Below are 144,179 nucleotides of genomic sequence, written 5' to 3' on the forward strand. Positions count from 1 at the left end.
CCACTCCAACTGAGTAATTTACCAATCACAGTCCAAGCTTCTGTTAGAGCATGGAGGACCTTACTAATATACCCAGGAGATCCCTCTAAAATCAAATATTTACACATTCCTCTCACAGCGCTAGAGGTTCTTATCCCCTATTTAGCCCTACAAAGTGGAAAGACCAAAATATCCAATGGGTGGAAGATATTTTAAGATAATGGCACACTAAAGCCCTTATCTGAATAACACTCCCTATACAATATTCCCCTATCTGAGTCGTATACACTTCTTCACCTACAGTAGCTAAATTCCTGAAGGCTAACCCCATTCCATCAATTAATATACAATCCTCGATTTTTGCCTTTTACACATCTAGCACACCCTGCTCTAAAGGCATATCTCTCTTTTATGAGATTCTCCAAAGCAAAACTATACAGTATATAGTAAGATTGGTCCTATCCTAAAATGGGAATTAGATCTGCAGAAATTCTTCAAGCCAGAACAAAGGCTTCAAGCATTCAGGTAAATACATAGTATCGCAAAGTGTACCAACCACTGGGAACTCTCTCATAAAATAATTTCCGATGGTACCTTATACCTTTCAGGTTGGCACAATATTACCCTTCCCAGTCACCTTTATACTGGCGTAACTGCGGACAAGTGGGCAACTTATATCATACACTCTGGGCCTGTAAGAGCCTAACTAGCCTCTGGAATCAAGTATTTGGGTTGATTTCCTCTGTCACAGGTGTCCTGACCCCACCTACCCCAGCGCTCGCTCTACTAAGCCTAGAGATTGGAAACTTCCCATCTCCATTCCGTTTGGTAGTTGCACATATATTACTGGCATCTAGAATGGTCATCACTAGACACTGGAAATCGCATAAGGCTCCTAACCTGTCTGAAGTGATTACATCCATCAATCTCACTTATGAGTATGAAAAATTACTAGCCACACGCTCTGATAGGCTAGACAAATTCCCAAAAGCATGGCAACCATGGCTAACTTAGGTTAAGACTTTATACCTGTTTAACAGGAACCTTTCTCTTCCAATTAGACTCCTTGCATGAGTACTGTGCTCCTATAACTTTGTTCTTTGTTAAATGTTTTGGTATATAACAATTACACTCACTATTATGTATGTTCAATCTGTATCTTTATACTATGTGGAAAATTCTTTCTAGGTTCTAGGTAGACTTTCTTGTATCTTTGCATAAAATCCAGTAAAAAGATGAAAAAAAAAAAAAAAACTTTGGAGCTTAGTACATTTCTGGCAGATCAACAGGTATTCTTCTGTACCTGCAGGGTATTTCAAGAAAAAAAACATGAGGAGATGTCCATGTGTTGTAGATGAATCCTATATGTGTTGTTTACCTAATATACAGTTAAACAGTTTTGGCCATCTCAATGATTATGGTTATGTATGCTGTATTGTATGGCCCCAGATGTACGTTTTCTATTTCATTTTTTCTTTTTTTTTGTCTGTAGTGAATTTTCTTACACTTCAGATCCACAAAACCTTAAACAGTTGGTCTTATTATAACTTTAAAATTTTGTATTTTTGAATGGACTTGGACCCTACATTTGATTTTCATATTGGCCATATTACAGCATTATAGTTATTTTCTGTGTTTATTCTATCTTCAATTTACTGCTTGTCTTGTTTCTTTTTCTGTAAAAAAATATTGCAGGAATTTGGAATCACTACAAAGTAGAAAAGACCAGTGAAATGACTGCAAAATTGAAAGGACAAAAACTCAAGAGAAATTACAGTTGATGCATGTTGTTTAGTTTAGGTCTGGGAAGAATGATAACAAAACAAAGGGATAAAGAAGAAGGAATGAAAAAACCCTGCTGTGTATATAGAACAAGAAATGATGCACATCACCTATTAATGAATGATTCAATAAATAAATTGAAAATTTTTTCAGAATGTGTGTACTCCACTAACATAAATATATATAAATCCATATTATCATAAACTCATAAATAGAATGGTGACAGTGATAAAATCATGATTATGAATTATGGCAAGTGGTGTTTCTGTTGCCATGGTATCCTTATGTGTGTCAGTGATCGTGCGTGGTCACACTGTGCATGTCCACCTGAGGACGGAGTGTGGTCCGCCCCCTGACTTGCATCACTGGTGGGCGGGCCGTTGCTTAGTTCCAGCCTGGGGCCCCAGGATGTGGTGGCACTAAGCTCCACCGGATCAGGGGGCTGGCTGCACAGACAGCTGTGCCTCATCTCACTGATGAGACACGACTACCCTCTACAAAAAGGACCACTTTGGGGATAACATTAGACGTTACATGTCATGTGTTCCCTCTGAACCATGAACCTCCTTTGGATAAGGATTCCAGGTATCTGAAATCTCTCACCAATCATCATTTGGGTGCTAGGTTTATTTAGATGGGTGTTTATTTCAACAACATCAGAATTAACTATTATACAACTGCCATACATCTGTGCTCATGGGTGTGAATGGATGTATATATATATATATATATATATATATATATATATATATATATATATATATATATAGAGAGAGAGAGAGAGAGAGAGCGAGCCTACAGTATATACTTTTGTAATAAACTTTGATATCTATTTTTTACAAATTCTTCCTACAATCTCTTTACCTATTGCCCTTCAAAATCCCAATTAGAGGGCATTGCTCTGCTCCTTCAATGATAAATCATGCAAAGTAACCAGTCCTTTAATCTTTATAAGTTATTGTGCATCCAAAGTTTATAATGATCTTCAAACTTGAATCCCTCTCCAACACCACCTGTGCAATATTTGTGAATCTGCTCACCTTGGCACTGATCTCTGATAAGAAAAAGAGGTCTAAACAGGCAGTTTTCTAAATAGGCATGTCTCCATCCAAAATGTAAACTGGGATCTTGCCCAGGGACCCTTTCACCAACAAGTAAGTGGACCAAATTCATCAGTTGACCCTCAAAACAAAAGAATCATAATCTAGTGCTCTCAGTTTTAAAACATTTTTTTTATTCAGAGAAAGCAATCATCCAATCTAATCTCAAGTACAAATACTTAAGTACAAAGAGCAGCAGCATAACACTTTAAATGTTCACAAATACATGGAGATTGAAAGCAGTCTTGGGCAAGTATAAAAACTGTTGCTTGCTCACCAGAACAATAACTCTTTTCACTCCATCCCTATACATCACATCCCTGTGTGGGGACTTCTTCAGAGATGTGGAGCAAAAGGAGTGGCATCATCGCATCCGCCAGCTTGGCTTTGGTGATCAAGCGGCTGTTCTTATAATTCCTAAGGCCATTTTCCACTATGCTTCAGTGTTGGCAAGATATTGATTTCCTTAAAGCCAAATTCAAGGAATTGTTTTCATTGTGCACCTTAGGGTAATTAAAAACAAAAGTGCCACTTAGGCTGCAATACTCATCTGCTCTGTCTCGGTAACCCCCAATAATTACTTTTTGCTACAGGATGTCCTCAGTTTTCTAAGTACAGAACATAATAAACCCACATCTGGGGGAAGGGAGCATCGCAATGGAGCCTCTTCCCTTCTGGCTACCTTACTCTGTGGCTGGCATTGATTGGTACCAATGCACTCAAGAAGGGAAATTATTTCTGGTATCGTGACACATGCCCATGAGACTAATTTAATGGGGAAAAAGCAATCAACTGTAGGTCTCTCTTGAGAAAGGGGTACACAACCAATAAAAGGGACCCCATTTTCATCTTCATATAAATTTGTTTATTATCTGAATATGCTTACTTTCTGTAAATACCTTATTGCATGAGATTATGTACCCAGTGTATGTCTCTATAACCCTGCTCTATGTTTTTTTTTCACTTTAGCAGCTTTATGTTAGGTGCTATTCTTCCTTGCTTATATTACATGTTAATGTAAACTTTAGATGTGCTAATCCTGTGGTTACTGTTCCATTGGAGTTTTGGGTTATTTGGGATATCTAGCACCCACTTTGCTTCACTCTTATATATACTAATGAGATAGTGGTACTGACATCACCATAACACATCACTCAAGAAAGCCCACCAATGGGAGAAGATTGGAAGAAGAATAAAACCCCACAGATCATGTTAAACTTAAACTTGTCTTGAGCAAATCCAACCATATAGTTAAGTTTTTGTTTAGAGATCGCAGTGTTTTTTTTTCCAGAAGGGCTTAGGCTTATTTAAATTTTTGGTACATACTTTGTGTAAGAGACACTTCACAGTGAACAGGTGCAAGACTACTTGTCTTCTAGTTGATACATTTTCCTGATCATTTGATGTGCTATGTGGGTTTGCTTCTCATATACAACCAAGAGTGGTTCTATTAAAGATGTTTCTCAGTCTGTGAGATATTTGATTGGTTTTAACTTCCTTTTTATAATGCTATTTGTGTAAATTGCGAATGGAGCATTTCAATACATTTTAATCGCCTTCCCTGATTTTAAGGATGGTTTATATTTATTTCACCTACTTATTAAGAACAGGCCATGGCTATTGAGGAGTAACACAACATTATGGAAGTTTCCACTGGTTGGATTATTTAACCTTTGTCATTTTCTTCACCATGGTTGGATTAAGAATTAATAAATTAATTAAATTTTGACACATTACAAATAGGTAAAATAGCTGATAAACTGAAAAGGTATCTCCATCTATATAATCGCCTCTACCCTCTTTCTTGGCCAGTCAGGTTGCATGCCTGAATAAAGGTATGGATTTTGAGGGAAACCCCTTGCTATTTATTTTCTCAAAACCCATGTTCATGTTATACCTATAAACAGTACAGAACACAGCTACTTGTTATTATCCTCATGGATAGCATCTCTGACAGTGAATCCCAGGGAAACATGGGAAAAGCTTGAAGGATGCAAGACACAAGTGTGACCCTACTGGAACTGGAATGAAAGGCAGGGAAAGCTCAATTGTGACACCTACCTATGGGACCTAGGAACGACGCAAAAGAGACTGTTAAGTTAAATTATTGTGATTGGTTACTTACCTGTTAAACCCTATTAAAATCTCCTGGAAACTTCTGCGGTGGTCATGTGACTGGAAGAACCTATGAGAAGAAAAGAAAATTATAATAGTCGACAGATCATAGACAGCAGCTGAAGAAGAAGCTAAATTCTAGTTCAAGCTTTAATGGCTGAACTATTGATATGTATAATAGTTATGTAAATGTTTGGTAATAAGTGTTATTGATGTAATCATTTATACCAATAATAAAGGACCACGGCCAATTTATCCACAAAAAAATGTTTAATGGTTTTTATTTAGTCATTGTCTTTATTTATTCTTTAATGAAAAATTTTGTTTTTGGCCTCTGGTCCCATACCCTGGTATCAAATGATGTGGGGCTCCCTACAATAGCTGGGTCTTCTGGAGAAGTGCCATGCTATTATTATTAGGCTCTGGTCCGGCTGCCCACATGCCCATTCTGACAGTGGAGGGCCTCTCACCTGGCTGCAGATCACCTGCCAGATACCTCTGCTTTATCAGGGGTGGCCTATCTGAGCTACTGAGGGAGGGAAGTAGAGAAAAAATTGTTCCCTGAATGTGTTCAGGAACCCAGGGAGTTTTGGCAAAAAGACTTAGGCCTCATGCACATGGGGCTTATGTTTAAGCCCCTCTGAATGCCAAAATACCTGGCAGGAAAATACTGCTTAAAGGCTCATTCACGCAAGCAGAAAAAATGTTGCATTTAGACATGTGTTTTCTGCATAAAAGAAAGATCCTGCGTACAATATGTGCCCAAAGTACTGCTGTTTATGTGCATTTATACATGTTTATGCATGTGCGTAGGTAAAATCTGTAGATCTATGCACATAAATCTGCTGTTGCATCCTTCTTTTTTGTGTATGACTAAACGCAGCACACATTTTCATTGTGTGTAGACACATCTGCCTGTATGGGCTCACTGATTACTATTGCGTCATTTAGATGTGTACAAAACTATCTGCTGTCCTAAACATAGCATTTTTTCTGCCTGTGATTGATTGAGCCCTAAAAAATATGCTCTGGGTGATCTATGTACATTGCAAGGATTTTAACATACTTTGTTGCAGATTCCTACCTTTTGTTTTTCTGAAGGAATAACTGTTTGTCTGTTTCTGTGAATCTGTATGGTAGAAGTTTTACAAATTTTAAGTCAGCTGCTGCACCATCAGGGCTCTAATGAGGAAATTGGCAAGGTCTGCATCCGTTTAGACGTGCTTTCCATATGGGTGTATCCCAACAAAAATGACATTTTTGTTGCAGGGGATGCCACAAATCTGATGTGTATCTAAGTGCAGACTTCTGGAAAAATTAGTAACCCAATTACACAAGCAGGAAATTACATTTCAGGGGGCGTTCTGTACACCACCACCTCCAGGTAGCCATATTGCATTGCATTTTACAGAAAATTACAGCACTGCAGTTTGAAAAGGAAAGGTCATTTTTAATAACATTTAATTACAATATGACTGGAGTCACAATTGTATATGCAATATTGTTTGTTTTTTATTTGCTAACTTGTTTTCCCATGAAAGTGGTGTTACCCTTTAAATGAATGCGGATATTTCGCTGGTGTTTTGCAATAATACACTTCCATTTATCTGGGCAAATATGGCTTGAAGATAGGCTGAAATTTAAGAAAGTAAACTATTTGCATTCAATAGATTTTTTCATTAGCCAGATATGTAAATCGGATTTACAAAGAGATTCTGACGCTCGTGTTTTCATCTTACTTATGCAAAGAGAATGACACTTCCACTTTAATACTGGTTATTTTCCATCAAAATGTACTAGGGATAAAATAAGTAATAAGGCAAACTATGCTAAAACGCCATGTGTTCACTGATGCAATCAAAATATCAGATTTCAGATCCTGTTCAAAATGACCCAGTTCATTTTGCTATTAATTTATTTGAATTGGAAATACCAATTACAATATATCAGAGAGACAGTTTAGCTTTTATGTGGATAATTGAAATCTCATTAGTCTCTCCACAAAAAGTAAATTACATGGGGAAAATCAGATTGCTGCATTTTCAAGTTGTGTGAATATGCGTTCTTTGCAGACTTTGCTGTGTTTGTTTAATTTAATGGGATATTCTAAATTGGTGCACATGAAATGCATTTCCACTTGCAAGGAATTAAACAATTATTTAAATCAATTTCAGACTTTGCTTGTTACCAGCTAGCTTTGCATCATAGCTCTTTGAAGGTCTCTATAACCATCTTTTGTTGTTATATTGAAAATTCAAGAATGAGCCACTATAGGATTGAACGATATAAATTATATTTTGATAAAATGATTTCTCAATGTATTGCTGTGGAAAACATACCATAGCTAAGCTAAATTTGCACATAAGGTAAACTGTACTTTAAACACTTCAATACCGGGAACTTTCACCCCCTTCCTGCCCAGGCAAAATTTGGAGCTTTCAGCGCTGTCACACTTTGAATAACAATTACGCGGTCATGTAACACTGTACCCATATGAAATCTTTATCATTTTTTTCACACAAAGCTTTTGTTTAGTGGTATTTAATTCCCAATGTTTTTTTGTTTTTGATAAATAAACAAAAAAAGATCAAAAAATTAAAAAAAGAAAAAGCTTTTACTTAATTTCCGTCATAAAATTTATTTTCTCTCTTCCTCTCTTCATAAATTTAGGCAAAAATGTATCCAGTGTTTATTATTTAGTCTGTAGGAAAGTTTTAGAGTCCACAAACTATTGTATATATCTGAAAATTGATCCATCCTGATGTACTGATGGCCTACTGTATCTCATTTCTTGAAGCCCACAAATGTCAGGACAGTACAAATATCCCCCAAATTATCCTTTTTTTGAAAGTAGACAGTCCAAGGTATTTAGTACAAGGCATTGAGTTTTTTAAAGTTGTAGTTTTTTGTCATCATTTTTTGTAAAATTATGTTTTTTTTTTCCACAATGTATTATTTTTTTTTTACATACTGTCACTAATACAGTACAGCATCATCATATGGTGGGGATCAGGGACACCGACTGGTGTAAAAAAAAAAAAAAAAAAAAAACAATTCTTTAATATTTTTTTTTATTTTTTATTACATTTTTTAAAAATGTATTTACATTTTTTTTTTTTTACCCCTGTGACCAGAGCAATACAGTGTTAGCATAGAAGTGATCAGGATTTTTTTTTTCTTTTTTTAATTCTTTTTATTAACAAATATGTATTACATTAATATGTTCATCAAAGTGCTCAACCTGAGCATAGTAAGGTACAAAATGCAGTTTTGCAGACATGAACCTAATCATTAAAAACAGAAATATAATTTTGAATGAAAAAAGTCTGGTGCGCTAAAGGTGAATTACCAAACAATAAAGTGGTAATAAAAACATATACCTAATGCATATCAATAATATACATATGGATTACAACAAAGAGTGTATATCATAGTGAAAATTATATATTATCACAATGGGGAGTGATACAATTAGTCCCAAAACATCCAACTCAAAGTCAAAATGTGAGTAATACAGTTAATCACAAAAGATTCAACTCAATATCCAATGGTGCTGGGTGTGATAAATGTGAATTCACGTTTATCACACCCAGCACCATTGGATATTGACAGGGCACATGCACCAACAGAATGGAGGGGAAAATATGTGTTACCTGCTTCCAATACCTAGCTATGACAGGGCACACCCACATAATATGTGCAAAATCAGCAATTTATATTACAGTTATGCTTATTCTAGTGAATTTCATTGGTATAAAAAATCATTTTTACTGAATAAAACTGATTAGTTCAGTATGTTATGTTGTGACTAGCTGTGATTGGCCCTGTCTGTACCATGTTATCACTGTGACCAATCACAGCTAGCAACACAATTGTACACATTAAATGGCATGAAAGGAAGCCATTCATTGTTTACAATTGTCATATGACCTGATCAATTGGTCACAGCAATCACATGGTACAGGCAGTGGGCCAGTACAGTAATCAGTCATTTGCTGTGTCTGGTGGAAAGATCAGGCCGCACTACCGTGCCCAAGGTAGGTTCCAGGAGGACATCATATGACGTCCATCCGAAACTTGGAAAATACTGCCCAGCCATCATTTTACAATAGGCCGGGCTGGAACTGGTTAAACTGTAGAGTGCATTACAGTTATTAAAACAATAGACTATCCCTAGCTTAGAAAGGACCTTGATAGTAATTATCATGATGACATTTTTAATATACATTAAATATTTTAATTTATGTATCTATGTATGTATTATTGATACCACTAAAACACTATGCAAATGTTTGCAGAGCACATAGATTCATTTGCATTAGTTATTGCTTGAGAGGAGTTTGCAGTTTAATGTCTCTATCACAATCATACAGTCCACATGCGGACCAATTTGAGCAGAAACCATTAAAAAAAAAAAAACAAGAAAAGTGTGATCAATAGTGGGAGATGAAACATATTGCTTATTTACAGTACATGCGTATGTATGGCTATGAAGATATCTGAACCCAGCAGCATGTATGTTTTTACCTTCTTTACTCACAGTGTTCACATGCATTAAATAGTAATTGGTCAATTTAATATTCTGTGATTTGGAACTAGTGAACCATTGAATAAATTAACTTTCCTAATGTCTAAATGGGAATAAATGGAATTTTAAAAAGGTTTTAAAATGGTATTTGTATTAGTCAGTTCTATCGGAAGTAATGAAATAACAATGATATAATTAATCTGATCTAATGTGTTCATCATGAACTTCTAGTAACCATTAAAACATACATTTAAATATGTTTTCAATGTAATAATTAATTTATAATCCATTTGAATAAAAAAAAAAAAAAGGAATTTTTTATGTGATCCTCCACCTAACATAAACCCAAAATAATAAGCAAGAGTGTGCAGTAAAAGGCACCCGCAACTGCCTGTTTTGTACAGAAAACTAAATCTGTATTAAACTTATGATTCATTTTAATCTGTCATGAAAAGCCAAATTCCTCAGCTTGTGGTCTAAGCTTCAACAACCTGATAAACTAAGCCCTGCCTGCCTGCCCACTATCCAACAAGAGTGCATCATTGACTAGTAAGTCAGAGGATTACTCATAACATCCCCAACACTCCTCACTTTTAGGGCATGTGTCGGCAATCTTTCATTTTGTATTAAAGGCATTATTAGTTTGACAAGAATTTAAGGTGCTTCTGAAAACATTCAGAATTCATCAAACCATTGATAGTTCTACAAAAACTTTGGTCCGTGGTGTCATACTGATCATATGTATTCATTATTTCTTCAGGTAATTTTCAAATTTCATTCAATGTGTAATGTCCATGGTTCATTCCCTGTAACCAGATTGTTCCAACATCCCTGCTACTTCAGCAGATGTCTACTCAAGAAACTAAACTTTTGGGAATTTAAAGGTACACATATATCTACAGTACATCATAAAATCAAATCATTTATTTGTACATCCAGGTAAAATTATTCATTAAAAAAAATATTTTACAAGGCTGGTAGTATTTTTACAACATTGTACATTTTTTTGTGGATTACAGTCAATAGCTTTTATTTCTCTTAAGTTTATAATTCAGATCTGCATATGTTGCAAATCTCTTTCTTGTATCTATAGCATTGTAGGAACAATGTTCACTTCTTCAGGGGAGCAAAAATGAAAGACAGAGGAATGGATGGAACAGCCTCTGTACCTGATCATACAATCATACAAATACAGTGCATTGCGAAAGTATTCGGCCCCCTTGAACTGTTCGACCTTTTGCCACATTTCAGGCTTCAAACATAAAGATATAAAACTGTAATTTTTTGTGAAGAATCAACAACAAGTGGGACACAATCATGAAGTGGAACGAAATTTATTGGATATTTCAAACTTTTTTAACAAATAAAAAACTGAAAAATTGGGCGTGCAAAATTATTCAGCCCCCTTAAGTTAATACTTTGTAGCGCCACCTTTTGCTGCGATTACAGCTGTAAGTCGCTTGGGAAATGTCTCTATCAGTTTTGCACATCGAGAGACTGAAATTTTTGCCCATTCCTCCTTGCAAAACAGCTCGAGCTCCGTGAGGTTGGATGGAGAGCGTTTATGAACAGCAGTTTTCAGTTCTTTCCACAGATTCTCGATTGGATTCAGGTCTGGACTTTGACTTGGCCATTCTAACACCTGGATATGTTTATTTGTGAACCATTCCATTGTAGATTTTGCTTTATGTTTTGGATCATTGTCTTGTTGGAAGACAAATCTCCGTCCCAGTCTCAGGTCTTTTGCAGACTCCATCAGGTTTTCTTCCAGAATGGTCCTGTATTTGGCTCCATCCATCTTCCCATCAATTTTAACCATCTTCCCTGTCCCTGCTGAAGAAAAGCAGGCCCAAACCATGATGCTGCCACCACCATGTTTGACAGTGGGGATGGTGTGTTCAGGGTGATGAGCTGTGTTGCTTTTACGCCAAACATAACGTTTTGCATTGTTGCCAAAAAGTTCGATTTTGGTTTCATTTGACCAGAGCACCTTCTTCCGCATGTTTGGTGTGTCTCCAAGGTGGCTTGTGGCAAACTTTAAACAACACTTTTTTATGGATATCTTTAAGAAATGGATTTCTTCTTGCCACTCTTCCGTAAAGGCCAGATTTGTGCAGTATACGACTGATTGTTGTCCTATGGACAGAGTCTCCCATCTCAGCTGTAGATCTCTGCAGTTCATCCAGAGTGATCATGGGCCTCTTGACTGCATCTCTGATCAGTCTTCTCCTTGTATGAGCTGAAAGTTTAGAGGGACGGCCAGGTCTTCGTAGATTTACAGTGGTCTGATACTCCTTCCATTTCAATATTATCGCTTGCACAGTGCTCCTTTGGATGTTTAAAGCTTGGGAAATCTTTTTGTATCCAAATCCGGCTTTAAACTTCTCCAAAACAGTATCTCGGACCTGCCTGGTCTGTTCCTTGTTCTTCATGATGCTCACTACACTTTCAACGGACCTCTGAGACTATCACATTGCATGTGCATTTACACGGAGACTTGATTACACACAGGTGGATTCTATTTATCATCATTAGTCATTTAGGTCAACATTGGATCATTCAGAGATCCTCACTGAACTTCTGGAGAGAGTTTGCTGCACTGAAAGTAAAGGGGCTGAATAATTTTGCATGCCCAATTTTTCAATTTTTTATTTGTTAACAAAGTTTGAAATATCCAATAAATTTCGTTCCACTTCATGATTGTGTCCCACTTGTTGTTGATTCTTCACAAAAAATTACAGTTTTATATCTTTATGTTTGAAGCCTGAAATGTGGCAAAAGGTTGAAAAGTTCAATGGGGGCTGAATACTTTCACAATGCACTGTAAATCTTCACATTAGGTCTTTACAATGAAGAGTGGCTTATTTTTCTGTCTTGGATGCTTATGACTGTGGAGGTGGTAGTGAACTGCTTGAAGCCAACACCCATCCATTGCTGGAGCAGGGGGTAATTGCAACACAGTTTCTCTACAACATAAATAAAAGGTTGGTGTTTGTATAAATGGCCAGCTTAAATATGTGAAGGTTATATGCTTTGCTCCACAACACCAACCCAAGGATTTCACAACAAAGCCACAGGGGATACTATCAGGGTCTTTTTCTTTAACGGTAGTGTCAGTCTGTTGGTAATTCTCTATCTCTATGCCACTTTAAATTCCTGTGTTTTACACTACCTGGTGGTGAATTCTGCATCCTTGGTTTTTATGTTGATGAGCCCAAAGGGAGTCTACATCAATATGGACCCGCCTACAAAGCGCAAGACTTGTTTATTACTGTTCCCATCTGGGAATAATAATATTAATATATGATTATTAGCCTAAGTTCTGGGGTGGAAAGAGGGATCCCAAATATATGGATCAATCATTCTCAGTCGTGGCCTTGCAGCAGATACAGAGTCTTCCCCTCACATAGGAAAATGAAGTGCAAAAAGCTTATATAGATCAGAAGTTCTGACTTTACCCTGACTTTCTAATCTGCATGCTTGTACCTTGTCAGGGATTCAACAAAAAAGCCTATGACAGCCAGGCAAGTAGTATTTTCAATTGTACAATAAGAAACAAAGGCAACCTTAACAATCGTTAAATTGTAGCAAAATATTTTTTACAAGATATATTTTTACAGTAAATGTCAATAGGAATGGGCTTCAGTTTCTGGTTGAAAATGAGTTTGGCCCAAACACCCAGTTTGTTCAGAATTCACAGAACAGGTGAAAAAGCTGACTATATTTGGTAGGAGGCATCTTAAAGGTAAACCCATGCTATTTTTTTTCCCCTTTATCCCCTTTATTTCCAATCAATTTTTCAGTTTTCATTGTGGTGATAGTTTCACTGACAATCATTCTTGCATGCAACGCTGTATCAAATTATATTTCCTATATTTTTCTGGACAACTACAGCTTTATTTTGGTAGTTTCTTTAAACCACTGTGTTTTTTACTATTTACTATTGAACCACTTCTGGACTGGAAGGATTTGCCCCTTAATGACCAGGCCATTTTTTGCTATTCAGCACTGCATTACTTTAATAGACAATTGCACGGTCGTGCGACGCTGTACCTAAATTGATGTCCTTTTTTTTCCTAGAGCTTTCTTTTGGTGGTATTTGATCACCTGTGCGATTTTTATTTTTTGCGCTATAAACAAAAAAAGAGCGACAATTCTGAAATTTAAAAAAAACTATATTTTTCACATTCTGCTATAAAACATAAATATATATATATATATATATATATATATATATATATAAAAATCTAAGTTTTTCATCCTTTTAGGCCAATTTGCATTCTGCTACATGTTTTTGGTAAAAAAAATTTCAATAAGCGTATTTTGATTGGTTGGCGAAAACTTTATCGCGTCTACAAACTAGGGGAAAGCTTTATGTCATTTTATTTTTTATTTATTTTTTACTAGTAATGGCGGCGATTTGCGATTTTTAGCAGGACTGCAACATTGCGGTGGACAGATCGGACCCCTAACTGACATTTTTTACACTTTTGGGGGGACCAGTGACATTACTACAGTAATCAGTGCTAAAAATATGCTCTGTTACTGTAATAATGACACTGGCAGGGAAGGGGTTAACCCAGTGGTGATCAAAGGGTTAAGTTTGGTTTAAGTTAGGTTAATCCTCCGCTGCCTAGTGGGGGTGAGCGCAACACTGGCGGTGCGTGCTCTCCCCCAGGACCGCTCCCATAAATTAACGTACCCATACGTCAATTCGCGCAGCCGAGCCAGCCTGCCGCAGTATATCTGCGGCGGGCGGTTAGCAAGCAGTTAAAGAAATAAAGACCTTTTTTCTTTTTTTTTTTTCAAGAACAGTTTTGTTTTTCTTACCCTCTGTTATAAAATGTATAAAAAAAATTCCTGGACAGTAGGACCCCCCCCCCTCCCCATATAGGGAAAATGCAGTCCTTAAAAGTAAAATGATGATAAGATGATGGATAGTGCAAATAACTCAACTATATCAAAAAATCAATATGTGCAACCCAAAATACACCATCACAAAACAATTCATAAAACACATAAAATAGTACCAAAACACAAGTATTGTTCCCTCAGCTCCCGTGGGAGACCTCTGGCTCCGTGTCTCTACCTCTTGTGTGAGCAGGCTTATCAATCGCAACGTAAGTTTTTGATAAACTGGGAGATTCACCTTTCCCCTTTTTTTCTCTCTTTTGCTCAGCTTTTCTAATATATAGCTATTGCTGCCTCATACATATTATATATATATATATATATATATATATATATATATATATATATATATATTTTTAGATATGAAACCAACAATCTTCCTGAAGAAGTGGCATTATAAGTCCACGAAACGCGTCGGAGTTTTGAAGTTTCGATCACAATATATTAATTTTACATCGTTGCAACATGGTTTTATCCGTGGTGATTTCATCTAACCACTCTAACATCTGCAAATGAATTTTTACTAACACTGGATCTGAGCAATCCTTATCATTTTATGCAATACTTTTGAGTTGTTTTTCTTATTGATTTATGACTATGTGTACAATTGCTGACATCAATAAATGCATTTGTTACTCTGATAGATTGTCTATGTCTCTCAGTCCCGACCTTCCTTCTTGATGTTACTGAATAGGGATGGAGACGCATGGCTTATCCCACCACGCGACTCATTTAAAGTCCCACAACCTCCCCTCCTTTATTTAAAACACAAGTATCACAAAAGCAAGAAAAAAGTGTCCATCAGAGGTTCAGCAAAGACTTACATATATCAATATATATATATATATATATATATATATACTAAAAATAACTAATCGATAGAAAGGCAACCCTCAAAGACACATGCAAACTCCCAACAGATTTAGGGCAAATGCAGCACATGAAAGTGAAATGAAAACACAATGATGGATAGTGCAAACAATGCAACTATATAAAAAAATGTGCAACCTAAAATACACCGTCTTAAAATAAACCAGGAAATACATAAAACAGTGCCAAATACAAGTATCACAAAAGTAAGAAAACAACGTCCATCAAATGTTCAGCAAAGATTGCCCATTACAGTGATACAAATGTATCCACTAAAGCAATTTAAGCGAAGGATGCACTGTAACTTCTATAATCCAAATCTGTAGGAGATAGGAGTACATCACCCACCACACGGAGGTTAATATTGCAGAGACTGTATTGAGATTTTTTAGCCTAATCAGAATCAAACAGAATATGTAATCTGGGCTGGATAAATATCATATTCCATATATCATATGCACAGCTCACTCCTCACTAGTCTGCATCCAAAGGAGACAGAGCACAGCCAATATAAACATAGAACCAAAAGGCAGGGCTAAATTCACAATATAAATCTACAATTCTGTAGACTGCAAATAAACACAAATTAATAAATATCAAACAAAATATTTTGCAATTGTGCAGAGGTGCAGATAATAAAAATCATACACTAATAATCTGTGATAAACTGGTAATAAAACCACTACTTATATAAGTGCAAAATCAAAAAAACGGAAAATTCCTATCAATTACTTACCGTAATTTTCCTTTCCTGATAGTCTCCATGGCAGCCTACGTGTGGGTTAACCCCGCCTCCACTCCAAGGGTATAGGACCCCCCTCCCATAAATTTCAGCTCTCAGGTACAGTAGGTGTTCCATATCTTAGCCGAATCCAAGACGAGAGGGTGGGAACTCCGGCTGCCATGGAGACTATCAGGAAAGGAAAATTACGGTAAGTAATTGATAGGAATTTTCCGTTTTCCTGTCAGTCTCCATGGCAGCCTACGTGTGGGAAATAACTAGCTCACGCCACACGGGTGGGAATGCTTTAGCAAATAAAACTTTAATTCATGCTATTTGCAGACAAAACAGTCAAACCAAAATTAACTGAGGACAGAGAAGCAGGCTCCACACAATAGTGGGTCATAAAAGTATTGACCGACGACCATGAAGCCACTCTGCAAATCACATCTGGAGCCACGTGTCGCGAGGCCGCCCAGGAAGTAGAGATACTCCTTGTAGAGTGTGCTGTCACCGCCTCCGGAGGAGCCAGCCCCTCAGCTCTATAGGCCTGCTGGATAGCCGCCACTATCCATGAAGCAATAGTCCTAGATGAAGCAGGTTTACCTCTGTTCTTTCCCCAGAACAGGACAAAGAGGTTATCAGACTGCCTGAATGGTGCAGTTGCTTGAAGATAGATTTTTAAGGACTCTCCTACATCCAACGGATGAGGATTGGACTCATTAGATGACCGGAAGGTAGGCAGGACGATCTCCTGATTCTGGTGAAACACCGAGGTGACTTTCGGATTTGAATTCAGCATGGGTATCAGTACTAGCCGATCTGGGAAGAAAGTCAAAAATGGTTCTCTACATCCGAGGGAACTTAACTCAGAGACCCTTTTAGCAAGAGGTAATGGCTACCAGGAAAACAGTCCGGATGGTCAGATCCTTGATAGAAGAAGAGGATTCTATGCCCGTTTTTGAGAGGGCATTTAGGACAAGAGGTAGATCCCATTTTGGAAACCTAGGTCTTCTTTGGGGATTGAGCCTGACTGCTCCTTTGAAGAACTGTTGAATCAGTGGGTGTTGGGCCCACATGACCCCAGAGAAGGCAGACAAAGCCGAAACTTGGACTCTTAGAGTTGCTACTGAAACGGGCATATCCAGACCAGCCTGAAGAAAACTTTCTTGAGTATTTCTTGAATCCCAGGGACTGAGGAAGACATACCTTCTGGATATGCAGACTTCATGAATCTTGACCAGATTCTGCAGTATACTCTATTAGTACTTGGTCGTCTAGCATTCATCAAGGTGGAAATGGCTGTAGATGGGCAGCCGAGCGATTCCAACCTTTCCCTCTCAAGAACCAGACCGTCAACCGGAGAATTGCAGGACAGGGGTGCACTGATGTTCCCTGAAGAAGCAGGTCTTTTCTGAGGGGAAGAGGGACCAGGTCCCGATAACTCAGCTGTAGGAGCAGCGGAAACCATGGCCTGTTCGGCCAGAAAGGCGCCACCATCACTACCTCCACATCTTCCGCTTGAAGTCTCTGCAGAAACTTGGGAATGATGGGTACTGGAGGAAAGGCATAAGCCCTGCTGAACTCCCACCTGTCGGTTAGCGCATCTGTCCCGTAGGCTTGATGGCATTTGCCTCTCGTGACATACTTCTCCAACTTGTGGTTGCAAGGAGAGGCGAACAGGTCGACTTCGGGAGATACTCCCAACGACAGGATCCATTTGAACGACTCCACATGGAGAGACCACTCGTTGTGGTTCAACTGGACCCTGGACAGAAAATCTGCTTGAACATTCTGTGAACCTGGAATGTAGACTGCCGAGATATTTACTAGGTGAGTCTGGGCCCAGGACATGATTGGGTCTAACTCTCGTAGTAGAGAGAGACTCCGTGTCCCACCTTGTCTCTTCAGATAAGACACTGCCGTGGTGTTGTCCATTCGAATCATTACGGATTTCCCTTCCAGTAGGTGTTGGAAAGATCGAAGACCCTGGTAGGCTGCTCGGAGCTCCAGTATATTGGAGACTGGTGTGTGTCTCTGAAAAGACCACTTTCCTTGTGTCATCTCTGTCAGACAATGACCCCCCCCCCAACCTGAGTTGCTGGCGTCTGTTGTGATTATGGTCCATGAGACTGGTATCAGAGAGTGACAGATTCCTGCGTTGCAGCCACCAAAGAAGACTGTATCTCATGCTGGAGGAGATATGAATGTACTGATCCCTCTCTTCTGAGTTCCATTGTTGTAGGAACCCTTTCTGGAAGGTTCTCATATGCCAAAGAGCCCATTTGACCATTGGAGCCGTGGACACCATGGTGCCAATGATTTTGAGGCACTGAGAGGCTTTCAGCCGAGGAGAAGAAAGAGCTGGAAGGATTCTCTCCCTCACTACTGGTATCTTCTCTAATGGGAGAGAGATTGAATTCTCGACAGTGTCGAATTGCGCCCCAAGATAGACTAGGCGCTGAGTGGGCTCCAGCTGACTCTTTTGTAGGTTTAACAGCCAGCCAAACTCTTTGAGGGTCGAAATGACCTGATCCCTGTGTATCAATAACTGGTCTTTCTCTGGAGACAGCAGCAGAAGATCGTCTAAGTAATGATGTAGACGTATTCCTTTCAATCTTATGAAGGCCACTACAGCCAGAAGAACTTTGGAGAATACTCTGGGCGAGGTAGACAGGCCAAAGGGAAGGCAAATGAATTGCAGATGCCGATTCAGAACACAAAAGCGGAGATATTTGTGGAAGTCGGCTGCCACGGGTACATGAAAGTATGCATCTTTCAAATCTATTGAGGCGAGCCAGTCTCCCGGCAGTACTGCCTTTTGAATAGTTGAGAGTGTTTCCATCTTGAATTTTTCGTTCTTTATGAACTTGTTCAGGTATGTGAGATCTATAACAGGCCTCCAGGCCCCGTTCTTCTTCTGGACTAGGAAGAGGGGTGAGTAAACCCCTTGAAATTTTTCCTGTTCTGGAACCGGAGCTACTGCTCCTTGAGCCACCAAAGCGTCTACATAGGCGAGCAAGACTTCTCTTCTCTCTTCTAGACAGGGCAAATGAGTTGGGATGAATCGTGGAACTGGATCTGCCAGAAACAACCATCTGTGGCCTGTAGAGACCGTCCTTACGGTCCAAAAGTCCGTGATTGAGGCCGTCCAGACATGCTGAAAATGGAGAAGACGTGCCCCCACCTGGCATGCCTGAACGAGCCCAATCTCAAAAAGATTTAGTGGATTCTTGTCCAGCAGGCGCTGGGTTTTTGGATGACCTCCGAGTAGAGGATTGACCACCTCTCCAATTTCTCCGGAAGTCTCTATTAGGTTTGTAAGAGCGTGCATCTCTTGATCTCTCCGTGTATTGCCTCCTAGGTTGGGGCTTCTTCTGACTGAACAAACGTCTATCCTGCAGGAGGAAGCCTGACTTTCCGCCAGTAGCCTTAGCAATGGCGCTGTCTAATTTATTCCCAAAAAGGGAAGTACCCTCGAAAGGGATCTTACACCATGCTTGTTTAGAAGCTGGATCCGCAAGCCATGGGCGAAGCCACAAGGCCCTTTTTGCCGTCACTGAGGACATCATCGATCTGGACAGAAGGCGCAGAACATCAATGGATGCTTCTCCTAAAAATACTGAAGCCAATTTGAGTTCATGAATATGAGAGCTTTCAACAACTTCTTCTGAAAAGCTTCCAAGTTTAGTCTCAATATCGGATACCCAGACTTCCAAGGCTTTAGACATCGTAGCTAATGCCATAACGGGTTTGCAGGCCGCGCCGGCCATCACATAGATCCTCTTTAAGTCTAGATCTATTTTTCTATCCAAGGGATCTCTGAAGAAAACCGCGTCATCCAGGGGCAAAGTGACATGCTTTGCTAATCTTGTAACTGCCGCATCCACAAGGGGAGCAGATTCCAGATGGGCAACATCTTCAGGTTTGAAGGGATATAATTTCCCAAGTTTGCAAGATAGGGAAGACTTACTATCCCCTTTACTCCACTCTTCAGTAATCACCTCTTGTAATTCAGAGAGGGAAGGGAAGTTGACACGCTCCTTGCCAAGGTGCTTAAAGAACTTCCGCTGCTTTTTCTGAGGAGACACAGAATCCTCCCATCTTAGAGCTTCCTTAATGGCTCTGATCAGGGGTGAAACCAGGGCAAACTCAAAGCCGCCCACTGCCCCTTCTTCTTCTGAATCACTGTCAGATGATTTTTCAGAAGTAATGCTCGGTTGAGAGGGGCCTTGATCTTCCTGCACTTCCGCTGGAGAACTGGATGTAGTGGGACCAAGTGGTGGGACCGTACCCCATTCTTTCAGGGACTGTTGTACTATTCTCTTCACTAGAGATTCCAATCCATGGTCCTCATGCACCCTCTTACCGGCTGCTTGAGCAAAACATAGCTCACATAGGGACTTGCCCTCCAGGACATGCGCCCCACAACCCCAACAGGCTCTCTGGTATGTGCGGTGACTCTGGTGTTGTTTGTGGTGTCTGGGGGAGGAATTAGAGCGTCTCCCTTGCTGCCTACTCCCTGATGGAGAATCATGGCGTTTTGATCTGGAGGATGAACTCCCACGAGGTCTGACAGGGTCTCTTTCTTGTGATAAATCAGGCCTGGAAGAGCTGATGGAAAAAGAGAAAATCGGGGAGACACTGGATTTAGCCATGAAACAGGGACCAGCTAGCCCTCCCCCGCCCCCCCCTGAAAAACGCCAGCACCCACCTGTTGTGAGAGGGCTGGCCACAGGAGGGCGGTGACGCAGGATCCATACTTCAAGCCAATAACCAGACTGATAAAGAAAGGTAATACACATCAGACACCAGGATAGTGATACATTGTGAGGTAGCAACCATCCGCCCCCCCCACCCCCTCTGCAGTCAAGTATCCATTGCACATACCTGTAGCAAGGAATCCAGAGACACAGGGAAGCTGCCACAACGCCCGCAGTACTTTCCCAAAGTACAGGGGAACCGTCAGCTGCTTAAATCTCCCGCCGGAATGACGTCAGCGGTAATGCGGCCGCGATCGCTAATGCGCATGCGCGAACCAAGCCTCGGCTTCGTTCGCGACGTACTGCACATGTGCGGGACTACGAAGCGTCCACCGATTGGACGCAAGAGGCAGAGGAGGAAGGGTTGCTGGAATGCAGGAAGCATTCCAGCGCCATTGGGGCCAAACAAACACTGCAAAGTGATAGAAAGAGGGACAAACAAGGTGCACATAAATGACAAATACCGATGCCATGAAGGGATGCAATGCGAATCTTCAGACCCATGTCAGGAAATGCCGGCCAAGCTTCAGTCAACCGCAGAGAGCAGGGGAATTTAAATGTCACTCACCCGCCCGTGGCTGGGCCCTGGACATGCAGAAGTATCCTAAGGTAAGCCGGACAATTGTAAGACATCGGAATTGTAGGTCCTTGGAGGAGGACAAAAAAGGAACACCTGCTGTACCTGAGAGCTGAAATTTATAGGAGGGGGGTCCTATACCCTTGGAGTGGAGGCGGGGTTAACCCACACGTAGGCTGCCATGGAGACTGATAGGAAAAAATTTGTTCATCAGTGAAAATAACAGCTTGTGTATCGCAACTAGTGTGCTGCTTGTAGTGTCCCTGTACTCCTTCTTCCTGCCAGAAAAAATGTGTATTCACCACCATGTGTCACCATTAAAGGAGTCTCTTACCAGATGATATGGACCATTAAGTTATAAATGGTCAAATAGCACTCAAACTTATCCCACATCACAGGATGTCCCTGGTTCAACATGTGTTCTCCATTCAAATCTCTCCTTTGCCATTAGATGTACACCATAGTAAAATGGGAGTAGTACAATCCTATGTTGAAGTTTGTAAAAACTCTGTTTTATTAAAAAACACCACTTGCGCAAAACAATTCTTTAAAATGCATGCAAATAAGAAAAAACACGAATAGGGCTTCTAATGTAGCAGGCTGATTCAGCCCGCTACACTGGAAGCACTATTAAAGGTTTTGTCTATTTGTATGTGTGGCTGTTGCAGCCTGCTACCTGAGCATTTTTTTTACTGTTTTGATTATTTTGAACAATCTGCCTTTTGAGAATCTTTTACTTTAAAGTGTTGATTAGGAAAGTTAGTGATAAAAGGACACTTTTTTTATGACTTGGTCCTCCGTAGGTTTAGGTGGTGCCAATATTAGCTCCCTATCCATCCTCTCCACCAGATTCATGGAAACATCCAATTCTTGACCCTTATACCCTTTTTCTATAAATCTGCTCTTAAGAATGAGGGCCTTAATGAGGAATTAATGTACAGGTGTGCAGGATAAGGAAGGGGGAGAGGTCCATATACAGGTACATGCAGGGACATGATGGAGCTGAGATATACAAGAGATTAGGGTGATGGGGTTAAAACCAATCCCACAAGCTTTAGACTCACTGATCCAATGATCTGGAACTATTTAACATGTTTCATTTATTCATTAGTTCCCTGTTCCTCCTCCTTCTCCATTTGAAAGGGGAAGAAGGGTCAACTATACTGTTTACATCTGTGTTCAATGTGATTGTTTATCACAGCAATAAAATGTGTACAGATCTGCAGGTATTGGCTCTGTACTGGTTCTTCTGTGAAACAAGCTGTATAATGACAGCTAAGTTCACATACAATAAGAAAGGCACTGGCCACCCTAAGGTGATTTTTTGCTGTGCCATCTATTCTTGACCAAGAGGTCTTCTACACACAGTGACGCTATTACACTAAGGAGGCCATGCCTCCATGGCTTGGTAATTTGGTTTTCTCCTACCTGTGGTGCGCTGCACACCTAGCTTTCAAAGCAGCTTATTAGTGTATGTAATAACTATTATTATACTTTTTTCACTTTAGCATGCAGGTTACTTACATTGGAAACTGTTGTAAGATCTAATGTGTATATTTAAGTTTTACAGTGTGGATTCATGTATTGATACCATTATACCAAAAAAAAAAAAAAAAAATAGTTTTAGTGTTTCTGTTAGTGTTCAGGTAAGAATTAAATTCTCCCTAAATATCACATGTTTGATCCAGGAGTGCTCGAACTGGACATCTGCATTGTTTGCTGGAAAATTCTTCAGACTATCTCATAATGCCCTGGGCTTCCACAGCAGCCAATCAGTGGCTGAGATGAGCATGAACACATTGACTTCAGATACACGTTTCACTGAAAGGTGTCCAATTGAATGCCTGTGACCACTTGATACTTGATCCAACCTAGGGCCCATAAATACTAACCGTTTTACTGTACAGCCATCAGGCATTCACAGTCTTCTATTCTAGTTACCGTAGTTGGAATGGAGCTGTGCTGAGGAAATGTTAAAGTAGGAAATGTTTTAAGAGGTGGGGGAATAACTGATTTATAATACCGTGTGGGGCATATTATACAATATTTGAAGGATATGAACACTTAGTACTGGCAGGATCTGATGGGCAAGGACTAGAACTGTATAGTTGTGTTGTAAACCACTCACACTGCTCATTGCTTTGGCTGTGGAACTTATTCTTCAACTATTTGCAATTGAAGCATATTAGACTAAGGTTTGAGCAGCAGTGCTCCTAGTCTGTAGAATATATCTATAAACTTCTGTTACATTTGCAATTACAAGATATTAAACCATGCACTCAGCAGCAGTATTGCTTGTCTCCACAGTTTTGATAGAAACTACCTTTTAATGCTTTATGCCGTGAACCTATTATACTACATTTGCAGCACATTTAAGCACTAGTACTGCATGGTTAGCACAGTATACTACAACTTGGCTGCGTGCTCTATGGCTTATTCCACAGCATTTTTACCATATTAGAACAGGCAGGTAGTTGGACTGCTAAACTTTAAAGAATACGCTTTTGCCAATTATTAAAATTTTTTGTTACTGTTTTTAAAAAAATAATAATAATTAAGTACAAATGTAGTCATACAGTCTATTCACTTATAAAGGGGTGTCTATCATTCCATTTGTGTCTGACTTGTCACAACAAGTCAGTGTTCCTGTTGTAAAGAAAAACAATTACACAGATGACAGCTTGGTTAACATCCTGTTTTTCTTTTACATTCATTATGTAAAGGATAAGTTCCCCTTTAGGATCATGCAGGGCCAGATTAAGGTAGGGGCTATTTGAGCTACAGCTCCAGGCCCCTACCTTAATATAGGCCCAGCCTATCAAAAAGAACAGGCTGTGAAGGGAAAGCATTGGCCTGACGGGGAGAGATTTTCTCTGACTTGCCCTGCATTCCACATGTACTAGATGCTATTGGAGGGAGGAATCGGCTTTCTCCTCCTTCCAGCCTGCATGAAAAGAGCCAGCGCTGAGACAGAAAACTGTCCTCAGTCTCAACGTGGAGCTGCTGAGGAAGGAGTGCAGACTGTTTCCATCTTCCTCTCTCCCCCTGTCATGTGACATGGAGGAAGGAGATGCTGTAAGTACCAATTTGTCAGTTCCAGTGCGTACCGATCTGCCAGTACAAAGGGGAAAAGGTGGAGGGGAGCAAAAACTCAAGAGCATGGGGACACTTGATGTAAACGGTGACTGCAATTATAGTTATGCCAAAAAAAGGTAAAGATCCCTTATATCGGCGTCACAGTGGTGTAGTGGTTAGCACTTTCACCTAGCAGAAAGAGGGTCGCTGGTTCGAATGCCAACCACGACACTACCTGCCTGGAGTTTGCATGTTCTCCCTGTGCCTGCGTGGGTTTCCTCCAGGTACTCCAGTTTCCTCCCACACTCCAAAGACATGCTGGTAGGTTTATTGGATCCTGTATAAAATTGGCCCTACTATGTATGTATGAATGTGAGTTAGGGACCTTAGATTGTACGCTCCTTGAGGGCAGGGACTGATGTGAATGTGTAATGTATATGTAAAGCGCTGCGTAAATTGACAGCGCTATATAAGTACCTGAAATAAAAAAATAAATAAATATCTGGAATCATATCATGGAATTTCTTTACTGCCAACTGATTTTGAAATATTGGCCAACGTTTTGGCTAACAGGCTGAAAAGGGTGATAACACATTATTATCCCAACCAAGCTGACTTTATGTCAAATATGTCTACAGCAATCAATGTTAGGCAAGCATATTTAAATATGCAGTTGCTGGTTTGCAACAGGGTGAATCATGCCTTTTTGGCCTTGGATGTCATTAAGGCTTTTAACAGTATAGAATGGTCCTATCTATTAGCTGTGCTAGAGAAATTTGGTTTTGGCTCCATTTTTTGCCAATGGGTCCAATTAATATATACTGTACATCCACAAAGGCTTTCAAATGCAGTCCTCCCATTTTAAGCATTTTTGTGCAACTGCTTTTTGCCATTGCAATTGAACCCCTGCTCTGTCTTTTCTGGGCTGCTTCGGATGTAACTGGCTTGGTCAGAGGAACTCTGGATGAAAAGGTCTAGCTATATAGAGACAATGTTCTTCTGTTCCTATCGAATCTTCGGTTGTCTTTTCCAGAAGTTATGAATCATATTGACAAGTTTGCCAGATTCTCAGGTTTAGCTATTAAGTCAATGTTCCTGCTTCCTTTGCCTAATGCTCTACCATCTATGCAGGCACATGCTAAAATATATAGTTTCCTCTCTTAAATATTTGGGTACCACTATGACTGCCTCTCTGTTGAGATTTATATATGATAATATTGTTCCAATACTGACAAATTTTTAATTTCAAAGCAAGGTCTGGTGTAAGCTCCCTCTTTCCGTAGTAGGCCATAAAAATCGGATAAAAAAGGTATGGATCCGCAGCTTTTATATTTTTTTACATAATTCTCCAGTCTGGATTCCCTGAAGAAGATTAATAGTATATTTCGAAACATAATTTGGCAGAACAGGGTTCCTTGCAGGGTCCGTCGCATTAAACTAGAACCTTTACAATATCCGAAGGATGCTGGGGGATTGCAGACCCTAATCCACAAATGTATTTTTTTGCAGCCCAATTGCCGCATCTGGCATAGTTGGACTCTGAGGCTGTGTATAGTGCTTCGTATCGCCTAATTCGTGAGTGTTGGTTGGAGGCGTGGATATGCTTAATGGGCTTTTAGATGTGAATCTTCTAGTCGATTCACTTACATGCTTATTGGGCTACGTTGATTTCTCTGTGCTTAAGCCACTTGTGCGGATTACTGTTGTACAGGCTTTGTTTGTGGCCCAAAGACCAATTGCCTTTACCTGGACCTCCCTGCACCCTTTGACTCGGTCTGAAGGGATATTCAACCTTAATAAGTGTATTTTCTATGAGAGATGCACCTATTTCATAGAAGTTCAATAAAAAGACTTGAAGCAATCTGGTCACCTTGGCTGGATCATATGAGTTCATTATTGAGCAAGGTTTTGGAGTTGCATGAAATAAAGTTGTATTGTTTATTTTATTAGAAATAGGGTCTTAATCCCAAAGTCTGGTTTTTGTTTGCTCATATAATATTGCTCTTTCACTTCTGGTTTTAATTGTAATTAGCATACACGATGTTTATTTATGCGGTTGTTGTTGTTTTTTTTTTTCTTTCTTTTTTTTTTTGTTCCTCTTTTTGTACACTCTGTTTATATTGTTTGTTTTTGTAAGTTATACCGTTGGTCTAAATAAAATAAAAATGGGATAAAAAAAATAAATGAATAAAAATTTGCAGCAAGAGGGTATATATAAATTTTACTACACCTCAAATAAAGTGTAAATTGATATTGCCTCATAATAAATTGATGCACTGTGGATGTAGTAATATAGGGAAAAAGAGGGAAATATTCTTACAATATTAAAGTGGAGTTCCACCCATTTTTGGAACTTTAGATCTATGTAATCCCCTTTAAAACGGCTTTTACCAATGGAAACGATTTTTTTTTTTTTTTTGCTAGTAAATACCTTAATTTCTGCTTTATTCCTCCTGACCTCACTTCCGGGTCCGATCGGCGATGACGTCATTTGGCGATTTGCAGTGTCTGCTGGGATGTATTCTATTCCAGAAATCTCGCAGTAGCTGAGCTGTAGTGAGCCGTGCCTGCCCCGCCTCCTCTCATTAAGTTGTATTGTATGAATGTATTAAGGCCGTTCTCTGCCCCGCCTCCTCCTCTCATTGGTTGTATTGTATGAATGTATTAAGGCTGTTCTCTGCCCCGCCTCCGCCCCGCCTCCTCTCATTGGTTGTATTGTATGAATGTATTAAGGCCGTTCTCTGCCCCGCCTCCGCCCCGCCTCCTCTCTTTGAGTTGTATTGTATGAATACAACTCAATGAGAGGAGGCGGGCAGAGGAGGCAGGCGGAGGCGGGGCAGAGAACGGCCTTAATACATTCATACAATACAACCAATGAGAGGAGGTGGGGCGGAGGCGGGGCAGAGAACAGCCTTAATACATTCATACAATAAAACCAATGAGAGGAGGCGGGGCAGGCACGGCTCACTACAGCTCAGCTACTGTGAGATTTCTGGAATAGAATACATCCCAGCAGACACTGCGAATCGCCGAATGACGTCATCGCCGATCGGACCCGGAAGTGAGGAGAGGAGGAATAAAGCAGAAATTAAGGTATTTACTAGCAAAAAAAAAAAAAAAGTTTCCATTGGTAAAAGCCGTTTTAAAGGGGATTACATACAGCTATGTATTCCAACCTATTAAAAATGGGTGGAACTCCGCTTTAAAATCTACATCTCATATTGCATTAAATGTATTTTTAGTGATGACTCTTTTAATGAACAAAACAAATAAAAGCTACGTTTTTATTAATAATTTTTTCACCGTTGGCACTATTTACTATCAATCATCACTTTTTTCTCTAGTTCATAAATTTCCATTGGGTAACAAAATCCTCAGCACCAGGCCCATGATGCTCTTAAAGGATAGGTTCAACTTTGGGAACATCTTACATATTCCCCCCACTGCTGCAGCAGCTCCCCGCTGCCCTCTCTCCCTATGACAGCAATACTAGCTGTCACTTTTTGAAGAAAGTGCGACTCTGTGGGGCTCCATCCACAGAACCACGCCATTTATTCACAGAGTTCTTTGTATGAATGAGCTACAAGTCCCGACTAAAGGATTAAAGGATAGGTTCAACTTTGGGAACATCTTACATATTCCCCCCACTGCTGCAGCAGCTCCCTGCTGCCCTCTCTCCCTATGACAGCAATACTAGCTGTCACTTTTTGAAGACAGTGCAACTGTGTGGGGCTCCATCCACAGAACCACGCCATTTATTCACAGATTTCTGTGTATGAATGAGCTACAAGTCCCGACTAAAGGATGAAAGGATAGGTTCAACTTTGGGAACATCTTACATATTCCCCCCCCTGCTTTAGCAGCTCCCTGCTGCCCTCTCTCCCTATGACAGCAATACTAGCTGTCACTTTTTGAAGACAGTGCGACTGTGTGGGGCTCCATCCACAGAACTACGCCATTTATTCACAGATTTCTGTGTATGAATGAGCTACAAGTCCCAACATCCTTTGAGGATGTCAGCTTGTAGTTCCCAATGAACTACCACAGCGTTGTTGAGTGCTGTGGTAGTTCAATGAGTCTTCTTGTCAGTGTGAAACTGCCTTGATGTGCAGTGTACAGGCAGACAGCTCACACTGACAGTCTGAAGGCGACCTGCATGGCATCAGCAATCTGCTGATCTGCAGTTCAATACTTTCCAGGCTCCTAAAACAAACAAAGTTAATGCACATTTTTTGTGCAATTATTATTTTTTTTTAAAAGTGAACTTCTCCTTTAATCCAGGAATAGGAGCATGTTACACCTTACACCCATATTTAGGATGTAACATGTAACATGCTCCAACATGTTAATGGGTGCAATGCTTTCCAAGCTACTGTGGGAAAAGAATAACAGGTGCACATTTTTTTATTGCAGAAATATGTGCATTTATAATTTTTTCCCTTTTAAGAAGAGATGTGGTAGGCATGGAGATGAAAAAGGGATGGGAGAAATTGGCTCCTCAAATTACCTCCAGCACAACCAAGCTGCAATAAGACTTCACAGCTTTTTAAGAGGACAGACATGCCTGTTATTCCTTAGATATGTTGCTGGCCATCCCTTACAACTACGGCACATTTAAGTTGTAATTGATTGTAAGGGACCAGCATGGGTTGCCTCAAATAATCTCCACCATCCATGCACAGAGAAGCCAGTAACTGATTTATTCTTCTGTGTGAGGCATATTCTCCACCTTTTTTTAACCACTTGCCGACCGCCGCACGACTATCTACGTCGGCGGTCAGCCCCTCACAGGCAAAGTGACGTAGGGCTACGTCACTAGCTTGTGAGGGTCTAGGGAGCGAGCGCGCGCCCCCGGAGGTGCGCTCCCACTCCCGAGTGGTCACGGACCCCCCCGCGCGTGTGACCGGCGGACCCGATGTCCGCCGGCCACTCTGCGATCGGCGGGGGAGAGGGAGAAAGTCAGGCAGCTTGTGTAAACAAGCTGCCTGTCATTCTCCTCGCTGTATGAGAGCTGATCACATGGATCTACTATGTAGATCCGTTGATCACTCTGCATACAGCTGAAGCCCCAGCCAATCACAGTTAGAATCACGCCCCTAGGGACACACACAGCCCCTCCCTCTCAAATAAAGTTAACCCCTTCACTACCAGTGTATTTTTACAGTAACAGTGCATATGTATAGCACTGATTACTGTAGAAATGTCACTGGTAACCCCAAAAGTGTCAAAAATGTCAGTCAAGGGTCCGATCTGTCCGCCGCAATGTCGCAGTACCGCAAAAAAAATCGCAGATCGCCGCCATTACGCGTTAAAAAAAAAAACAACAAAAATGACAAAAATCTTTCCCTTAGTTAGTAAACGCAATAACTTTTGCGCAAACCAATCAAAATACGCTTTTTGCGATTTTTTTTACCAAACATAGGTAGCATAAAACAAATTGGCCGAAAATTTTAAAAAATTTTGATTTTTACATTTTTTTTGGGGGGAATTTCATATAAAAAAAAGGGAAAAATATTGCTATTTTTGCAAAATGGACGCTCTTTTTTTGTTTATAGCGCGTGATCAAAAAATCGCACAGGTGATCAAATACCGCCAAAAGAAAGCTCTGTTTGTGGGAAAAAAAGGACGCCAAATTCGTTTAGGTACAGCGTCGCACGACCGCGCAATTCTCCGTTAAAGTCACGCAGTGCCGAATCGCAAAATACCCCCTGGTCGGAATGGGGGTAAAATCTTCTGGGGCTTAAGTGGTTAAGATACTAGAACTTAGTACAGGCAAGGTTTGTCAGGGAGAAACTGATGATATCTAACCACTTTTACTGAAAGCTTTTAAAGTACTATTCAGTTCCAGTTTGTAAATGTTGAACACAGATCCTAAAGGGAATGTTGATTGCTGATTTAAAAAAGCTTCTAGCAGACTTTAGCACTTCTTGAAACTTGTTAAAAGCATGTTGAAGCCTGCTAGCAGCTTGCTTAACCTGCTCCCATCCGCGCTACAGCCTATATACGGCTGCAGCGCGGACTTGAATTTTCGGGAGGCCATTTTTAAACGGCCTCCCAGTGACACGCCCCCCGCGCGCTCCCGCGAGTGCGCATCGGGGAGAATCTGTGTCGGCCGTGTCCCTTGGACACGGCCGATCACAGATCGTGGTGAATGGCCAATCACAGCGGCCATTCACCATGTGATCAAGCCGTCCAATGAGAGATGATCTCATATGTAAACATATGAGATCATCTCTCATCGCCGGCGCTCCTTCCTCACACAGAGCCTGCAGTGTGAGGAAGGAGGGGGAGCCGTCAGCCGCCGGGGACACACAGCGATGTAATCAGGGCACTGATCACCAGTGCCCTGATTACTAAAGGTAAAAAAACACACACAGTGCCCGCCATCAGTGCCCACAGTGCCCGCCATCAGTGCCCCCCATCAATGCCCACAATCAGTGCCCATAGTGCTGCTAGTCAGTGCCCATCAGTGCCTGCTCATCTAGGCACTGATGAGCACTGACTGGCAGCACTATAGGCACTGAGTGTGGGCACTGATGGTGCTGCCCATCAGTGCTCATCAGTGCCGCCCATCAGTGCTCATCAGTGCCACCCGTCAGTGTCCATCAGTGCCATCCGCCAGTGTCCATCAGTGCCGCCTATCAGTGCCCATCAGTGCCGCCCGTCAGTGCCGCCTCTCAGTGCCCAGCAGTGCCACCTCTCAGTGCCACCTCTCAGTGCCCAGCAGTGCCGCCTATCAGTGCTCATCAGTGCCGCCTATCAGTGCCGCCTATCAATGCCGCCTATCAGTGTCGCCTATCAGTGCCGCCTATCAGTGCTCATCAGTGCGGCATATTAGTACCTCCTCATCAGTGCCCATAAGTGCCACCTCATCAGTGCCCATAAGTGCCACCTCATCAGTGCCCATAAGTGCCACCTCATCAGTGCCCATCAGTGCAGCCTATCAGTGCCCATCAGTGCAGCCTCATCAGCGCACATCAGTGAAGGAGAAAAATTTATTTTCAAAATTTACTCGCAGAAAATAAGAAAAACTTTTTTTTTTTTCAAAATTTTCTGTCTTTATTCTTTTTTTTTGTAAAAAATAAAAAACCCAGAGATGATTAAATACCACCAAAAGAAAGCTCTATTTGTGTGAAAAAAATGATAAAAATTTCATATGGGTACAATGTAGCATGACCGCGCAATTGTCAGTCAAAGTGTGACAGCGCTGAAAGCTGAAAATTGGCCTGGATGGGTGTTTAAGTGCACAGTAGGCAAGTGGTTAAAATGGCAATGGACATTTACATTAGGATCTGTGTTCAACACTGACAAACTGGAGCTAATGGTACTTTAAAAGCTTTAACAAAGCATGCTGAAAGCTCTGCAAATACTTTGTGAAAGCTTGCTGTTCACATTACTCTTTTACAAGCTTAAGCCTGTGTGAAAAGGCCTAATGAAGCATGGCAAATGCCCCATGTGTGTTGATTTTCTATTTGTTTTTTAAGGAGACCCAATAGAACCCCTGCTCATTAGTACCCCATTCAGCAGATCCCCAGCTCATTAGTACTCCTAATCAATTGATCCTCAGCTCATTAGTAATCTGGATCAGCAGATCTCCTACTTATTAGTACCCTCATTTAGCAAATCCCTAGTTTATTAGTACCCATGTTCAGCAGATCCCCTGCTCAGTAATACCCCCAGCTTTGCTGATGCCCCACTCAGTAAAACCCCCAGCTTTTCAATGCCCCATTCAGTAGTAGCCCCAGCTTTGCTGATCCCCCACTGAGTAGTATTCTCCAGCTCTTCTGATTCCCTGCTCAGTAGTAACCCCCAGCTCTGCTAATTTCCTGCTCATTAGTAACCCCTAGCTCTGCTGATCCCCCACTCAGTAGTAACTCCCAGCTCTGCTGATCTCCCGCTCAGTAGTAATTTCCAGCTCTGCTGATCCCCCACTCAATAGTAAACCCCAGCTCTGCTAATCTCCCACTCAGTAGTAACCCCCAGCTCTGCTGATATTCTTTTCTTATTCTCCTCTCTTTCCAGTCCCAGCTCACCTCCTGCTATATTGCTCTATTGCATCATTGCACCAGTTATGACATCTGCTAGTTTCTCCTGCTCCAATCCCCCAGCTCTGCTGATCCTCTGCAACTCATTCCTCACCCTCCAATCTCGGTTACCTTCTGTGATAGTGTTCCCATATTGCACACCACGTGTACCATCTATTAGTTGCTCCACTCCAGTCCAGACCCTGCTCTTCTTCCTGCTGCGCTATGCTGCACACCAGATGTGACGTCTGCACCTGACACTCCCAGAACATTATACATGTGAACTTGAAGGGACTACTGATAAAGTTTTTCCAATTCGCGTTTTGGTTTCCCAGTGCATCCTGGGATATCTTATACCTATAATACCTCCAAAACAAAGTGAGGCTAATTCTGGTTAAAAGCCTCTCAAAAGCTGAAGGTACTGTTAGCGAGCATTGTCATAGACTTCTATGGAGGCTTTGGAGATGCTTTGAAGCACCAAGAAAGTGACTTGGCTTATAATTTTTGGAGCAAAGCAAAGCAAAAGCAACATGTAAACAGGACTATAAGTTTACTATTTTATTTTGTGACAGGTGTTTTGATTTACCTTTTTTTTTTAAGTATGTAAAATGCCACATTTTGAAGAATGAGTAAACAAGCCCTAACGCTGTAGGGCTTATTGTACCATGTTTCTACAGTTTTAACCCAGGCTGGGAGTGGGGATGCTGCCTATACTTGTCACAAAAATAAAAGGAGTTATTGTAATTTTTAAAAAGCTACATTGTGAGCTTTCAGTTGTTTTAACACATTCACTCCAAGGACAACATGATTGTGTGTAGTCACATTTGTAACAAATTTTCAAGCAAAATTAACATATTTCTTTAACCGCTTGACGACCGCCACACGACTATTTACTGCGGCAGTCAGCCTCCTACAGGCAAAACGACGTAGGGCTACGTCGCTTGCCCACGAGCCTCTAGGGGGCGAGCGCTCACCGCCGGAGGCGCGCTCCCACCCTCGCTCGTTCACTAACATCCCCGCGCAAGTGACTGGCGGCTCTGATGTCCGCCGGTCACTCGCGATCTTCCGCTGGAGAGGGAGAAAAGCAGGCGGCTAATGTAAACAAAGCCGCCTGTCATTCTCCCTGGTGTAACTGCAGAGATCATATGATCCTGCTATGTAGGATCATATGTCTCTGTGGTTACATCACAGGCCACGCCCCCCCACAGTTAGAATCACGCCTCTAGGGATACATTTAATCCACTGCTCACCAATAAAGTTAACCCCTTCCCTGCCAGTGTCATTTTTACAGTAACAGTGCATATTTATAGCACTGATTACTGTAGTAATGTCACTGGTACCCCTAAAAGTGTAAAAAATGTCAGTCAAGGGTCCGATCTGTCCGCCGCAATGTCGCAGTCCCGCAAAAAAAATCGCAGATCGCCGCCATTACTAGTACAAAAAAAACAATAAAAATGACATAAATCATTCCCGTGGTTAGTAGATGCAATAACTTTTGCGCAAACCAATCAAAATACGCTTATTGTGATTTTTTTTTACCAAACATATGTAACAGAAAACAAATTGGCCTAAAATAATAAAACATTTTGATTTTTACATTTTATTTCGGGGCATTTCATATAAAAAAAGTGAAAAATATTGTTATTTTTTCAAAATTGTCGCTTTTTTTTTGTTTATAGCGCAAAAAGTAAAAATTTCACAGGAGGTCAAATACCACCAAAAGAAAGCTCTGTTTGTGGGAAAAAAGTAAGTCAATTTCATTTGGGTTTCAGTGCTGCACGCTCGCGCAATTGTCTGTTAAAGTCACGCAGTGCCAAATCGCAAAATAGGCCCTGGTCTTTGAGCAGGAAAATCCTCCGGGGCTTAAGTGGTTAAATTGCAACATTTTATTAGGACAAATACATTCTTTCCCTAGTGGCAAAAGGACATGGTGACGTTGCTTGTGGAAATCTAAAATATTTCTTTAACCACTTTACGTCTGCTCACAGTAATATTACTGCGGCAGAGTGGCTCATTATCGTCTGACGACGTAGTACTACGTCGTCAGACACTCCCCCTTCTGGGCGGCGCTTGCGCGCCGCCGGAGGCTCGCTCCCACTGTTTTCATTCACAGCGGGAGTCGGGCCAGGGGAGGAGCAGCGGCGATCGCCGCTGCTCTTACCCGATCGTCGGGGATCGAGTCTGGAGATCCGCCCGCTGTGTGTAAACACAGCGGGCGGATCTCCATAGTGACAGGGAGTGACAGATCGGACTGTTCAGCATAGCTGGACATCCAATCTGTCCATGACTCACTCAGTCACCTCCCCCCCTACACGTCAGTAAGCACCAGGCATACATTAACCCCTCCCTCTCCAATAAAATTAACCCCTTCCCTGCCAGTGTCATTTTTACAGTAACAGTGCATATATATAGCACTGATTACTGCAGTAATGTCACTGGCACCCCCAAAAGTGTCAAAAATGTCAGTCAAGGGTCCGATCTGTCCGCCGCAATGTCGCAGTCCCGCAAAAAAATCGCAGATCGCCGCCATTACGCGTTAAAAAAAAAAACACCAAAAATGACAGAAATCTTTCCCTTTGTTAGTAAACGCAATAACTTTTGCGCAAACCAATCAAAATACGCTTATTGCCATTTTTTTTACCAAACATATGTAGCATAAAACAAATTGGCCAAAATCTTTTAAAAAAATTGGTTTTTACATCTTTTTTGGGGGGAATTTCATATAAAAAAATGTTAAAAATATTGTTATTTTTTCAAAATAAACGCTCTTTTTTTGTTTATAGCGCAAAAAGTAAAAATCGCACAGGTGATCAAATACCACCAAAAGAAAGCTCTGTTTGTGGGAAAAAAAGGACGTAAATTTTGTTTGGGTACGGCGTCGCACGACCGCGCAATTGTCAGTTGAAGTCGCACAGCGCCGAATCGCAAATTGGCCTGGACGGAAGACAGCAAAATCCTCCGGTGGTAAAGTGGTTAAATTGCAACATTTTTATAAGACAAATAAAGGTAGAAGTTAGTAAATGATGCAGCAGCTGAGGCAACATGGGTTTAGATGTGTACTAGCAGAGCAATGTTCTGCTAATAAAACAGGCCAAAGGCAGTGGGAATTAGGTAACAGTCACATAATCGTGTCATCTTTTAAGAGAGGTATGAAGAAACAGCTGCAGCCCACCACTAGGTCTGTTCACAGGACCTCTATCACTCCTTAATGCAATCCCTCTTCTTCAAGCAAAGTTTCATATTAAAATAAATACTAAAACTTTATACAAACTGGAGGAAAGTTTATGAAGAAGTGGTCCAGGGGAGCGAATCTGGATAAAGCTGCTGGAGGGAAGATACACTGTTAAAACACTAAAGACCCATTTATAGGGTTTATGGAGATCTGGTGAGTGGGGTGTTCACAAGGGGAGCACATATCAGTCACAATAAGTGAAGATACTGGATTTTGTACCTCTGGGTGCAGGACACTTTTTAAAGAGCACTTTATTAACACTGAATCTCAACACTATTTATTGGACATGTGTACCTCACACAGAGACTTGTGTCACTGACATTTGCATGTTTACAATGTTTTATGCAATATATTGCACAGTGATTGTTATAGTTGAAATATTGTGTGTTATTGATTTATACACATTACTGATACATGCACTTTACCTAGTTAAGGAAGCAATTAAGGGAGGGGCGTTGTAGTAAAGTTCCATGTGTATGGTGTCACTGAAGGCAATTCATTTATTTACATTATTGTATAGGGGGGTTTTGGTGGTGTAGCATTGCAAGTACCATGCCATATTGTCTTTACAGACATTATTTTGTTTACAATATTTGTGCACTATATTGCACAGTGGTTATTATAGTTCAAATATTGTGTGTTATTGATTTATGCATTTTACTGATACATGCACTTTACTTAGTAGAGGTAGCAACTGAGGGAGATATGTTGTAGTACAGTTCCATGTGTATAGTGTTTCTAAATGGAATTTTTTTTTACATTATTGTATAGGGGAGTTGTTGTGTTTTAGCATTGCAAGAGCCACACCATATTGCCTTCACCTATTCAATCCTGAGAGATACTGTTCATTTACTTGGACACTATTTATTAGGTGGGTATTATAGGAAAGGGACACTGGATGGCTTATTTATTTGATAATTTACATATAAAGATTTATTTTGTTTTCTATTGTTTCCTCTTTTTTTTAACGATCCTCTGTTGTCTACTCAGAACATATGGGCATAGTTACAGTATATATACCCTCTTGGTGTTAATGCTGTTCCTATTTATTACTACCACTAAGTTGCAGAGGGTGATTTTGGCTTAAATTTTGGTCTGTCTTGTTCCCCACACAGAGTTAATTTTTGTGGGGTCAGGTTTGGGTCTAGATTGTGGTTGTTGTGGTGGGGGAGTGGTCTGTATATATGTGTATGTGTTGGTAGTCTGGTGAATGCTTGTTTTTTTTTTTTTTTTCTTCCCTTGTGCTCTGTTTGGACACCTATATCACTGTGATATATTGTTTTAAACAATTTCTTTATGGTATAATTTTGTTATAGTTTTTTGTCTTTTTTTTTTTTTGTATAGTTATTTCATTTGGGGTAATATTAAAGGCATGGATGTTGAGGAAGCAATAAGATCATGAAATGCTCCTTATCCATGTCACCTTGTGGAAATAACAAAATGCATGTTTATGATACAACCTCAAAACCCAAATTGCATAGGACTTTACTGGTACAAAATAGCACAGACACATGTGTATAAAAAAGAATTACAAGGAATTACAAAGGTAAAATCACAATTTTAAACAACAATCTGGAACTCTAATCCCATGAAAGCAATGATAACCATATGAGCGATTCAACAATATCTTTGTCAAACATATCCCAAAAGGTCAACCCGTTTCACATCAATTGCGTCTTCAGGACCTTGTATTCCTGGAGGCAAAGAACGATAGCTTAACTGAAAAACATACATAATACATTTATGCATATATTGTATATAATATCACATTCAAAATTGTAGGCTATAGCATTTACACATCGCTTCTAGGTTTCAAACAGGTGGGGTGGACCCATGGTGAATGCCAACAATGGCACATATGTGTGTGGTTATATGCCATTTTGATGGTTTATTCAACTGCACAGACTTCTAAAGGTATGGCATCTAAATGCAGTAAAAAGAGATACTGTATTTTCTGGCGTATAAGACTACTTTTGAACTTCAAAAAAATCCCCCAAAAATGGGGGGTCGTCTTATACGCCGAGTATAATATCTCCAAGGTAACCTAAGTATAAGTATTACTGGTAGATCATGTAATAGGGGGGTCGTCTTATACGCCCAGTCGTCTTATACGCCGGAAAATACGGTAGTCTTATATGAGGACTGGGGCTGGAATAAATGAAACAAAATTGGTCTACTTGCTTCTATTATATCTGACATTTCCAGCAGAGGTTATAGAAAACCATGTCTGCTGTAAAGAGACAGTCAGTCCTGGAGGGGCCAATAAAGAGTTCCCATCTAAAATGGCAACCCATTAATTAAAGTGGTTGTAAACCCTCACATATACACAGAGATAAAACAAATCCTACTACATAGGTTTTACTTGTATTTCTGCTGTCTTCTGCTTTCTACACTCTTTGGAAAGTGCAGATTGCGTTAAAAATCTTTCTTTCACTTTCAGCAGCACATAGGGGTGGGGAGAATGGGCTTACAGTGTGAAAGCTGATTGGAGGAAAGTGACACACCCCCCTCCACATAGGCAGATGAACGAAGGAACATGCAGAGCTATAGTCTGAATTGACAAACTCCCTGCTAATCTCCCTCTAAGCTCTGTCCTTGACACAAATTTTCAGCTATTGTTATCTCATGTGTCTGAAAACTTGTCAGAAGTTAGACACGCTGATAACAGAGGAACGAAGCACCAGAGAGAAACAGCACTTAGAGCTTTAGAGAGAGATAAGTAAATACTACATAAGCATGTACGTAGTTCAACTTTCATGAACGAGTTAACAACCACTTTAAGGTCCACATACAGTAACATCCAACAACTAATGCAAAAACTTTATGCTGAAATATATATGTCCATTTAAGCAATATTACCTGATAACCATTATTAATCCTTTAACCAGTCCAGTTCATGGATGTAAACTGTAACAAATGCAAACATAAAGCTATTCAGGTTCCCTATGGTAGGTAATAATAGTCTTTAATTCTTCACCACTCTTGGCCCCTTAAAATAAATACAAAGCCACACCAGTAAACGCTTTCTAAAACTAAACACATCCCAAAGGCTGCTTCTTGTCCATAGCCACGACACTTATGTTCAAGCACATACCAAACCACCATCTGTTCTGCACTGGTCCCCCAGCCTCAAATGGTGCCAAATTATTTGTGGGGGTCTTGCATCTTGACGTGGGCTCCCAATGACATCATAGTCTGCCACCATACCCCCATCCCATCCGCACGTACCACCCCCTCAGACGACAGCAGACTAAAATGCCACTCGGCCCACAGCCAACATCACATATCCTCAGCAAATATGGTCGCTTATGTACACATGCACAACATCATCTGCCAGCCGCGCATGTGCAAAAGGCCATCTCAGTCCAGAGATCCATCAGGAACAAACTACACCATATAGAAATGCTGGAGCAAGCCCAGCCACCACCACCTCGTCTTTACCTCCCCAGCAAGCACAGGATGGATCCCATCATCCATCCAGCCTCTCAGGTGACAATCCCTGGCCATAAACTCACTGCAGTAATCTATATTACTCTAACACAATAAGTGGCTAATTGGTATGTGTAAAATTAACCCATAATGTGCAGCATCCACCTACAGTCCACAAACCCTCTGCTTATAAAGAAGCGATGCATTATATAACATTCAGACACAGACAATCACCTGCCAAAACAATGCAAAAACCATCTACAGTTTACATGATGGCATAAAACAATCAAATAAGAAACATAACTAAACAATATATTGATTTAGATGCTCCATCAGAAGACAGATATATGGCAGGTGGAATAATAACAACAAAGCACTGATTGTGGGACTTATACAAAAATGTTTGAAACTAAGTACGTCTCTAAGGCCCAAAGAGGAGGTTGGATTTAAATGATATATTCACCCCATCTCCTTTTGTAATAATTTTCTGTCAAGGTTACTGCCCAAGGATCTTCCAAAACCCTTTCCAAGGCCACAAAGCAAATCATGTTGGTATCCTGATTATGTTTAAGGACCGTGTGTCTGCCTATTGGTTTATATAATACATTGTTTTGAATATAGTAAATGTGGTCATAAATTCTCCTCTAGAAATTACGTATTATCTTACTGATATACAATTTTCCACATTTGCAAAGTATAATATAAATTATACCTTTTGTTTGACAGTCCACAAAGTGCCTTGTTGTGTGTATCAATCCATTTGGTAATACAAATGATGCTCCTTCCATAATCCATTTGCAAAAATCCCATGATCCACATTTATATGTTCCCTTACTACATTCCAATGTGGGAGATGTTTCTGTAAGATGACTCCTGACCTGTTAATGCTTTGAGTGACCTAGCTTTCTTGTAAGTTATTTGTGGGTGTCATTTCACATATACGGTATATTACCAAAAGTATTGGGACATCTGCCTTTACACGCACATGAACTTTAATGGCATCCCAGTCTTAGTCCATATGGTTCAACATTGAGTTGGCCCACTCTTTGGAGCTATAACAGCTTCAACTCTTCTGGGATGGCTGTCCACATGGTTTAGGAGTGCGTCGATGGGAATGTTTGACCATTCTTCCAGAATCGCATTTGTGAGATCAGGCACTGATGTTGGACAGGAGGGCCTGGCACAAAGTCTCTGCTCTAATTTATTCTGAACATTTTCTATTGGGTTGAGGTCAGGACTCAAGTTCCATCACCTCAAACTTGCTCGTCCATTTCTTTATGGACTTTGCTTTGTGCACTGGTCCAAATCATTTGGCGGAAGGGGGAATTATGGTGTGGGACTGTTCTTCAGGGGCTGGGCTTGGCGCCTTAGTTCCAGTGAAGAGAACTCTTAAGGTGTCAGTATACCAAGACATTTTGGACAACTCCATGCTCCCAACTTTGTGGGAACAGTTTGGGGTTGGCCCTTCCTGTTCCAACATGACTGCGCACCAGTGCACAAATCAAGGTCTATAAAGACATGGATGAGCGAGTTTGGGATGGAGGAACTTGACTGGCCTGAACAGAGTCCTGACCTCAACCTGACCTCAACCTGAGAACTTTTGGGATTTAGAACGTAGACTGTGAGCAAGACTTTCTCTCCAACATCATTGTCTTACCTCACAAATGCATTTCTGGAAGAATGGTCAAACATTCCCATATACACACTCCTAAACCTTATGGGCAGCCTTCCCAGAAGCATTGAAGCTGTTATAGCTGTAAAGGGTGGGCCAACTCAATATTGAACCCCACAGACTAAGACTGAGATGTCATTAAAGTCCATGTGTGTGTAAAGGCAGGCATCCTAATACTTTTGTTAATATTGTGAGTATCGGGTCAGTGGTCAGTCAATGCCAATTTTTCTGTATGGCATTTCTAACTAACTGATGCTGGCCTGAAAATGTTGTGATGATCCTAACTATGTCCATCTTGTTTTCATCCTTTCTATCAAACAGTAAGCCATGTCAATCCTTTATTATGGGCCAATAGGCAACCTTGAGCTTAAAGATTCTGCCTCCTTTTCAAGGTGTCCTTCAGTAGAACAATTCTGCTTGATACACAGGTATTGGGAGTAAGGTATACTCCTAATCAATGGGTAGAGATGAGCACTTTCTGAATGGAGAATTGTATTGATTTTGTATTGATGTTGTCAGGAAAGTCCATCACTGATCCTCATTGGATTTCTTACAGAGTTTTCAGAGTCCTGAAGCTTTTCAGCATGACATCATGCTGTGCTGCAGAGAATACTTATGGGCCATACACAATATAAGATTTTCTGAAGACTTTTTCCTTTAAACTTACCAAAACCATATAATATGAGGTCAAACCTAAACACTCTCAATTTGTATGCAATCTGGCAGGCCCTTGCACTACATAGAAAAGGTAAATCTGAAGGAAATCTAACTACAAAAGTTGGATAGTGTGTATCCAGCTTTAGAGGAGCTTTTTTTCACCAGTCACCGCAACTGAAAATGTGCCACAGGGTATCATGTGATGTTGACTCACGTGAGTTTTTCCAAGTTTTGTTTTAACTGTAAACGTGCTTTAAGCAGTAAACCACCAGTTATAGTGTTCTTGTCTTGAGGGCATCACAGGCAGCTTCGCCAGCTAGAAACAGCTGCTCCGCTCTACATAAATTAAATTCAGTGCAGACTGAGAAGTGGCTGGCCTTTGAGTTTCAAACTAATGTTCCTCATATGTCACAGATTACTCCTTTTCAGGGCATCAGCTATGGTAAAGATAACAGTATTCACTGTTTTAACAAGTTGCAAATGATTTGCAGGATGTTTGTTATTTCTGTGTAATCTTAGCCATGAATAATGGCTGATCAGTATTACAGTCACTCTGTTCTATCATTCTATCAGTTTAGCTTAACTCTCAGCTGCATTACTGATGCATACCATCTCCAGCAGTTTTCTAAAGTCATAGAGGATTCACTCTTGTCCTTGTCTGTTTTTTGTAATTCTGTATGCTGTATGTAATTTTCTTTCTTTGTACCTGCAAATTCACATGAAACTGATTTTTTTTTTCAGTTGTATTAGTCCTCTTTGTTTTTCATTAGTGTGTGCCTAGATTGTGTAAACTTGAATACTTCAAAAGCTGTTTTTGCTGTTTGCATTTCACACCTCACTGACACAATATTTCCTTCTGCCACATTGCTTTCTATTTAGGATCATCAGTAATGTTTATGGCTTGCAGAAATATCTTCTTTAAATGTTTAACTATTTGGCCCATTGTGGTCCTGTATTTGCAAGTTCTAGCTGACTATGAAAGAATTGCTTTAAGAAAAAATGAAGTTCTTTAGAATCTGTACTGCAAAACTCTAGTACCTGTAGTTGACAGTGCTTTGTTCTTATTGCCAGTTGTAACATTTTGGTATTTTATACACCAAGGCCCCATTCAGATCTACTCTACATATTGCATAATGTGTGGTAAAATACAAGTTTTATCTTAACTCACTGCAACACGCGGACCATGATGTACTACCATTCATTTCAGTGGCTCCCTAATGCGCATTCCATGTATTGTGGTGTGCTGCAAATGCAGAATTAATTTAAGTGAATATGCGTTGACTTTCTTTTTTAACATTTACTTTGAGCATTCTTACTATTTCAACCACCATCTTTTTACTTGATGTAGCACCCTCCTAGGTAGGTGCTAGGTAAAATATGTGTATGGCTCTATTCTGCTTATCAGGAGAGCCTGATCTGTGAGTTAGCCTGTCACATGCTTCCAGGTGTGATTTATTGAGTCTGGGGAGTCTCCCCACTGTATCCAATGAGGGATCTTGTTGGACAGTGGAGGAAATCCAGCCAATAGCACACCAGGGTTGATGACTGTCCCAGTGGGTGGGCATTACTGCAATGCATCCTGGGATTGGGAATAAATCGAAAGGTGGGCATGTGACAGGGCGTCTTTTGGCAGGAGCAAAGTCCCAGGAGGAGGTGGATGGCTATCTCTCCTCCTGCAGAGTAAGGAAGGTGGTCCAGGCAGTTAGCCTAGGGACCAGGAGTGGGACTGGGCTGCAGAGGATCCAGTGTGATGACCAGTGGAGCTGTTGGGCAGAGGACTTTGGGAAAAACAGTATCGTGAGTACCAAGGGATCTGCCTAGGGGGTCTGCCTAAGAGAGGGGACCACTCCAGAGAAGTCAGGGGGATCAAGGAGCCAGCTTACTCAGAGTGTTACAGTAAAGGGGGTGCCGTGTAGTGAACCCTGAAGATTAGGAACAAAGAGGGTGCCAGGAAGGGCCCCGAAGTGTTCAGCAGTAGGGTTGAGCGGACACCTAGATGTCCGTGTTCGACGGGTTCGGCCGAACTTTAAAAAAAAGTCCGGGTCCGTGTCCCGGACTTTTACCGAACTTTTCCCGGACACCGAACCCCATTGAAGTCAATGGGGACCCGAACTTTAAGGCACTAAAATGGCTCTAAAACACCAATGGAAAGGGCTAGAGTGCTGCAAATGGCAGCAAAACGTAGTTAAGAGCATGGCAAGTGCTCTGCAAACAAATGTGGATAGGGAAATAACTTAAAACAACAAAAAAAAACAGAAAAATAAAACAATGTTCTTCATCTCTAAAGGACGAGGCCCATATGGAGTAGGAGGGAGGTTGAGGTGGTGGTGGATGTGGCGGTGTCATAGGCGTGCGCACAGGGTGTGCCTGGTGTACCTGGGCACACCCTAATCACCTAGGGCACATAGCATTATCGCTCTGTTTGCCAGTGAGGAGATGGGAAAGATCTCCCTCGCACCTGCTCTGCTCTATTTCTCTTTGCCAGCAGGGAGAGTAATGTATCGGGGCCATGTACATGTAGGCAAACACATGCATGTGTATTTCAACTTTGGGGTGCACACCCTAATGCAATAGGCTGCGCACACCTATGGGCGGTGTAGGTGGAAGCGGCGGTGGAGGAGGACCAGGGCCGGATTAAGAGCATCATGGTCTTGGTGCTGAGGATTTTGAAGGGCCTTAAGGGCCGTGCCTTGGCATGCACCCAGAGGAGGAAGGGTGCAGCCATGCATGCCTAATTCAACATGGGATGCTGTCTCTGAAGCCCATAAACACATCCATGCATCGGCAACTGTCCCTCCTTGTCCGGCCTTCGCGCTGTGTGGGGAGGTTCTGAGGGTGCTGCCTAGGGAAGCGAGCATAGAAGCCAAACTTCTGTGTTTACAAGTGACAGAAGAGCGGTCACAGTGAATATGGCCAACCCGGGGCCTATATAAAAGGTAGGGGCCTGCATGGAGCTGCAGCTCCAATAGCCCCTACGTTAATCTGGCCCTGAGGAGGAGGATGAGGTAGCCAACACTGCTTCTTTTCACAAATTTTAAATGAGGGTACACCCCAAAAGAGTGAGAAAGAGCAAAAATGGAACAATGGCTGGGTAAGGTCGGTATCCATTGCTATTCTGCACAAGGTACGGAAAAGTCCCGTGGGATCCATGCCTGGTTCATTTTAATGAACGTGAGCTTGTCCACATTGTCTCTGGACAGGCGGCTGCGCTTGTCTGTTATAACACCCCCAGCCGTGCTATATACCCGTTCAGATAATACACTGGCTGCAGGGCACGCCAGCACCTCCAAGGCGTAAAGGGCAAGCTCAGGCCATGTGCCCAATTTGGAGACCCAGAAGTTGAAGGGGGCAGACCCCTCATTCACTACATGTAGGCGTGTGCACACATACTGCTCCACCATGTTGGTAAAATGCTGCCTCCTGCTAAGACGTTCCATCTGAGCTGCTGGTGCTGCTGTTTGTTGTGGCGTGCTGACAAAGCTTTTCCACATTTCGGCCATGCTAACCCTGCCTTCTGAGGTGCTGGCGGTGCCCTGGTTGAGTTGGCGACCTCCTCCTCCTCCTCCTCTGCCTTGTGCTTCCACTGTGGCCCCGCTGTCAGATGGGAATGCCAGCAGCATCGCGTCTACCAGCGTGCGCTTGTACTCGCGCATCTTGCGATCGCGCTCCAGTGAGTGAATTAAGGACGGTACGTTGTCCTTGTAACGAGGATCCAGCAGCGTGGCCACCCAGTAATCAGCACAAGTTAGAATGTGGGCAACTCGGCGGTCGTTGTGGAGACACTGCAGCATGTAATCGCTCATGTGTGCCAGGCTGCCCAGAGGCGACGAAAGGCTGTCCTCTGTGGGAGGTGTATCGTCCGTGTCCTCTGTATCCCCCCAGCCACGCACCAGTGATGGCCATGAGCTGGCCTGGGTGCCACCCTGCTGTGAACATGGTTCCATCTCCTCCTCCAGCTCCTCCTCCTCCTCCTCATCCTCCTCATCCTCCAGAACTGTGCCCCTGCTGGACAATTGTGTCCCTGGCGTTTGTGTGTGCAGGAACCCACCCTCGGAGCCCCTTGCGAATGACTGCCCTGAAAGCCTTTGAAATGTTACCTCTTCATCCTCCTCCTCCTCATCCTGTGCCACATCCTCTTCCATCATCGCCCGAATTGTTTTTTCAAGGAGGCATAGAAGTGGGATAGTTAAGCTGAGAACGGCGTCATTGCCACTGGCCATGTTGGTGGAGTACTCAAAACAGCGCAACAAGGCACACAGGTCTCGCATGGAGGCCCAGTTATTGGTGGTGAAGTGGTGCTGTTCCGCAGAGCGACTCACGCGTGCGTGCTGCAGCTGAAACTCCACTATGGCCTGCTGCTGCTCGCACAGTCTTTGCAGCATGTGCAAGGTGGAGTTCCACCTTGTGGGCACGTCACATATGAGGCGGTGAGCGGGAAGGCCGAAGTTACGCTGCAGCCCTGCCAGGCGAGCAGCAGCAGGGTGAGAACGCCGAAAGTGCGCACAGACGGCCCGCACTTTCTGCAGCAGCTCTGACATATCGGGGTAGTTTTTAAGGAACCTCTGCACCACCAAATTCAGCACATGCGCCAGGCAAGGGATGTGCGTCAAACCGGCTAGGCCCAGAGCTGCTATGAGATTTCGCCCGTTATCGCACACCACCAGGCCGGGCTTGAGGCTCGCTGGCAGCAACCACTCATTTGTCTGCTGTTCCATGCTCCTCCACAACTCCTGCGCGGTGTGTGGTTTGTCCCCCAAACAGGCAAGTTGTAAAACTGCCTGCTGTCGTTTAGCCCTGGCCGTGCTGAAGTTGGTGGTGAAGGTATTACGCTGTCCGGATGAGGAGGCGGTAGAGGATGAGGTAGCGGAGTAGGATGAGTTAGGAACAGGAGGCAAACTGAAGCGCCCTGCAATCCTCGGTGGTGGAAGGACATGTGCCAAATTGCTATCCGCCTCAGGCCCATCCGCCACTGCATTTACCCAGTGTGCCGTTAGGGAGATATAACGCCCCTGACCGTGCTTACTGGTCCACGTATCGGTAGTTAGGTGGACCTTGGCACAGATGGCGTTGCGCAGTGCACACCTGATTTTTTCCCCCACTTGGTTGTGCAGGGAAGGGATGGCTTGCCTGGAAAAGTAGTGGCGGCTGAGCACGACAAACTGTGGGACAGCCACCGACATAAGCTTTTTAAAACTGGGCGTCTCCACCAGACGGAATGACAGCATTTCAAAGGCCAATAATTGTGAAATGCTGGCATTCAGGGCCAGGGATCGCGGGTGGGTAGGGGGGTACTTCCTCTTCCTCTCAAGTGTTTGGGAGATGGAAAGCTGAACGCTTCCACGGGACATTGTGGAGATGGTTGTTGGTGACCCAGGTGGTGGTGTTGCTGACAGATCGTCTGTTTGCGGGGTGGCAGGTGCCGGTATGACTACAGAGGTGGCTGGAGCGGCCGAGACTGCAGCAGAAGAGGAAGCAGGATGAGCCAGAGACGTTTCTTGGTTTTGAAGGTGTGTACTCCACTGCAGCTCGTGCTTTGCACTTAGATGTCTGATCATGCAGGTTGTGCTCAGGTTGAGAAGGTTTATGCCTCGCTTCAGGCTCTGATTGCACAGGGTGCAAACCACTCGTGTCCTGTCATGAGCACATTTTCTAAAGAACTTCCACGCTAGAGAACTCTTTTGAGCTGACTTTGGTGCGCTCGTTCCCTTGCTGCGTTGGGCAGTAGCAGGCGTAGTGTCTAGGGCACGGCCGCTCCGCTTCTGCACCCTGCTCCCTCTTCTGCTGTGCTGGTGGCTCTGTGCGACCACCGCCTCTTCCTCCAAACTACTCAGGTCACCTGCATGACCTTCATTCCATGTGGGGTCGAGGACCTCATCGTCCTCCACATCATCTTCCACCCAGTCTTCACCCCTGCCCTCCCTGTCGGTCTCCACAATGCTGAACGCCGCAGCAGTTGGCACCTGCGTTTTGTCATCATCGGAGACGTGCTGTGATGGTCCTTCCATGTACTCATCTTGAGAAATAAGTGGTTGGGCATCGCTGCACACAATCTCTTCCACTTCTGGGGCAGGGCTAGGTGGATGGCCCTGGGAAACCCTGCTGACAGAGTCCTCAAAAAGAATAAGAGACTGCTCTATGGCTTGGGGCTCAGACTGCTTGCCTGATTTGCAAGGGGGTGAGGTGAAAGACGGTTGGACATTGGCTGCAGGTGCCAACTCTGACCTTTCTGCAGTAGACTGGGTGGGAGACAATGTGAAGGAACTGGAGGCACTGTCAGCAGCAAACCAATCTACTATCGCCTCTCTGTGTTCTGGCCTCATCACTTCTAGAGGCGTATGATGCCCTACCAAATACTGATGCAGGTTCTGTCGCCTACTCACACTTGAGGAAGGTGTTTCACTTGTGCGTGTAGCTGGCACAGATCGACCACGTCCTCTCCTTGCAACAGGAGCTCTAGCAGCAGCACCACCACGACCCAGGCCACGGCCCCTATTTGACGCTCTCCTCATATTTCTAAAATTTAAGATCTTGCCCTAGAAAGGTCTTTATTGAATAGCGGAACAAAAGAACAACAGTATCGCACGGGTGTATCTCACAGTCAAATATGCAAACTATGCCGCAATTTAATGTTTTTTACACCAAAAGGGTGTGTATTGAATAGCGGAATAGGATAAAAAACTGTGTATCTCACACGTACAAACACAGACTAGGCCCGATTAAATTTTTTCCTACCCTAAAGGGAGGATGAGGAAGAGGAGTATGGAACAGGCAGCACCCTCAAATCTTCAGAAGTATGAGATGAACCCCAAAAACTTGGAAAGGTGGATCTCACACGTACCGACACAGACTATTCCGCAATTTAATTGAGCCACAAAGGTTTTTATTGAATAGCGGAATAGGAAATATGATCAAAAAAAAGTGTATGTTTTTCACACGTACAGAAGCACACTAGGCCCCAATTACTATTGTTTGTACACCTAAAAGGATGGATGAGGAGGAGGAGGAGGAGGAGTATAGAACAGGCAGCACCCTCAAAGCTTCAGAAGTATGAGATGAACCCCAAAAACTTGGAAAGGTGGATCTCACACGTACAGACACAGACTATTCCGCAATTTAATTGAGTCCCAAAGGTTTTTATTGAATAGCGGAATAGGAAATATGATCAAAAAAAAGTGTATGTTTTTCACACGTACAGAAGCACACTAGGCCCCAATTACTATTGTTTGTACACCTAAAAGGATGGATGAGGAAGAGGAGGAGGAGGAGTATAGAACAGGCAGCACCCTCAAAGCTTCAGAAGTATGAGATGAACCCCAAAAACTTGGAAAGGTGGATCTCACACGTACCGACACAGACTATTCCACAATTTAATTGAGCCCCAAAGGTTTTTATTGAATAACGGAATAGGAAATATGATCAAAAAAAGTGTATGTTTTTCACACGTACAGAAGCACACTAGGCCCCAATTACTATTGTTTGTACACCTAAAAGGATGGATGAGGAGGAGGAGGAGGAGGAGTATAGAACAGGCAGCACCCTCAAAGCTTCAGAAGTATGAGATTGTGTTCACTTTACCCCACAAAGATTGTGTTCACTGTACCCCACAAAGATTGTGTTCACTGTACCCCACAAAGGTTTTGTTCACTGCACCCCACAAAGATTGTGTTCACTGTACCCCACAAAGGTTTTGTTCACTGCACCCCACAAAGATTGTGTTCACTGTACCCCACAAAGATTGTGTTCACTGCACCCCAAAAGGATTGTCTTCTCTGCACCCCACAAAGATTGTGTTCACTGTACCCCACAAAGGTTTTGTTCACTGTACCCCACAAAGATTGTGTTCACTGCACTCCAAAAGGATTGTCTTCACTGCACCCCACAAAGATTGTGTTCACTGTACCCCACAAAGGTTTTGTTCACTGCACCCCACAAAGATTGTGTTCACTGTACCCCACAAAGGTTTTGTTCACTGCACCCCACAAAGATTGTGTTCACTGTACCCCCCAAAGATTTTGTTCACTGCACCCCACAAGGATTGTTTGTCTTCACTGCACCCCACAAGGATTGTCTTCACTGCACCCCACAAGGATTGTCTTCACTGCACCCCACAAAGATTGTGTTCACTGCACCCCACAAAGGTTTTGTTCACTGCACCCCACAAAGATTGTGTTCACTGCACCCCACAAAGATTGTGTTCACTGTACCCCACAAAGATTGTGTTCACTGCACCCCAAAAGGATTGTCTTCTCTGCACCCCATAAAGATTGTGTTCACTGTACCCCACAAAGCTTTTGTTCACTGCACCCCACAAAGATTGTGTTCACTGTACCCCACAAAGGTTTTGTTCACTGCACCCCACAAAGATTGTGTTCACTGTACCCCACAAAGATTGTGTTCACTGTACCCCACAAAGGTTTTGTTCACTGCACCCCACAAAGATTGTGTTCACTGTACCCCACAAAGGTTGTGTTCACTGCACCCCACAAAGATTGTGTTCACTGCACCCCACAAAGATTGTGTTCACTGTACCCCACAAAGGTTTTGTTCACTGCACCCCACAAAGGTTTTGTTCACTGCACCCCACAAAGATTGTGTTCACTGTACCCCACAAAGATTGTGTTCACTGCACTCCAAAAGGATTGTCTTCACTGCACCCCACAAAGATTGTGTTCACTGTACCCCACAAAGGTTTTGTTCACTGCACCCCACAAAGATTGTGTTCACTGTACCCCCCAAAGATTTTGTTCACTGCACCCCACAAGGATTGTCTTCACTGCACCCCACAAGGATTGTCTTCACTGCACCCCACAAAGATTGTGTTCACTGCACCCCACAAGGATTGTCTTCACTGCACCCCACAAGGATTGTCTTCACTGCACCCCACAAAGATTGTGTTCACTGTACCCCACAAAGATTGTGTTCACTGCACTCCAAAAGGATTGTCTTCACTGCACCCCACAAAGATTGTGTTCACTGCACCCCACAAAGATTGTGTTCACTGCACCCCACAAAGATTGTGTTCACTGTACCCCCCAAAGATTTTGTTCACTGCACCCCACAAGGATTGTCTTCACTGCACCCCACAAGGATTGTCTTCACTGCACCCCACAAAGATTGTGTTCACTGCACCCCACAAAGATTGTGTTCACTGTACCCCACAAAGATTTTGTTCACTGCACTCCAAAAGGATTGTCTTCACTGCACCCCACAAAGATTGTGTTCACTGTACCCCACAAAGGTTTTGTTCACTGCACCCCACAAAGATTGTGTTAACTGTACCCCACAAAGGTTTTGTTCACTGCACCCCACAAAGATTGTGTTCACTGTACCCCACAAAGATTGTGTTCACTGCACCCCAAAAGGATTGTCTTCTCTGCACCCCACAAAGATTGTGTTCACTGTACCCCACAAAGGTTTTGTTCACTGCACCCCACAAAGATTGTGTTCACTGTACCCCACAAAGGTTTTGTTCACTGCACCCCACAAAGATTGTGTTCACTGTACCCCACAAAGATTGTGTTCACTGTACCCCACAAAGGTTTTGTTCACTGCACCCCACAAAGATTGTGTTCACTGTACCCCACAAAGGTTGTGTTCACTGCACCCCACAAAGATTGTGTTCACTGCACCCCACAAAGATTGTGTTCACTGTATCCCACAAAGGTTTTGTTCACTGCACCCCACAAAGGTTTTGTTCACTGCACCCTACAAAGATTGTGTTCACTGTACCCCACAAAGATTGTGTTCACTGCACTCCAAAAGGATTGTCTTCACTGCACCCCACAAAGATTGTGTTCACTGTACCCCACAAAGGTTTTGTTCACTGCACCCCACAAAGATTGTGTTCACTGTACCCCCCAAAGATTTTGTTCACTGCACCCCACAAGGATTGTCTTCACTGCACCCCACAAGGATTGTCTTCACTGCACCCCACAAAGATTGTGTTCACTGTACCCCACAAAGATTGTGTTCACTGCACTCCAAAAGGATTGTCTTCACTGCACCCCACAAAGATTGTGTTCACTGCACCCCACAAAGATTGTGTTCACTGCACCCCAAAAAGATTGTGTTCACTGTACCCCCCAAAGATTTTGTTCACTGCACCCCACAAGGATTGTCTTCACTGCACCCCACAAGGATTGTCTTCACTGCACCCCACAAAGATTGTGTTCACTGTACCCCACAAAGATTGTGTTCACTGTACCCCACAAAGATTTTGTTCACTGCACTCCAAAAGGATTGTCTTCACTGCACCCCACAAAGATTGTTTTCACTGTACCCCACAAAGATTGTGTTCACTGCACCCCACAAAGATTGTGTTCACTGTACCCCCCAAAGATTTTGTTCACTGCACCCCACAAGGATTGTCTTCACTGCACCCCACAAGGATTGTCTTCACTGCACCCCACAAAGATTGTGTTCACTGCACCCCACAAAGATTGTGTTCACTGTACCCCACAAAGATTTTGTTCACTGCACTCCAAAAGGATTGTCTTCACTGCACCCCACAAAGATTGTGTTCACTGTACCCCACAAAGGTTTTGTTCACTGCACCCCACAAAGATTGTGTTAACTGTACCCCACAAAGGTTTTGTTCACTGCACCCCACAAAGATTGTGTTCACTGTACCCCACAAAGATTGTGTTCACTGCACCCCAAAAGGATTGTCTTCTCTGCACCCCACAAAGATTGTGTTCACTGTACCCCACAAAGGTTTTGTTCACTGCACCCCACAAAGATTGTGTTCACTGTACCCCACAAAGGTTTTGTTCACTGCACCCCACAAAGATTGTGTTCACTGTACCCCACAAAGATTGTGTTCACTGTACCCCACAAAGGTTTTGTTCACTGCACCCCACAAAGATTGTGTTCACTGTACCCCACAAAGGTTGTGTTCACTGCACCCCACAAAGATTGTGTTCACTGCACCCCACAAAGATTGTGTTCACTGTATCCCACAAAGGTTTTGTTCACTGCACCCCACAAAGGTTTTGTTCACTGCACCCTACAAAGATTGTGTTCACTGTACCCCACAAAGATTGTGTTCACTGCACTCCAAAAGGATTGTCTTCACTGCACCCCACAAAGATTGTGTTCACTGTACCCCACAAAGGTTTTGTTCACTGCACCCCACAAAGATTGTGTTCACTGTACCCCCCAAAGATTTTGTTCACTGCACCCCACAAGGATTGTCTTCACTGCACCCCACAAGGATTGTCTTCACTGCACCCCACAAAGATTGTGTTCACTGTACCCCACAAAGATTGTGTTCACTGCACTCCAAAAGGATTGTCTTCACTGCACCCCACAAAGATTGTGTTCACTGTACCCCACAAAGGTTTTGTTCACTGCACCCCACAAAGATTGTGTTCACTGTACCCCACAAAGGTTTTGTTCACTGCACCCCACAAAGATTGTGTTCACTGTACCCCACAAAGATTGTGTTCACTGTACTCCACAAAGGTTTTGTTCACTGCACCCCACAAAGATTGTGTTCACTGTACCCCACAAAGATTGTGTTCACTGTACCCCACAAAGGTTTTGTTCACTGCACCCCACAAAGATTGTGTTCACTGCACCCCACAAAGATTGTGTTCACTGTACCCCACAAAGGTTTTGTTCACTGCACCCCACAAAGATTGTGTTCACTGTACCCCACAAAGATTGTGTTCACTGCACTCCAAAAGGATTGTCTTCACTGCACCCCACAAAGATTGTGTTCACTGTACCCCACAAAGGTTTTGTTCACTGCACCCCACAAAGATTGTGTTCACTGTACCCCACAAAGGTTTTGTTCACAGCACCCCACAAAGATTGTGTTCACTGTACCCCCCAAAGATTTTGTTCACTGCACCCCACAAGGATTGTCTTCACTGCACCCCACAAGGATTGTCTTCACTGCACCCCACAAAGATTGTGTTCACTGCACCCCACAAAGGTTTTGTTCACTGCACCCCACAAAGATTTTGTTCACTGCACTCCAAAAGGATTGTGTTCACTGCACCCCAAAAAGATTGTGTTCACTGCAGCCCACACACAGAAAAATGGATGTGAATCACTGACACCTGCCTATCTCCTATCCCACACCACACAGCAATATCGATTGTAGTTTGTAGAACACACTTTCCCTAAAATTCAGCAGACTCTGTCCCTAACAGGATTGAGAAGAGATCGTAGATCAGGAGAACTAAGTGCAGACCCCACCCCACACAGCAATATCGATTGTAGTTTGTAGAACACACTGACCCCTATAATTCAGCAGACTCTATCCCTAAAATGCCTACAACTCGCCCTGCCTAAACACTCCGACCTGTCCCTCAATTCTATCCGGACACAAATGGTTTTTTCCTTCCTATCTTTCCCTAATCAGCAGCCAGCACGTTGATGTGTGCTCTGTCCCTGATCTAAGCAGCATAATGACGCCGCTGCGGCTGCCTCGAACTTATAAAGACTTGGTCACATGCTTCAGACGGCCAATCACAGCTACTGAGACATTTGCAGGCATGGCTGGGATGGCTTAAGGCACACCAGTTAAACGATTGTTGATTGGCTGTTGAAAGCCCGCCATGAAAAGAGCGCCAAAGCATGCAAAACCCGGAAATAAAACGACCGAACACGGATTTTTACCCGAATATACAGTAAAGTGTCCGTGTTCGTGTTCGGGTAACAAAAATCCAATTATTCGGTACGAACACGAATAATACAGTCCGTGTTCGCTCAACACTATTCAGCAGTACAGATTACTTCAACAGTATAGTTCAGTTGCTTCAGAGTACAGATTACCTCAGAGAATTACTTCAGTTCTGCGTCACAGCTAGTGACAGACTGAAACCAGCGGCCTAGCCGTGACTAGCTCAATTATAGTGTTACTCAGCGTTAATCAGCATTAACCAGCTTTAACCGGCATTTACTTAAGTCATCTCTACTTATTGTGCATAGTTTTGTTCAGTTGGAGTATCCCACTCATCCCTTCTCCTATCCAAGTTCCTAAAAAAGCAAAAAACAGAAGAAACTGGACTGGTTTTTGTCTGAGGTAAAAACACTTGGAAAATGCCAGATTGTTCTACTGTTACTAATGGTAAACCAGGGGGACATGTAACCAGCAGCTCCCTTGGGAGTAGTGCTACATTTATATGAGGCTCATTCAAGTGCATGATGTTGAAGGAGAACATAGTATTTACATAGCAATGTGAATAAGGTGCAGCTATGTTCACTTTGAATAGTGGATGAAGTGTAAGTGAAATGAAAATAAAAGTAAACACAGCTGGACTTTAGTAAGGTACTGTATATGAACATTCACTTTGCAAAAAAAATAAAAAATTGAATCTCATGATTTCAACAACAAAACCCCCAACAAGACCTTTACATTGTACAACAATGCCTAAAACTATGCCTCATACACACGATCAGATAACCTGACGACTTATTCTTCGCATTTTGTTGCATGATACTAAAATTGAATTCAACAATGCGTACTAAACATATGATTTTTTTCCGTACGATTCTGGAAAAGCTTTTTGATTGCGTAACTACATATCGGATAGTGCAAAATAAAAAAAATGACAGCCAGGCTTTTTCCGGGTAATTTTCATGTTTCTGATCATGCGTGGTCTTTGTCTATTGATTTTTAGCGGACGCATACTGTACTGATTACACAATTGTCGTTCGCTAGGCTATCGTACGAAAAAAGTTTTTGTGTTTGTCCCTTCGGATTTTGTTGAACAAAATGTCGAGATCCCCTGTCAAAAGCTGTGTACTAATGTTCAGATTGTCGTGCGATCAATCCCAAAGCTATTTAGTACGAATATCTGATCGTGGCATAGTCTTAAGTGTAAAAGAAATTTGTGCAATTTCACCTTTCCTGTTTTGCACTCTAATGAAAGCTTTTCTGAGAATGGGAAATCTTTTGCTAAAGTCCCAAGGGGCGTTGGATCCACCAAAAATTTCATCAGTACTTCCCTCTGAATATCACCCCATTACAGGATGCAGTAGTGATGTAGATGTAAGCAGGAGAAACTGGTGTTGGTGTCCTTTTAGATTTCAGCTTAAGCTTTCTCATGATCAAAGTGGCATACGGTGACATGGGCAGTAGGATAGGGGAGTACAAAAGGTGGATACAACATTTTTTTTACATCCCTATTCTGGTATGGAGCACATTCTTGTTAATATAACCAGGGGCGTACCAAGGGATTGGCCAGACTGGCACCCGCCAGGGGCGCAGGCCAAGTGGGGGGGGGGGGCGCAAAAAAAGTGTCAGTGTTAGCTGTGATTGTTGCGCCCTCCGCTGAGCCTGCGCCCCTGGCGCCCCTAGGCAGCGTGCGGCTCCAATCCCGGAGCCCTGTGTCCAGACGGCAGCTGGAAGGGGCAGGCATGTTCCTGTGCTTTCTGCAATGGGGCATGGTGTAGTGGTGGGAAGGGGAGGAGTCGCACTTGCTCTGCGGGTTGCCACCATGATGGCGGGGTCTGGGGAGCTGGGACTGGTGGATCTGCCATCCGACCCTCTGCTGCTGATCCTGTCCTACCTGGGAGCTTCTCAGGTACAGAGAGCCGCTGTGTCCCCCCCCAGGCAGCTGTGCTCAACATGTGTCCACCCTGGATATACACCCCCCACCCTCTGTAGTGTGCAGCCTGTATGTCCCCCCCCCTCCAGTCAGCTGATTTCCAGTCTTCACCATGACAGGTTATAATGTGCAGGGTCACCTGTGTCACCCTCACTCTCTCTCCCTGTCAACCCCCCCTCTCTCCCTGTCAACCCCCTCTCTCTCCCTGTCAAACCCCCCTCTCTCCCTGTCAACCCCTCTCTCTCCCTGTCACTCCCCCCTCTTTCCCTGTCAGCCCCCCTTTCCCTCTGTCACCCCCCTCTCTCCCCCTGTCACCCCCTCTCTCTCCATGTCACCCCCTCTCTCTCCGTGTCACCCCTTCTCACTCCGTGGCACTTCTTCTCTCTCTCTCTCTGTCACCCCTTCTCTCTCTATGTCACCCCTTCTCTCTCTCTCTGTGTCACCCCTTTCTCTCTGTGTCACCCCTTCTCTCTCTCTCTCCGTCACCCTTTCTGTCTCTGTGTCACCTCCCCTCTCTCTCTGTGTGACCCCTTCTCTCTCTCTCTCTGTCACCCCCCTCTCTCTCTGCCATCCCTCTCTCTCTCTCTCTGTCGCCCCCCTCTCTATGTCACCCCCTCTCTCTCTGTCACCCCCCCCTCTCTCTCTCTGTCACCCCCCTCTCTCCCTGTCACCCCCCTTTCTCTCTTTGTCACCCCCCCTCTCTCTGTTAAACCATCCCCCTCTGTCTCTTTCTGTCAAGCCCTCTCTCTCTCTTTCTTGGAGGGGGGGGGGGGGCACCGATACAGCTTCTCGCCAAGGGCGCTGGAGACCCTAGGTACGCCTATGAATATAACCTACTGTACATTTTTACTAACACTGATTTAAACCTTCCACTACGATACTCTAGTAGATATGTTTACCAGTTTATAGTGTACTTTTCAATGCTTCCTCAATTTCCTCATATTTCAGTGGCTTGCAAAAACATGTTACATGCATTTTGAGGGAAGCAAAAGATCACTAAGAAAATAGATTTATAAAGAAACAAAATATAAAGGGAATGTCTAGTTCAGTACTGTGGTTAAATAGATTGCTTCTTGCTGTTGTATGATTAGTTCTTCAGGGATACAACTGAATGCAGTCTTAAAGGAAAGCTTTAGCATAAGAATGCAATTGAAATTATCCCTGCATCCCGCAGCCTTGTAAACTGAAGATGTGCATACTAAAAGAGTGAATACTACTGTGTAAATAGAACTGAGGATGCAAAAAAAGAGATTGCTTTTCGAAACAGAAAATAAACCAAGAACAATTGCCCTGAGCTAGTGGGGTGTATATATGTAGACCTGTCAGATAAAGATAACACAGACATAAATTGGAGAAAAAAAAAAAAACATTTAATGCAAAGGTTTATATATGCAAATGGAACAAGGTCTATACGGCGTTTGGATTATTTTCTGAAATCTTCTGGGAAATATATTGAAATAATAAGTATTTGAGTATTTTTCTAGCAGCTGTAACACTGATATTGTCTACAAACATGCACATATTTTCTGCAGATGACCATAGTGTAGAATTCCCACTTCCTGAGTCATGGTATATATACTATTGTTGGGACATAGAGTAAGGGCTTGTGTTGAGCAAAGAATAATTATAAATCTTAAACAATTCCTTTTAAGGAGGTTATACCAACATTATATCTGTTGACACTTTATACCTTTTTGACTATTTATAGCTTTTAAATGAAGCTAAATGTTCCCTCCTTTTTTTAATCCTGGAGCATGTGAAATCTAGAGGCCTATCTATTGCCACAGCTGCATACCCCAAAGATGTGGGCTGGTATGTCGGTACCTTTTGAAATTTCAGATATTGGTATTGTGCTGGTCCCCCCAGCCTATTACTGAGTTACAGTTTTTTATTGTGGTGGATCAAGTATTAATTTTTATCGGTACCTGCTTCAACTTACCCAATTCCTGCCTAGGCAAGGATGACATTACTTGCCCTGACCTATCCCCTCTTGCAGCCTCCTGTTGCAAGTTTCATGTCCCAGGAGGCTGCAGGATCATTCACAAAGCACTGCACAAACGTTTACATGTGCAGTGGAGAGGCGGTTCCCAAATCCAAGATGGTGGTGCCTGTGGCCTACAGTGGTAAGAAGAACTGGCTATGAGAAGACAGCACTGGACCCCAGTCACTCTTAAGTACCTGGTTTTTGAAAGTCTGCTGCTACAGTATTTTCTCCTCCAGAAATCTGTATGGCTCAACCTCAGTCTGACATTAAACCAAGGCATTCTCCCATAGGCTTTCCTCAGTACCTATAACATAAAAAGGAAAAGGCACCTCCCCTTGGATAGGCTCAACCATGTTTAACCACTTTACCTCCGGAGGATTTTTCCTGCTTTACGTCCAGGCCAATTTTTGCAACTTGGCACTGCGCGACTTTAACGGACAATTGCGCGGTCATGCATTGCCGTACCCAAACAAAATTTACGTCCTTTTTTCCCCACAAACAGAGCTTTCTTTTGGTGGTATTTGATCTCCTCTGCGCTTTTCATTTTTTGCGATATTAATAAAAAAAGAGCGAACATTTTGCAAAAAAATTGACATTTTCTACTTTGACAGTTAAAAAATATCCAATATATTCAATTTTTGTCATATATTTAGGCCAAAATGTATTTAGCTACATGTCTTTGACAAAAAAATCCTCAATGAGCATATTTTTAACCGCTTTAAGACCGGAAGATTTTACTCCTTTCCTGACCAGGCTATATTTTGCGATTCGGCACTGCATTACTTTAACGGACAATTGCGCGTGCGATTCTGTACCCAAATTAAATGTATGTCCTTTTTTTCCCCACAAATAGAGCTTTCTTTTGATGGTAATTGATCACATGTGCAATTTTTTATTTTTTTAAAAAAGAGCGACAATTTTGAAGAAAAAAAAACAATATTATTTACATTGTGATATATAACATTCCCAAAAAAATTTCTGCTACATATTTTTGGTAAAAAAAAAAAATCGCAATGGGCGTATTTTGATTGGTTTGCGCAAAAGTTATCGCGTTTACTAACTACGGGAAAGATTTGTCATTTTTATTGTTTATTTTCTTTTACTAGTAATGGCGGCGATCTGCGATTTTTTTTGCGGGACTGCGACATTGCGGCGGATAGATTGGACCCCTAACTGACATTTTTGACACTTTGGGGGGTACCAGTGACATTACTACAGTAATCAGTGTTATAAATATGCACTGTTACTGTAATAATGACACTGGCAGGGAAGGGGTTAACTTTATTGGTGATCAAGGGGTTAAATGTATGCCTCATGCTTACTGACGTGTGTGGGGGGAGGGGGTTGTGTGACACAGACACAGATCGCAGGTTCAGCTATGCTGAATCCTGTAATCTGTGACTGTCTGTCACAGAGGAAATCAGCCCGCTTTGTTTACACAAGTGGGCGGATTTCTCACTCGATCCCCGACAATAGGGGAAGAGCGGTGGTGATCACCGCCTCTCCTCCCCTGGCCCGACTCCCGCTGTGTCTGAATACAGCGGGAGCGAGCTGGACGATCACAAGCCACTTTGCCGCAGTACCAGCTCAGTGAGCGGTCGGCAAGTGGTTAAAATTTTATGAGGTTGTAAGATATTTTTTTTATTAAAATAAGTAACATTATATACTTACCTGCTCTATGCAATAGTATTGCACAGAGCAGCCCAACTCTCCTCTTCTGGGGTCCCCCAGGTGCTCCTGGCTCCTCCTCTTCTTAGTGCGCCACCATAGGAAGCCGCTTCTTGCTCCTGAGCAGGGATGTGCTCATCCATGTACACACACAGGGTGGATCGGCCCCATCCCCTGCTCCCTCCTCATAGAATTTAATTGACAGCAGCAGAAGCCACTGACTTCTGCTGCTGCAAATGGTCATAAATGCACATGTATATTTCCAGACAGCTTAGAGGCGTGGGAATCGACTCTAGGCAATATCGGCCTACCCGGGGGATATTTTAAGCTCTTGTGGAGTTTTAGTAATTCATAAATGACAGGGTTGTTGGCACACTTTATGTCTATATATTCCCTTTCACTTTAGTTCATTATCAAATTGTCATAAGGTTTCTTAAAGTGACACTAGCTGATATTCTTTTCCCCCAAAAATAATCCATACACATCAGCTATTTGATGGTCCTGTAATCGATTTTTTATAAAATTATTTCTTACTTTGTTTTTCTGCCTCCTTGTAATGTCCTCTGTAAACTCCTTAACAATTCCTTTCCCCCATAATTTAATTTGTTTGGAATTGGCAGTGCACTTTAGTTGTAGTCATGTTCATTGCACTGAACTACTTTGCAGTTCCTACAGTTTGTAATGATGATTCATTGTTCAATAATATTGATGTCTACTGTTTTTAAGCAATTTGTATTCAAATAATTTTTTTTTTAACATATGCTCACCGCATTTACTGATAGTCTCAGACCCTAAAAAGTCCTATAACTAGGCATGATCACAGATGGATCCTAGGACCACGTGGTTTTATGCCTATGTCTTTCTTTTTTTAGTCTCTTATACAATTGGATGTGGGTATGGATACTGTCTCCAGAGTGGATACTTCCTAACATTTTAAATATCCCATAGTCCATAATCCTTATTCCATCTCAGAAGTGTAAATCAGATCACGGCAGCAGAAAAAGCAAAAAGGAGGTAAATGGAAATTTGGAGGAGGCTGAGAGCAATAGAATACACTTTTTTTTTTAAGTTAAGAATTCATACTTAAATAGAATTTCTTTTTTTTTTTTCAAACCAGAACTTTATGGACTCAATTGACTTTCTTCTTTTTAAAACATTGTGGATCATTTCCAATTTTTTGTAAGTGTTGGCGTCCTTCAACTGTCTTTCAATATATTTTTTGGACTTAACTCCTGTAGCACCCTACAAGGTAGGTGCTAGATAACGTATAGTGAGCCTTGTCTGCTTAGCAACAGGGCCATGAATTTTAGCTGGGCTGTCATGTCTCCCAGGTGTGGCTGTTGGGACTGGGGACTCTCCCCACTGGAAAAGAAACCAATGGTGCACTCATCCTGTATCTACCCCAGCCAGGCAGGTTCTGTCGCAAAGTATTCTGGGAGACGCAGCGTCTTTGGCGTGAAGCAGAGTCCCAGGAGGGAGAGTGCGGCTGTCTCTCCTCCTGTCAGAGGAATCGGGTGTCCCAGGCAGCTTGCCTAGTGAGAGGGGACAGAAGGCTGAGCTGAGCTGCAGAGAGGATCCGGTATAGAGGACCAGCGGAGCTGAGAGGGGTCCAGTTTCAGGAAAGTATTCCCTGTTTGTAAGTACTGCAGACTGCCCCCTGGGAGGTCTGCCTAGTGAGAGGGGACCACTCCGGAGAAGGTTAGAGGGATCCGGGAGCTAGCTAGCTGGTGCAGGAGAAAGAGTAAAGAGGGTGCCAGGGTTGACCCTGAAGAGTAAAAGGGGGGCCAGTGGTTGGGCCCTGAAGTATAGAGGGGGTGCTTGTGCATGGACCCAGTTCTCAGTACAGTCCAGGACTTTTGAGCTAACCAGAGTTTCAGAAGTAAAGTTTCAAGTACAGTGCAGCAAGTCAGTATTTCTGAAGCGCCAGCAAGCGTTGGTCGGCCCCCAGCCGGCCTCAAGACAGAGCTGAAAGGCATTTTTCTCCAAGTGTCCCATTTTGTTCCTAGTTGAGCCAGAGGAGTATCCCTTTCAAGAAGTGCTAAAGTACAAATAGGGATGACCCCTGCTGGGTGCCAGCCAAAGAGCCAAAAACTAAATTCTGCATCGCTTGCATATCCCAACGCTCCCTTATGTCCTCCAATCTCTCTCTTCTATCTTCTCCTGTAGCAGAGAAGACAGTGGGCTGTGCAGAGGAGAAATCAGTGATAGGCAGGCTCTGGCATGTAGCTCTATATTTTGTCTCCTGCACAGCCCACTGTCTCCACTGGGCTCACTGGTCCCTCCTCTACATTGCCCGAACCAGTAGCTTTATAAACAGTTTGCTGTGCAGAGGAAAAGAGTGCCTGTGCCCAGCAGGAAAGATCTGAATATTCAGGATAGCTGAGCAAAGGAGCAGTAAAGATAAGTGTTATATTTATCAGACCTTTGCCTGTCTCGAATGAACACTGAGGAGATCAGTGTTGATCACCCAATGTGTCGATCACCCAATGTTCATTCATAAATACTGAGATTGTAAACACAAACAGCCATTCATGTTTACTAGTTTTTCATTTGCGAATGAACAGAAGGCGCTCTGTCCAGAGCACTTCATGTACAGTGTGTGAGTGCAGCTGCTGCTGCAAAAGAGAAAAAGATTGATGACTCTGTGTCCTTAAATCTTCCTCTACTTCAAAAGCAAAATATCAGGGGTCTGTTCATGCCCCTGATATTTCACTAAAGCCACCCTCTTCCCCAGAAGTAGTAAAAAAACATTAAAAAATAAATAAAGAAATTAATGAAAAATTAAAAATGTTAGAAAGAATTAAAAAAAAAAAACCTATTCACATCTATGTCATTTGGGAACTTGAGCAACTTTACGCAAAATGTTCTGGAAAAACGTGCTGTTGTTGGTGCACTGTGGTGCAATTATTTGTTAATGGGAGTCCAATGTGTAACTTTTTGCTCTGCATTGTGGTGCGCTTGGTTTTAAAAAAAAGGTAAACACACATTTTTGGTGTAATTTATTCATGTTGGGCATCCCATTATGTGCATTGGGCCATCCTAATGCAACACGTTATTATGAGTAAAAAAAAACTTTGATGCGTTATCCCATCACATAGATTTTAACCCACATTTTCAGCCATTTAGTTACATGCCACCCTGTCGAATGCCTTTTCTGCGTCTAGGGAAAGAAAAAAGCTGGGTTTTTTAGAGGACGTTAACCATGAATGAATGTTGATAGCTTTAATGGTGCTATCTCACGCTTCTCGACCAGGGACAAATCCCACTTGGTCTGTGGAAACCAGAGAAGGCACAAGGGGGAGAAGGCGATTCGCTAACATTTTTGCAAAAAAATTTGTGTCCCCATTGAGGAGAGAGATAGGGCGATACTTAGAAACTAAGGTGTGGTCCTTCCCTTCCTTACTGAGCTTTTTTTAAGCTGCAGTGTGCAAGAGGTTTTATGGTTTAATCCTAACAGCTTGTCCGACACAAACCATTCAGATGCAGAAATAGTACGAGTAAAGAGAAATGTTTTTTTTTAGATGCTATACAGAAGAGAAAATATTTTATAAAAATCTCAATTTTATTTATACAAAGTTAAAAATATTCAACAATAATGGAAACATTATTGTTACAGTCTTTCCAATTCACTCTGCATGTTTCACTATGAATTAGCTTCTTCAGGAGATAATTATGGATGCTGTGTATGTAAACAATGCAAAAAATACACATATCAATTAAACACAAAAAGAACCAGTGCAAATTCTACATCAACAGATTAAGTGTTTGAACAATGATGCTTACATAGGATAGGTCCTCTGGAAAGAGTAATCCAGTTTCTATGCATCAAGCAATAAGGTATATGAAACACATAAAGAAGATATTTATAATTTAGCCCAGGTGTTTTAAGGAAGATGTCAGCATACCACAGGGAGAGACCACCCAATGATTTGGATGTCTGGGAGGGAACATGTTATTACAAGAATGGCAAAAGATTTTTCGATTACTATTCATTATACCTCTGACCAGTTTATGTTAATTTTGTTTTTTGTTTTTTTTCTTTGTGTTTTTCTTAAAAAAAAAAAACCTGTATAAAATGTATCGTTTATGATGCTTGCATGGAATTTTGTAAAGGTCCTCTGTTTAGATGACTGTCAGACTTCATCAAACTTTTTTGCCCCATTTGTTTGCCCTTCCTTTCCTTTATTGATATACTAAATGATCAATAGATGGTGCTCTATTTCTTCAGGTTGTTGTGGATTGATGGGCTACCATACACAGGCCTGGGACACCGCAGGGCAGATTATTTGGCAATACATGTCGTTGCCATTGCTCTGTCCTGGCAGGTGTCCTCTTTAGAACCCCCTAGTGTGACAATTGTTTCATCTTGAAATCACAGTTTTTCAGGTCTATGTGGTGACTGGTTGTCATTAATTTCCTGGCAAGACTTGGATTTCCAATATGGCGCCTTTGGACTTACGTCGCATGCGCGTGACATCATGTCTAGCGCCATTCTTTGGATGTGAAGTGGACCTATTTTGGTGTCCTCGCCTATTTGGGCGCCATTGGATGTCGGGGAGGTGGGGGAAGACATTTAAGGGACCCAGGAATGACACTTATTAGCGTTTGTATGCTCTGGATGAGGAGGTCTTTTCTGCCCCACAGGAGACATTAGGTAAGGTTACTTTGTTATGCTAAACAATTGTCCTGTTAGATCATTAGCTGATTTGAGAGATTAATCTCTCACCTTCGTTTTTTCAGACTCCACAGGGGTTGAAGTGGCCACTTTGTAGCCCTATCATCACTTATTTGGAGAAAACTTTAAGATCATATCTTGCTAGTAGAACAATAGGATTGATGGAAATACTGACAAACACCTTATTGTTCTCATTTACAACTGCCCCACTTTTTTAAGGGTATGTATTGTCCTTGGTTCAATAGGCATGCACATGAGTTGAAACAATCTTTTGCCATTTTTTTATAACAACATGTTCCCTCCCAGGCATCCAATTCCTTGGGTGGTCTCTCCCTGTGGTGTGCTGATATCTTCCTAACAAGCCTTGCTGTGTGATGACTTCTTGGGCCTCCTCTGATTACCTGCAGACATTTACTTGGGGACAGTTCACACATCCATCCTTACTCCCAGTTGTTTACAACTCAATAAACAGTCCAGGGGTTTTGGTTTTTGGTATTTATTGTGGAACTTGTATGGGAGAAGGGAATAGTGGGATACCCCAACGTGAACTATTTACTGTAAATAAGAACAACTCCTAATAGGCCTCACCAGGTTACTTGTGGAAGCAGTCACACTTCTTTAACCATAATGACACTTGTATGGAAGAGTTAAGTCTTCTTGCTCTCTCTAGAAGCAGACTTGATGCAACAACATTATCCTTAGGAAACTCTCTAGCATCCCCTTGACTGACTCCCATACACTGAATCTTCTAGCTGAAGTGATAGCCCTCTCAGGACAGGCCCCATGACACAGATCTGTACTTACTATATGCAGAATCAGATCCTTTTCAGTGTCTCCCTTCCAGTCAGCTCTGTAGGACCTCCGGATTCAGCTCCTCTCTGACTCCCAAGCCCTCACGTCGAACATCTAAGGTGGCATGGCAACTTCTATAGAAGAGGGGCAGCTGCCCACTCCCTCCAGGACCCCACTCTCCAGCAGAAAAATCCTGAGCACATGTGCCCTTGGCATTTATGCAGTATCCCAGCATGCACTGATGCACTTTCCTCTGCCAATCACCAGGGCTGTACTAAATTCTGTGCACTCATTTGTCAGGTTTCCTCCCACTGTCCAATATTCCTCCCTATTCGACCAGTTTGAAAAACCTCAAACAAACGGAGCTGCACCTGAGCACTATGAGCAGACCTCACTAGCAGATCCTGCTCTCTGGTAGGCATAGAACAATATAGATTTAGCTGGAAATCTTTCTAGTAAGCAGAAAAGGTCCAAACTATACTCTTTCTGGCACCTACCTTGGAGGGTGCTACACCCACCCCCCGCCAAACTGATCCATGTCTTCACTGACTCTGGGCATCCGCCCCTACAAAAATACCTGTACAAAAATGTACATGGAGTATCCCACAAACTTGGAAAGGGGGGAAAAGGGAAATAAAACATGTACAGGGCCATGGGGCATTCCACTTATATGAGACCAGTATATACTGTACAATAAATTATGTGAAAAATATATAGATATCTGCTGTACAAATTTATACATTTACACATGGTTTCACCAAGTGCATTATATTAATGCACCCCTTGCCAAACAAAAATCTGTCTGACAGGAATAGGTTAAACATCCTGACTAACTATGCTACAAATAACCTGTGTACATATATACACAAAATAGACAATGGATGATCTTTCAAAGCCATGCAGATCCTCTACAAGGCTGTAAAGGAAAAAAGGTGAGGACATAGTTACTCTACATTCTACATACTCACAGTGAGACTGCCCTTTCTGGATAGGCGACCTTCTCACCTGCAGAATCTCTAACACCAGTGGTCTCATAGACACTTCTGACGCATCCAGCCCTCTAAGGGCACGCTTGACTCGTCATCCTGTTGTGTTCATGTAATAGACAAACAGAACAACCTGCCAATTTAACTAACTAGACATTTATGTACTTGTTCCATTTGGGAATCATATGACTAGCAATAAGCACAGACCCTCTCAATCAACAGGGCACTGACTCTTTCCTATCCTAGTCAGACCCACAAGTTAGGAGGAAGAAGTGCGGAGTCCACCTGACTCCACCTGAACAGATCTTCTCCTGGCAGCAGGCTATTATTGCTGGAGCCTAAACAAAGCTTGCCTAATTGTGAGTGTTTGTAAGAACTCTTTAAGGGATCCTTCACTCTGGCATCCCTCTCTCTGAAGAGACAATGAGCCACTACCCTTCTCTCACAAGGTAGCAACTCATACAAAGTTTCTTTCGACATTACTCTGGCCCACTGGCCCAAAGGATCTTTACAAAGTGTCCTTTAAACAAAGTATCTTCGCAAAGTGTCCTTTCTCAGTACTTCTCTTAGCAACAGTAGTGGCCCATGGTCAAAATAATCTTCACAAAATATCCTTTAGCAGGGTGTCTCTGTGATCTAGGGGTTTACCTCCACCCCCCACCAGGTAGCAGCCCCTGACTTTAACAGGAGAAGTCCTCCGTTGCAGAAGTTCTTTCTCCCAGATGAAGAAACTATAGCAGTTTTGCTAATCCCATCATCTTTTGCAAGGATAGAAGTGAAAGGGGATTTGGAAAAAAAGGGCTCCTAGTAATAAAGGAAATCGTCACGTGGACTAGCCTCTTTACAATTCAAAACTTTTTAAACAGCAACAACAGAATTCTTCAGGCTCACTAGCCCTTTGGTTGTTCAGATTTTCTCAGCTGAAGCAAGAACTCGGCACACCTCAGTAGTAGTGATCAGGATGAGGTATGTGGACGATCTTGCCTTCAGGACTCAGGATAGGAAGGTGTCCCACAACTGAAGCCTGGATTGGTTCCGATGTTGCTTGGGGACATATAGGAAATCCCAAACAGCCTCTTCAAACCAAGCCCCCTCTTGCTCTCAATTTCTTATATTATCCCCCAGAGAGCATATGGATAATCGTATGAGCACTCCATGGCCACCTTTCTATGGACAAGGCATTGAAAACGTGAGAACCTGGGAAGTTTCTGCTTGTCTCTTCTCCCAGGTGGGGTGTAAGGGTCTCCACTATCTCGATCATTGTTCTCTGCCTGAGCCCAGGCATAGGTGCAAGATGGGGATAGATATGGGACTCTAGTGGCATAGGCTTCACAGAATCCCAGGTTCCTTGCACAGTTCATCTGAACAACCACTGTCTCTGTCTCTTCACTGAGTGAACTGGAATTTGCAGGACTTCTTCTCCCTTTAGTTTCCCAGTCCCACTCAGCCTCCACTTCTGATCCCCAGTTATCGATTCCCTCATCCAGGGACCCATAATGATACTCGAACTTGGGTGAACCCACATCAATAGCCCCTGCCTCCCCCTCACTGGACAAACAAGAGGACTTCAACTTCTGGGCCCATTGATGCCCCACTTCCTCTTTAAGATCGAGACTGCTGTTTGCTGTAACTGCCACCAACGCACCTGGCGACCGCTGCTCGGCTGTTACAACTTGTGTGCATTGCACCTCTGGGATGTGGGTCTCCCTGGTTTTGCAGATGGTTGTGCAAGTTTGCACCAGTAGTCCTGGCCCCAGCAGTACACTCGGCACTCCCCACCCTCTCCCAACAGGAATGGCCCCTTTAGGTGTTAGCAGTTCATACGTGGTTCTTACTTCCCAGTTCACATACAATCTTCTACTTCTGGTTCTGGCGCTCATGCAGAAGGAGTGACCTGCTCACACCTATCTAAAAATACCAGACCGGAAGCCGCCCGGAGGAGAGAAATCACCCCACACAGCATCCAGACCCCCTGGAGGTCAGAATGGATCGCTTCCTGGAACACCAGAAGGCTCAGAATACCCCCCAGTGCCATTCTTCCGCGGACCGCTGCACAGCAGACAGATACCAGCATGGCTGCAGCCACACATGCAGCGCGGGAAGAGGAGGTGAGAGATCCCTTCCCACTCTCTGTGATCTCTGTGCCCTCACAGAAATCCTCTATACCTGCAGGGGAACCCATGGACCCAGCTTACCACAAAATAGCTGAAGTAGTTGCAGCAATTGTATCCCCCACTATAAAGACAGCTGTGAAATTTGCCATTACCCAGAGCCTATCACAAATCAGTAAGGAACTTACCTCCCACAGACATCAGATACAGGAGGCAGAGCAGAGAATCAGAGATATACAAGCCCAGGCTTAAGCACTACAAGTCCTGCAGGACAAAACCGAGGACCTAGAAAATCGCTCCAGGAGAAATAATATCTGCATTATTGGGGTCCCAGAATCGGTTCAACATGATGCCATGCATACACTCTGCTCAGATACTATACCACACACCCTAGGCATGACATCCCCCTGTGTTGTGGAGCGGGCTCAAAGGGTAGTGCGGTTTTATCTATTTTTTTATCCCCACTCCATTATCAGTTATGGGGGGTCACACAGAGAGCATATGAGTTGGCCCTGGTGGATAAAACCCAAAAACAGCTTTTATACCAGCATCAAAGAATATTCAAATCAGGAGACAAAAATAAAAAACTTCTCACATTTTTTAGGCAAACCAATACCCGAGTCTGCCACTATTGCTAGAATATATGACAATAACACTAACCTCCATTTATCACACACAGAGATCACAGACACTTTTTTGCAATTCTACTCTGAGCTTTATAAGTCCCAAGCCCACTATACCCTGCTGGAATTATATGAATACGTAGACTCTATTCCCTTTCGCATGCTGACACAGGCTCAGAGATTATCCATTATTGAGCCCATTTCCATAGATTAGATAGACAAAGCACTCAAATCCTTTGCCAAATACAACTCCTGGTCTAAGTGGGTTTCCAATAGAGTGGTATATAGCTCACTGAGATTCTTTAATCACCAGGATGCATAAAGTCATCTTCGAACATCGTAAACATTATTTGTCCATGCGTGAGGCCTTAGAAGTTCTAGTTCCTAAACCAAACAAAGATCCGCTTTATTGCGATTCATACAGACCAATTTCTTTGATAAACACAGATCTCAATGTTCTCTCAAAAATCTTAGCTACTTAACTAAATTTGGTCATACCCACTTTAATTATTGAAGATCAAACTGGCTTTATTCCTGGTCGCTCCACACATAGCAATATAATATACGCAAATTATTCACTAATATACAGACTCCCAATTCCTCTTCTGAACCTCGAGCAGTAGTGATCTTTGATACATAGAAAGCCTTAGACTCTGTTGAATGACGGCATTTGTTAAATGTATTAGATAAATTTGGCTTTGGGAACACATGGATTTGCATATTGCATGACCAACCTGTAGCCCGACTCAGGATTACCATTAATATTTCTAAGCCTTTCCTTATCCGTCGCGGTATAAGACAAGGCTGCCCATTGTTTCCATTTTTGTTTACCCTTGCCATTGAGCCCCTGTCGCAACTTCTTCGAATCTCCCCTGATTTACAAGGCATCTGGATTGACTCTTTGGAGGAATACGTATCAATCTATGCAGACAATATGCTGCTTTATTTTTATAATTTGTCCTAGGCAATACAATCCCTAGGATACAGTAACGGAACTATAACCCACACTATGTTTGTGGGCTTCCATCAGAAAATGGCTTCCTCCCGTCTTGAACATAGATATCAGATATTACAGCCGCCCTACATACAAAACTAGCCAGAACTTAACGTTTATAGATCTGGAACCTTTATTGAACCAACTCACACAGAATATATACCTTATCAGGTCAGGTAAGCCTGACCACTTTATCATATGCAGATGAAATTATATACAGAAACATAATTAACCTGAACTAATTACCTAGTCATCCAGATAGAAACAATATGTGAATGGGAATGCAGACCCAGACAATGTTATCATTAACACGTTAATCAACTCAGCACTGCAACAAGGCTAAAATAAAATACATTACACATTATCCTAAGTATAAACACAGAACCCACAGTAGACAATAGATGAGTTATTCAGCACAATCAACAATGTGTGGAAGACAGGTGGTTGAGCTGATGATATTAGCATCTCTGTGAGTCTGACTGTGTGAAGCAGTCTCCGATTGGCAATAGGCAGCTAGGCCTTTAACATGGATCCTAGGCCTAGCGTCCCAGAGTCTTCATATATTCCTTGGGATACATCGTTGACAAATATTACTGTCCCATTTGAGTAATCCAAACCATATTCTCAGTGTCCATTATGTCAATAAATTTCTTGGTCACCATGTGTCCAAGACACAGGGTGACTTACACATAAGAGTGGCCTAGGGGGCTGAGAGAGGGATTTCCCAACCTCTCTAAGGTAAGCTGTGTTCCACAGGCCCCCCAACCAAAGTCACACATACTACAAATGATTACTGGTTTTGGGGATTGCTCTAGATTTTAGGGCCAATTTGGCTAAGTCAAGTGTGCTCTCTATGCACCCGTCAATTCCTTTACCTCTCCCGACAGACTGCCCCCTACAAATGACTTCATTGTGTAAATATTTTGGTGTTACAGTACAATTACCAGTGTCTAGTTAGATAGTTGGGAAAGATTACCCCTGACCCTGATGGGAAGCGTCAATCTTTTTAAAATGTTTTTTTTTTTATATACAGTATTCTTTCAAATTGTCCGGTATATATTCCTAAAACATTTTTTTTTTCAGGAAATTGATTCTCTCCTTTTATCATTTCTATGGCACCCTAAGAACTCTAGAATCTCCTTAGAAACTCCCCAATTGCCTGCTTCTCAGAAAGGTCTAGCACTACCAAACCTACGGCTCTACTACTCTGCCTCCCAACTTGTCTGTATACATTGGTGGCATTTTCCCCAGTTGATAATGCTGCCACTGCGGCAGAAGCTGCCTTGGTTTCTTCCTATGAAACCCTAGCCAGACAATATTTTTTCACCTAGATCGTCATCCGGAATGTCCTTGCTCCATTTGGTTTGGAGCTGATGTTCAAGTTTCTGGCATTCAAGTAGTGTTAAGTTGTCATATATGGCAGAGATAGAGTAGTCCCTTTGGGCCACCAGTTGGTCCATAAAAGCCATTTTGAATCTGACGCACCTGTCGGGGCAAACTTATTGGATGTAGGTGATAGCCTGGTTGTAGCATAAAGCATGTGATTGTGGTAGATGGTAGGTTGTGGCCACCTCAGAGAAGGGTTTGGCTATTAGAGTACCTGGGTGAAATAGCGACGCCATGTGGTGGAGTCCTTTCATTTGCCATTGACCATAGGCTTTATACGCTGAGCTTTGCAGGAACATGGGGTTTCCATAGGTTGGAAGGTATTTTGAGATTAGAGGGGACCATTTCAGAAGTTTTCTGACTTCCCTACAGGCTATCACAGTGTCTCTAACTAGGACACTGTGTTGTAGAAGTGGGGCAGAGAGTTCCATGTGCAATGCATGAGTCCCACGAAGGTATGTGGGAGGACGAAGCTCGCCTCCAGGGCAAAGTTAGTGTATCATGAAGACTCTGTTATCCAGTGTAAGGAGTACCTAAAAAGGCAAGCCAGGTTATACAACCTAATACTGGGCAGGCTAGTGCCTCCCTCACTCTTCGGGAGATGCAGCTTCTTATTAGCAATGCGGGGTCTTTTATTGTTCCATAGGAACTTTTGAAAGGTCCTATTCAATGATTGTATGTCCTTGTGTTTGAGAAGAAGGGTAGGGTTTGCATCACGTACAGTAGGCGGGGAAAGCTCACCATTTTAATCAAATTGGCTAGTCGCCTCTGGCTCATCATGGGAAGTAGACACAGAGAAAGCACGGCTAGGACCTTCAAGGCCTGACGGTGGCATTATAGTCCCCCTTCCAACTGTGCCTCCCCCAGCCCTTTTTCGGGCAGACATTGCTTTATATCAAGTCAAACTTGAGGTACTTACTTCAGTGTACTTAAAGCTTGCGCCAAGCTTATACAGCTTATCACACACATCACTGACTATCCCAAAGATACAGAACATGTTTGTGCCAGTAATCATACACCCACAGTGACTCACGCAACCCAGCTGCTGCTGCTCTGTGTCCCCTTCAGCCTCTGACAGAGGCTAGCGCATTGGAAACAGTTCCTTATAAATCGCACCCTTTTATGCTGTATTGCGCATGCAAAGCGTGCTACGTGGCATCCACGTGCATACCAATTGCATTCAAACAAGCCCTTTATGCGGCGTACGCCTGTTTGAAAAGGCAAAATTTGCATGCGCAAAAATGGGCCTTCGCCACAAACATACTATCGAGGGGGGAGACGAACACACAGGTGCTTATGCACCAAGACACAAACAGCAAGATGGGGTGAGAACAGCTTAGGCTGAATCTTGTTTGTTACAGCTGATACCTTTCAGGTGATCAGCCCAGGGTAAAAACAGTGTGTTAAACAATAAGCAAAGAAAAAATGTTTAAACAAACTTTGCATCAATCCCACAACTGCACAGCCTCATATAATCAAAATTGATACAACTGGCACATATAATCCCTGAGGAAAGGCCAGAGCTTTTAACAAGATGTATTTTGCATAGCATAGTCCCACGTGGAGACTCACATGGCACTCGGTCTCTGTTATCTTTTAAAGGGAAAAGTGCATAAAATATTTACATTTGCTGTATATGTAAACATTTTAAATTGAACTTACCAATCCTGCCGCAGTATTCTGTTCAAAACAAGAATCCAATCTGCACTTATCACGGTGAGCTTTGTCTAGGTGACCTTCAAGGACTAGGTCCCCTTGTTTTAGAGGGACCACGGCCTTGGAACTGTAGACCACCCTGAACAGAGCGCCTTTGGGGTTTGGTATTACCAAGGGTCCAGATCCCAGGGTCCAGAGCCTAAAAAGGAAAACATTGCAGGCAAAACCTCACATCTGCTTCCCGAGGCTCAAGTACCATCTTTTTAGTTCACTGACTTTTTTAGATGGATCTGATAGCTATCCCCTTAGATTCAGTGATCTTTGATTGGGGTATATAACATAATCTTCTTTCTTCTTTCGAAGAAAATGTGGAGAGACTCTCCACCGTGACCATCACCTTTAGACACTGGCGAAAAATCTGAGGTACTTCCTATGTGGGAGGGGTTATATAGGGGGACATCCTTTCTGATTGATTGCCAGTTTTCTCTCATTGATACAGTGCCTATTGAAAATTTGTATATTGTGACCATACCCCCTCATAAGCGCCTCTTCTCCATGGAGAATATTTAGGAAGTGTAAGGTTTGTAGCCATTGCTCTTAAATTAGAATCTCCAGCCCCCTTTTTTAGCTATTTTGCCCTTCTCTGTACTCTTTCCAGTTCAAGTTATCTTTCCTGAGGACTGGATTTCATACTCAAGATGTGGCTGAACCAAGTTTTTTTTTTTTTAAATGGTAGAATTATAGTTCTCTCTCTCTAAGTAAATACCCTTTTTAATGTATGCTGCTAGTCTACTAGCTTTGCATACTGCATCATCTACAGGCACCCTACATCCTTTTCCATCCTTGATTCACCCAGAGGTTTTCCCTGTATCCCTGTAGTGAGTTATAATTCAGCTGGAGTTGTTGGAGTTGTGAGTTATAAGTGAGTTGCAATGGAGAAATAGTAATGTGGTATGGGATATTTTAAAGAAAACCCAGTAATCTAGAGGCTGTAAGTAAGTGGATCATTTTAAATATATTTTATGGGTACAAAAATAAGAATGCTATTAAAATGCAAACATGTTTTTGGGTCAAATTAAACCCTCCAGCACTATGAAGTAAGCATAATGATTTGTATGACTGATAAATATATTGCCATGGTAACACCAGTATGGCACTAATAGAGAGTCTTCTGTTTATAACAGAGTCAGAGTCGCATGACTGTGCATGCAAAAGTGGCATGGAACAGGCATCTAATAAAAAGAATAACAGAGAACACTACTATGTGTTTAGCTTAAAGATAGCATGGGGATTATATGAACACATAAGTGTTGAAAAATAGAAAAGAACGAGTTTTATAACATTATACCTCACTATAAATTGATTAGGCTGGAAAAATATGTTGTAAGTGGGTTCTGTGACAGCTTTTTGCATGTGAGAGTTGCACACTTCTGTTGCAGATTCAGTAAAAAATCTGTTCAGGTCCAAACTTTTTCCTGTTTAATCATTTTTTTCCATTTCAACTAAATTGATTCTCTTTGTGAACACTTACCCTTCTACCAATTTTCTTTTTATTGCTAAAAGTGAGTCTTCTATCTTGTTTAGCACATTCAGTTATTTTCAGACAGACAGAAGCTTTCTAAAAGGTTTTGAAATCGCCAAAATGCTGATATGAAATGCCACCCACTGTTTTGATCATGCTCAAGACTGTTTGGGACATGCCTGGAATACATTTAGAAGTGGATTTTTAACAGTTATTAACATTTTAAACAGGAACAGACTAGCAGACCTAGTTTTGCTCATAAACAACATCTTATATTAGGTAAATTGTGAAATTTAATTACAAAGACAGATAGATAGATAGATAGATAGATAGATAGATAGATAGATAGATAGATAGATAGATAGATAGATAGATAGATAGATAGATAGATAGATAGATAGATAGATAGATAGATAGATAGATAGATAGATAGATAGATAGATAGATAGATAGATAGATAGATAGATAGATAGATAGATAGATAGATAGATAGATAGATAGATAGATAGATAGATAGATAGATAGATAGATAGATAGATAGATAGATAGATAGATAGATAGATAGATAGATAGATAGATAGATAGATAGATAGATAGATAGATAGATAGATAGATAGATAGATAGATAGATAGATAGATAGATAGATAGATAGATAGATAGATAGATAGATAGATAGATAGATAGATAGATAGATAGATAGATAGATAGATAGATAGATAGATAGATAGATAGATAGATAGATAGATAGATAGATAGATAGATAGACATCTACAATGTCATGAGCTATTAACTATTAAAAAAAGGTAAGACATTTCAGAGTGGTTTTCTTATTTTTTTCAAAGAAGACAAAGGCAATACAAAAAATAAATAAACAAGTAATCAGAAAGATAAAGCGTGCGGTAGGGAAAAAAACAGGTGATAGATAACAAAACTATGTGAAATAAAAAAAGAGGGATAAAGGAGGGAGAGGATAGAACAAAGAGACAGAACAAAAACTAAAAGGGTAAAATAAACCAGAATAAGAGAACAATGTAACATGTGTGGGAGAGAGAGAGGGAAAAGAAAGTAATGTTATGAAAGCATACAAATATTTTAGCTCCCAATTCAATTATTTAGTTTCTGTGTGTGGCATCATAGCCACAATGGATAAGTAGTATGCTTCCCTATTAGAATGGAATGTATACTACCTATTATTAGCTCTCCAACAAAGAAAACTGCACTTGTAACTACAATCAAGTCTGGTAAAAAAAAAAAAAAAAAAAAAGAAGATCGTTTATTCAATCAATACAAAGGTAGTGCAGCAAAAAAAAAAAAAATCCTCCATAAATTTGTAGCAATATTTCAAGACATTCACAGCTCTCTCCCAAGCTTGAAGTATACTCTGCTAGTTAGTGAATTTTTCCACTTTTACTAGTTAATTAAGTGTTGTTGGGCAAACCATACATTCAGTAGACAGAGAGAATAATAGATTACATTTATTATATGGAATCATTAGTGGAGTATACTTTTTCCATTTTATATATATATATGTATATATATATATATATATATATATATATATGTATATATATATATATATATATATATATATATATATATATATATATATATATATATATATATATATATATATATATATATATATAAATAAATGTTGCCTACATTCCTTGTTTATATGTATTCTTTAATAATATTTCATGTATAAAATAAGTAAAAATTCCTTCAAAAATTGTTACTGGGGATGTACGTATACAGAACAGGCAGCAAGTAGTTAAATCTTTAAAATGACATACTTTACTTGCTAGTTTAGCAGCTACCACTGCAAAACAGTGAACAGTTTCATAAAACACAGCAGCATATTTCATTTACCATGTGACACACTTTATTTTAAACAAGAAAAAGTACAAACTAAGCAGTCATGGTCTGGCAACAATCGCTGTTATATTTGCAGCTTTGCAACAAACATATACAGCTCTGTGCTCATAATAACAGCTTCATCCCACAATAAAAATGTAGAACAACAATACAGATAACAAAACACATTATCACAATTATCAATGTAACTGAAAGCTATGATGAGTTGTTTTTCTGTCCTTTGGGTCCTAACACTAGGACACAGTTAAAAGGTTTCCCATTGTGGCTCCATTACCTAGCAAGACTACCTTTATATCTTACTGGCTCTTGACATTTGGGCATCTTTCCTAGAATCTAGTGCCTTTTGTGTCTGTATTTTCCCCAGCATGTTTTGTGATTGTGTTCCAATGGTATTCGGTGTTTGATTTTGTTTTCTTTATTATTTCAGATTTCTAAGATCATTGTGCTCATATTGCCCTGCACATCTAATGTATTCTGTTCCCAAATTTCCCCAAGTATCCTATGATTTTTTTATGTATACTCTGTGGGTCTAATTATTTTAAACCTGTTAATTAGTGATACTGGTATACAGCATACTAGAACTCACAATTTTAATTTCAAGTAACCAAATTTAAAAATTGTGTTGAATAATCAATTGAAAATGTTTTTGGTTTTAGCCAATGTTTGTCACACTTGTGATTGTTTGCTCCCTTAAAACTGTGAGATTGCATTGGACGCTTCAATTTAGAGATAACTTTTTTAAATGAAAGAAAAAATCCAAAATATGGCAAGTGCCATGGCTCAATTGGGGGCTAATCTATAGAGGTAATTTATTCTCAAACTGCTGAGTGTGACTAGCAGGGATTTAGGTTAGATTATCTGCTCATGGTAAATACCGACTTTTTTTTAACAGTATCAACAGTATTGCTGATTTAATAAGGATGAACATATTTAATTGCATTGCATGAAACCTTTATTGTCACCTTATGTGGAGTATTTATGACTGGATATTGTTTTGCTGTTCTAAGACAGCCTTTCTCAACCTTTTCAACACAGAGGAACCCTTAAAAATCAATTTCTGGTCTCTGGGAACCCTTGCTAAAAATTAAAAATCAATGAAATGTAACAAACAGTCTGCGAGCCTCTATGGATAGCAAAAAGGTTTGCCACTTGCACTAACCACTCACCTTATGGCAAGTGTGAAAGAATAATTAATTATAAAATGTGCTGCGCAAAATATATGATAAATAATACATCAGTATCTTTATCCGTGATGTGCAGAAAGATAATATTCTCCCTTCAACCGCAAATAATTCATATACATATACAGTGGGGATCGAAAGTTTGGGCACCCCAGGTAAAAATTTGTATTAATGTGCATAAAGAAGCCAAGGAACGATGGAAAATCTCCAAAAGGCATCAAATTACAGATTAGACATTCTTATAATATGTCAATAAAAGTTAGATTTTATTTTAATTACAGAAAACAAAAAAATGGCGTCTGCAAAAGTTTGGGCACCCTGCAAAATTTATAGCATGCACTGTCCCCTTTGCAAGTTTGAGACCTGCCAGTGTCCTGGATTGTTCTGAATCATCGTCTGGGAAGACCAGGTGATGTCAATCTCAAAGGTTTTAAATGCCCAGACTCATCTGACCTTGCCCCAACAATCAGCACCATGGGATCTTCTAAGCAGTTGTCTAGAAAACTGAAACTGAAAATAGTTGACGCTCACAAAGCTGGAGAAGGCTATAAGAAGATAGCAAAGTGTTTTCAGATGTCAATATCCTCTGTTTGGAATGTAATTAAAAAATGGCAGTCATCAGGAACAGTGGAAGGTAAAGCAAGATCTGGAAGACCAAGAAAAATATCAGACAGAACAGCTCGCAGGATTGTGAGAAAAACAATTCAAAACCCACATTTGACTGCACGATCCCCCCAGAAAGATCTGGCAAACACTGGAGTTGTGGTACACTATTCCACTATAAAGAGATACTTGTACAAATATGGTCTTCATGGAAGAGTCATCAGAAGAAAACCTCTTCTACGTCCTCACCACAAAAATCAGCATTTGAACTTTGCAAATGAACATATAGCAAGCCTGATGCATTTTGGAAACAAGTTCTGTGGACCGATGAGGTTAAAATTGAACTTTTTGGCCGGAATGAGCAAAGGTACGTTTGGAGAAGAAGGGGCACAGAATTTAATGAAAAGAACCTCTATCCAACTGTTAAGCATGGGGGTGGATCAATCATGCTTTCGGGTTGTATTGCAGCCAGTGGCACAGGGAACATCTCACGAGTAGGGGTGATTGGCCCAGAAACGTCAGTAAAAGCCAATTTAGGGGGCAGGAGTCTGCTAGAATGTGATTACATAGTTACATAGTTAGTGAGGTTGAAAAAAGACATCAGTCCATCCAGTTCAACCTATGATGTGTGTGTGTGTTTGCTTTTAACCGTACATTGTATACCCCTGTATGTTGTGGTCTTTAAGGTGCCCATCTAATAGTTTTTTGAAACTATCAATGCTCCCTGCTGATACGACTGCTTGTGGAAGAGAATTCCACATCCTTACCGCTCTTACAGTGAAGAACCCCTTACGCATTTTAAGGTTAAACCGCCTTTCCTCTAGTTTTAGTGAGTGGCCACGTGTCTTGTTGTATTTCCTTACTCTGAATAGTTTGTTCCTTATGCTAGGGTCGCCAGTACAGTATTTGTACATTGATATCATATCCCCCCTCAAACGTCTCTTCTCTAGAGAGAATAGGTTCAGTGCTTGTAGTCTTTCCTCATAGCTGATGTTCTCCATTCCCCTAATTATTCTTGTTGCCCTTCTCTGGACTCTTTCCAATTCCAGCACGTCCTTCCTGAGGACCGATGCCCAGACCTGGACAGCATACTCCAGATGTGGCCGGACCAGAGTCTTGTAGAATAATCTCTTTATTTCTGGAGTGAATCCCCTTTTTTATACACCCCAGTATTCTGTTGGCTTTGCTTGCAGCTGCTTGGCATTGCATGCCACTGCCAAGCCTGCTGTCTACCAGTACCCCCAAGTCTTTTTCCATCCTAGACTCCCCCAGAGGTTCCCCCCCTAGTGAGTAGCTTGCTTTCTGGTTTCTGGCCCCCAAGTACATTACTTTACATTTCTCAACATTAAACCTCATCTGCCATGTAGTTGCCCACCCCGTTATTTTGTTCAGGTCCGCTTGTAAGGTTTCCACATCCTGCATAGAAGATATTGGCATGCTTAGTGTAGTATTATCCGCAAATACCGAGATTGTACTAGATATCCACTCCTCTAGATCATTTATGAATAAATTAAACAGGATTGGTCCCAGGACCGAACCCTGGGGGACCCCACTTTCCACTCCCGCCCAATCCGAGTATTCCCCATTAATCATCACCCTATGGACTCTCCCCTGGAGCCAGTTCTCTATCCGGGTACTCACCTTATGGTCCATACCTACCTTCCTTAGTTTGTACAGTAAGCGTTTGTGGGGAACGGTGTCAAAGGCCTTTGCAAAGTCCAGATACACCACATCCACAGGCTTACCTTTATCTAGGTGGCAGCTCACTTCATCATAGAAGGTTAATAGATTGGTTTGGCAAGAACGATTTTTCATAAATCCATGCTGATTACTACTAATTATACTGTTTTCATTACTAAAGTCTTGTATGTGGTCCCTTAACATCCCCTCCAAAATCTTGCAGACTACAGATGTTAGGCTGACAGGTCTATAGTTACCCGGGATACACCTCGGCCCCTTTTTAAATATTGATACTACGTTGGCCTTTTTCCAATCTGCTGGCACCATACCCATCTGTAAACTATCCTTAAAGATCAAGAATAATGGTCTGGCAATCACCTGGCTGAGCTCTTTAGGAAGCCTCGGGTACAAGCCATCCGGTCCCGGTGATTTATTTATGTTAAGTTTCTCAAGTTTAGTTCTAAGTCTATCTTCTGTTAGCCATGGTGGCACTTCCTGAGGTGTGTTGTTTAGTTTGGCCTTACAAGCTGGGTTCGTGTAGCCCCCCAATTCTTTTGTGAAGACTGAAGAGTAGAAATTATTTAACACTTCCGCCTTTTCCCTGTCCTCAGTGGCCATATTTCCTTTGTCATCTTTTATGGGGCCAATGTGTTCTGACCTCGCTTTCTTACTGTTTATATACTTAAAGAACTTCTTGGGGTTCTTTTTACTCTCTTCCGCTATATGTCTATCGTGTTCTATTTTAGCCACCCTGATTTCATCTTTACATTTCTTATTACACTCTTTGTAATGCTTAAATGCTGCCAATGACCCCTCAGCCTTGTATTTTTTGAAAGCCTTTCCTTTAGCACTAATATGCATTTTTATGTTGGAGTAGAGCCACCCAGGGTTTAATTTTGCTCTTTTAAATTTATTTCCCTTTGGAATGCACTGGTCAATCCCCTTGTTAAGTATGCTCTTGAAGCACTCCCATTTTTCCTCCGTGTTCTTTGTTCCCACGGTTCTATCCCATTTGATATTTTCTAGCAGCGAGCGCAGTTTTTGAAGTTGGCTCTTTTGAAATTCAGCGTTCTTATATTACCCCTCTGCTTCCAATAACTGTAATTAATACAGTCCAGAGTCCGGGGGCCAGAGGCCAATCAGGAGTGACTACCCCCCCCCCATACGCCCCCTGGTATATAACATAGCCCCGCCAAACCTCTAGCACTGTAATACAGAGGCTGTGCAAGAGAGTGGAAGCATTTGTGTTTCTCCTGCTGCTTGTGTATGGAGCTGTTCTTTTAGTGTGAGGAAAGGGATATGCAGTGTAGTTAGGGTACTATATACCACTATAGTTAGATTCAATAATCTAGTTTTTGTAGGGATACCTTTAAGTGTCAGGGTGACCGTAGTGTAGTTTAGGGTGACCTGACTCTGCCATGTCAGGGTGACCGTAGTGTAGTTTAGGGTGACCTGACTCTGCCATGTCAGGGTGACCGTAGTGTAGTTTAGGGTGAACTGACTCTGCCATGTCAGGGTGACCGAACTCTGCCTTGTCAGGGTGACCGTAGTGTAGTTTAGGGTGAACTGACTCTGCCATGTCAGGGTGACCGTAGTGTAGTTTAGGGTGAACTGACTCTGCCATGTCAGGGTGACCATAGTGTAGTTTAGGGTGAACTAACTCTGCCATGTCAGGGTGACCTCACTATGCAGATTCTGGGTAAGGGGTATACACATATATATAAATATATATATATATATATATATATATATATATATATATATATATATATATATATATATACCCCTATACAGAAGTTAAAAAAAACGCCTGAAAAACGCCTGAAAGAAAAACACCCAGGTGTAAAAGGAGGGTAACACCATACTTGCGCTACTGAAATTCTAAGAAAAATCATCTGTTTTTTTTCTGGTTCTGGACATGCTACAGAGCTGAAACTTCACAGGTACACTTTTTAGACCCCAGAGATACGAAATCCAAAGAAATCTCTTTTTTTTTTTCAACAATTTTTTCAATAATTGGCTCTCCATCAAAAACGACAATTTTTAAGAACTTTTTTTTGCCTTATTCATAGTCCCCGGGGCATGACCCAGAACCCTAGGCACTTTTTAGGGGCATTTATTGGGTTTTAGAGCTTCCCAATGTTTTTTTTTGATTCCAGAAGTTCGGGTCCCATTGATTTCAATGGGGTTCTGGAATCCGAACTGAACTTTCGGGAAATTTGGGTGTTCTGGTCGAACCAAACTTTTCAAAAGTTCGATCATCCCTACTTACCAGTAGAAGGAAAAATTGATTCAATAAAATTTCAGCAAATTTTGGATGGTAACTTGATGCCATCTGTGAAAAAGCTGAAGTTAAAGAGAGGATGGCTTCTACAAATGGATAATGATCCGAAACACACCTCGAAATCCACGGCGGATTACATCAAGAGGCGTAAACTGAAGGTTTTGCCATGGCCTTCACAATCTCCTGACCTCAACATAATTGAAAATCTATGGATAGACCTTAAAAGAGCAGTGCGTGACAGACAGCCCAGAAATCTCAAAGAACTGGAAGATTTTTTTAAGGAAGAATGGGCAAAGATACCTCAAAGAAGAATTGAAAGACTCTTGGCTGGCTACAAAAAGCATTTACAAGCTGTGATACTTGCCAAAGGGGGCAGTATAAGATATTAACTCTGCAGGGTGCCCAAACTTTTGCAGACGCCATTTTTTTTGTTTTCTGTTATTTTGAAAGTGTAAATGATGGAAATAAAATCTAACTTTTTTTGACATATTATAAGAATGCCTAATCTGTAATTTGATACCTTTTGGAGATTTTTCCATCTTTCCTTGGCTTCGTTATGCACATTAATACAAATTTTTACCTGGGGTGCCCAAACTTTCGATCCCCACTGTATGTCCCATATAGACAATAAATATTTCCTGTTAAATAAAATGAAATATACCAATATAGTGCTAAAATCAATTAATCAATAGAGAAAATCAATATAATAAATAGAAAAATGTCCGTGATGTTAAATTTAGACAAATGTCTATGATCATATATTGTAGAGAGAATCCCAATCACCAGTGCTAATATCATAAATAAAAATCTGTGAAATAAAACCTGATCTAATGATGATTTCAACATGCCACCTCCACTCTTGTGACCCCCACTCTGGGTGGGTTGTCACCTTAAGGAGTGTGACCTTGCAACTAAGTTTGGTCAATTAAAGCCTCAAGAGATCCCTGTAGATGGTGGATGGGTTCTTTCCTCCAATAAGTTGGCTCCCAGCATGTCTTTAACAGCCTCAACAGCTCTCATGTATAGAAAAAGAAACACACATCCATAGTGCAAGTGATGTTTTAAATAGAAGCAAGAATTAAAAAAAAACAATATCACTCACATGTGATAGGTGCTTACAGACAGGTGCTTCTATTTAGAACATCACTTGCACTATGGATGTGTGTTTCTTTTTCTATATACAGTATGAGAGCTGTTGAGGCTATTAAATACACACTGGGAGCCAACTTATTTGAGGAAAGAACCCATCGACCATCTACAGGGATCACTTGAGGCTTTAATTGACCAAGCTTAGTTGCAAGGTCACACTCTTTAAGGTGAGAACCCACCCAGAGGGGGGTCACAAGAGTGGAGGTGGCACGATGAAATCATCATTGGATCAAGTATATTTCACAGATTTATATTTATGATATGAGAACTGGTGATTGGGATTCTATCTACAATATATGATCATAGACATTTGTTTAAATTTAACATCACAGACATTTTTTTTATTTATTATATTGATTTACTCTATTGATTGATTGGTTCTAGCACTATATTGGTACATTTCATTTTATTTAACAGGAAATATTTATTGTATTTATTGCATATATGTGACATACAGTATATGTATATGAATTATTTGTGGTTGAAGGGAGAATATTATCTTTCTGCACATCACGGAAAAAGATACACTGATCTATTATATATCATATATTTTGCGCAGCACATTTTATAATTAGAAATTAAAAATCTACAACTCATGACACATTAGTGTGACAGTCAATGGGAAGAATGCTCCTTACTCTTGTCATCATTGGGAAGAATTACCCTCTTACAGATAGCTAAAAGGAACAATGGTGTCATTGGAAACTTATCTGAGAGGCAGAAATTGCCCTCTGGGTGTCAATCACAGCCGATCACATGAGCGGCTCCAGCATGAGCCGCTCGTTCTCTCTGCAATGTGCGCCCCCGGGGGCGCGCAGAGCAGCGATCGGGGACGAGGCTCGTCCCTCGGACAGAGTCGATCCCCGATCTAGGTAAAGAGCCAATGAAATTGGCTCTTTACCACGTGACCGGCTGTGTCCAATCACAGCCGGTCACAAATGTCAACAGAGAACACGGTAACTAGCTGTCACCGTGTTCTCCTCCTCACACACTGATCCTGTGTGAGGAAGAGAGTGTGGTAACAGCTAGTTACCAAGTACAGTGCACCCCAAACACACTGATTGCCCCCCCCCCCATAAAGAGCACCTGTCACTAGCCCATCAAAGTACCCGAGTACCTGTCACCAGCCCATCAGGTACTCTAATGACAGGTACTCGGGTACTCTGATAGGCTGGTGACAGGTATTCAGGTACTCTGATGACAGGTACTCGGGTACTCTGATGACGGGTACTCGGGTACTCTGATGACAGGTACTCGGGTACTCTGATGACAGGTACTCGGGTACTCTGATGACATGTACTCGGGTACTCTGATGACAGGTACTCGGGTACTCTGATGACAGGTACTTGGGTACTCTGATGACAGGTACACAGGTACTCTGATGACAGGTACGCAGGTACTCTGATGACAGGTACTCGGGTACTCTGATGACGGGTACTCTGATGACGGGTACTCGGGTACTCTGATGACAGGTACTCGGGTACTCTGATGACGGATACTCGGGTACTCTGATGACGGATACTCGGGTACTCTGATGACGGATACTCGGGTACTTTGAGTACCTGTCAACGGAGTACCCGTCATCAGAGTACCTGAGTACCTGTCACCTACCCATCAGAGTACCCGAGTACCTTCCACCTGCTCATCAGAGTACCTGACGCCTGAAGTACCCGAGTACTTGCTGCCTGCTCATCAGTACCCATCACTACTCATCAGTACTCATCAGTACCTATCACGTATCAGTATCACCTATCAGTATCAGTACTACTCATCAGTACCTATCACCTACCTGTCACCTGCCTATCGGAGTACCCGAGTACCTGCCACCTGCTCATCAGTACCAGAGTACCTGTCACCTGCCCAACAAAGTACCCGAGTACCTGTCGCCCTTCATACAGCCACCATGTCTAAGTCCAAAAAGGTTTATATACGTCCTCCGTTTAAACCTAAATACCGGTGTTATGGCAGCAGATAGCTGCCATAACCCTGGTATTTTTTTAAACGGTGGACGGTTGGCTTTCCGATAAGGGTGGTCCCAGCGGCGGATTCGCCGTGGGATCACCCTTCCGGGATGGCGGAAGAGGTGCCTCCCGCCGCGTCCGGTCCTTTTCCCCGCTTACCGGACCCGCCGACAGCGGGGAAAACGATCCGGTCCCGGATCCTCACAGACAGGATGTCGAGTGAGGGCAAGCTTGCCCTCACTTGACTCTATGGTCTTGGAGGACCGGAGCTACGGAAAATGTTGTTGCCTAGCAACCGGTTTAAAGGTCCTTTTTTTTTTTTTTCATTTTATATAATAATTTTTTTCTTTTTTTTTTCTCTCTTTTAGTGTACTTGTGAGATCTGAGGACTTTTTGACCCCAGATCTCACAAAAAAGAGGTCCTGTCGTGCCTTTTTCTATTACAAGTAATGTTTACATTTCTTGTAATAGAAATAAAAATGATCCTTTTTTTTTTTTTTTGTTTTTTTTTTGTAAAAATAAAAAATAATAAATAAAATAAATAGTAAAAAAAAAAAAAAAAAAAAAATTAAAGCACCCTGTCCCCGTTAGCTCGCGCGCAGAAGCGACGCATACGGAAACCCCGCCCACATATGTAAACGGTGTTCAAACCACACATGTGAGGTATCGCCGCGATCGTTAGAGCAAAGGGAATAATTTGAGCTCTAGACCTCCTCTGTAACTCAAAGATGGCAACCTGTAGAAATTTTTAAATTGTCGCCTATGGGGATTTTTAAGTACCAAAGTTTGTCGCCATTCCGTGAGCGTGCGCAATTTTGAAACATGACATGTTGGGTATCTATTTACTTAGCGTAACATTATCTTTCACATTATGGAAAAAAATTGGGCTAACTTTACTGGGTTCTTATTTTTTAATTAAAAAAAGTGAATTTTTCCCCAAAAAATTGCGTTTGGAAGACCGCTGCGCAAATACGGTGTGATAAAAAATATTGCAATAATCTCCATTTTAATCTCTAGGGTCTCTGCTAAAAAAAAATATATAATGTTTGGGGGTTCTAAGCAGTTTTCTAGCAAAACAACTGATTTTAGCTTGTAAACACCAAATGTCAAAAATAGGCCTAGGCAAGTGGCTAGGATGCATGATGATGCTCCTTGGATGTTGGGCCCCTCTATATGGCTAGGCTGTGAAAAAGTCTCACACATGTGGTATTGCCATACTCAGGAGGAGTGGCAGAATGTATTTTGGTCTGTCATTTTTGCTGTGTACATGCTATGTGTTAGGAATATCCTATAAATTGACAACTTTGTGTAAAAAAAAAAGTTTTCATTTTTTTCCCACATATTCCAAAAACCTGTGGAAAAAAATGATATGTTCAAACGACCCATAATGCCTCATAGAATATACGTTGGAGTGTTTGCTTTCCAAAATGGGGTCATTTTGTGGACTTTTCCATTGTATTGGTGCTCTAGGGCCTTGAAAAGTGTGATAGGTAGTAAGAAAGTTTTATGTGTATTTATGCTCCTAGAACGCCTGAAGGTGCTTCTTGGACGTGGAGTATCTTTTTGTGGCCAGGCTGTGTAAAAGTCTCACACATGTGGTATCGCCATACTCGGAAGGAGTAGCAGAATGTATTTTTGGGTGTAATTTTTGCTGTGTACATGCTATGTGTTAGAAATAGCTTATAAATTGACAACTTTTTGGGAAAAAAAAGAAAAAAAAAATTTTCTTCATTTTCCCAAGAATTGTGGGAAAAAAATTACAACTTCAAAAAACCCACCATGCCTCTTACTAAATACCTTGGACTGTCTACTTTACAAAAAGGGGTCATTTGGGCGGTATTTGTACTGTCCTGACATTTCAGGGCCTCAAGAAAGGAGATAGGCAGTCAGTACATCTGGTGTGATCAATTTTCAGTAATTGGTACCATAGCTTCTAGACTCAATAACTTTCACACAGACTAAATAATATACACTAATTTGGGTTAATTTTACCAGAGACATGTAGCAGTATACATTTTGGCGCAAATGTATGAAGAAAAATTAATTTTTTGCAAAATTTTATAATTGAAACTAAAAAAAAGTGTTTTTTTTTTCAAAATTCTTGCTCTTTTTTTGCATATATCACGAAAAAAAAAAAAACCCAGTTGTGATCAAATACCACCAAAAGAAAGCTCTATTTGTGTGAAAAAAATGATAAAAATTTTGTTTGGTTACAGTGTAGCATGACTGAGCAATTGTCATTCAAAGTGTGAGAGTGCTGAAAGCTGAAAATTGGTCTGGGCAGGAAGGGTGTCTAACTGCTCTGTATGGAAGTGGTTAAGAAACCCTGTTCTAGGACATTATCCAATGATAATGGAAAACTTAAAAACTGTGAAACAGCCCAGTTATAAAACAATATACATGACAAGAGAAGAGAGCAGAGGGTGCGGGGTGATGATCCTGTATTTTCTGGTCACCAGACTGGGAAGGGGAGAAGTGATGTATTCTTGGCCAAGCAGTGCTGGTCAAGGACCTAGCAATACTTTCTGGTAGGGATGGTTAGATCATAAAACTGACTTTACAGAATATCAAGTTATTAGGCAGGTAAAACAATTTCACATTTTGTATCTATATATAGCTCTTGTAAAATTGTAAAGTTGTTATATAAAATGCAAATCTGCATTGTCATTACTGTATACCATGACCACAAATAGTATATTATCAGTACCTGAATCCAAGGGACAAACTAAAATGGACAATGCATATGATATTGTAAAAAGCCGTAACCTGACTTTTGGCCCTGTCCTTTGGAAGGCTTAGTTTGAAATACTAATCACTAATAGTAAATTAACCAAGATATTACTCAAAATAAAGTATATACAGTACAGTATGTCCAAGCAAGATGTCCTCCTAACACTCTGCCATAAGATTTCCCCAGGGGCAAGTCAGAATTCAATATTAGGATATAGCAGCAATACATTGCATTGATAACAATTCTCATTAAAGACAGTAAAGACTAAAAAATATATTACAGCTAATATTCTATGCAGTAAAAAAAAAAAAAATATTATATATATATATATATATTTTTTTTTTTTTCCAGGAACCATAATATTTAACTTCAGCTTTCTATGTAATATAGATAAATTGTATTATTTTCAATATACATTCAAGTAAAACCTATGTGACTGTAATCTGTAATATGAAATTCACTTTCCTAGCTGACATGCCTGCTCGATTTATGCTGTAGTTCTGTTAAAATAGTACCATAATGAAGTCAGGGAATAAATATACCATCTGAAAGGGTAACTGTCAATTAAATCTCAAAAGAAGAAACTGGAACCATGGTAATGGTTCTAGATTGGTCTATCTAGATTATTTTTAAGCCAATTAAATGAATAGAAAATAGTTTCTTCTGTATACAGTATGTAAAAAACAAAAACAAAACATGTGCTATGGCTAGTGGACAAAGGCCAAGCTTTGTGTGAATTCTCAGCTCCAATATGGTTCTGGTTTCCTAACCGCTTTGCGCCTAAGGGTAAAACAAATGTCCTTAGCACAATTTTGCAACTTTGACATGTGTTAGTAAAACTGTATATAATGTATCATCACAACTACTTTGGGCATGCAGGTGGATTATATTTTGTTTTTTTTTTCAGGACAAGTTGGGCTTTTATTTGGTGGTAAATGGTAATGGATATTTCCTGATTTTGTTTTTATTTTCAAAGGAAAGTGGCCCAAAATATAGTAGTAACAAATATATATGTATTTTTAAATGCAGCTGTATATTTTATGTTACTATCATAACGTACCACCAAAGAACAACACAAATTAAATGATCCTGCTTTGGATCACCTATCCTACCTAAAGCGTACTGACACTAAATTACCCCAATATTAATTTTGTTCTTTATAGCACATCCCAAAACCCACCACTGAAGGTGTTTCAGCCAGGATTTGGCTGTTTATGTAAACCAGCCCTATATAGTCCCTGTACAAAAGGCAATCAGGCATCAGGATAGGATAAATTAAGGTTTCATCATAGCACAGCTAAAGTATACTTCATGGAAAGCAGGAATAGATATGCTATTACTGAGTTTTGTGGGCTCAGGTGCTTCCCACCAATTTAAAAAGGGGTGATAGTTAAGGTTTCTCCACAATAAAAAACTGCCATGTAACAATCATACAGGTGCTCAGTTCAACAGGGAACAACAGACAAATAGGGGTTGAATTGCTAAAAGCAAATAGGCTGTTCACTTTTCAAGGGAAGTTGCACTTTGCTAAGGAATTTTTCCCTGAACCTATTGAATGTGGTGAAAAGTATAACCGATCCACATGCAAGGAAGGAATGAAAACAACATTTTTGTTTGCACCTGATTGGATGACAGAAGGAGAACTTCATCTCATTCACTAAACTCTGGGAATGAATCCTTTGCAAAGTGCAATCTACTTGCCTTTAGTAAATGAACTCCAGAAAATGAGCTTCCATTTAAAGTGATACTAAAGACTCAATTTCTTTTGTTAAAAATAACAAACATGTTATACTTGCTCTTTGAAGTGGTTTTGCACAGAGCAGCCCCAATCCCTCTCTTCTCGGGCTCCTCTTTGGCTCTCGTGGTTCCTCCCTCCTGTTGAGTGCCCCACAGCAAGCAGCTTGCTATGGGGGCATCTGAGCTGAGTTGCAGCTCCCTGTGTCCATTCAGATACGGGGCAACGGACTGGCCCCCTCTTTCTCCTCATTTGCTCACTGACTTTGATTGACAGCAGGAGCCAATGGCGCCATGCTGCTGTCTACAGCCAATGAGGAAGGAGAGTCCCGGGTGGCTGAAACAATCCGGCAACATTGCTGGATTGAGATGGGCCCAGGTAAGTATTGGGGGGTGCGTGGGGGGGCTGAGGGGGGCTTCTGCACACAGAATGCTTTTTATTTTAATGCTTAGAATGCATTAAGATAAAAAAAAACTCTGATTTACAACCACTTTAAGTTTAGTGCTATCAACAATAAACAACTGTAGTAGCATATAGGCCCCTTTCATGCACGGTGGGTTTAGTACCAATCAGCATGGGATCAGCTCCCAGTTCCCCTGATGTTTGAAGCTGAGCAGGAAGGAGACACATCCATGTATGCTCAGTTTATGCAGAGCAGACTTGGACAGAGTCTTCTCTGCGTTATGGGCTGTCCAGAGTAAATGGTCTCTGCTGTCTGTTTACCCCGACTATCCTCTGTTCGGTCTGTTTACATCTGACTACCCTCTGATCAGTTCCGCCTAAATGGAGGAGGACTTGTGGGTTGCTTTATATTGGTTGCACTATTTGCACACTTCGAATGAGGCACAGGCGATCAGTGGATGCAGGGTCTGATCAGCATAGCATTCTCAAACACTTCTACACACTTCACACAATAAGACTTCCCAATAACTCAAAGTTTGAGTGATTGAGGCCATGCCAAAAAATCTCCCTGCAGCAGAACGCTTTAAATGTCTGTGTGCCTGAGAGTCCTATTAGATTTACTGTTTGGACACTTTGGCTCCTGGAGGAGCTGGACGTCAGTCCCCTGATTTAACCCTTCTTTTTCACTTTATTTTAGGTTTCCTTAGGTCCCCTTGGTTTGTCTCCAGTATGCCAGCTGGTCCCCATTCAGTCTTGATATTCGGTATGAGTAAATACATGACACACTTTTTCTGTCCCCGTTGGACATTATGTTAATACATTTTATTTATTTATATATATTTTAAACAATGTCATTTTTTAACCACTTACCAACTGCCCGCCGCAGATGTACTGCGGCAGGGTGGCTCGGCTGCGTGAATCGCCATGCCTGTACGGTACCCATTAGCCAGCGGGGAAGCTGACTCATGAGGCTGGTGGCCACGATTGCTGCCGGGCATCAGCGATCACTCCCTGTTGTAAACACAACAGACCACTGTTCTCTCAGGAATCAGCACAGAGCGCCTGTGATCCTCCTATTTAGGATCACAGGTCTCTGTGTTGATTCCAAGAGCCCATCCCCCTCACAGTTAGAAAACACCCCCTAGGCATACACTTAATCCTTTGATCTCCCCTGAGTTAACCCGTTCCCTGCCAGTGTCATTATTACAGTAACAGTGCAAAAATATCGCTGATTGTCGCCATTACTAGCAAAAAAAAAAAAATGTATAAAAATGACATAAATCTTTTCCCTAGTTTGTAGACAAGATAGATAAATAAAAGTACAGCGCCATTAATATAGGACAAATCACTGAAAGGTAAGAGTCCAAATATTAAACGGATGATAATCATCACCCCGTGCAACAGATTAGGTGTCAGCTTACCGGAACCCCTGGACCCCCTGTTAGGGTGGGTCACATGAGCGAGTGATAAATGAATCCAGGAAGAGGGTCCTCTATAGTGCGGATACCAATCCCAGGATGGTCTCTCCAAGGAGGGCACAATACCAGTAACTCAACCCGTGCAGTAGGTGAAAATACCTCAAAATCAAGAGGAAGACTCCAATGGCATAGTAAACTACTCAGCTTTATTCATATTAAAAAGAAGCAAATGGCAATTCACATTTAGATGACAAATCAATGCGCATAAATGGTACACCACAGGTAAGCGTGAAGACAAGCGGACGCGCCTGACGTTTCGTCCTCCCTAGGACATTCTCAAAGGCAGTGTCCGCCACCATCCTCACGCTATATATACTCACAGGCCTTGAAACTGATTGCAGGGGTCCCGGAAGCCTCTGGCCGGCGGAAGTACATCCACCGGAAGTGATGTCATCGGCGGAGGTACATCACTTCCTGTCCATGGTTCCAACCAGGAAGAGCCAGCGTACATCCCTTCCTGTCCATGGTTCCAACCATGGTGTATAACATTTCATGTCGAATATCTCCTCCATACAGTTATTACCGCTGACCTCCACTTAAAGCCTGGTTGAATGATCATATTCATTTAATGCCCTTGCTTTTTCTCTTTTTCCTTCTCTGCTTTTGTGTCTATGTTTCTCCCTCCTCCTTTTTATCTTCCCTGGAAGGTCTACCATTAGAGAAGATTCATCAGAGAGACACTGTGCAATTCTACAAAACATCTAGCTATGGACTTTTCGCTATGCTCAGGGCGTTTCCCTGTGCGGTCCTACTGATAGTCATGGGATCTGGTCTACTACCATTACATTTGGTTCAGGTTATTCTTTTGACACCACTCCATCATCATGTTTCATGTTTTTGCCATCCGGCCCATGGACTGGTATGCCTCTGGTCATCGTTGGCGTGCAGTTCTTGGGCCGGATGTTGCTCCACATATTAATACTTACTATTTAGCATTTCATACACATTATGGTCGGTGTGGAGCTGCAACTATGGTTATACGGCAGGTTAACATGCTTCTGGGTTATTGTGATTGATGCCCTTGTCTCCCATGGAGCAGATTTGGTCCGGGAGATGGGGGCATATAAACTTCCAGACTGGGGTTTACGACCCCTCCTGTGTCTAAAGTAGCACTCCAACACCTAAGAACTTGATTTTCTCTTCTTTTGTTTGGCTGGAGAGGATTCATGCGCTGTTTTATCCAAAACCCTCAGTCACCACGGCTGCAGGGGGTGATACTTTGTTACCCTCTATTGATATTGTACAGAAGTTTTACTTTTAATTTTACATACATCCCCACTTTGCCCTCCTCCCACTACCCCCCACTGGTAGTAGTATATCCTAATTGTTTTTTGGATATCCTACCTCTCTTTATTCTCCTAAGACTACTATTTGGAGACGTTGACTAGTTCTACATATTTTCACTGTATGTTTAATAATTGAGCGTAGCATTTACAAGAGTTTGATCCTACTGTGTGAATCCTGTCTTAGCTGCACCACATTTTGCCCACCCCCCTTTTTTTTGTGTGTGTGTGAGGGATCTACGTACGGTTTTCTGTAGATTTTAAACATGACATTCTCATCTTTAGGAAAACAACCTTTTTTGATTTCACATAATGTGTGGGGCTTAAACATCCCTGAAAAATGCATAGATCTGTTGAGGGGGCTTCAGAAAATAAAACCTAGAGCTACACCTCGCCTTTGTAACAAACATTACCCCCAGGCATTTCATTCTACCAATACTATTTCCAAATCCAAGGGGGTTACAATTTTCCTGCATAGGTATGCAGGAATTGAAATCACCCACCAACACGCAGACCCCATGGGGAGGTATATGTTCCTTAAGGGAAAGTGGGCAGGTGTGCGAGTGACCCTGGCTAATGTGTATTTTCCCAACTCAGCTCATGTTACATTTTGCCAGCACATAATTGAGGAGTTGAAAGGATCTGCCTGTGGTTGAATATTGCTGGGAGGGGGCTTTAATATACTACTGACCCCTTAAATGACACATCCACGGGCAAGTCCAGTATGTCATACAAGAAGTTATGCAAAATTCATACCTTATTATCCTCCCGGACTTTAGTAGACACGTGGCGCATAATTAACCCTTCGGATAGAGACTTCACTTACTTCTCCCATCTCCACAAAAAACTCATATTCAAATTCATATAACACACCAGTCAAATTGCACAAATGGTTCCCTTCAGTCCCAGACTTATGTTGGCATTGCAATCAGGAGAAAGGTTCTTTGTTACACATTTGGTGGGATTGCACTTCACTACAACCTTATTGGCAGCAAGTCTGCAAGATTATGAAGCTTATCACCGACACCACCATACAATTGATGGCTGCATGCTGCCTACTACACATTTCTGGATGCTCCTTGAGAAAATACAAACTCTCTTTGACCAGACCTTTGCTCACAACAGCAAAAATTCTAATTCCAAGACATTGGAAAAGTACCATTGTCCCCACAGTTAAAGAATGGCTCCAATCTGTGACGGACCTATATAACATGGAAGAACTTAGAGCCATTGCACATGACTCCAGTACCCACGACTTGATTGAAAAATGTAATCCAACATGGAATGCCTATGTTGCATTCAGACACTCCTTAGAATACGCTACACTGATGAGGATCTGAACATGCACTCTTGAATTGAACAACAAGTGATCAACCCCCCACTGAAACACACATACTAGCCTTATCCATCCCCCCTCCCCCTTTTTGTTTTACCTCTTGAACGGTTTATGTTGGTGCAGGAAAAACCTATCCGAGATTCAGGATAATTACAAAGCTTTTATATCTGGGTGTAAATACTACTCTGTTACCATAATTCTGTTTGCCTTTATCACCAAGGGAATTACAAATTGTGGAATCTTGGAATTCTTGACACATTGTTTATATGTAAAGTTAACACAAAATTTGTCATCTGCTCTTTCGCTGTTTTTTTTTTTTATGCAATGTTGTAAACTGTTAACTTTTTGCTTAATAAAAATTTTTATTGTGGAAAAAAAAAAAAAAAAAAAGAAAACCTTTGCTGTCGCAGAAAGAGGAACACCTGCGACGCAGAAGGGGGGACAGCAATTATGCCCTAAAAATTATCATTGAAAGAAAATGGGATCAGTGGGGTGACATTGATGTGTTGTATACACCGACACGTCAGTGGCACTTCTACACTGTCTTACACAAGAATCACAGCATAGCACTACACTGACTGCACTACACTGTGTTTCACAAGAATCACAGCACAGCACTACACTGACTGCACTACACTGTGTTTCACAAGAATCACAGCACTACACTGACTGCACTACACTGTGTTACACAAGAATCACAGCACAGCACTACACTGTGTTACACAAGAATCACAGCACAGCACTACACTGACTGCACTACACTGTGTTTCACAAGAATCACAGCACTACACTGACTGCACTACACTGTGTTACACAAGAATCACAGCACAGCACTACACTGTGTTACACAAGAATCACAGCACAGCACTACAATGACTGCACCACACTGTGTTACACAAGAATCACAGCACAGCACTACACTACACTGACTGCACTAAACTGACTGAACACACAATCCACCACTGACTACCCTGCCTAATCTCCACTAACACACTACACAGGGCTGTCGTGTAAGCTGCCTTATATAGTGTGGAGCGTGGACTTGATTGGCCCGAAGGTACCCTGACTTTGGCTAATCCTGGCTCTCACAGTACATTGTGCTGTGATTGGCCAAAGCATACAGGTCAGGTGCATTCTTTGGCCAATCATCAGCAATCAATGCAGTGCGATCTCCCAAAAAGGCAAACATTTACAGGACCCATTTTTTGTGCATAGTGTGTTAATGTGCAATATGCTGTGCGGTACTGCATGTTGCTTTAAGGCGGCTGATTAAAAATAGATTAAATTAAATAAAATATACACAAACCTTTTTATCCAATGCAGCACACTATGGTATTGCATTTTTGCTTCTCATGCTGTCATTGAAGGTCCTGGTTATTCTGTGTCTGCAACTCTCATATCCACTAGCAATATATTCTAATTTTACTCCGGTAGGTTACATCGTTTCCTAATGGGTACCATTTTGTGTTATTAGCCATACATTTTGACTGTATCATTTCTTTGGGGCTTAACGAGATGTGCATACTTGATTTTACACTTTATGTTTACTCAGTCAAAGTATCCAAATGTTGTTTGCATTAGTTTACATACAGTATCTCACAAAAGTGAGTACACCCCTCACATTTTTGTAAATATTTTATTATATCTTTTCATGTGACAGCACTGAAGAAATGACACTTTGCTACAATGTAAAGTAGTGAGTGTAAAGCTTGTATAACATTGTAAATTTGCTGTACCTTCAAAATAATTTAACACACAGCCATTAATGTCTAAACCGCTGGCAACACAAGTGAGTAGCACCTTGCATGAGATTCGTACTCCACATAAAACCAGTATAAATGAATTATGATTTTGGCACTTGCTTGTATTACAGTCAACAAATTCTAGATTGGATTTTCTAAGAGGTATGTAGGTTTTTAATTAGCTGTGCTTAAAGAGACACACAGAATTGTGGACACATTTGTTCATACAGTATATGCAGTCTGCTAATGGATTGGATCCCTGAGAGATGATAAGTGGCATTGAGCTGAGGTATTGAGTTGTGTTGATGGTAATTTTTCTCTAATAGCCTTATATGACTCCCCTATCAGATTGGAACTTTGACATTATTAGCAGTTTCTATCATGTTTTTTCACACCTGTGATTGAGTGTCCATGGTGTTAATTATAGTCTGACTTCAATTTGCAGTTATTGGATGCCAGTTACATGTGGTTTTGCAATTCTGAATCAGATCACTCAGTATGATTGATGTAAAAACTACCCTAAGAGACTAATATTTATGAAGTGCATATTATTCAGTAACAAACAGCAGAGCATGTTTATGCTGGGGGTAATTTGTGAAATGATACTTCCAATTGCAAGAAACCATAAAATAAATGGCATATTCAGCAGTAAACTAATACAAAAGCCTGTGCACTTACTGTTTTCTTTTTTCTGTTGCTACATAGAGAATCTACTGGATTGCTACATTTGTATATCTGGCTGCATACTAAAAGTATTCATTATTATGGCAGTTGTCCTTTGTGGGTAACATTGAAGTAGTATTAAACCTAAAACCATGGGCATAGCAATAGGGGTCACAAGGGTCACCATGGCCACCCTGCTCATGCTCCGAGGGGCCTGGGCAGCAAGAGGAATGATCATTTCTGCAGCACTCAGCTGCTAACAGAAAATACAGATGATCAGATGTAGTAAATGCCAGCCCCACCTTTCTGTTTCTCTTCTTGCCCTGGCCCCCTGTGTGCTCTTGGTCCCCCTTCCCCACAGCACTGCCAGTCAGCTCAAGATCCCACAGTGAAGCAAATAGGGAGCCAAGCCTGAGCTGAAAAAAAGGAGAAACTTAGTAGTAGGCCTTTCCATATTTAATTTTAAGTTATCAGACCTTTATGCCTTATAATAGGTTTTCATGGGAACCCCCCTTTTCATTTTATTAGCATTATTATTTTAGTCTATATTTTTATTCCATTTTCATATAGGAATATCTTTGCTATTTTGCATAGCAATCCCTTCTTTTTTTTTTTCATATATATGTTATTCTTTTTTCTTCTTTTTTTTTTATAGAGTTTTTTCTTTTTTTTTTTTGCTTTATACGTTTTTCTGCATATATATTTTTTTCTTACTATGTGGTTATTTTAGGGTGTTTAGTTTGATATTTGTTTGTATTTTTATTTTAACCACCTGCTACCCACCCGTCGATGACGGTGGAGCGGGGCAGCTATTGTTCTGGGACACCGTCATATGACGGCGCACCAGAACAGCCTCTCTCCCGCGCCCCCGGGGGCACGCGGAACGGCGATCGTGGCCGCACCGTGTTGCTAGGACACGGCGCAACCCCGATCTCTGTAAAGAGTCAATGACATGACTCTTTACCCGTGTGATCGGCTGTCTCCAGGCACAGCCGGTCACATGTAAATGAGAAGTGCCGTTATTCGGCTCTCCTCGCCTCACACTGTAAGAGTGTGAGGCGAGGAGAGCCAATCAGTGGCTCCTCCTCATAGGGGAGACAAGTACAAGTAATCAGGGCACTGATTACAGAAAATGTTAATAAATTGCCAATTACTGCCCACCATCAGTGCCCACAGTGCCCGCCATCAGTGCCCACAATCAATGCCCACAATCAGTGTCCATAGTGTTGCCAGTCAGTGCCTGCTCATCTATGCACTGATGGGCACTGACTGGCAGCACTATGGGCACTGATTGTGGGCACTGATGGTGCTTCCCATTAGTGTCCATCAATGCCGCACATCAGTGCCACTCATCAGTGCCACCCGTCAGTGTCCATCAGTGCCACCTGTCAGTGCCAATCAGTGCTGACAGTCAGTGCCGCCTCTCGGTGCCCATCAATACCACCTATCAGTGATCATCGGTGCTACCTATCAGTGCTCATCAGTGCCGCCTATCAGTGCCACCTATCAGTGCCCATCAGTGCAGCATATTAGTACCTCCTCATCAGTGCCACCTCATCAGTGACCATAAGTGCCACCTCATCAGTGCCCATCAGTGCAGCCTATCAGTGCACATCAGTGCCGCCTCATCAGTACACATCAGTGAAGGAGAAAAAATATTTATTTTCAAAATCTACTCACAGAAAATAAGAAAAACTTTTCTTTTTTTCAAAATTTTCTGTATTTTTTCTTTTTTTTGTAAGAAATAAAAAAAACCCAGAGGTGGTTAAATACCACCAAAAGAAAGCTCTATTTGTGTGAAAAAAATGATAACAATTTCATATGGGTACAGTGTAGCATGACCGCTCAATTGTCATTCAAAATGTGACAGCACTGAAAGCTGAAAATTGGCCTGGACAGGAAGGGAGTGAAAGTGCACTGTAGGCAAGTGGTTAAACGATGTTTGTGACATATATGTATGTTCTTTCCTAAGCTTTTTTGCGTATTTAGATGTATTCAATGGGGCTGGTTGATCATAGCATACCCCCCGAGACATTAGGATGCCAATGGATAATATATTACGCTTTTATTGTGGGATAGATTTAGCTTTATTCATGCGCTTAGCATATGTCTCTCATATACATCAAATGGGCTCGTAATACTACATAGGACTCCTTAAGACTATCTGTCCAAATATGGCTGCTAATCATGTGACTCAGGGTTGCCAGGTAACTGGAAAATATAAATCCCGAGAGGTGAGGCAATTTGGTCGCTGCTCCTGATGACGTCATTGTGACAAAACGCGTAGGGAGGAGCTACCAGCGTCTTTGCGTCACTTTCTGTTGGAGTCCATGGAAGGCACCGCACCCAGACCTCCTGGTTTTTCTCATGCTATTTAATACACTGGCTTGCTGTAAGTACATTGTAATGTTTTTATAACAAAAGGTACCATACTTTTTTGCACTATGGTATCACGGGGCTTACCTTTGTTGGAGTCTGTAACACAGAGATGTACTCTCACCCTTGCAGATATCCACAGTCCAAGGTGACCAGGTAAGAAAGCCACCTGGCCTGTGAATTTGTGCACGGGGGCTTGGCAGGGACGGTGCTCCAATAAGCAGGACCGGCAGGAATACAATGGGAAGGCAAGTCCAGGAATAACTGTAGTCACTGGATGACAAGAGTCCGGATAAGGATCGCAGGAACAACAAGGAGCGAAGGTAAGGATGGAAGCCGGGGTCAGTCTGGAACACACGCTTAGGAAACAGGAACACAGGAACAAAGTCTGTCGAACAAGGATCAGGAACAAGGATCAGCAATGAACTGACACAGCTCTAAGTGAGAGCCAGTGTTTTATAGCTTGCTTAATTGAGCAATTAGCTTCAGGTGGACAATGATAGACAAGAGCACACTCAGGTGAAGTCCAGCCCCCTAGTGCTGCAGGCAATACCAGATTAACAAGACTGGATCCATATGAGCTGAAGTGTGGCTCAGAGGCAGGTTAACAGGACAGAATGTCAAAGTACACAGGTTCAAATCCGATGTCAGGTACTTAACGGCAACCACGCCTGACTGTCTGAAAGCCATGGCGAGAACCGTGACATATGGGCTATCATTCTTAATGTTTTCACATGTGTAATGAGGTATAAAGAAAAGGAACTCCACCATATATGAGCCATAGATCTGCTGCTCCAAATACAGGGTGATACTGGGATGTGGATCCCAGGTCTGCTGTCCCTAACAGTGGTTGTTTTAAAAGTCTGCTCCTCCCCAAGGGAGAGAGCTTTCTGGTGAGTGAGGCACTATAGGGGGAGCACAGCTTGTGGAACACTAGCAACATTTGCTTTTTTAAGCATATTTGGAGCACCTTAAAGTGCACCTGTCACTTTGAACTGAATAATTCCTTGAGAACATTTAACTCTGTAAGAGCAAGGCAACAACAGAGGCAGGGAGTAGAGGATATCATGGATGGCACGGCATTGTGAAAGCTGAGCAGGACACAGACTTAGATCTTCATTCTTAGCTTTGCCGATCCCCGGGAACACACAGAAATTCACAGCCATTCTCTATGAGCAGGAGTGGCTCAGTGACTGCACAGACCTAACCCTTTAGCTGCCATGGAGACACCAAAGCAGGTGGCTAACAATTAACCCCTCAAATGCCAGATACCTTTTCCATGTCCTTAAAGCTTTAAAAAAGCTTTAAAAACCTAAATCACCCACTGATTGATTTACAAAGGACAAGAAAAAAAGTGGGATGATTGTCAGTAGGGGGTGGGGCAGTAGTTGGGGTGGTAGGGGTCTGTCACTGGGGGTAGGGGGCAGTAGTTTGGGAGGTAGAGTTCTGGCAGATTGTAATGCAGACTGTGATATTCTGAACCCCATTTATATTTCCTGCAATTATAATTCAGCAAACGGTACTTTGTCCCCCACAATACCCCTCATCCTCAACTGCTGACCCCTACCTGTCACATACAGATCCCCAACTACCAACCCTTACCTTGTTCAGCCAGGAAGCACCGGACCCACCCCCCAGGATGCACAAGGGGACTCAGCCTTTTTATCTTTAGTACAGGCCATTTATTATACATCTAAATGTGAGTGTATATATATATATATATATATATATATATATATATACAGTGGGTACGGAAAGTATTCAGACCCCCTTAAATTTTTCACTCTTTGTTATATTGCAGCCATTTGCTAAAATCATTTAAGTTCATTCTTCTTCCTCATGAATGTACACATAGCACCCAATACTGACAGAAAAACACAGAATTGTTGACATTGTTGCAGATTTATTAAAAAAGAAAAACTGAAATATCACATGGTCCTAAGTATTCAGACCCTTTGCTCAGTATTTAGTAGAAGCCCCCTTTTGATCTAATACAGCCAGGAGTCTTTTTGGGAAAGATGCAACAAGTCTTTCACACTTGGATTTGGGGATCCTCTGCCATTCCTCCTTGCAGATCCTCTCCAGTTCTGTCAGGTTGGATGGTAAACGTTGGTGGACAGCCATTTTTAGGTCTCTCCAGAGATGCTCAATTGGGTTTAAGTCAGGGCTCTGGCTGGGCCATTCAAGAACAGTCACGGAGTTGTTGTGAAGCCACTCCTTCTTTATTTTAGCTGTGTGCTTAGGGTCATTGTCTTGTTGGAAGGTAAACTTTCAGCCCAGTCTGAGGTCCAGAGCACTCTGGAGAAGGTTTTTGTCCAGGATATCCCTGTACTTGGCCGCATTCATCTTTCCCTCGATTGCAACCGTCCTGTCCCTGCAGCTGAAAAACACCCCCACAGCATGATGCTGCCACCACCATGCTTCACTGTTGAGACTGTATTGGACAGGTGATGAGCAGTGCCTGGTTTTCTCCACACATACCGCTTAGAATTAAGGCCAAAAAGTTCTATTTTGGTCTCATCAGACCAGAGAATCTTATTTCTCACCATCTTGGAGTCCTTCAGGTGTTTTTTTTAGCAAACTCCATGTGGGCTTTCATGTGTCTTACAATGAGGAGAGGCTTCCGTCGGGCCACTCTGCCATAAAGCCCTGACTGGTGGAGGGCTGCAGTGATGGTTGACTTTCTACAACTTTCTCCCATCTCCTGACTGCATCTCGGGAGCTCAGCCACAGTGATCTTTGGGTTCTTCTTTACCTCTCTCACCAAGGCTCTTCTCCCCCGATAGCTCAGTTTGGCCGGACGGCCAGCTCTAGGAAGGGTTCTGGTCGTCCCAAACGTCTTCCATTTGAGGATTATGGAGGCCACTGTGCTCTTAGGAACCTTAAGTGCAGCAGAAATCTTTTTGTAACCTTGGCCAGATCTGTGCCTTGCCACAATTCTGTCTCTGAGCTCTTCAGGCAGTTCCTTTGACCTGATGATTCTCATTTGCTCTGACATGCATTGTGATCTGGAAGGTCTTATATAGACAGGTGTGTGGCTTTCCTAATCAAGTCCAATCAGTATAATCAAACACAGCTGGACTCAAATGAAGGTGTAGAACCATCTCAAGGATGATCAGAAGAAATGGAAAGCACCTGAGTTAAATATATGAGTGTCACAGCAAAGGGTCTGAATACTTAGGACCATGTGATATTTCAGTTTTTCTTTTTTAATAAATCTGCAACAATGTCAACAATTCTGTGTTTTTCTGTCAGTATGGGGTGCTATGTGTACATTCATGAGGAAGAAGAATGAACTTAAATGGTTTTAGCAAATGGCTGCAATATAACAAAGAGTGAAACATTTAAGGGGGTCTGAATACTTTCCGTACCCACTGTATATATATATATACGAATTGAAAGGGGGTGCGCTGATTAGTGAAAAGCTGCTACCAGAAATATGAAGTGAATAGGATAAAATAAAAAGGTGCGCTAATTCAAGATGATGCATACATATACAATTATGCAAACAAATAGTGCTGGTGTATAAATAATCCAACAGTATTATATATATAAATCTATAAAGGATGAAAATATATAGTATGGCTGGTGCACAAATAAACAAATATATAAAAGATGAAAATCTAATATAGCTAGTGCACAAATAAAATAGTCCAACAGTCCAAGGTGAAAAAATGCCTTCAAATCTGTGGTCAAATGATGCAAATTCAAGGTGCGAGAAGAATCAAACGAAATCAATAGACAACTGTGATATCCCTCCACCTGGTGAATTTCCTCCTTACCCGGGGGAAAATAGGTAAGTGTAGTAAATAAATCCAATATGGTTCAGAATATGCTCTTCACGTGATATTCACCTCCAACGTGTAAATTAACCACCAGTGCAAAGACAACAATAGCCTCTTACCAAAATGATAAGATAAATGAGCTTGAAAACTGACTGTCAGGAGAGAATCTGCAGATCAGCATGGGGTGAAATTATTAACCGAAGAATGGAAAGAGAGTTTACCCCTCTCAAGTGTCTCCAACCGTCAGCCTCCATTAATTTACAAGTCTCCATCGTGGATTGAATACATGTGATGGTTTAAATTTGGAAAGCCGCCCAGCCCTATCCGAAGGAGAAGGGAGCAGCGTCATCCTCACATCAGTGGTTTTCAAGCTCATTTATCTTATCATTTTGGTAAGAGGCTAGTGTTGTCTTTGCACTGGTGGTTAATTTACACGGTTGGAGGTGAATATCACGGGAAGAGCATATTCTCAACCATATTGGATTTATTTACTGCACTTACCTATTTTCCGCCGGGTAAGGAGGAAATTCACCAGGTGGAGGGATATCACAGTTGTCTATTGATTTTGTTTGATTCTTCTCGCACCTTGAGTTTGCATCATTTTGACCACAGATTTGAAGGCATTTTTCACCTTGGACTGTTGGACTATTTTATTTGTGCACTAGCTATATTAGATTTTCATCTTTTATATATTTATTTATTTGTGCACCAGCCATATTGTATATATATCTATATATGTCTATATGCCATAATGAATTTTTGAAGGTCTACACTTAAAGGCGCCTCTGCTCTTTCTCTCCTCTACTGACACTGTCCACTGCCCTACTGACACCAACCTTTCCCCTAGTGACACTGTCCACTGCTCTACTGACACTGTCCACTGCTCTACTGACACTGTCCACTGCTCTACTGACAACATCCCCTGCACTACTGACACCGTCCACTGCCCTACTGACACCATCTGCTGCTCTACAAACACCATCCACTGCCCTACTGACACTGTCCACTGCTCTACTGACACCACCCACTGCACTTCTGACACAGTCCACTGCCCAACTGACACTAACCTCTACCCTACTGACATTGTCCAATGCCCTACTGACACCATCTACTGCCCTACTGACGACATCCACTGCTCTATTGATGCTGTCCACTGCTCTACTTACACCATCCATTGCCTTACTGACACTGTGCACTGCTCAACTGACACTGTCTGCTGCCCTACTGACACCATCCATACATCATCCACTTCTCTACTGACACCATTCACTGCTCTACTGACACCATCTACTGCTCTACTGACGCTGTCCAGTGACCTACTGAGACCATTTACTTCCCTGCTGACACCATTCACTGTCCTACTGACATAGTCCACACATTATCTATTGCCCTACTGACTGACACTGTCCACTTTTAAGGTAGGCTAAGTTTATATTTTTACATTGATATTATTGATATTGATTTAATAAGGCCTTGCTAGTTAATTTCTTTAAAAAAAAAAAAGTGGTGCCAAACCCCAGTGATCTTTGATCTCTTTTATGTTGTTCAGGTAGACCTTCACCTCTCAAAGGTTGCCTACCCTTGCTTTACACTGTGTTGGCTGGGGAAAAGTGATCACCCTGTATAAGTAATTTAGTAAATTCAGAGGGCCCAGGGCAAGTATGCAGTGGAAGCAGTGGGTGGTAGTGGGGGGCTCCATGTCAACTTTTGCATCAGGGGCCCGCAAGCTTCAAACTATGCCCTCTGTCTAAAACCAAAAATGTAATGTATTGCAGCTTACCAACCAATAGATGTGGTGATTGCATTTGTTTTCATTTTATAAGCTTTCTTCCCTCTGTTTTTACCTGGTGATCTGTCCAGTAACATACCTCTTGTATTTGATTGCTCCCACACTAGGTGAAGGAGCACATGAAATATCTTTGGACTGCAATATTGTTAAGCCTTGTATACACGCTACGAATTTTGGATGACCGATCGTCTGAATTTTGTCGAAAGTGTGTGTCCATGATGTTGGAATGTGGTATTGACTTGTCCAAATGTTTTCGTTCGACAAAGGCTAACGTAGCTGCATACTACAATAGAATAAAGAAGAATTCATTTTGTGTACAACACATACACCCAAACCCAGGTAGATCCAAGCTCTGCCTCCTATATATTGAAAATTGGATGGGTTCCAATTAGCTGTAAGCACCATCAACCCAATTCACTATGAAGTTGAAGCAGAATGAATGGTTAATAATGTGCAGCTAATCCCATCTGCATACAAAAAGTAATCATCTTTAATTGAAACAAGCATAGAATCCACATAAATATAAATGACAAGACAAAAAAAAGGACAGTGATGACATTACTGCGCCAGGTTGCCAAGAGGTCCAGGGGAGCAGGTGAAAGGACGCCAAGAGCCAAGAGACAGACTGATTTCACTGGTAGTCCCGGCTGCTTCAGAGGCCGTAATTTTGAAAATATAGGAGGAGGTAGAGCTTGGATCCACCTGGGTTTGTGTGTATGTGTTGTGTTTAAGATTAGTGGAGAAGTTTTCTTCTACCAGTTTGTGGGAAATTTGCTCTATACCTTGTGGAAATCTATGGTGTGGCTGTGTCTAAGTGATTTTGTGTGTGTGACCCCTCTAAGCCCCTTCAGCTAATTTAGTTAGCACTCTTTTTGTGAACGAAGGTTCACTAAAATAAGAGATATCGTTTGAGATGTCCTTGCTGCGGGAGCTTCAGGAAAATAACCCTGCTGACTTCAGGAATTAGACCTGAGTGACAGATTCCTGTTTTACAGTGTCCCCTATATCTGTAAGCAGGATACATGCATGTGGGCTTCAATAACTCCACAGAAAAGCTAATAGCAACAATATGGTATCTTGCAATAGGGAGAAGCCTTCATGATCTCAAGTTCACGACTGGGATCTCTTTCCAAGCTCTGGGAGTCATTATTCTGGAGACGTGCTCTGCTATTATTAATTTGCTGCAGAAGGACTATATCAAGGTAGGATTTTTTTTTTTAAATGTACATTCTATATGTTTGTCATGTAAAATTAGTTTGCCTTTTTTTTGGGTTACATAATAAAGAATATTTTAATATGTCGCCATTGTTTTCTAGCATACTGGAAGGTTTTCCTGCTGCTCTTTTTGCTACAGTTTTTTTTTCCTGCAGCCAGTAACCTCTCCAGCATGCTATCCTATGTGTCCATGCACACACAACCTGGTAACAGTGTTTAGGCTTCCCAAAAAAAACAAAAATAGTGACTTTTAAGAGAATTTTGTTCAGCTGTGAAAATGTCCAGTGTGCATGAGACCTTATTATTATGTTAAAGCAAGGTTCTGCCCCCCCCCTCCCATGAATAAAATAAAAGTCAGCATATACAAATTCTTTAGCTGATCTTTTTTAATATGATGACACTTACCTGTCCATGTATCCTGAATATCGGCACCCCAGACGATTTTAGGATTGGCTGTTGGGTACTGCCACCACCATTCTTGATAAGGTAAACTGGCAGTGAAGTCTTTCTGCTTCACAGCATGTTCACTACCATGCATGCACAAAGCACACTGCACAGTGCCAGAGGAAGGAGGAGGGGGACCGAACTCCTAGGGGTTGTTGCCGCAGTGATCTCTCAGGGAAGTGGGGGTAACTGTTAAAAACAGGTGCCTGTTACCCCCTCCCCCCTGAAAGGTGCCAAATGTGGCACTGGGGGAGGGGGGTATAGATAAGCGGAGCTGCCAGTTTTGGGTGGAACTCCACTTTAAAGAAGTTGTAAAGGTAGAAGGTTTATTTATATTAATGCATTCTATGCATTAGGATAAAAAGCCTTCTGTGTGTCAGCACCCCCTAATACACACCTCTCTATCCAGCAATGCCCACAAGTCCCTTGGCCATCTCCATCCTGATTGGCTGAGACACAGCAGTAGCTTCATTGTCTCCCGCTGCTGTCAATTAAACTCAGTTAGTCAATCAGGAGAGAGAGGGGGTGGGGCAAAATGGGAGATCCATATTAGAATGGATAAAAGGAGCAGCAGCTCAGCTTGGGTGCCCCCACAGCAAGCAGCTTGCTGTGGGGGCACTTGACATACTTACTGCCTCTGTGCAGTGGTTTGGCACAGAGCCAGTAAGTATGACATGGTTGTTATTTTGTTTTTAAAAAACATGAGACTTTACAATCGCTTTAGGCTTACCTTTATGTTGCATAAGTGTGCTAAAGATGTTTTCAATGTTATGTTTTTTTCCTTTTTTTTCTACAGTTTCCATCAAACCCAGAGCAGTGGCAGGAAGTCGCTGGCCAGTTTCTGGAGCAGTGGAATTTTCCGAACTGTGGGGGTGCTATAGATGGGATGCACATCTGCATTGTCCCACCACCCAACTCTGGCTCTTATTTTTTCAATTACAAAGGTTTTTTTTGTATTTTTATACTGCCCGTTGTTAACACAAATTATGAGTTTATTTTTCTGGCCGTTGGCAAGCAATGGGCAAAATTCGGAGGGAGGAGTCATTGACCAAACTGATTTTTATCACTGTCTGCAGAATGGCTCTTTAAACTTGCCTTCCAGTGAACAAAATGTTGATGGGCTTAATTTAGTATTTGCTGCAGATGAGGCATTTGCTATTGGGGAACATCTTCTAAAGCCCTTTCCTCTGCGCAACCTCACCCCTGAGCAAAAAATCTATAATTATAGACTCTACAGTGCCAGAGGCGTCATTGAGAATGCTTTTGGCAAACCGGTTTTGACCCTTTCCGACATCCATCAATATGGCTTTAAATAAGATCAATCATATTGTCCTCTGCTGCCGCATACTTCATAACTATTTATGCAGGCATGCAGACAGGTATGTCAGTTCCCTGCCAATTGACAGGGACCCTGCCATGCCAGGGTTTAGTGTAGATGCTGAAGGATGTGAGCCTGTTGAGGGGATGATACCTATTGAACTTGACATACTTACTGCCTCTGTGCAGTGGTTTGGCACAGAGCCTGTAAGTATGACATGGTTGTTATTTTGTTTTTAAAAAACATGAGAATTTACAATCACTTTAGGCTTAACTTTATGTTGCATAAGTGTGCCAAAGATGTTTTCAATGTTATGTGCACAAGCACTAATTTTCCTTTTTTTTTTTCTCTACAGTTTTTCTACAGTTTCCATCAAACCCAGAGCAGTGGCAGGATGCTGATGGATGTGAGCCTGTTGAGGGGGATGACACCTATTGAAATTTCCCATGCTGGCTTGGCCCTTGACTGACATTTTTGACACTTTTGAGGGTACCAGTAACATTACAACTGTAAAAATGACACTGGCAGGGAAGGGGTTAACTTTATTGGAGAAGGAGGGGTTAAGTGTGTCCCTAGGGGGCGTGCTTCTAACTGTTATGGGATGTGGCTTGTTGTGTAACTACAGAGATATACGATCCTGCATAGCAGGACCGTATGATCTCTGCACTTACACAGGGGGAATGACAGGCGGCTTTGTTTACATTAGCCTCCTGCCTTTCTCCCTCTGTAATGGACGATCGCGAGTGACCGGCGGACACCGGGTCCATCGGGCACACGCGCGGGGGTGTCCGTGAACGAGCGGAGGCGGGAGCGCGCCTCCGGCGGCGCACGCTCGCCCCCTGTTGGCTCGCAGGCGAGTGACGTATCCATACGTCACTTTGCCTGCACGGGACTGACCGCCGCAGTATATGTACTTGCGGCGGTCGACAAGCGGTTAAATTGCCAAGCTACAATTTGCGTGAGTTGACAACATGTTCTAAGAGAGCATTTGGAAACTTAACTTAGACAAGTTTGTAAGATTACAGGTATAAGGCAAATAAATAATAAGGCACACATTGTTGTGTCAACACATTTTTTTTTTCAAACACATTCACATGGGATGTTGTAATGTTATTTAACAACAAACTATCTTTGGGAGAACATCTAGGTTCATTCCCATTTCTCCCTGTTTTTTGGTTAAGCAGGCATGTAAAACAACAGATAAAACTACTAACATATCTCAAAACATTGAGCAGACAAACTTTGTATTCTAACATGTCAGCACTAAGCTATATGAAAAAACAAAACTCCCCACCTTGCTAGTGTCAGTAATTTGGGAGAGTTTTGAGGCCACAAAAATATGATTATGCCGAGGAGCCCTGTCCAAAAATTGTGGAAATGGTTCTGCACCTCTTGCACCTCAATGTTTTACTTTTAGAAACTTTTACATAAAATATTCCTAAAAAGGGGAAACACACAACATTAAGCACAAAATATAAAAAAAAACTAAAGAGATTCCCCTGTGGGCGGGACTTTAACGGCAAACAACCATCAAAAATTTGCACACACGTAAAAATATAAAAATGTATTTAGAGCAACTTATAGGACAATAAGAAAGTGAAAAAGACATACATCAATAAAAAACAATGAACAATACATGCAGCTAAAATACATCACTGGAAAAATATGCAAAGCGGAAGCATAGAGATTCTCAATTCTCATATTTAAAATATAAACAAAAGATAATACAACACAAGTGGAAACTAGAATTTATCCAGCAGGTCGACAAAGTCTTGCATTCTGCACTGTAAAGCAGTAGCAGCCTCCTTGATTTTCTCCAGTTCTGAGCAACACTGCAACATATCAACAGTCATACTGGCAACTGTACAACTATGAATAACATGACCTGGTAATAAGACAAAAAATAAGGCAACGATAGGCAAGTGGCTGAGGCGCTAAACCCTTTTTTTTTTTTTTTGCTCTCAAGTTAATTTTAAGCCAAATTAAATATTTATTACCTACCCTGTGCATTGATGTTCGGCTTGCCCTTATGGCACCTACACTACTATGAATGTACACACTGCAGAGACTATCTTTACACTTGTGTCTGGGGCTCAAAACTATACTACCTGTCGACACAAACATCTCCTTACACCTCTTCCTTCTTCATGGTAAGGCAACATACTATGTACATCAGCACTCTATGGGTTCCCTCCTTGCTAATGTAGCAAACAGGTGTTTGCTTCTTAGCTAAAAAATAAAAACTCTATGTCAATACAGAGTAACCAATATTTGAAGAATACCTACTTGGGCACAAAACAGGCTCAACAAGTCTTTCTTCTCCTTCAGTATCTGTTTGGCCCTCACTTCCAGTCATGTCAGGGGATCTTTGTCCAATTAATTCAATATCTGAGCCGGGTCCAGGTGACAGATCCCATGGCTCCAATTCGGTAACTTGGGGGACATCTTCAATGTCCTTTTTCTCTGAAAATTAACAATACAATGTCAATTAATCCTCCAAAAGTCACATCTGTTCCTGGCTCACATTTAGCTTGATTTGTTGACCAACCATGAACATGCTGTGGTGGTAAGGTTCTTTTTTCCACAGTTGACTCCACCATGTTGTACTCTGGACTACATGTTACTCCATAGTGTTCCCCCTGGATTTTCTCCATAGTGTTCCCCCTGGATTTTCCTGCCGAAACATCATAAAAAAAATGTAAAACCATTTTAAAGGGGGCAAGCTAACCAATCCTGACATTATCCAAGTGCTAACATTGGTAACCTCCTGCAGCTCACAGCCCTTGTCTCATACTTATTTAGAAATGTGTTGCCACTTATTAGCCAATAGGCCTTGTTTGTGTAAATGTGGTCGCACAATATGTTATTCCTCCCCTGCTCATGATCCACAACACTCCCAATAGCCAATGAGGAGCCTAGATGAAGCTTTAAAAGTTTTCTTGGAGCAGTGGGACAGTGGGGACATACTGTATCATGCAGGTGCTGGTGATTGCAGTGGTCCAGTACCTGGATGTCCTGCACTAGTAAGGGGTCTGGGTCACTGATGTACAGTACACAAGTTGTGTACCAGCCCTGGAAGGAGGGCAGTAGCCAAGCACAGAAAAGAGGTCGATGAGGGAGGAAGATATCTTTTGGGAGGGTGGTGGGGGAAAGAAAGATGGGTGTGTGCAGCTAAGGCCACAAAAGGATTCCCCTTTGCTGTGGCAATGGTGGCTTGCAGTTAGCAATGAGCTGGTGCACTGCTTGCCAGCCTTAAACAAAAAAGACAGTAAGAAATGCACACGGTTACCTCAGAACAAATCTGTGCATTAATGATTTAGGGGGAAAAGTTAGCATTTACCTGTTTGTTGAGAATATGGGATGTCATCGGAGAGCATTTCGTCATTAGTTTCCTAACCAGGAATGCTAGATTCCCCTTTTCTCTTGTGTTGGCTCTGCTTGAGCTGCATTTTTCTTTTTTTCCTGTTTAATGTTAAAAAATTCAATATGGACCAAATATGAATTAATTAATCCAAACATTACCATAAAATATTCTGCATATATGGTTTAGATTTAACTTCATTTTTTTTAAGTAAAAAGATGTAAAAAAAAAAAAAAAAGATTTAAAGAGCTTAGACAGAATTCTCTCTATCTACGTTTAAAAATAACAGACATTCACCAAATTTACACATATACATATTGTTTAGACACAACTATTGCTTACTTCTTTTCAGGATATGATGGATGTAACCTAGCTGGTCTTGTTCCTAATGCTTCAGATCTGACCATGTTGTTTTATTTGGCTATTGGATTGGTGGACACGTACAGTATATATTTTTCAGAACTGCAATAACCTTATCAAGAATTCTGTCTTTTCTGGTGCTGGGCCTTTTATAATTCTCAAACTTGCTATCATAGTAATTTTTTTCTAGTGTAGCCATCATCTCAACCATCTCATCCTTGCTCATAGGTGTGGCTGATCGTTCGAAAAAACGCAGTAGGAAAGATCTGTGACCGGATAATCGATCAGCAATGCACGAAACTTGGCAGCAAACGAAGATACAACTTCACATTGGGGTGTAATGGAACTGCGACTCACACTGTGTTTGTTGCCATCCGTCAGTATATGGCTTCCTACAGTCTTGAACATAGATACTGTATCAGATATTCCAGCCGCTCTACATACAAAACTAGCCTGAACTTAGCTTGTATGTATTTATTGAACAAGAAACAGACTTTTTATACACTTGAGAAGTATGTCAGTCACCACATGAACAATGACCCGAATATTTACTCAAAACATTACACAATAGTTAGATAATGAGGTACGGCTGACTCATGGCTAATCCCATCTAGACAAGGTTATTATTAACATGCTAATTAACTCAGCGCACCTAAACCAGCCTGGAGGACCAGACTGCCGGCAACAAGGCTAAAACAAAATACAAAATTACACATTATCCTATGTATAAACACAGAACACCTTATTATACAGACAATAGGAAGAGACCACCAGTGACAGACTGTCCGTCTCTGACATAGAAGAACATGGAAAAGAGGCCAATGTGATTAGCTCTTTCAATCAATATGTTCAGAATCAATCAGGCCAGGAATAGTCTTCATATATTTCTTGAGATATACGGTTGATAAATATTACTGTCCCATTTGAAGTAATTCAAACCATATTCTCAGTGTTCCTTAATTATCTGTCCATCATTTCCTTGGTCACCCTGTGTCCCTAATAGACACAGGGTGACTTACACATAAGAGGAGCCCAGGTAGCTGAGACAGGGATTTCCCAACCTCTCTAAGGTAAGCTGGGTTCAGAGATGAGGGACCTACAATCCCCTCTCCCGGTAACCCTAGCTGGTCCTGGGTAGTGGGCCCGACCATCTCCACCTCTAGTGCTGTTGGCTGATGCTGGAATGAGGGACCTACAATCTCCTCTCCCAGTAACGCTGGCTGGTGCGGGGTAATGGGACTTACCATCTCCATTCCCAGTGCTGTTGGCTGCTGCTGGGACGAGGGACCTACAATCTCCTGTCCCGGTAATGCTGGCTGGTGCTGGGTAGTGGGCCCGACCATCTCCACCCCCAGTGCTGTTGGCTGCTGCAGGGATGAGGGACATACAATCTCCTCTCCCAATAACGCTGGCTGGTGCTGGGTAGTGGGACCGACCGTCTCCACTCCCAGTGCTGTTGGCTGCTGCTGGGACGAGGGACCTACAATCTCCTCTCCCGGTAACGCTGGCTGGTGCTTGGTAGTGGGCCCGACCATCTCCACCCCCAGTGCTGTTGGCTGCTGCAGGGATGAGGGACTTACAATATCCTCTCCCAGTAATGCTGGCTGGTGCTGGGTAGTGGGACCCGACCATCTCCACCCCCCCTGCTGTTGGCTGGTGCAGGGATGAGGGACCTACAATCTCCTCTCCCAGTAACGCTGGCTTGTGCTGGGTAGTAGGACCGACAGTCTCCACTCCCAGTGCTGTTGGCTGCTGCTGGGACGAGGGACCTACAATCTCCTCTCCCCGTAACGCTGGCTGGTGCTGGGTAGTGGGTCCGACCATCTCCACCCCCAGTGCTGTTGGATGCTGCAGGGATGAGGGACCTACAATCTCCTCTCCCGGTAACGCTGGCTGGTGTTGGGTAGTGGGACCGACCGTCTCCACTCCCATTGCTGTTGGCTGCTGCTGAGACAAGGGATCTACAATCTCCTCTCCCCGTAAAACTGGCTGGTGCTGAGCAGAGTCTAGCAGCTGTCTGTAGACAATCTCCAGCTCCCATTCCGGAATGGCCAGAAACTCCATATCTTCCAGTGCCCAGAGCACTTCTGATATGTTCAGGATCTCTTCTCTGGAATCCATAATTTCCTCTAACCACCACTTCAAATTGCTCCCAAAGTTTGGGTCCTCTGACCACTTCTCTAATGACAGTCCCAGGCCACCGTAGCCAAAGCCTTCTGTTGGGCTGTCATCCACTGTCCATGGGCACACTTGGGTTACATACCAGCGGAGAGCTCTGTAGCTCTCATTCTGGACAAGCCTGCTTAACTCAGCTTTCCATTCCTTGTTCGGTTTATCTCCCAAAACCAGCTCCCACAATCCATACTGCTACCAGTAACTTTCCTGGATGGAGGGGGAGGATTTTTCTCCTAAGAGGGGCCCAGGAGAAGCTGAGATAGGGATTTCCCAACCTCTCTGAGGTAAGCTGGGTTCAACAGCCCCCCCTCCCAACCCCAGTGACTCCTGTCACATGGGGCATAGGTGTTTAGTGGCCTATACTGCTCACATTGGGGCCAGCTTATGGGGAAGCCAGATGACCTTGCAATATATTTTGTCTTGTGTTGTGCATCATCATGGCTGACAAATTTACCTTGCCTGATTTTCTGCACATTTCATAGCTATAGATCAGTACAGGCAAAAACCATGTTTGAGGAGAATAAAAAGTAAAGACTACTCCAAAAAAAAGGAATGCTGCATTGCAAAAAACTTTCAGATTTATGCCCCGATAAATTATGTTTGAAACAAAATTGCAAATCTCCGCAGCACCTTCAAAAGGGAGCTTAATAAAATTAAGGATTCAGGAAAGTCAGAAGATGTTTATGTGCCAAGGCTCTGGTACTTTGAGAGCCTGCACTTTCTGACTGAGCAGTGTGACCCAAGAGCATCCCTGTCAAACCTGCCTTCCACTTCTGCTGAGGGCCCATATCCTGAATCCCAAGAGGAAGATGTAGAGGAGCCAACCTTGACACAGGTATAGCATTTAAAAACATATTGACTCAAAAAAATACAATGATGATAAACAAACATTATCTCACCCATATTTCAGCCTTGAAGTGATTGTAAAGTCTATTTTTTTTTTTAAATATCAAACATGTTATACTTGCCTCCTCTGGGCAGTTGGTTTGGCACAGGGCAGCCCAGATCCTCCTCTTCTTGGGTCCCTTTCCACTGCTCCTAGCCCCTCCCTCCTGTTGAGTGCCCCAACTGCAAGCAGCAGTCTGTGGGGGCACCTGAACCAAGCTGTAGCGCTGTGTGTCCATTCAAACACGGAGCTGTAGTTTGGCCCTGCCTCCTCCTGATTGGGAAACTGGCTTTAAATGACAGCTGCGGGAGACAATGAGGCCGCGGCTGTGTCCCAGCTGGATAGAGAGGGGGCTCAGGTAAGTACTAGGGGGTGCTGGGGAGGCTGCTGCACAGAATTCTATTTATTTTAATGCATAGAATGCATTAAGATAAAAAACATTCTGACTTTACAAATCCCTTAACCACTTTACGAACACCCGCCACACTTATATTGCGGCAGACAGCCGCTCCTGCGTGAACCGCCGTAGGTATACATCGGTCCCGCGCAGGGAGCTGGGGTGTGAGCATGCGCCGCCGGCGGCATGCTCCCACCCCTGCTCATCAGCGGGGAAGCTGATGTACGGAGCAGGCGGCTCCGATTGTCGCCTGACACTCGCGATCGTTCCCCGCTGAGAGAGAAGGACGGGCAGCTGTTGTAAACACAGCTGACCATTCTTATCCCTGGAATTATCATAGAACCCCTGTGATCCTTCTATATAGGATTGCAGGTCTCTATGGTCATTTCACAAGCCACGTCCCCCCCCCCCACAGTTAGAATCACTCCCCTAGGCTCACATTTAACCCCTTGATCACTCACAATGTTAACCCCTTCCCTGCAAGTGTCATTATTACAGTAACAGTGCATATTTTTAGCACTGATTACTTTAGTAATGTCACTGATCCCCCTAAAAGTATCAAAAAGGGGGCCGTTCTGTCTGCCGCAGTGTCGCAGTCCCGCAAAAAAATCGCAGCTCGCCGCCATTTCTCGTAAAAAAAAAACAAACAATAAAAATGACATAACTCTTTCCCGTAGTTAGATGACGCAATAACTTTTGCGCAAACCAATCAAAGTATGCTTAATGTGATTTTTTTTACCAAAAATATGTAGCAGAAAACAAATTGGCCTAAAATGCTAAAAAATTTTGATTTTTAATTTTTTTTTTTTGGGAATGTTATATAGCAGAATGTGAAAAATATATATAAAAATTGCACAGGTGATCAAATACCTCCAAAAGAAAGCTCTATTTGTGAGGAAAAAAGGACATCCATTTTATTTAGGTGCAGCGTGCGACGATCGCGCAAATGTCATCTAAAGTAATGCAGTGCCGAATCACAAAATATGGCCTGGTCATTAAGAGGGCAAATCCTTTCGGTCCAGAAGTGGTTAAAAAAGTAGTTTGAATCTCAAAACACAGTAGTCAAATAGAAGATTTAAAGGGCACATAAAAATGCTTTGGCCAGAATGAGAGTCTTTTAAAATATACAAATTCAATTAGAAACACTCAGGAAAAAAAGTATGGTTTTATTGATGGCCAAATTAAAAATAACATTATAATAATGACCAATTTTCATACACAGGAAAGTGTCAATGTGGAGGAGATGACTGGAATCATTGCATCAGAGCAGCTGATACCTACACCACCTCCTGCAAAAAGAACCTAAAAAACCTAAAACCTGGAGGATCCCTCTGCTTCTTTTTTAAGCAATGCCTCTATGGCCCTCCAAAGAAAGTCAGATGAGGAAGATTATTTTGGCTTTCTAACAAATTGTGCCTGATGTCAGAGGAGCAACGCCAAATGGCTGGGGTAATCCTACTCCAGGTGCTAAACAAAGGGGTCAGAGGCGAAATCCATGCACACACACACCTTTTGGACTACCAGCCTCCACCTCCACTACCACCACAGCCTTCAGAACAGCATGGCACTCAATGGCAATATCATGTACCTAATCCCCACCAACCAGCATGGTCTCAAGACTACCACTATGCACATTTAGAAATGCAATTAATTTATGATGTGTTTTTTTTTTTTTTTTTTTTCAGATTATTATGTTTTCGTTTGTATATTAAAGCACTGAATGCACGTTCCACCAAGATACAATTTGATGGCTGAAATAGAGGATCTCTAAGTTGATTTATGTTCTTTTTATTTTTCTTAAAAAATAAAATTTGTGCGCACAATACTTGGCTATTTATTTTTTTAATGGAATATTTGGAGTAGGTGGCTACATATATGTTATAAGTGTATGAGAAAAAGATAAAAAGAAGCAAGGGACACCAAATAAGTTTTCTCTTTTCTATTATTAATTAATGGATAATCGTGTTGTGGTAACTCTAAATAAACACCATGTAATGTGCATAATGGCCAAATCGTTCATATCGCAATAAAACACATGCCTTTTTAACCTCGCTGGCGGTCTGAATATGTCAGAATGTTTGATCTCAAAGCTGTACATTTTTTGCATGGAAATCTGTTGTTTTATATTTTAGACCTGTAATTCTTAGGAATAACTTACTTAAATCTGTCCAAACAAGTGTCTAGTAGACATCCCGGGTATGATAAAGTTTGAAATGCGAAATCATAAATTATAATATAATAATAATACATTTTATTCAATAATATAATCAAACTAAAAACACTGAAATGTGCACAAACAAGGGGTGCAATATTACTAGTCATTGTAATAATGGTTTAGTAAATATCTCTGGTATGAAATATTTTGAAACATGGGACTGCATAAAGTCTGACGTCACAATTGGGACAATAGTATCTGGTTTCCTTTCTTATATTCCTTCCACTGTCATCTCTCTTCGAGCAACAAACCACGAACATCCTAGTAGGTTCTGACTTTTTCTCAGTTGGTGGGATGGGCACAATTCAGTACTATATATAATTGGACCATAAGGAGCTGCAGCAAGGATGTCAGTGTACGGCGAGGGCGCCGCCATACACTGACATTCCTGCTGCAGCTCCTTATGATCCAATTACAGTATATATAGTGTACAGAGTTGTGCCAAACACCTGGGGAATAGACCCCTGTATATCTGCCCAAATCGTTTGTCCTGGTGTTCTGGATATGTTGTCCCTGCATTCCTTCTGGGATGTGCTATCAAAGGATATTCAGGCATAAATTAGTTGACCTATTAACCCTATGTGTGCGCCCCTTGATCCGTCTCTTAACCAACTTAATACATGGTACTATATTGAAAGTAAATCCTTCTGGGTCTTATCATTGAAGTAGCTCAGAAATTATCCCCTGAGGAAACCGTTTTGGTGAAACATGTCGAGATTGCTACTCCGTGATACCAATACAGATACAATCTGCTTTTGAACTGAGTGTATATGCAGCTCATAAATTGATTTTAATACTATATATGTGTTATATGTCTTTCACATTTGTGTTATTTTAAATACAACAATAACATTTTGTATATTTAATATAAAAAAAAAATCCTTATTGATTTATTGGCACCTTAAAAGTCTCCAACCCAATTTTCTCTTCCTCCGTGATCTATGGGTGGTTGAGGCTTTCCTCCTATTTCTATAATTGGGATGTGGTGCCTTTGGGTCCTTTTTCCAGACGAAACGTCCTAGTTCCCATAAAAAATATTTACTTTTGGGTTTATTTCCACTGAAAAACACGTAAATCCAAATTGTTCTTTGACAGTCCCGTATCTATTCCACCATTCCAGGGATTGTACTGCTATACTTCTTATACATTTTACATAGTTGTACTATGATGAAATCTTTATTTCATTTTATCCTGATTTTTGATTGCCCATAGTACAAGTACTATATAGGGCTGGTTTAGATACAGATACTTTTTAACCAATTCCTATCTGAAGCACTAGTAGGTTTTGGGGTGTAATATGCTATAGACAACATTGTCTTTTTTAACCACATCTAGACCAGAAGATTTTCTCTCTTAATGACCAGGCCATTTTTTGCAATTCGGCACTGCATTACTTTAACGGACAATTGCGCGAACGTGCAATGCTGTACCCAAATAAAATTGATGTCCTTTTTTCCCCACAAAGAGAGCTTTCTTTTGGTGGTATTTGATCACCTGTGCGATTTTAATTTTGTGTGCTATAAACAAAAAAAGAGCAACAATTCTGGAAAAAAAAAAAAAAATTTTTCACTTTCTGCTATATATCATTCCCCCCCAAAAATGTAAAAATCCCAATAAGCGTATTTGGATAGGTTGGCACAAATTTTATCGCATCTATAAACTAGGGGTAAGATGTATGTCATTTTCTTTTACTAGTAATGGTGGCGATCAGCAATTTTTAGCGGGACTGCGACATTGCAGCGGACAGATCGGACCCCCAACTAACATGTTTGACACTTTTGGGGGACCAGTGACAATACTACAGTAATCAGTGCTAAAAATATCCACTATTGCTGTAATAATGACACTGGCCGGGAAGGGGGTTAACCCAGGGGCGATCAAAGGGTTAAACGTGAGCCTAGGGGGTGTTTTTTAACTGTGAACCCTGAAGTTCTTCTGTGTACCACTTCTCTCTTACTTCTTTTACAACATCTTTTTTATACTTTTATGTATCAGGGCTTTATCTGTTTTCAATAGTTTATCATTATTTTCCTTTTAATCAGCTTTTGGCTTTACCAGTCTGTTAAAGGAGCAGTAAAGCCAAAGCTCGTTTGGCTGTACTTCTTCTGTGGATCGCAGTCATTCTGCACTCCAGTGACTTATTTTCAGCAGACAGTGGGCTGAAGCTTGCCGTTGGCCGATGTCACAGAGCCGGTCCAGGCTGGGGAAAGATCGTGACCATATGGTCGAGATCCACTCAGATGCCTGGACCTGAGCCACTGGGAGCCTGAGTCAACTGCTCCTGCCCCCTCCACAGCCCAGCGCTCCAGTGAGCATGGGGGGGGCAGAGAAGAGAGCAAGTAACTGATAGTCACCAGCTCTCTGCTCACTAAGCACTGAGAACTGAGCGATCAGCAGTGTTTGATCACTCAGAGCCAGCTGGGGGACAAATACAGCATCGGACCAATGTTTTTCTAGAAAAGAAAAACACTTATCTTTTAATAACAGTTTTTACACAAAAATCACACAGTTTCGCACAAGATTCACACACTTTTCTAACTGGATTCATTTGAAAAAAATGGGTGAATCTTGGCAAAACTTGTGTGAACCTTGTGTCAAAACAATAGATCCCTTAATTTAAAGCTATACCAGTGTTTAACCACTTCAATACCGGGCACTTTTCCCCCTTCCCAACCAGGCCAATTTATAGCTTTTAACGCTGTTGCATTTTAAATGACAATTGCACGGTCATGCAACACTGTACCTAAACCAAATTTTTGTCATTTTTTTTCCCCACAAATAGAGCTTTCTTTTGGTGGCATTTGATCACCGTAAGGTTTTTTCTTTTTTGCTAAACAAATAAAAAAAGACCAAAAAGTTTGAAAAAAAAAGTTTTTTGTTTATGTTGTAAAATTTTGTAAATACAGTAAACCCCCCTCCATTGCGGGGGTTACGTTCCGGACCCAGCCGCGAAAAGTGAAATTCCGCGAAATAGAAAAACCCTATTAAAATGCATTGTAGGCATGATTTTTTTACTGTCACTGTACGTGTAGAAGCATTTTAAGGTCTTTAAACACACTTTTAAAACAATAGAAACTAATTTAAACACATAAAAGATACTTAGAGACAGAGCAAGAGCTATGAAAAACACAAAAATCTTTCATTTTTAATGATTTATATAGTAAAATAACATTACAAATAAAAACGCGAATTACCGGGACCGCAAAAACTGAACCGCGATGTAGCGGGGGATTACTGTAGATAGTTTTTTCCTGCACTGATGAGCACTGATGAGGCCGCACTGAAAGACACTGATGAGGAGGCACTGATGGGGTGGCACTAATATGCAGCACTGATTTGTGGCACTGATAGGTAGCACTGATATGCAGTATTGGTGGGCACTGATAGGCAGCATTGATGGGCAATGATAGGTGGCACTGATCGGCACTTAAGGGTGGCACTGATGGGCACTGATAGGCGGCACTGGTGGGCAATAATGGGCACTGGTGGGCGGCACTGACAGATGGCATCCCTGGTGGCCATGGTGGGTATCCCTGGGGTCATGGGTGGGCATCCCTGGGGTCATGTGTGGGCATCCCTGGTGGTTCTAGTGGCACCCCCCAAGGGTCTGCACTGGTAATCAATGCTCTGATTACCAGTGCAGACCCCCCCGTCAGGAGAGACACAGATCGGCTCTCCTCTACTCGTGTCTGTCAGGCACGAACTGAGGAAAGCCGATCAACGGCACTTCCTATTTACTATGTGACCAGCTATGATTGGACACAGCTGGTCACATGGTAAAGAGCCTACTTCAGTAGGCTTTTTACTATGATCGAAGATGCGGTGTGTCAGAGTTACACGCCGCATCACCGATCGCCGCTCTGCGCGCATTATCCTGCCGCCATCATATGACGTCCGGTCAGGATAATGTAACTACCTTCCCGCCGTCATTTGCCTATAGGGCAGGCGGGAAGTGGTTACATTTCTTTGCTCTTGAAGGAATTGTACTGAAAAACTAAGAAATGCAGGTGTGCATGCCCATGTACCTAAAAGCAATAGTATAGCAAAATAACTTACGCTATGGTTATAATATTAATGGGAATTAATCATGTGTTGTGTGCACCTATAGGATGGAGTGCATAAGTATTGGAGATATAATAAATCCCCAATAGTAAGAAAACTGAAGAAAAATATAAAAAGGAAGGGCTCTTTGCCTGGCCAATTACTTTGGTACGGTGTCATACATCCACACCACTCATTGATCTCAGTGATAATATTTGCAACTACAATTCTGAGCAGTCCATAATTGTTATAGGGCCTATCTTGCTGCTAAACAATATCAATATCTATCTGGCCATTTCCTTTACTGTTATGTATATACCATTTATCATAGAAAGTGAGAAATAGCAATTTATCTGGCCAATTACTATGGTATGGGGTCATGCAACCAAGCTACTCATTAGTCTCAATCAAAAATACTGTAGATCCACCCCACTCTTAAAGGTGGCAGTACCTCTACCTTGCTTCCTGGGAAACACTCATTATCTGGCTAACTGACCAATTTCTATAATATATATCGATAGCAATTGCACTTTTTACACAATGCAGAAGATTAACCCCTTAGGTTCCACAGCGAGTATAACAAGCATGGTTTATTGCATTTACAGACTGATTTTACTGTTGTGGGTTTTTCAAAATATCACACCATTTATGAAGAAAGATAATAGTTTTCAGAAATCACATGACAGTATGCAGCTGGACAAATTTCATGCAAGTATTTAGGAGAATTTAAAAAAATACTCACACTTTTCAGATATAACATTTGCCTAACTTTCAAAACAAACAACTTTCCCATATTACATATACAAACTTATTTTGGTAAAATGGGAATTCATTTATTCCACAGTATCAACATAGTTACATGACATTTAGTGTAGAGATACTTCATGACAGAAAAATGTTTCCATTTAAAATGATCATTAATCAACCAGAGCACAGGCCAGATCCATGTTTATAATGCACATTATACAGGACCAGTCTTTCCACTCCAGTTGGGGGAATTAGAAGTTTCTTTCCAGGGGACAGATTGACTCAATTTCCCAAACTCTACATAACATGCCAGACTTAGGTGTACTTTTAATAAACAGAGAAAAGCCATGATCCTCAGGATCACGACTGATCTCTGGCGTGTACCGGTTTAGGTAGCTGAGATGAGGAGCAGAGAACATGTTCTTCTCTTTTCATCACAGTACATGACCGTTCTGTAGCAAACGGCCAGTTTAGAAAAGTGAGGTCTGAAGATCTCACAGCCGTTTCTCTGAAATATCTCCATTTCAGATTCTCCAGCTCAGAGGTGGAGAATCATAGAGAGAAGCTGTGTGATTAGAGGAAGAAGACTTCTTTCTTCCGATATATCACCACCAGTGGGTTGAAAAAAAAAAAAAAATATATATATATATGTGTATATATGGTATGTATGTATGTATGTGGGTGTACGTATATATACAGTATATATATTTATATATATATATACTGTATGTACTGGTATGTATGTATATACAGTGCCTTGCAAAAGTATTCGGCCCCCTGGAACTTTGAGACCTTTTGCCACATTTCAGGCTTCAATAAAAAAATATATATGTGTCCACCGATCCAATAGCCAAATAAAACACGATGGTCAGATCTGAAGCATTAGGAACAAGACCAGCTAGAGAACATCCATCATATCCTGAAAAGAAGTAAGCAATAGTTGTGTCCAAACAATATGTACAGTGCCTTGCAAAAGTATTCACCCCCTTGAACTTTTCGAACTTTTGCCACATTTCAGGCTTCAAACATAAAGATATAAAACTGTAATTTTTTGTGAAGAATCAACAACAAGTGGGACACAATCATGAAGTGGAACGAAATTTATTGGATATTTCAAACTTTTTTAACAAATAAAAAACTGAAAAATTGGGTGTGCAAAATTATTCAGCCCCCTTAAGTTAATACTTTGTAGCTCCACCTTTTGCTGCGATTACAGCTGTAAGTCGCTTGGGGTATGTCTCTATCAGTTTTGCACATCGAGAGACTGAAATTTTTGCCCATTCCTCCTTGAAAAACAGCTCGAGCTCAGTGAGGTTGGATGGAAATCGTTTGTGAACAGCAGTTTTCAGTTCTTTCCACAGATTCTCGATTGGATTCAGGTCTGGACTTTGACTTGGCCATTCTAACACCTGGATATGTTTATTTGTGAACCATTCCATTGTAGATTTTGCTTTATGTTTTGGATCATTGTCTTTTTGGAAGACAAATCTCCGTCCCAGTCTCAGGTCTTTTGCAGACTCCATCATGTTTTCTTCCAGAATGGTCCTGTATTTGGCTCCATCCATCTTCCCATCAATTTTAACCATCTTCCCTGTCCCTGCTGAAGAAAAGCAGTCCCAAACCATGATGATGCCACCCCCATGTTTGACAGTGGGGATGGTGTGTTCAGGGTGATAAGCTGTGTTGCTTTTACTCCAAACATAACGTTTTGCATTGTTGCCAAAAAGTTCGATTTTGGTTTCATCTGACCAGAGCACCTTGTTCCACATGTTTGGTGTGTCTCCCAGGTGGCTTGTGGCAAACTTTAAACAACACTTTTTATGGATATCTTTAAGAAATGGCTTTCTTCTTGCCACTCTTCCATAAATGCAAGATTTGTGCAGTATACGACTGATTGTTGTCCTATGGACAGAGTCTCCCACCTCAGCTGTAGATCTCTGCAGTTCATCCAGAGTGATTATGGGCCTCTTGGCTGCATCTCTTGGGAAATCTTTTTGTATCCAAATCTGGCTTTAAACTTCTCCACAACAGTATCTCGGACATGCCTGGTGTGTTCCTTGTTCTTCATGATGCTCTCTGCGCTTTAAACGGACCTCTGAGACTATCACAGTGCAGGTGCATTTATACGGAGACTTGATTACACACAGGTGGATTCTATTTATCATCATTAGTCATTTAGGTCAACATTGGATCATTCAGAGATCCTCACTGAACTTCTGGAGAGAGTTTGCTGCACTGAAAGTAAAGGGGCTGAATAATTTTGCACGCCCAATTTTTTCGTTTTTTATTTGTTAACAAAGTTTGAAATATCCAATAAATCTCGTTCTACTTCATGATTGTGTCCCACTTGTTGATTCTTCACAAAAAATTACAGTTTTATATCTTTATGTTTGAAGCCTGAAACTGTGTGTGTGTGTATATATGTGTGTGTGTGTGTGTATATATATATATATATATATATATATATATATATATATACTGTTTGTATATATGTATATATACTGTATATGTGTGTGTGTGTGTATATATGTGTGTGTGCATATATATATGTATATATACTGCATGTATATATGTATATACACCATATGTATGTACGTATAGATAGAGAGATATTCAGTTAGTTTTCATGTGTCAGAAGATGTCGTCATTACGAGTGCTTTTAAACTTTGGTTTCACTTTTTAAACTTAGCGGCGGCTGTAATCTCACAATATCTCGTGAGATTACAGGCAGTCCACCCAGTTTTACACAGATCTCGGCCGTTTTCAGAGGAAAAACTTCTCACCCTGTGAGAAGTAAAGTTCTCCGCCTTCTAAACTGGGTGCCAGAGGAGATCATTTTTCTCTGAGAACTGCCAAGAAGTGAACTGAGAGAAAACTTCTCAGTTTATTAAACGTACACCTTATCCTAGCCTTAGATGTGTGTTGTCTGAACGTTACTGGAGGTCTGAATATCTTACTTCTGAAGACTAAATATCTTCCAACAAGATAATTTAATCTTTACCTCAATGGTTTACCAGCACCTTTTGGAATGCTTCTCCACGGGACAGTCATAAAGTGCGTTTCAACTTTTAGAGCCTAATTTGCTAGCACATACTTTTTTTTGTTACATGTTCTAATTAGGATAGCATAACTTAAAACTTAGATGCTCTTTTTTGATAACTTTAGCACATAACAATCCTATTTAGCTCCATTTGTTTATGTGGAGCTGGGAGCTGCGTATGCCATAATTAACCCTGTCTGTGCTGTGTTGTCAGGTTGTATCAGTTGTAAACTAGATTTAAACAGTTTAACAAAGGGTTACAATTTTGAAACTAGGCTTGTCCATTATATGTTAATGAGAGGAACCTGAACCTGTTCTAAGCCATTGTACTGGGACAGACTGATTCTGAATTTGTTCAGAAATACTTGCAGCCAGCCGATGCACCATCTCCTACCTAGACGATGATAAGAAACATTACCAAAATGTATCAATGTTGTGAATGGGAACACATTACAGACATATAGTAAGGTTTTCTCAAATTTGAAAGAAAAGTGGAAATGCACTTTGAAGTAAATGTGAACATTATAGACATTTAGTTGCTAAAACACTGTTCGGTATAATGTTAAAGCAGTAAATCTGACATTTTCCAAACATTCACTGAGGGTGAATATTCTAGTTGTTTGTGTTTAAAATGACAGTAATTGATTCACAACCAGTGAATCACATTCACCCTAATGGGCACATGTGTATTAAAAACAATCAATCTTTTTTTTTAATCAAAATACTAAAATACTAAACATTTTTGTATTCTATGTTGTATCCTAGTGTTGTGATATCTTTCAAAGTAACTAGTGAAGCTGAAAAAATATATAGATATACACCAGGTCAGGCAAGCTGCACATGCAACCCAGTACATGTTCTAGTAGGGTGCTCGTCACTAGCACGGTAGCTCATAGCATTTTTTATTCCAGTGAAAATTGGTCCATCAGCAAGTATATGAAATCAGTTTTAGGTGTCTTTGCCCTTCTTTAAGTTCACGGTACATTGCAAGGTAACAAGAAACATTTAAATTTAACAGGAAATGCATCATCAGACCAATCAACGTTAAAACGCTACTCCTGACATGGTCAGGAATTACAATGAATCAACAATATTTAATAGTATTTAGTCCCCCACTCCTCAAATTGGATACAATGTATCTTAATGAATCTACACAGCAACAGTCTATGTTAAGTCATACATCGGCATCACAAATTCCTGTTCCTAGAGACCTGTAAAGAACAAAATTGATCAGTTTTTTTTTTTTTTTACACAAATCAGAATAAATCAAAATCTGTATTCAATCCCTGCAGATGCACAGTGGAAAATTGATCAATCCACCAGACCATAGGTATATGCATAGTCCAGTGTAAGATTGTCCATACATTATTACTAATACAGGGCTTTGTCTATGCACTCTTTTACTACTTGATGGTTTTATAGTTGAAAGTAAGATTAAAAGTTTCTTTCTTATTTTTCCTATTTTTTCTTATTTTCTTTTTTTCTTTAGATAACAGGTGCCTTTCTGATAGTGCCTCTTATGATGTGTGGGGAACCTATTACACCTGTTAAATCTTTAATTTCACTCACACAATGAGGATAAGTGTATAATGGTATTTGTATTAATTGAAGGATTAGTTAAATTGGTTCCATATGCTCTAACTGATATATATACATCATGTTTTGTATAATCATAGTTGTATGTATTCGATTTGAAGAAGGCCACTATCGATACAAGCCCAAAACTGTTACCAAGAATACTGTAGATACTATGTAATTTTATATTTAGATTAACATTACTCTTCTTGTGCAGCAGTCCCTCTGATTTTGTTTTTAAATACTATATATATATATATATATATATAAAAATAAATCCAGTTTTAGTTTCACTGGATCGTTAGGACTTTCAGTTGTCCATGCATTCAAAAAGTCAATTTTTACCTATACTTGTCCACTGGTTACACTTTATTCTGGCTAATTCCAGCACTACCTCCTACTGGCACATTTCCCTTTATGCAAGACAGATTCATTACATTTACTTTTATACCAATCTATAAATTTTACAAAACCTTCAAAAGATGTCAAGCATTTATGGATTCATTTAATTTGCAGTTATTGTGGCAATATGAATAATGACTTCAAATACCTTTCATGATCCTAAACTTTTGGAAAAACCTTTTAACCAACCACACTTAAAACTTTTTAAAGCAAACTACACTTAACTGTATAGAAAAGCGTAAACAACTGTAAAACCTGCCCTATGAAATATAATTGCTATTGATCTCCAATAAGCCAGAGGCATTATAATTTAAATGTTAAAAGTAAAAGGCTGAAAATTGCATTTCTCCTTTTTCTTAAAAATAGAACTATAAAAATAAAATTATTTTTCTTGTGGACAAAGGGTAGTTGTCTGAAGCCAACTTAATTACTGCATATTTACTACATTTGATTCTAACATGCTAATTGGGAAGCACATTTTTTTTTTTTTACGAAGCTGACAGGTAATCTATGCTTTGCCTCTCAAATAAATTAATAATTAACATATGCATGTTAAATATAATGTGTGAATAGAAGCATATGCACAATAAATATAACACATGGGCTGCAGGGTGAAAATATATGTAAAACACGTATTAAAAAAAAGTAATGTACAGGCTGTAGATATTTTACAGATACTATATGAGGTGTCTGAAACTTGTCTGAAAATAAATCAATTGTACTTTTTTGTAGTATGAATCGTTTCCTAACATTCTCAAGCAGAGGGTCATTATTGGTCAAGTTATTTTTCTTTTAACCTAGTAGGGTAGATTTACTAAACCAAGCTGTCACAACCGGGTGCCCATAGTAGAGATTATGGCGCCACCAAGGGAGGACACGGAGAGAACACTGCTCGGGTGAATACACCGCTGGATCATGAAACACTTTTTGTAGCTACTGACTTTTAATAAACATAAAATGACTGGAACTCCGCTTTAATCAAACAGCTGCACCAGATTTTGCACTCTCCGGTTTTAGTAAATCAATCCCAATGTGTCAATCTGCCCATGTATGAGCAGCACGCGACTCCTCTACCCTATTCTATCACACAGTACCTACACCTACACAGTGTAATATACAAAAACACCCCCAAATGGGAAAGAAGGTAAAAAATATTAGGACTGCAAAAACTTTTCAGATTATGGTTGGTACGGTTTGCCACCATCCCTTGTTACATATAAGGATAAAAGGGGTTTGTCTCCTCAGATTGGGATTTTGTAGGCAAACAAAAACAGGAATGTATAAAAAATTGCTAATTTTATTCAAAAATACATGGATAGAGTTCAAAATTACATATATTGTTCACAGCATAATAAAATACATGTCGTGGAACACTAAGAAAGGCTACCACACATGAATAGACAATATTGCACTGAGTAAAAGACCCTTTGATAGAGTATAGATCCTGATCCAAAGCGTTTCAAACATATTTAGAACTAACAGTTCAGTTCTTCATCAGGGAAAGATAGATCCCAACTCTAAAAGTAAAAATAGAAAACATAATAAAACAGCTGCATACAAACTGTAAACATGTACACATGTGGGTAATAGCAAAATATATATGGATATGACTACTAAATTCAGACTGACCATAGAAGGGGAGAGAGAGGGGGAAACAAACGAAATTCCCATAAATCCTTCCTCTAAAGACAAAAGCATACGTAAAAACTATTAATTGGAAAAGGTCCCAAATATCTGCATCCAAGTTCTCATGAGATAGGTAGGTCCGATATTCTCCTGTGGGGCCGCAGTAAATAGATAGAGTATTCTCCAAATGACCGGCAAAAGCACTGTAATCAAAAATATACATATATGTATAGTAAAAGACAAGACAAATCATTGTACATTGTCTTTAATCATAAATGTCTCTGGGTCATTGTTAAAAACCAGCATATAAAAAATGATGCATGTTAAAAGAGGGGCATCAATGCTGACATAGGTATCAAATTGATTGCATAGCCTATCAATATATCAAAGACCAACTATGTAATAACTGTACTTACATGGGATCCCAGTTGAAAATGGTCCCAAAAGTGCATGGATCCAGAGACAAAAATAGGTTTCTTAATAGTCGATCAAGTTAATCCAAAGAGAGGCTTCAGTTTAGCAGCCCCAAACCGTGTGCTGAAAATCCCCACGAAGGGGAACACCCTTTTTGCAAGGGGATTCCATGAGAATGACGCTGGTCACAGACCTCGGCATCCTCAAAAGGGCGCCAACGCGGGAAAACCGCGCTGGAGGCGCCTCACTTCCGCCGGATATGACGTCACATTCATGATGCCAGACCGGAAGTTGTGATCAGCTGGCGCCGCAATACAGAGGCTACCGCTGATCATATGACATTAACCCAATGAGGACCGATGGCCGCCGGCACGGGTGCTGATTCTTCCCCAGACACAAAAGGGAGAAAATCCCCCACAAGGATCTGGGTAAACGTAATCACCCATCCACACTCAAAGTATGGAAGGGTGAGACGTCAGTCAACCGCGCCGGATAGGAGAGAAATGGGACCAAACCACATCCCAAAGGGGAACCAAGGAGCAAATTTTTGCTATTTGAGAATAAAGAAAATAAAGAAAAAACCCCCTCAAAGTGGTCTAGCCCAAGGATGGAAAAGAGGGGGGGTCAAAACGTCTGAACTAATAGGTTACATAACCATATCCCCAAACCCCAACCCATAGGATTTGACAAGGCAATACATGATGAAAAGTGGGGAATAATGTTGCTCCAATGAAACCCACATATGCGATGCAAACAGATGGCACGCAATTGTCATGTCAATAATATTGATGTACATTCAATTATGTTAACAAAACAATGAGTATAGGGACAACATAATATGTATCTCACATATCCAGATAGACCAGACATATGATGTATACAATAACACATATTTAATAGTCAGAAAGATGCCTGTGTGGCCTCCTCTCCCAAAAAGGGGGGTAGGGAAGCCAAGAAACACGTGTCACCACACATGGATCCACTGAAAAAACACTGTTTTACTGGAAAATACCCATATATAAATGGGAAAACATACCCTACTTCTTACCCCCCCTTTTTTTTTTGTTTTTTTGTGTTTGTTTTGGTTTTTGTTTTTGTCTGTGAACATTTAACTGTATGCTTGTCAATTATGATGTTCTCCTGGATCTCGGGAATAAGCAGGGTTATTTATATGTTTTTGTATATATATAGATATATGTATTGAAATATGTTTTCCCATGTATATATGGGTATTTTCCAGTAAAACAGTGTTTTTTCAGTGGATCCATGTGTGGTGGATGTGACACGTGTTTCTTGGTTTCCCTACCCCCCCTTTTGGGAGAGGAGGTTGAATGCCATATACACGTTAAGCGCTTCCACACAGGCATCTTTCTGACTATTAAATATGTGTTATTGTATACATCATATGTCTGGTCTATCTGGATATGTGAGATACATATTATGTTGTCCCTATACTCATTGTTTTGTTAACATAATTGCATGTACATCAATATTATTGACATGACAGTTGCGTGCCATCTGTTTGCATCGCATATGTGGGTTTCATTGGAGCAACATTATTCCCCACTTTTCATCATGTATTGCCTTGTCAAATCCTATTGGTTGGGGTTTGGGGATATGGTTATGTAACCTATTAGTTCAGACGTTTTGACCCCCCCTCTTTTCCATCCTTGGGCTGGACCACTTTGAGGGGGTTTTTGAGGGGGGTTTTTCTTTATTTTCTTTATTCTCAAATAGCAAAGATTTGCTCCTTGGTTCCCCTTTTGAGATGCTGTTTGGTCTCATTTCTCTCCTGTCTGGCTTGGGTGGCTGACGTCTCACCCTTCCATACTTTGAGTGTGGATGGGTGATTACGTTTACCCAGATCCTTGTGGGGGATTTTCTCTCTTTTGTGTCTGGGGAAGAATCAGCACCCGCACCGGCGGCCATCGGTCCTCGTTGGGTTAATGTCAAATGATCAGCGGTAGCCTCTGTATTGCGGCACCAGCTGATCCCGACATTTCCGGTCACAACTTCCGGTCTGGCATCATGAATGTGACGTCATATCCGGCGGAAGTGAGGCGCCTCCAGCGCGGTTTTCCCGCGTTGGCGCCCTTTTGAGGACGCCGAGGTCCGTGACCGGCGTCATTCTCATGGAATCCCCTTGCAGAAAGGGTATTCCCCTTCGTGGGGATTTTCAGCACACGGTTTGGGGCTGCTAAACTGCAGCCTCTCTTTGGATTAACTTGATCGACTATTTAGAAACCTATTTTTGTCTCTGGATCCATGCACTTTTGGGACCATTTTCAACTGGGATCCCATGTAAGTACAGTTATTACATAGTTGGTCTTTGATATATTGATAGGCTATGCAATCAATTTGATACCTATGTCAGCATTGATGCCCCTCTTTTAACATGCATCATTTTTTATATGCTGGTTTTTAACAATGACCCAGAGACATTTATGATTAAAGACAATGTACAATGATTTGTCTTGTCTTTTACTATACATATATGTATATTTTTGATTACAGTGCTTTTGCCGGTCATTTGGAGAATACTCTATCTATTTCCTGCGGCCCTACAGGAGAATATGGGACCTACCTATCTCATGAGAACTTGGATGCAGATATTTGGGACCTTTTCCAATTAATAGTTTTTACGTACGCTTTTGTCTTTAGAGGAAGGATTTATGGGAATTTCGTTTGTTTCCCCCTCTCTCTCCCCTTCTATGGTCAGTCTGAATTTAGTAGTCATATCCATATATATTTTGCTATTACCCACATGTGTACATGTTTACAGTTTGTATGCAGCAGTTTTATTATGTTTTCTATTTTTACTTTTAGAGTTGGGATCTATCTTTCCCTGATGAAGAACTGAACTGTTAGTTCTAAATATGTTTGAAACGAGTTGGATCAGGATCTATACTCTATCAAAGGGTCTTTTACTCAGTGCAATATTGTCTATTCATGTGTGGTAGCCTTTCTTAGTGTTCCACGACATGTATTTTATAATGCTGTGAACAATATATGTAATTTTGAAACAAATATTAGGACTTTCTCAGTGCCCATGGATACACAAAGTCGTAGGTACAATAAACAAAAAAAAAAAAATCTGTATTTATTACAAAAGTATTTTTAGAACAGTTGTACACATCAAAATACAGTAGCAACACATTTCTTTAAAAATAACGCTCCCCTATTATCCTGGGGCGGTTATCCTATATATCGAAGTCATCAAGCACTTGATTTTTAATATATATTATTAATTATTATATTAATAATATTTTTAAAGCATAAATATTCTGATATGGGCACATCCCCATGTGTACCTGTTTGTTCAGGAGGCCACAGGGAGCATAATGCAAATCTAGAAAATGAACAATACTCACATTAAAAGATCAAGAAGCATCAAATAATACATATAGTATACATCATTATACAATAAAAGAGCAAAAGGCAATGTAATCATAACCAGGTGGTGGACATCAGGTGGTCACCAAGGGCTTACCAAACACACAAGTACAATGATCATGTGGATAAGCATAGGAAAGTCCAGCAACAGGTATCCCCTGGGGGAAGATGCGGAAGTCAGATGTAACACATGCAGACTAGGAAAACTAAAATAAAATACAGTATATAGAATAGTAATGATATACATAAATAAACAGTATTGAGCCTATCTCAAAGGGGATATTTTTGGGTAAGGTAACAAAATATCCCACTCACCAGGATGATCACTCTGTACTAAAAAGCTATACATAACCACAGCCCATGGAGCAAGGGTAGTCTCGGATGTAAAAGGTGCACTGTATAATGTAATTGTAATTATAAAAGCTTTTCTGTTTTCCCAGCAGAACCCTGAATTTAAGCACTGTTTGTAACCCACAGTATATGTACTGTGTGGTAAAAATGTGTGGATTATAATAAATACAATTAAACATTCTTACCTTGTCTTCTTAGAGGACACAGAAAACAGCTATTTTAAAAGTAAGCTGTCCTCTTGAGCTTCCAGTTTTAATTTCTTCTTTTCATTTAGACTATTAAATCACCATGTGTGGCAAATGTTCACTTCCCCAGGATCAGAACGACTAATTAGTTTGTGTTCAGTTTCTTCTATTTGTATAAAAAATGTCAATTCAAATCCAGGTTTCTTCCCTCTGGTTTGTTAAAGTTAACAGTGTGGAGTTTATGATACACATTTAAGTATCTTCATATTAGTCTACGTGGCCATTTGGTTTTGTTCTGCCACAATTATGTACACTAAGAGGAAGAGTGAAAAATTAAAAGTCCTGCCACGGTGTTACTTGATTATTGCTCTTTATTCCAAAGCATGCCACCTTTTTTGTATTAAAAGGGGATTTTAAAATATAAAAATTCTGCTTGTAAGTCTTCTGTATATAAACATGGAGGAGTCACTCCTACTACCACTGCTATTGGTTCATCTTTATATTGTAAGTTATATTTTTCATCAGTACTTCATGGTGAAATCTGGCATTGCTTCATGACCATAAAATCCAAAATCTATCTTTGGGAATTGTCACAAACACCACTAGTTTCATGGGGAGTCCCCTGCTGTTTAGAAAAGGATTGTGCAATCTTTGTTCCAGTTCTTTGCCTCACTATAGTAGTCCTCACTCTAATAACTAAGTGGCTTCAAATGTTACATGGTATTGCTTAATGACCATGGCAAATCATTTTTGGGAACAGGGAACTCCTACAAGTTCGACCCGAAAATTGGGTGAACGAAATTCGGCCGAATTCCGAACTTTTTGCGGTAAAAGTTCGGAATTCGGCCACCAGAACCGTCCAAAATGCAATGGGACAGGAACTGGGCTTTAAAAGCCCGTGATTGGCCAAGAAACGTCAGTAAAAGCCAACTGAGGGGACAGAAGTCTGTTAGGAATGTGATTGGATTGACTACGGGGTCCAGAGGCCAATTAGGAGTGAATACGCCCCCCATACGCCCCCCAGTATATAACATAGGCCCGCCAAACGTCTAGCACTGTAATACAGAGGCTGTGGAAGAGAGTGGAAGCATTTGTGTTTCTCCTGCTGCTTGTAAAGCTCCAGTGTCATTTTGCAATTATCTTCTGCTGTATGGAGCTGTTCTTTTAGTGTAAGGAAAGGGATATGCAGTGTAGTTAGGGTACTATATACCACTATAGTTAGATTTAATAATCTAGTTTTTGTAGGGATACCTTTAGGTGTCAGGGTGACCATAGTGTAGTTTAGGGTGACCTGACTCTGCCATGTCAGGGTGACCGTAGTGTAGTTTAGGGTGAACTGACTCTACCATGTCAGGGTGACCGTAGTGTAGTTTAGAGTGAACTGACTCTGCCATGTCAGCATGACCATAGTGCAGTTAAGGGTGAACTGACTCTGCCATGTCAAGGTGACCGTAGTGTAGTTTAGGGTGAACTGATTCTGCCATGTCAGGGTGACCGTAGTGTAGTTTAGGGTGAACTGACTCTGCCAGTACCCCTATACAGAAGTTCAATAATAACGCCCAAAAAACACCTGAAAGTAAAACACCTAGGTGTGAAAGGAGGGTAACACCATACTTGCGCTACTGAAATTGTAAGAAAAATAATCTGTTTTTTTTTTCTGGTTCTGGACCTGCTACAGAGCTGAAGCTTCACAGGTACACTTTTTAGACCCCCCAGACACTAAATCCAAAGATATCTCATTTTTTTTTTCAATAATTTTGTCAATAATTGCCTCTCTATCAAAAATGACAATATTTAAGAACTTGTTTTGCCTGATTCATAGTCCCTGGGGCATGACCCAGAACCCTAGGCACTTTTTAGGGACATTTATTGGGTTTTAGGGCTTCAAATTGTGTTTTTTGATTCCAGAAGTTCGGGTCCCATTGATTTCAATGGGATTCTGGATCCGAACCGAACTTTCGGTAAATTCGGTTGTTCTGGTCGAACCGAACTTTTCAAAAGTTCGATCATCCCTAGTCCCTACCTTATTACTACATACAAAAATAGTCAGGCAATCTATGTTTCATTTCCTTGTCTCTATATAGTATACTTCTCTTGTGCAATGCAAGTTCCACCTGCCTCTCCTCCCTATCTGCTGTTCCGTCTCTCCCTCTGAACTCCCCTCCTCTTCCTCTCTTGTGGCCACCCATGTGACGTTCATAGACACGTCATCATCCATGTCATCTTCCCCACCACTAACATTCGAGGCTGATCTGAGTACTGTCGTCAGACTGCTGAGTGGCGGCTGTTGCTACCTCCTCTTCCTGATCCGATGCCAAGAATGGCTGCGCATCGCAAATGTCTTGTGATGGATCGGAAAATAATTTCACTGACTCAAGCGGAGGGTAAGTGGTGGTGTTGGTGGTGGTATCTTTGGGGGGTGCACACAGCAGAGAGTAAAGAGGGTGCAGATAGAGAGGATGAGGAGGGTGCAGAAGAGGAAGGCTGAGTGAGCCACTCAACCAAGTCTGGTGCGTCCTTTGACGTAATCAAATGCACCTTCTGAAACTTCACACTTTGGCTCTGGCCTACTGCTCCTGCCCTACCCCTACCACCCCTGCGGAAGGGCCTGCCTCTTCTTCTGCCTGTAATTTTTTAAATTACCCTGTGAAAAAAAGTCTCTAGAGAATCGCAGTATATTTGGAAAAAGGTATATAACACCCCGCTTTAATCTGTGATATTGGGGGGCCACAGGTTTATCACAACAGTTCTACAAATAATCGGCCGGTAACTGTTGTTACTGTGTGTAGCACAGTTAACACAGCAAAGGAGGCCAATTTTCTGCAGGACTAAAACACACTCTTAGAAAAGTATACTGTTAAATAACACCCCAATTCAATATGTGGTATTGGGGGGCCACTGGTTTATCACACCAGTTGTTCAAAAAATTGGCCAGTGAGTTTGGCACTGTGTGTATCAGAGTTAACACAGCAAAAGAGGCAATATTGTTACAGGACACAAATACACTTATAAAAGTATACTCAGAAAACACGCCGCTTCAATCTGTGGTATTGGGGGGCCACAGGTTTATCACAACAGTTCTACAAATAATTGGCCAGTAACTGTTCTTACTGTGTGTAGCACAGTTAACAAAGCAAAAGAGACCAAATTGTTGCAGGACTAAAATACACTCTTAGAAAAGTATACTGTTAAATAACACCCACTTCAAAAAATTGGCCAGTGAGTTTGGCACTGTGTGTATCAGAGTTAACACAGCAAAAGAGGCAATATTGTTGCAGGACACAAATACATTTATGAAAGTATACTCAGATAACACCCCACTTCAATATGTGGCATTGGGGGGCCACTGATCTATCACACCAGTTGTACAAAAAATTGGCCAGTGAGTTTGGCACTGTGTGGATCAGAGTTAACACAGCAAAAGAGGCAATATTGTTGCAGGACACAAATACACTTATGAAAGTATACTCAGATAACACCGCGCTTCAATATGTGGTATTGGGGGACCACAGTTTTATCACACCAGTTCTACAAATAATTGGCCAGTAACTGTTGTCACTGTGTGTAGCACGGTTAATGCAGCAAAAGAGGCAACATTTTTGCAGGACTACAATACACTCTTAGAAAAGTACTGTTAAATAACACCCACTTCCATATGTGGTATTGGGGGGCCACTGGTCTGTCACACCAGTTATAATACATTAAAAATGCTTTTTTCACTGTTTGTAGTATTTTTGCAGTAACGCTCAACACACCAGTCACAATGCTGCACAGTGCACAATACAAATCCACTATAATATACTTTCTATATTACAAAGTATATTATATGTGGATTACACTCCTATATAGTGCACTGCACACCTATACCAAATAACACCCCTTAAAATGACTTTTGGGGACATTACCAGAGTGATTTTTGTCACTGGCAATCTCTGTCTCTGATGGACACTAGGGATGATCAAACTTTTGAAAAGTTCGGTTCGGCCAGAACATCCGAACTTCCCGAAAGTTCGGCCCGGATTTCAGAACCCCATTGAAATCAATGGGACCCGAACTTCGGTAATCAAAAAACACAATTTTTAAGCCCTAAAACCCAATAAATGCCCCTAAAAAGTGCCTAGGGTTCTGGGTCATGCCCCATTAACTATTAATCACACAAAAAAAAGTTCTTAAAAATTGTCATTTTTGATAAAAAAACCAATTATTGAAAAAAAAAAAAAGAGAGATTTTTTTGATTTTTACTTTGGATTTAGTATCTGGGGGTCTAAAAAGTGTACATGTGAAGTTTCAGCTCTGTAGCATGTCCAGAACCATAAAACAAAAGATCGTTTGTATTAGAAAACTTTCAGCACAGGAGGTTGGCTTCGCTGCTGTAACACCTTGCCGGTTTAATAGCAGGCATTTTTTTGGGTTCTTTGCAGTCACGAAAAACATCTGAACTTGTGTATAGTGGTACTGTGCACAAGTTCTAATGTTTTGCCTGCCTCCAAAAACCCCCAAAAAATGCCAGCAAAAACACACCTGGGCGTTTTTTTGGGCATTTTTTTGGGTTCTTTTGAGGCAGGCAAAACATCTGAACTTGTGTATAGTGGTATATATACACACATAATTATATGTATATAGACACCTAGCCATATATAGTTGTGATAGTAGCAGAAATATATTACTGTAAATGATTTCATTAGCGCAAGCATATATTTCTGCTACTATCACACCTATATATGTCTAGGGGGTATATATACAGACATATATGTGTATATATACCCCCTATACACATGTTCAGATGTCATGTCTGACATCAAACATGTCCTCAAAAAAGCACTGGCAGTGGCAGCCCCTGCAGCATGAAAAATGCTTGGCTGGTGAGAAGCCATATTCCTGTCCCGAAGCAATTCAGAGAAATGATCATTTCTCTATAGCGGTCACCCTGCTATGGAAGGGTTTTGTCACCCTTCCATAGCAGTCACTGTCAGTTAACCCTACACTACACTACGGTCCCCTTACACTTAACACTTTCCCTACAGAAAACGGAAAATTCCTATCATACTTACCGTAATTTTCCTTTCCTGATAGTCTCCATGGCAGCCTACGTGTGGGTTAACCCCGCCTCCACTCCAAGGGTATAGGACCCCCCTCCCATAAATTTCAGCTCTCAGGTACAGCAGGTGTTCCATATCTTAGCCGAATCTAAGACGAGAGGGTGGGTACTCCGGCTGCCATGGAGACTATCAGGAAAGGAAAATTACGGTAAGTATGATAGGAATTTTCCGTTTTCCTGTCTGTCTCCATGGCAGCCTACGTGTGGGAAATAACTAGCTCACTCAACACGGGTGGGAATGCTTTAGCAAAGAAAATTTTAATTCATGCTATTTGCAGACAAAACAGTCAAACCAAAATTAACTGAGGACAGAGAAGCAGGCTCTACACAATAGTGGGTCATAAAAGTATTGACTGATGACCACGAAGCCGCTCTGCAAACCACATCTGGAGCCACGTGCCGCGAGGCCGCCCAGGAAGTAGAGATACTCCTTGTAGAGTGCGCCGTCACCGCCTCCGGAGGAGCCAGCCCCTCAGCTCTATAGGCCTGTTGGATAGCTGCCACTATCCATGAAGCGATAGTCCTGGATGAAGCAGATTTACCTCTGTTCTTTCCCCAGAACAGGACAAAGAGGTTGTCAGACTGCCTGAATGGTGCAGTTGCTTGAAGATAAGCTTTCAAGGATTCTCCTACATCCAACGGATGAGGATTGGACTCATTAGATGACCGGAAAGTAGGCAGGACGATCTCCTGATTCTGGTGAAACACCGAGGTGACCTTTCGGATTTGAATTCAGCCTGGGTATTAGTACTACCCGATCCGGGAAAAAAGTCAAGAATGGTTCTTTACATCCGAGAAAACTTAATTCAGAGACCCTTTTAGCCGAAGTAATGGCTACCAAGAAGACAGTTCGGATGGTCAGGTCCTTGATAGAAGAAGAGGAATCTATGCCCGTTCTTGAGAGGGCATTTAGGACAAGAGGTAGATCCCATTTCGGGAACCTAGGTCTTCTCTGAGGATTGAGCCTGACTGCTCCTTTGAAGAATTGTTGAATCAGTGGGTGTTGGGCCCACATGACCCCGGAGAAGGCCGACAAGGCCAAAACTTGAACTCTAAGAGTTGCCACTGAAAGGGGCATATCCAGACCCGTCTGAAGAAAACTTAGTATTTCTTGAATCCCAGGGACTGAGGAAGACATACCTTCAGGATATGCAGACTTCATGAATCTTGCCCAGATTCTACAGTATACTCTATTAGTACTTGGTCATCTAGCATTCATCAAGGTGGAAATGGCTGTAGATGGGCAGCCGAGCGATTCCAACCTTTCCCTCTCAATAACCAGACCGTCAACCGGAGAATTGCAGGACAGGGGTGCACTGATGTTCCCTGAAGAAGCAAGTCTGGTCTGAGGGGAAGAGGGACCGGGTCCCGATAACTCAGTTGTAGGAGCAGCGGAAACCATGGCCTGTTCGGTCAGAAAGGCGCCACCATCACTATCTCCACATCTTCCGCTTGAAGTCTTTGCAGAAATTTGAGAATGATGGGGAGAATACTGGAGAAAAGGCGCAATCCCTGCTGAACTCCCACCTGTCGGTTAGCGCATCTGTCGCGTAAGCTTGATGGCATTTGCCTCTCGTGACATACTTCTCCAACTTGTGGTTGCAAGGGGAGGCGAACAGATCGACTTCGGGAGATACTCCCAACGACAGAATCCATTTGAACGACTCCACATGGAGAGACCATTCGTTGTGGTTCAACTGGACCCTGGACAGAAAATCTGCTTGAACATTCTGTGAACCTGGAATGTAAACTGCCGAGATGTTTACTAGGTGAGTCTGGGCCCAGGACATGATCGGGTCTAATTCTCGTAGCAGAGAGAGACTCCGTGTCCCACCTTGTCTCTTCAGATAAGACACTGCCGTGGTGTTGTCCATCCGAATCATTACAGATTTCCCCTCTAGCAGGTGTTGGAAAGATCGAAGACCCTGGTAGGCTGCTCGGAGTTCCAGTATATTGGAGACTGGAGTGTGTCTCTGAAAAGACCATCTCCCCTGTGTCATCTCTGTCAGACAATGAGCCCCCCAGCCTGAGTTGCTGGCGTCTGTTGTGATTATAGTCCATGAGACTGGAACCAGAGAGTGACAGTTGAGCAGATTCCTGCATTGCAGCCACCAAAGAAGACTGTATCTCATGCTGGAGGAGATATGAATGTATTGATCTTTCTCTTCTGTGTTCCATTGTTGTAGGAACCCTTTCTGGAAGGGCCTCATATGCCAGAGAGTCCATTTGACCATTGGAGCCGTGGACACCATGGTGCCAATGATTTTAAAGGCACTGAGAGGCTTTCAGCCGAGGAGAAGAAAGAGCCAGAAGGATTCTCTCCCTCACTACCGGTATCTTCTCTAATGGGAGAGAGATTGAATTCTCGACGGTGTCGAATTGCACCCCAAGATAGACTAGGCGCTGAGTGGGCTCCAGCTGACTCTTTTGTAGGTTTAGCAGCCAGCCAAACTCTTTGAGGGTCGATATGACCTGATCTCTGTGTGCCAATAACTGATCCTTCTCTTGAGACAGAAGCAGAAGATCGTCTAAGTAATGATGTAGACGTATACCTTTCAATCTTATGAAGGCTACCACTGCTAGAAGAACTTTGGTGAATACTCTGGGCGAGGTAGACAGGCCGAAGGGTAGGCAAATGAATTGTAGATGCTGATTCTGAACACAGAAGCAAAGATATTTGTGGAAGTCGGTTGCCACAGGTACATGAAAGTACGCATCTTTCAAATCTATTGAGGCGAGCCAGTCTCCCGGCAGTACTGCCCTTTGAATAGTTGAGAGTGTTTCCATCTTGAATTTTTCGTTCTTTATGAACTTGTTCAGGTATGTGAGATCTATAACAGGCCTTCAGGCCCCGTTCTTCTTCTGGACTAAGAAGAGGGGTGAGTAAACCCCTTGAAATTTTTCTTGTTCTGGAACCGGAGCTACCGCTCCTTGAGCCATCAAAGCGTCTACATAGGCGAGCAAGACTTCTCTTCTTTTTTCTAGACAGGGTAAATGAGTTGAGATGAATCTTGGAACTGGATCTGCCAGAAATGACCATCTGTGGCCTGTAGAGACCGTCCTGACGGTCCAAAAGTCCGTGATTGAGGCCGCCCAGACATGCTGAAAATGGAGAAGACGTGCCCCCACCTGACATACCTGGACAGGCCCAATCTCAAAAAGATTTAGTGGAATCTTGTCCAGCAGGCGCTGGATTTTTTGATGACCTCCGAGTAGAGGATTGACCACCTCTCCAGTTTCTTCGGAAATCTCTATTAGACTTGTAAGAGCGTGCATCTCTTGATCTCTCCGTGTATTGCCTCCTAGGTTGAGGCTTCTTCTGACCAAACAATCGTCTGTCCTGCGGGAGGAAGCCTGACTTTCCACCAGTAGCTTTGGCAATGGCACTGTCTAGTTTATTTCCAAAAAAGGAAGTACCCTCAAAAGGGATCTTACACCATGCCTGTTTAGAGGCTGGATCCGCAATCCACGGGCGAAGCCACAAGGCCCTCTTTGCTGTTACTGAGGATAGCATTGATCTGGACAGAAGACGCAGAACATCGATAGATGCTTCTCCTAAAAACACTGAAGCCAGCTTGAGTTTGTGAATAGGGGAACTTTCTACGGCTTCTTCCGAGAGACTTCCAAGTTTGGATTCTATATCGGATACCCAGACTTCCATGGCTTTAGACATCGTTGCTAATGCCATCACAGGTTTGCAGGCCGCGCCGGCCGTCACAAAGATCCTCTTTAGGTCCAGATCTATCTTCCTATCCAAAGGGTCTTTGAAAGAGACCACGTCATCCAGTGGCAAAGTGACATGCTTTGCTAATCTTGTAACTGCCGCATCCACAAGAGGAGCAGATTCAAGACGGGCGACATCTTCAGGTTTAAAGGGATATAATTTCCCAAGTTTGGAAGTTAGGGAAGACTTACTATCCCCTTTACTCCACTCTTCAGTAATCACCTCTTGTAATTCAGAGAGGGAAGGGAAGTTGACACGCTCCTTACCAAGGTGCTTGAAGAACTTCCGCTGCTTTTTCTGAGGAGACACAGGATCCTCCCATTTGAGAGCTTCTTTAATGGCTCTGATCAGGGGTGAAACCAGGGCGAACTCAAAGCCGCCTACAGCCCCTTCTTCTTCCGAATCACTGTCAGATGATTTTGCAGAAGTAATGCTCGGTTGAGAGGGGCCTTGATCTTCCTGCACTTCCGCTGGAGAACTAGATGTAGTGGGACCAGGTGGTGGGACTGTACCCCAATCTTTCAGGGACTGTTGTACTATTCTCTTCACTAGAGATTCCAATCCTTGATCCTTCTGCACCCTCTCACCGGCTGCTTGAGCAAAACATGGCTCACATAGGGACTTGTCCTCCGGGACATATGCCCCACAACCCCAACAGGCTCTCTGGTATGTGCGGTGACTCTGGTATTGATTTTGGTGTCTGGGGGAGGAATTAGAGCGTCTCCCTTGCTGCCTACTCCCTGATGGAGATTCACGGAGTTTAGATCTGGAGGATGAACTCTCACGAGGTCTGACAGGGTCTCTTTCTTGTGGTAAATCAGGCCTGGAAGAGCTGATGGAAAAAGAGAAAATCGGGGAGACACTGGATTTAGCCATGACCTAGGGACCAGCAAGCCCTCCCCACCCCCCCCCCCCTCTGAAAAATGCCAGCACCCACCTGTTGTGAGAGGGCTGGCCACAGGAGGGCGGTGAAGCAGGATCCATACTTCAGGCCAAACAACCAGACTGATAAAGAAAGGTAATACACATCAGACACCATGTCAGTGATACACTGTGAGGTAACAACCATCCGCCCCCCCCCCCTTCTGCAGTCAAGTCTCCATTGCACATACCTGTAGCAAGGAATCCAGAGACACTGGGAAGCTGCCGCAACGCCCACAGTACATTCCCAAAGTACAGGGGAATCGTCAGCTGTTTAAATCTCCCGCCGGAATGACGTCAGCGGTGATGCGGTCACTGACGCTACTGCGCATGCGCGAGCCAAGCCTCGGCTTCGTTCGCGACGCACTGCGCATGTGCGGGACCACGAAGCGTCTACCGATTGGACGCTAGGAGCAGAGGAGGAAGAGGAAGGGTTTGCTGGAACGCAGGAAGCGTTCCAGCGCCATTGGGCCAAACAAACATATTGTACAGCGATAGGAAAGAGACAGACAAAGTGCACATAAATAACAAATACCGCTGCCATGAAGGGATGCAATGCGAATCTTCAGACCCATGTCAGAAAATGCAGATCAAGCTTCAGTCAACCGCAGAGAGCAGGGGATTTTAAATGTCACTCACCCGCCCGTGGCTGGGCCCTGGACATGCAGACACCATCGAAAGTATCCTAAGGTAAGCTGGACGTAGTAAGACATCAGAAGTGTAGGTCCTTGGAGGAGGACAAAAAATGAACACCTGCTGTACCTGAGAGCTGAAATTTATGGGAGGGGGGTCCTATACCCTTGGAGTGGAGGCGGGGTTAACCCACACGTAGGCTGCCATGGAGACAGACAGGAAACTAAATTTTTGAAGCTAACTTAAGTGTAAAGGAGCACTCTAACTACACTAGATATCCCTTTCCTCACACTAATAAATGCTAAATGACACTTTTAAAGTAAAATTAACAGAACTGCTTCCACTCTCTTCCATGTCCAGTATAACAATGCTAGGAATATGGCGGGGGCGATCTTATATACTGGGGGGCGTATTCACTAATGATTGGTCTAGGGACCCCCTAGTCACTCCAATCACATTCCTAGCATTCTCCTGCCCCCTCAATTGGCTTTTGCTAATGGTTCTGGTCCAATCACGGGCTTTTAAAGCCCATTTCCTGAAGCATTGCATTTTGGTCGGTTCTGGTTGCCGAATTCCAAACTTTTTGGGCAAAAAGTTCTAAATTCGGCCGAACCTCGAACACCCAATGTTCGGGCCGAACCGATGGTGGACCCGAACCGTTCGATCATCCTTAATGGACACAGCATACCTGTCCCTAAACTGAAAAGAGACTGCAGACCTATACTAAAATACCAGCCCTTAAAAGGACTTTTGTGGATCTTAACAGAGCAATTTGTGTCACTGCCGATCTGTCATGATGAACACAGCATATCTGTCCCTAAACTGAAAAGAGACTGTAGTAGACCTATACCAAATACCAGCCCTGAAATGGACTTTTGTGGATCTTAACAGAGCTATTTGTGTCACTGGCAATCTCTCCGTGATGAACACAGCAGACCTCTCCCCATGCTGACAAAAAGCAGAATGTGAAATGGCTGCCAGCTCTGGTGTATTTATAAGGTAGGGGGCATGTCCATGTGCTGAAATGTTTCAATTGGCTGTCCCGCTCCACCTGACTGCTGTGTCATGGGTCAAAGTTCTCCCCAATGTAAACTAATATGGCCACCGCGAACAACGCCATGTGTTCGCAAAATTGGCGGGTAAATTTTCCGTGAACCGACCGCCGGGCAAACCGCAATCTCTAGTTATGAGTAGTGTGAGATGGAAAGAGA

The sequence above is a fragment of the Pelophylax lessonae genome (assembly GCF_965119305.1).
Source record: "Pelophylax lessonae genome assembly, chromosome: 1".
Classification (NCBI taxonomy): Eukaryota; Metazoa; Chordata; class Amphibia; order Anura; family Ranidae; genus Pelophylax; species Pelophylax lessonae.